The following is a 144,179-nucleotide window of genomic DNA, read 5'->3' on the forward strand; positions in this document are numbered from 1 at the left end:
CATTTACTTTTTAATATTTTTTTATATTTAACACAATAGAAGCATTTTTATAACTAAAAAAATCATGTTTTAGTATCTCCATAGCCTAAGAGCCATAGTTTTTTTTATTTTTTGGGCGATTGTCTTAGGTAGGCTCTCATTTTTTGCGGGTTGAGATGACGGTTTGATTGGTACTATTTTAGGGTACATACTACTTTTTGATCACTTGGTATTACACTTTTTGTGATGAAAGGTGCCAAAAAATGTTTGTTTTTTTAGCAGTTTTTATTTTTTTACGGTGTTCACCAGACGGGGTGGATCATGTGATATTCTTTTTTTCTATTTTTTACAATTTTCTATGTCTCTTTTCATAGGAAAGGTGCTTTTTTTAATAAAAAAAAAATTTATTGTTAAAAACACTTTTATTTCACTTTTAATATTTTTTATTTTTGTCCCAATATGGGACATTACAGGGTCTGATCCCTGTTTCAATGCAGTACAATACATCTGTATTGTACTGCATTGACTATTAGTGTATTACACAGTGTAATACACTGATAGTCTGCCTATGAGAACCAGCCTGGGGGACCCGATGGCTAAGGAGAGGGAGGGCAAACCTCTTAGGAGGAAGGCTCTTGTGAGCCGAAACGTCGCAAGACTTGCCATATCATGGGTGAATAAATCACTGCTATTTTACTACATTTTGGAGTGCAGTCCTACTTCTTCGCTTTATACAATTTTGGGGTTTGCCACTGCCCTGTGTTGGACCTTGCACCCGTACTCTGGTGGTGCTCCCACTGGACTTTTTTCATCTACTATATATATATATATATATATATATATATATACACTGGGAAAATGAAGATGCAGCACACTCTCTTGTTCGGGTGCAAATCAGGCCAGTGTGGACCAGCACCAAGGTCCAATTCAGTAAAACGAAAAAAGGGCCAGCAGCACACCATAGATTTCAAAAGGAACACTTGCGGTTTATTCACCCGATGTCAGGTAGCAGCAACGTTTCAACCGCTTGTAGCTTCGGAAAGACCGCAACAAGCGGTTGAAACGTTGCTGCTACCTGACATCGGGTGAGTAAACTGCACATGTTCCTTTTGAAATCTATGGTGTGCTGCTGGCCCTTTTTTTCGTTTTATATGCAGTACAGACCAAAAGTTTGGACACACCTTCTCATTCAAAGAGTTTTCTTTATTTTCATGACTATAAAAATTGTAGATTCACACTGAAGGCATCAAAACTATGAATTAACACATGTGGAATTATATACATAACAAAAAAGTGTGAAACAACTGAAAATATGTCATATTCTAGGTTCTTCAAAGTAGCCACCTTATGCTTTGATTACTGCTTTGCACACTCTTGGCATTCTCTTGATAAGCTTCAGCAATATGGCTGAAAACATTACTGTAACGTATCCAGTCACTCCTGTGATTTATGTGTTGCCTAAGATCCACAAGTCTCTCATCGACCCCCCCCCCCCCCCCCGGTCACCCCATCGTATCGGGTTCTGATTCGATTTTCAGCCATATTGCTATTTTCCTCGATAAGGTATTAAGCAGTTTCTCATGTGGAGGCAGTTCCTATATACAAGACACCACTGATTTTTTGCTTAAACTGCGGATGGTCGATTTGGTGGGTGTACAGGAGGTGACATTGGCATCTTTTGATGTCACCTCCCTTTACACCTCAATAGATCATCTGAAGGGGTTATCTGCGGTTTCATACATGCTGGAGAGCTCATCACTCACCTGTCAATCTCAACAGTTTATAATATCCCTTTTGGAAATAGTTTTGAGATTGTTTCAAGACTCTCTTTACATGCAAGAACAGGGCGTGGCTATGGGGTCCAATGTGGCCCCAACCTACGCCAATATATTTATGCATCGATTTGAGGAGGATGTCGTCTATGGAAGCCACCACTTCCAACATGTTAGGGTGTGGTGGCGGTACATGTTGGAAGTGGTGGCTTTGCAAGTTCCATAGAGTCCTTAATGGAATCGACAGTGCACTTCAATTTACTTTAGTGCACTCCCACACTGAAATGCAGTTTTTGGACACACGTGTGATCCTGGCGGATGGCAGGTTGCAGACCCAACTGTTTACCAAGCCGACTGACTGTCACGGCTGAGGATGGGGAAAACCCTCAGCTGTGCGATGCCAGAAGATGAATGGTCCATGCAAGGCCAGGACAGGAATCAGGGAACAGGTCACCTCCTATCATTCCCTAATTCTGATCCTGTCTCCTAGCCGTATGAGCCGACCATGATGGTAGGAGGGCTCATACTCCGGAACCTAATATTCCTACTAGCCCTCAGGATGGCCCTGGACTAGGAGCAGGGTAAGACGACCTGTTCCTCCTAGACACGTAGGAACAGGAGTCTCACTGGCCAATCTACATAAAAAGGGAAACATGAACAGCTTATGGCAATGGCAGGTAAATGCAAAAAGTAACACCTACCTGCCACAGACACAAAGCCTGGAACCCATGCAGAAGCGCTGCTGTCCGCAAGATATGGCGGACACAGCACACACCACACATCACACAGTAACCCAGGACCATAAGCTGCAATAACAAGGAGACCAAACACACACCTTCATAACACCATGTAACATAACTTATGACCACAAGGGTGGCCCCCACTGGCAGATGGTATATCACAGGAGGATGACTCCAGCTAACCATGGCTGAAGTACCCCTCAGACTACTGAACACAGCAGAGGCTAAATAGCCCATGTAGCCACACCCACACAGACACACCCAGTGCACACACACTAGGAAGGGAATTAACCCTTCCCACACCAGGGAAGGGAAGACAGTAACTTAAAGGGGAATATACACACAATAAACCCGTGCACACCAGACAAGGAAAGTGCACACATATAAACACACGTTGCCATAGGCAACCGCATGCATACAGTGAGCAGCCCAGCAACCTGCTCCAGCTGCTACACCGCCAAACTATATGTTGCCAACGGCAACCACACGTGAGGCAACAAACCTAGAGCCCTCACCTGTGGTTGACAACACAGAACAAACCGCTGACAACTGCATGCGACTACAAGAGTCACGACCATAGCCATGGTCGTGACACTGACAGGAACACACTATTGACGTACAGTAGCAATCACCCTAGATCTATGGTCAGATCCCTACCTTATTCACAGTTACTAAGGGCTAGACGCATAGTCTCAGATCCGGAGGTGTTTGACAACACTTTGGATATACTGATAAATAAGTTTAAGAAGCGGGGTTATCCATCTAAACTACTTTATGAGAAAAAAGAAATGGCTAGGAGACTAAATAGGGAGGATACTCTTAAAAGGAAAACACAACAAACTAAAATGGTCAGGATCCCCTTTATTTCGACGCACTCTGAACAGAGTGCAGAGATAGGGAACATCATCCGACGTCATTGGAACATACTGGGGGGTTGCCATAATACAATTGAGGAATTTCACTCTCCGCCTCTAATGTCCTACCGCAGATCCAAGAGCATTAAAGATCAGTTGGTTAAGGCTGACGTAGGCACAGGGAAAACGGCTAGGCAGACGACACTGACAACAAGCAGTGTTGGATGTTTCCCATGTCTATCATGCGTTAATTGCAAATATATCCTAAAAGCTAGAAATTTTGTGCATCCTCAACCTGGGATCGCATATCAGATACGCCATTATCTGACCTGCGATTCCAGCTATATCAATTATGCACTTATATGTCCGTGTAATTTGATTTATGTCGGTGAGACAACCACTGACTTTAAGTCACGTCTTAAAAAACGGCTTGACCTGCCAGTGTCAAAACATTTTGTTGACTTTAAGCACACAGAAAAAGATCTGAAGTGTTGTATCATTGATTTTATACCAATGCCTAGGAGAGGGGGTAACAGAACTGATTTGTTAAAAAAAAAGGGAGTTGAAGTGGATCCACACACTGAATTCCCTTAAACCGCATGGTCTGAATGTAGACTACAAAATTGGGGTTGGCTAGGTCTGTGACTTGCCCCTTTGCTGCATATTATGATGTCGACTGTGCCTGTGTATATTCCGTGATTGTTTGTACTGGACAAAATATATGTTCTTTATGAATTCTCATGTTTTTAATTATTTTCCATTTTCCTATTATTCACTATTTTTTACTATAGATGGTATGCCACGGAGTATGGAGTGAGGAAATCTGAGGCTGCATTCATGAACGGTGTGCTGAGGATGTTTGATTTATTAAATTTGTTTTTACACTTATTGTTTTTGCAGTTACAGTCCGGTGTTCACATGGCAGGTGGTTGTGAGGAGAACCCTCTTAAAAGGGGTGGTGATAGGTGGGCTTTGATCACAGACACAATGCAGTGCGCGGTTGGTCTGAGGTCACGGATGGAGGCTCCACCTCTATTATGTTGTGGTAGCCCTCATCCGACCCCGCTTAGCCACTCTTGTTGTCATATGGCACGTACATGTGCAATTACCACCTTGATCCTGTGTGCACCGGACTATGCTGCTATCTATACGCATGCGCTTGTCAGTAAATCTGTTAGTGAGCACTTCTCCTTTGCCAAGATAATCCATCCCACCTCACAGGTGTGGCCTATCAAGGTTCTGATTAGACAGCATGAATAATGCACAGGCGTGCCGTAGACTGCCCACAATAAAAGACCACTCTGAAATGTGCAGTTTGATCACACAGCACAATGACACAGATGTCGCAACGTTTGAGGGAGCGTGCAATTGGCATGATGACTGCAGGAATGTCTACCAGAGCTGTTGCCCGTGCAATGAATGTTCATTTCTCTACCATAAGCCGTCTCCAAAAGCATTTCAGAGAATTTGGCAGTACATTCAACCGGCCTCACAAATGCAGACCACCGGTAACCACACCAGCCCAGAACCTCCACATCCAGCATGTTCACCTCCATGATCGTCTGAGACCAGCCACCCAGAGAGCTGCAGCAACAATCGGTTTGCATAACCAAAGAATTTCTACACAAACTGTCAGAAACCGTCTCAGGGAAGCTCATCTGCATGCTTGTCATCCTCATCTCTGTCTGGACCTAATTGCAGTTCATCATCGTAACCGACTTGAGTGGGAAAATGCTCACATTCGATGGTGTCTGGCACGTTGGAGAGGAGTTCTGTTCATGGATGAGTCCCGGTTTTCACTGTTCATGGCAGATGGCAGACAGTGTGTGTGGCGTTGTGTGGGTGAGCGGTTTGCTGATGTCAACGTTGTGGATCGAGTGGCCCATGGTGGCGGTGGGGTTATGTTATGGACAACGAACACAGGTGCATTTTATTGATGGCATTTTGAATGCACAGAGATACCGTGACGAGATCCTGAGGCCCATTGTTGTGCCATTCATCCACGACCATCACCTCATGTTGCAGCATGATAATGCACGGCCCCATATTGCAAGGATCAGTACACAATTCCTGGAAGCTGAAAACATCCCAGTTTTTGCATGGCCAGCATACTCACCAGACACGTCACCCATTAAGCATGTTTGGGATGCTCTTGATCGGCGTATACGACAACGTGTTCCAGTTCCTGCCAATATTCTGCAACTTCGCACAGCTATTCCACAGGCCACAATCAACAACCTGATCTATTCGACGGAGATGTGTTGTACTGCGTGAAGCAAATGGTGGCCACACCAGATACTGACTGGTTTTCTGACTTGAACTGTTCATAATTCCCTCTAGCTTAACTAAGGCCCCAGTTCCAGCTGAAGAAAAACAGCCCCAAAGCATGATGCTGCCGCCACCATGCTTCACTGTGGGTATGGTGTTCTTTTGGTGATGTGCAGTGTTGTTTTTGCGCCAAACATATATTTTGGAATTATGGTCAAAAAGTTAAACCTTGGTTTCATCAGACCATAACACCTTTTCCCACATGCTTTTGGGAGACTTCAGATGTGTTTTTGCAAAATGTAGCCTGGCTTGGATGTTTTTCGTCTTGCCACTCTACCTCATAGCCCAAACATATGAAGAATATGGGAGATTGCTGTCACATGTACCACACAGCCAGTACTTGCCAGATATTCCTGCAGCTTCTTTAATGTTGCTTCTTGGTAGCCTCCCAGACCAGTTTTCTTTTTGTCTTTTCAACAATTTTGGAGGGACGTCCAGTTCTTTGCAATGTCACTGTTGTGCCATATTTTCTCCACTTCATGATGACTGTCTTCACTGTGTTCCATCGTATATCTAATGCCTTGGAAATTCTTTTGTACCCTTCTCCTGACTGATACCTTTTAACAATGAGATCCCTCTGATGCTTTGGAAGCTGTCTGTGGACCATGGTTTTTGCTGTGGGGTGCGACTAAGAAAATTTCAGGAAAGTTTCAGGAAAGACCAACTAGAGCAGTTAAACTTTATTTGGGTTAATCAGAGGAACTTTAAATGATGGCAGGTGTATGCTGACTCCTATTTAACATGATTTTGAATGTGACTGCTTAATTCTGAACACATCTGCAACCACATTATTTTAGTTTTTTTAGTTTTCTTCCCTCCACCTAAAGATTTCAGTTTGTTTTTCAATTGAGTGGTACAGTTTATAGGTCACATTAAAGGTGGAAAAAGTTCTGAAATGAATTTATCTTTGTCAAATTTTTTTACAGCACAGAAACCTGACATTTTAACAGGGGTGTGTAGAATTTTTATATCCGCTGTATCTACATATATCGTACCTCACAACTTTAGAAAATTGCAAAGAGGGACACCATGTGCAGCGCATAGCGCACCATGGCAATTCTTTTCATACTAGGTGTAAGGAATATGGATTAATATTTACTGTCAGCCATGTTCCCACACCAGCCATCAGCTATAAGGTAGCAGAGGTAGTGAGCTCCACGGGGGGGGGGGGGAGGACCTCTAGCAGTCCACCAGTGTTTACAACTTTTTACACTTCCATTCAGCCAGCCAGGAACCCAGCTAAAGAAACAGGAAAAGCGTTGCAGCAGGGGGTCTAATCCATTCACCACTTCACTCAGATTATAAAACAGGTTGGAACCGGTGGTTCATAAGGAATTATGAATCGCCCATGCATTACACACATAAACCAGATACACATTTGTGTCTCTGTGGCCACGATGAACAGGCCCATGGTCATAGTCTGGCGGTGGGAGGCCAGAGAAGGGAGATATACATATCTCCCCACAGAAACCCAATAATGGTACCATGCTTGGACTCTACTTGTAGCCGGAACTCAGGCAGGTCTGTTGGTCTCAGAACCATCTCCCTATGACCTTCTGGTCTGGAGCTATGAACCCTAAAGTGTTTTGTGGGTCATTTGCTGCCAGCTCAGAAGAGGGGGAGTGGACCCCTCCCTGAGGCTGGGAGGGAAGGGTCCGGCTACAGGTTAAAAGGCTTGTGCCAGCAAGCAGGGGTGTCTTTTCTCTGAAGGAGGGTCACATCGTGCCATGTGTTTAGAGGGACCTGCAACCTGCTGACATCACTGCCCTCTATGTGAATACAGCTAAGAACTCATCACAACCCAAAAGGACTCATCCATCTGGTAAACTGACTTTTTTTCTGCTTAACCCTGTTTGTACTATACCACCTGTATTTGTAACCTCAAACCACTGTATATATTCCTTGTGTGTATAGTGTATTGTCTAGTGAGCCCTTAAGTCGATTAAATATATAATTTTATCTTGTGCTGTCTGGTTTCTCGATCACAAATCCCCACGTCCGTGTTTCAGCCTAGTAATACGCTACCGCGGGTTGGTTTCTTACCCTATGTAATCCCGTTAGCGGACGGACTTACACTCACCTAAAGAATTATTAAGAACACCATACTAATACGGTGTTGGACCCCATTTTGCCTTCAGAACTGCCTTAATTCTACGTGGCATTGATTCAACAAGGTGCTGATAGCATTCTTTAGAAATGTTGGCCCATATTGATAGGATAACATCTTGCAGTTGATGGAGATTTGAGGGATGCACATCCAGGGCACGAAGCTCCCGTTCCACCACATCGATGCTCTATTGGGTTGAGATCTGGTGACTGTGGGGGCCATTTTAGTACAGTGAACTCATTGTCATGTTCAAGAAACCAATTTGAAATGATTCGAGCTTTGTGACATGATGCATTATCCTGCTGGAAGTAGCCATCAGAGGATGGGTACATGGTGGTCATGAAGGGATGGACATGGTCAGAAACAATGCTCAGGTAGCCCGTGACATTTAAACGATGGCTAATTGGCACTAAGGGGCCTAAAGTGTGCCCAGAAAACATCCCCCACACCATTATGCCACCACCACCAGCCTGCACAGTGGTAACAAGGCATGATGGATACATGTTCTCATTCTACCATTTGAATGTCTCAACAGAAATCAAGACTCATCAGACCAGGCAACATTTTTCCAGTCTTCAACAGTCCAATTTTGGTGAGCTCGTGCTAATTGTAGCCTCTTTTTCCTATTTGTAGTGGTCTTCTGCTGTTGTAGCCCACCTTTCTTTCCCATTCTTACATTCAGTTTGGAGTTCAGGAGATTGTCTTGACCAGGACCACAACCCTACATGCATTGAAGCAACTGCCATGTGATTGGTTGACTAGCTAATCGCATTAATGAGAAATAGAACAGGTGTTCCTAATAATTCTTTAGGTGAGTGTATATCAAACAAGGAACTGGTGGCAGTCTTTTCGGGCTGAGAATGCGCGGTTTCACTGGGGCAGTGAAAAGGCTCTCTCAGCATGTTGCCTCTCTGTGCCCGTGTGGATAGGAGAAATCTCTGAAAACTGTACCAAGACTGACCTTACCCGCTCCTCGAGGAGGGCGTAACGTCACGCCTTAATAACCAGTGACCATACCGTATCTCATGAGCTCGACGTAGTTGACGTCCAACGTCAGTCAGGGCACGAGGGGGGATATTCGTCACATATTGGTGGCAGCAGTGGGATATCCAATCGAATTGGTTTGTGCACCATTACTCTGCCCAAATCTCCTGGGAGGAAAGGACTTTTGCCACATAAATGTTAAGTATAAGAACTTTCTTTGTTTTCTCTTTTTTATTTTACAATTGTTTGCCATTTATGTATGTCTCTTGTTAATAGTTTTTTTGTAACCAAGTACTGTCTATTTTTTATACATTAAACCTAAAAGTTTGTCTTGTAACCTTAAGAACCTGTTAGCTCCATGAAGAGTGTGTGTGCAGTCTTAGGTTGTATGTTGTTTTTCCGTGAGGCTTGCTATCGTGTGGGTGTCTGCTTGCGAGTAGAACACTCAGGGATATCCTGTCGAACACTCAGGGGTATAACTGACGGGTGGTGGCAGTGAAAGTTTTGTGTTAGTGCATGGGTATGCTTGCAGGCTTCAGGTGGCGATTTATGCTCAAGTTACGGCCTGGCGTAGGGCGTAACAGCGTGTGAGGGTGTGAGGTGAATCGGCCTGAAGGGCTTGGGCAACCCTTGTAACGTGACGCGGTGGGCCGGTCTGGTCCCCGATATGTGACACTTGGCCACCCCTCTAACTTTATTTAAAGCATAACTGTAACGGATCTCCTGGCACCCCAAATGGGTACCTCTGTTGATGGATGCTCCTAGTGCTTTCCGAGGGCTCCAAGCACTCCACTTGACACCGTAAGCACTGCAGACCCCACGAACCACCGCAGCTTGGTTGGGGTCTCGCTGTCTCCTACCCACCCTGAACCTACGACAAGGCTCCAGGCTCCAGTGGATGAACCTCTTTTCTTTCAGAGAGCGATACAGGAACAAGCTCTTAAAAGAGCTCAGTGATTATAGCCAGGGAGCCAGGGGAGTATACAGCATATAGCATTCCCCAGTGTAGATACAGCCCCCCCCCCCCCCCCCCCCCCACAGATGAGACGAGGCTCTATGTTGAGGGTAAAACAGGAGCTCTTTAATGGAGCTACATGTCAGCCTTTTATGCAGGTCTTCCAGCAAGGGACACTCCCCCTGGGGACCTTGTGGAAGACTGCAAAAGTTTATACATTAGCTAATTACATGCATTTACAGTATTGAAACTTTCCCAGAAACCACCTCCCTCTGTCTGTGATGCAATCAACAAAATACAATGGGCATTGCATGTGATACAATTACCAAACAGAATTAACAAAAAACAATAGGCTCTACCTGTGATACAATTACCAGACATAATGGGCTAACTTAATCACTCACAGGCAGAAAACACACATTTTCCCCAAAACACAGAAAATACCTCAAAACCCCACATATCCCCATAATTTAAAACATATCCAAAAATCACCTAGATCCGAGCAGGGGTTCCCGAATTCCATGGAAGTCACATTTGGCCGCCCGCAAGCATGGCTTTGCTGCCCAAAACAGTTCCACATATTTAGGCTGTGCGGCTGGTCTATCTTCTCCTTCAAAGTTAGTATATGGGCCATAATCCTGAGGCAAGAGACTGGCAAACAGGCCCCTCCTAAACCCAGTGGCGAGGTTAGTTTCGTCACAATAACTACACACACCCAGTCCCCTTAGAAGGGTTGTCTCACTTAAGCAGCATTTATCATGTAGAGAAAGTTAAAGGGGTTGTCCCAGTTATATTTATTGATGACCTATCCTCTACATAGGTTATCAATATCAGATCGGCTGTATAGAAGCGATCCGTGAAATAAATGGGACAGCTTGGGTGTAATTACACCTGCTCACCGCTGCAGATGCAACAGTGAGCAGGTAAACAATGAAGAGGACACAGCTCTGGCACGGCGCTCAGTAGTGCGTAGCCGAAAACGTTGTATCTCTTTGTGTGTGCACTCTTGGCTCCTAATAAATAGTCACACTGCTTAGTACCAGCTGTAGACATTTTATGAATGGGGCCGTAGCAGCGCTGTGAGTATGGGCAGGAGAGCATATTGCTGCTCCTGCCCATGCTCCTCGGAGGTTTACATACTCCTGGCATAGAACATGGGTACCCTGTAGCAGGAGCCTGCTCCGCTTAGCTAATCCTGTACTCATCTACTATGCCAGGAGTTAGTAAACCTCGGTACAACGGTGTACAGAAATGTAAATTCTAAGCACACAGGGAATGGTGCGCTTTAGGGGGTGGAAACTGTAATAAAAATACAAAAATGCCTTAATAAAGTTTATTAGAAGAACTATTATTAGGACTTTAGGAACATCTTATTAAAATTTTACTCAAAAGTTTAGTTATTCTTTAAAGTGGTTGTCGGGGTATTTTTTACTATTGATGACCTATCCTCAGGTATTGTACCACTTTTATCTAGAATGGCCCCCATTTCTTAGCTCTATTGTTTGTATGTATAACAGTGTGCAGCCATTTTGCTTTTTTGTGATTATGTTTGCTTCATGAATATGCACCTGTGATTCTGAAGGTTCTAGTCTAAATTTTCTTGCAATATATTGGGGGTGGCGCCTCTTTTAGACTGAACATGCCCATCTACCTGGGACTTCTGAGCAGAGCACTTATGTAGCTGGTTCCTACACTGCCCTGAATATTGTAGGCTTAAGTAAGTCCAAAGTGAGACAGTATATTTAGTGTTAGGGACACATCTGCAGAAGCCACCTTGATGCCTGGTAGATGGGCCCGACACGTATGTGCGCTAAGAGCTTCCATTACTGATTTATAGTCGGTATTGTACCACTTTTATCTAGAAAGACCCCCATTTCTTAGCTCTATTGTTTGTATATATAACGGTGTGCAGCCATTTTGTTTTTTGTGACTATCCTCGGGATAGGTCATCAAATATCATTTTGGTGAGGATCCAACTCCTGGCATCCCTGCCAATCAGCTGTTTGAAGAGAAAGCAGTGCTTATAGGAGTGTTGCCTTCTCTGCTCTGTTTACCTCCTCTGCAGCAGCAATTGCAGCGCAAGCAATGTAATTACAAGTATGGCATCCCCATTCACTTCTATGGGATGGCTCCGTCTTATTTACTTGAACAGACGGAGCTGGCCCATAGAAATGAATGGGGACACCATACTTGTAATTACACCTGTTCACCACTCTTCAAACAATCTGATAATGATGACCTGAGGATAGGTCATCAGGGCTGTGCAGGCTGTAAATATTGATGACCTATCCTCAGCTGTTAACCCCGACGATCAGCTGTTTGAAGAGGAGGCGGTGCTCCATGCGTCCTCTGCTTCCTGATAATTACATTGCGCGTTGTTTCCTTTGCAGCGTAGTGTGATTACAGGTACTTTTAATTACACTGCGCCTCTGAGAGGACAGGCAGGGTTATGAAGAGGAAGCAGCGCTCACATGGAGGTCACATCAGCCAATCAGTTATTGATGACCTATCCTGAGGGGGAGGGCGACATTTCAGTTTTTGCGTCAGGCAGCAGAAAGGCTAAGTGCATCCGTGTCGGAAAAAGGGGGTCAGTCTGCCCTGTATGCCAGCTGTCTGGGGAGTGCCAGGTGGAAGCGCTCATTGTTAGGCCTCTTTCACACGAGCATGTCTGGATAAGGTCCGGATGCGTTGTGGCAAACCCGCGCGAGTAGGTACGCAATTGCAGTCAGTTTTGACTGCGATTGCGTTCCGTTGTTCAGTTTTTATCGCGCGCGTGCAATGCGTTTTGCAAGCGCGTGATAAAAAACTGAATGTGTTTTCCAGACCCAAACTTCTTCACAGAAGTTCAAGTTCGGGTTCAAGGTTGTGTAGATTGTATTATTTTCCCTTATAACATGGTTATAAGGGAAAATAAAAGCATTCTTAATACAGAATGCATAGTACAATAGGGCTGGAGGGGTTAAAAAATATTTTTTTTAAAGTAACTCACCTTAATCCACTTGTTCGCGCAGCTGGCATCTCTTCTGTCTTGTTCTGTGAGGAATAGGACCTTTGATGAAGTCACTACGCTCATCACATGGTCCGTCACATGATCTCACTACATTCATTGGAAGCTGTCTGGCACAAGAAAAGGTATGGAGTGGGCTCGGCATGCATGTTGGTACCTGCATCCCTTGTAAGTAATGGAGGCCATTATGGCACCAAAAATGGTAAAAGGCAGAGTGGACCCAGCATGCATGTGGATCCAACACTTCCTGAACTTTATGGCGGCCATTATAGCGCATAACAGGTAGTATTTAGTGTTAGGACCCGTCTTACAGAGATCTCCTTGACGTTTGGCAGACGGGCTCAGATGGTTTTGTACAAAATGCATTTGCCAAGCATCTCACTTTATAAATAAGCGTAGCATTAGCACTATAATAATTTTCTGTGACTATGGCATTATTGTACTTTATCTGGTATGCAGGGTGCTTGTTGCATTGTCTTTTTTTCTCTATGTTTTTAGCCATGGCAGCTTGCACCTGCGCATTGGGATGTGCTGACTAACCCCCCCTTTTCTTTGCATAACTACTGTGAGGGACACAATGTGAGTATAACTAACGGGGGGAAATGAAGGCATAACAACTGAGTGACACAATGTTTTAAAGTATGGGGGGGGGCGGATGCCAGAGAAAAGGCCCGCCCTGGGTGCCAAACACCTTAGGCATGCCACTGCTTCTTTCATTCAAATTTGTCAGGTATGTGCCCTGGTCCCTCTCTCATATCAAAGAATATTGTCTTCCCAGAACTGGCAATACAAAGAGAAATAGTTTAAAGGTTTTATTTCGAGTGATGGGGTGGAGGACCCTGTAAAAATTTGCTGTGGGACCAAGTCAGTTGTAGCTATGCTCTGAGTACAGGCACATTTACACTGGTCAGCCATAACTATGCAACCACCATCCCTTTGCTGCCAAAACAGCTGTGACCTTGTCGAGGCATGGACTCCAGAAGACCGCTGAAGGTGTCCTGTGTTTTCTGGCACTGAGTCCTGTAAGTTTCGAGGTCAACCTCCAATGTGGATTGGACTTGTTTTTCTAGCACATCCCACAGATGTTCCATCGTATTGAACACAAGTCAACACATTAAACTCTTTGTCATGTTCCTCAAACAATATGTGAATCATTTTTGCAGTGTGGCAGACTGCATTATCCTGCTGTAAGAGGCCTCTGGTGATAGGGACTACCATTTACATGAAGAGTGGTCTTTTTTCTGCAACATAGTTTACGTCTGTGGTATATTTCAAAGTAACATTCATCTAAATGCTAGGACCAAAAGTTTCCTACTAGAACATTGACCAGAGCGTCATCACATTGCCTCTACCACTTTGCTTTCTTCCCATAGGGAATCCTGGTACCAGGTAAGCAACAGAAGTGCTCTTGATCATCTATTATTGTTTCTCAACTCCAGTCCTCACCCCCAGCCAGTCATGTTTTCAGGATTTCCATAGCATTGAGCAGGTGATAGAATTAGTGTCAGTGTATCAGGACTTATCAGAGGTATTCATTCTGTGGCAGGGGCGTAGCTATAGGGGGTGCAGAGGTAGCATTCGCTACCGGGCCCAGGTGCCACATAAGACACTGGCATTATAGAAAGTGCATACTGGTCAATTTACCTCTGGCTGGAGGGAAGGGGTTAGGTTAAGAATTTGGCATGAGGGGGTGCCCTTTCAATGTTTGCCTCAGGCAGCAGGAAGGATATGTGCTCCCCTGCCCCTTGCCAACAAGCACTGAGGGACAGGGGCCCAAGCTGAACTCTTGCACCAGGGCCCATGAGTGTCACGGAAGGTGTACAGGAAACAAGGAAACACAAAATGAATAAACGACTGACTGGATCCAAAACTAAGGAACAAAAGGGGTTGACAGCGACTGAGACCCCTGCGCACTGAATGAGACCGCTGCACTGTCCTGGGATTGAGTATGACAGGAAGGAGAGATCTCTCCTCTCTCTCTAAGACGCCTGTCAATACGAACGGCCCAAGACATGGCAGAGTCCAAGGAGGTAGGCCTCTCATGAAAGGCAAATGCATCTTTCAATCCCTCCGAAAGACCATGGCAAAATTGACTTCGGAGTGCAGCATCATTCCAACCAGTATCAGCTGCCCATCTCCGAAATTCTGAGCAGTATATCTCTGCGGATTGTTTACCCTGGCATAACAGACGTAGTCTAGACTCAGCCAAAGCAATACGATCCGGATCATCATATATCTGACCCAGGTTTAAAAAGAATTCATCCACTGAACGGAGCGGGCGTGCCCCCACCGGCAGCGAAAAAAGGCCCAGGACTGAGCGTTATCCCTGAGCAGCGATATAATGATCCCCACCCTCCGTTCCTCATCACCAGAGGAATGGGGAAGTAGACGAAAATGGAGTTTGCAAGCCTCTCTAAAACAAACAAAATTCTCACTACCCCCGGAGAACGTATCCGGAAGCGAACAAACTCCATGAACGTAAGCAGAAACGGTGACCTCAAACTGAGAGACAGTTTTCCGGAGATCTTCTACCTCCAGTGAAAGACCCTGCATGCGGTCAATCAAGGTTGAAACCGGATTCATGCTTAAGACGGTTTTGGCGGTTTATAATGTTACGGAAGGTGTACAGGAAACAAGGAAACACAAAATGAATAAACGACTGACTGGATCCAAAACTAAGGAACAAAAAGGGAGACCCCTGCATCAGACCTGGCTCTCTCCCTTACTGCTCAGCCTATGCGAAAATCCCAATGGTAGATGATCGCATATCCTCGTACCTCGACTGTATAACTCCTGAACACCCTATAATAGTGAGGGGACACGACCACCGGCTCCCTACACTAGATACGGAGGGAGTCAGGGTCACCTGGGATCCAGCAAACAGAAAAACACAAATGAATGCTCAACACTTATCTTGTAGAAGACTGAGAAGTAGGATCAGAATGCACACACACTCCAGGAAGTAATATAAACCGCAAACTGATGCACTATGGGGAGGAATTTAAAGGGATGCAATCAGTACAACTACATGACAGCTGAGAGAGGCTAACGAGATGAGGAACTGAAAGCAAAACAAAGGAAGCTCAAGGAGGAGGTTCTGAAAGGCATCTGTCAGAGCTTCTCAGATGTCTGGTGGTGACAATGAGCTTTTAGCTACTCCCCTGTTCTGTGGGATATTCTGAAATCATGATCGGAAGGTTTTAGGACTGGAAATGAGGAACACTGGTCTACATAATATTTTTTTTAAAAAATTTAGACCAAGCTACCTTCTTCCATTTCTCCATGGACCAGATCTGATGCTCAGCATGAACACTTAGCCCCATATATAGCAAGCTGCAATGCACTGTATCTTCTGACACCTTTCTGTCATAGCCAACATATGGGGAGAGATTTATCAAACTGGTGTAAAACAAAATCTGGCTTAGTTGCCCATAGCAACCTATCAGATTCCACCTTTCATTTTTTAGCGCTCCTTTGGAAACTGAAAGGTCGAATCTAATTGGTTGCTATGAACAGCTAAAACAGTTTTCCTATACACCCATTTAATAAATCTCCCTAATTAAAGGAATGTTTCCGACTTTACCTTTCTGCTGTATGTGACTCAACGTACTGTAACTTTGTTACTTTTTGCAAAGTATAAATAAAGAATAAAAAAAAAAAAAAAAAAAAAAAAAGAATAGGTGGCTGCGCATGTGCAGTGCGCCCTCCATTACTTACGGGACTTCGTTCTCAGTGTAGCTCCTAGCGATATGCCTCCATCTTCTGAGATGGGAAAACCCCTTTAACTTTTTCAGCAATGTTTCCCACAGTAGCTCTTCTATGGGACCAGACCAGACAGGCTAGCCTGTACTAATATCAATGAACCTTGGATGCACATGACCCTGTTAAGCCTCAGCATGCACACATGTCACAGTCCGTGAGGTGACTGGTGTCAGGAGATCAGAGAGACTGGCTGAGCGTGGAGCAATCTAACAGCCTCCTTGATTTCTCTTTATTCAGTGTTGATAGGGTTAATGACCATAAGGAGTGGTCTTCATTGTTGTCGTTAGCTGAGTTTGCCAATAATAACCGTAGACAGGAGTCCACTGATAAGTCGCCGTTTTTGGGGCATATGGATTCCATCTGCAGTTTGGCACATTTTCTGGTTCTCAAACTTCCGGTATTCCTGAGGAGGAACGATTTTCCTCTTCTTTATCTTTGATTTGGCGGAAATTTCAAAATAACCTGAAAAAGATGGGCAATAGGTATAAGCGTGTGGCTGACAGGAGACGTATAAATGGTCCAGACCTGAAAGTGTGTGATTCTGTGTGGCTGTCCAGAAGAAACATTAAGCTTAAGGTACCTTCTTGGAAGTTGGGCACAAGATTTATTGGTCCATATAAGATCACTGGTCATTGTGGATGGTTATTTAGAATTTCAAATCAGCAGGATTGTGGACTCCCGAGTTCTCCATAGATCCCTCCAGTATTTCGTCCACTGGAAGGGTTACAGACCAGAGGAGAGGATGTGGGTTCCAGCTGCCGATGTTAATGCGAATCGTCTGGTGATGGCCTTTCACAGAGCCCATCCTGATAAGGTCGGTCCTGTGTGCCCGGAGGTCACCCGTAAAAGGGGGGGGGGGGGGGTACTGTCATGGTCCCTCAGGTGACTGGTGTCAGGAGATCAGAGAGACTGGCTGAGCGTGGAGGAATCTAACAGCCTCCTTAATTTCTCTTTATTCAGTGTTGATAGGGTTAATGACCACTTCCCTTTTCTCAGCTGTTGCTCAGTGGTCATCACTTCTACCCTTTATAGTCTGACCCCACCCTTCTGACTATGTGGTAGATTGCTTCATTTGGGTTTGGCTGAGCTGGTCTGGGGTCGTCTCTGGTGTTTCTGTTCTTCCATCTCTACAGAAGTTAAATGTCGCATTTGTTTGTATTTGTTATATTCCCTGCTGTTGTATCTGGGCCTGAAACAGAGACTTCCATTCGTCCATTTGTCTCTGGTCCTTAAAGAGGACCTTTCACTACAATAAAAAATCTAAACTAAGTATATGTCATGCCCTGCTCAGACTATGTGCGGAGGTCGGCCAGATTAGCAGCACGTGCTTAGTTTTTTGTTTTGTTTTGGAGTCATGCTAGATCCGCCTCCCTTCAGGTGCACTGGGTGGGGTCATTGGTTTAAATCACACTCAATCCCAGTGTTCCGTGCGGGTTATAGAAATCATTCTGGCCTTGGAAGCAAGCAAGGAAGGAAGGAAGGATTGTCTGTTCCGGCTCAGATAAGATAAGTTTGGTTTCTGTTTTTGTGGTTTGCTGTCTAGGCTGTTTGTGTTACGCCTGTCCCCTCCAGGTTCTGAGGGAGCAGGCTGCCCTATTCCCCTTTAACCATCTCAGGGATTCTACGGTATTTGCAGCCCAGACACGAGGACACATTATTCTCACCTTTAGGGTCTGAATGTGGGCTTAGCAGTATAGGGAGAGCTGTTAGGGATTTGCTAGGAGGTGACCTTACCCCAGCTTCTCGCCTAGAAAATTGTTGCTTGGTTTATCTGTGTTTCTGAGATCCTGTCCGCCGTGACAGTATACAGACATGGAGAGCGGCTCCCAGGGATCTCCCTGCACTTACTATTATCCCTGGGCGCCGCTCCGTTCTCCCGGTATAGTCTCTGGTATCTTTATATGTTCGGCTCAACTGTGTGGAGCCTGCCGGCGTCTCCTTCTCCCAGGCTGTAGCGCTGGCCAATCGCAGCGCTCAGCTCATAGCCTGAGAAATTTTTTTTTCTCTCAGGCTATGAGCTGAGCGCTGCGATTGGCCAGCACTCCAGCCTGGGAGAAGGAGCGGCACCCAGGGATAATAGTAAGTGCAGGGAGATCCCTGGGGGCCGCTCTCCATGTCGGTATACTTAGTTTAGATTTTTTATTGTAGTGAAAGGTCCTCTTTAACTTATTCCAGGGCCTTATAGGGAAATCAGGGCCTAGGTATACTGCATATGAATATTCCTACCTTCAGGGTCTATTCATATTGATAGATAGCAGAACAGCAATACAGATGCGGACAGCACCTGATCAGCTGTTAGAAGAGGAGGTAGCTTGCAGGTGAAATTACAGGAAGAAAAATAACAGAAAATAATGCAGTCACAAAAAAACAAAATGGCTGCACATCGTTATATATGCAATCAATAGAGCTAAGAAAAGGGGGTCATTCTAGATAAAAGTGGTACAATACCGACTATAAATGAGTAATGGAAGCTCTTAGCGCACATACGTGTCGGGCCCATCTACCAGGCGTCAAGGTGGCTTCCGCAGATGGGTCCCTATCACTAAAGATACTGCCTCGCTTTGGACTTACTTAAGCCTCCAAAATTCAGGGCAGTGTAGGAACCAGCTACAAACATACTCTGCTCAGAAGTCCCAGGTAGATGGGCGTGTCCAGTCTAAAAGGAGTGCCACCCTCATTATATTGCAAGAAAATTTTGACTAAAACCTTCAGAATCACAGGTGCATATCCATGAAGCAAACATAATTACAAAAAAAAATGGCTGCACACCATTTTATATGCAAACAATAGAGCTAAGAAAAGGGGGTCATTCTAGAAAAAAGTGGTACTATACCGACTATAAATGAGTAATTCCCATCTGCGGAAGCCACCTTGGCGCCTGGTAGATGGGCCCGACACGTATGTGCGCTAAGAGCTTCCATTACTCATTTATAGTCGGTATTGTACCACTTTTATCTAGAATGACCCCCATTTCTTAGCTCTATTATTTGCATATATAACGGTGTGCAGCCATTTTGTTTTTTGTGATTATGTTTGCTTCATGGATATGCACCTGTGATTCTGAAGGTTTTAGTCTAAATTTTCTTGCAAGAAAATAATGCACTAACACAATAGATGCAAGTATTATATATGGACTAAGCCCTCACTCTAATAATAAAATCTGAGACTCTCAGTCAATATATTTTAACACCTTTCCATGGCTCATTCATATGATCCTCCCAGTAATGAATGTTTGAGAGGCCGTGACAACCTCAATGGGTACGCCAAGTTTGTCAGGAAAACTAAGGGTACTTTGACACTAGCGTTATACTTTTCCGGTATTGAAATCTGGTAAAGAGTCTCAATACCGGAAAAAAACGTATCAGTTTTGTCCTAATGCATTCTGAATGGAAAGCAATCCATTCAGTATGCATCAGGATGTCTTCCGTTCCGTCCCTTGTACGGTGTTTGACTGGACAAAATTTTTTCCGGACAAAATCCCAGAATAATACAGCACTTTGTTTGCATTAATTTCCATAGAGATGTATTAATGCCGGATCCAATACCAAGTGCTCCGGAAATTGCCGCATCGCTAGATCCGGTTTTCCGGTCTGCGCATGCGCCGGGATATGGGAGGAGCGGGTTTAGCTTTTGATCTTTGAAAAAAATTTAAATACCGGATCTGTTATTCCGGATGATACCGGATGAGACGGATCCGGTATTTCACTGGATCCGTCTAACAGATCCGGAAAAAAGTATATCAGTTTGCATCCTGTTTCCAACGGAACTGCCTGCCAGATTCTAAGGGTACTTTCACCCTAGCGTTAGAAGAATCTGGCCATATCCGGAAATCCGTATGCAAACAGATGTCATTTGTTTGCGCATCCGTCTGACAAATGCATTGCAATACCGGATCTGTCTTTTCGGTGCCATGTGGAAAAACAGATCTGGTATTTTTTTTTTTTCACAGATTTAAAGGTCTGCGCATGCGCAGACCGGGAAACTGGTTTAGTTTTTCCGGAACACTTGGTACAGGATCCGGCATTATTACATTTCAATGGAAATTAATGCCGGATCTGACATTCCGGCAAGTGTTCCGGAATTTGGGCTGGAGAAAATACCGCATACCGTAAAAGGGACTGAACGGAAGACATCCTGATGCATACTGAACGTATTTCTTTCCATTCAGAATGCATTGGCACAAAACTGAAGTGTTTTTTTCCCGGTATTGAGCCCCTAGGACGGAACTCAATGCCGGAAATCTTTGAACGCTAGTGTGAAAGTAGCCTAACTTCATATCTTTATTATTTCACACTGTCATATTGGAAGGCAACCACGTGGTACTGGAATTGTGATATTTTGAGGAGAAATTAGTACTATTCAGTTAAACAATATTAACACAATACAGGTTGGGAGAGATTTATTGAAACAAATGTAAGGGAGAACTGGAGAACTAGAGCAACAGCAGCCAATCAGAGTGTTGCTTTTATTATTGAAAAATGTGAGCAAGACTCTGATTGGCTTCCATGATTAACAGTTTCACTTTTACAGTCCCTCATTACTTTTTATAAACCCCTGACACATTAGTGCAGTTCTCCAAAGGAGTGACACGGTTTCTCTGTTCATCTCCTTCGCCGTTTCTCCACAGAATCCAGCAACGTACAGGATTCGGAAGCCGAAGCCACTTCGTAAGTCGTCGGAACGACTGTGTTGACGGCGACGCATGCGTAGTGTGTAGCTGTTTTGCGCCTGCGTCGTCTGGCCGGGCCAGTGTGAGGAGTCTCACGTAGAGCAGGCACAAGGGGGGGAGCCGGAGAAGGAGCCACGGGAGGGGGCAGGAGGCTATAAAGTACGGGCCCGGAGCCTGCGGCTGACACTCTGGCGGAACCGGCCACTGCATAGCGGCGGAGCTGACGGGCAGAGGTGAGAGCAGTCACTGCTGGTGATGGGGACGCTGCAGGTAGCAGGGAGGGCACTTGCCCTGAAAGTTCTAATAACTTTATGGGGTGATGCTGGGGAGCTGTCAGTGCCTCTAGGTATGCCCTAGCAGGAGCCACCCTACAGACAGCAGTTATCGCAGCTCAATCACGCTGAATGTGATCAGGACCCAAGGATTATGAGTCATGATCCACATATCTGCCCTGTTACTGCACAAGTTGTGATTTCTGATTTCTGTGGTAACAGAGCAGATATGTGGAACATGTATATAAATGTATTGCTAAAGGGCCACAGTCTACCAGTCTATCTACCCAGGGCATTGGGTATCATGGGGTCAGTCCCTGATGCCCCCGGCTGATGGGCAGAGTGGCAGCTTCCATTCATCCTAAGGTGATACCCAGAGTGAAGCTTCCCCTATGCCTGCCAAGCTGCTGAGGCTGGCCATCTTCCCTCCCCGCAGCCGCCTGCTAGAAATTTCTAGTCTACTCATTACGCTTCCCTCTTGTGACATATTTGGAAACGGGGAAGTTTGCAGAGGTTGGGATGGAATCCGCTGCCTGTCGACTATAAATGCTGCAGTCTCTTCTATTAGGAGGCTGACATTCCCCAGCTGGGGGAGGGGAGCCTATATGGACATATATACGTGGCAGGGCATTCCCCCTTCCCATCTACCTCAGGATCCCCCTGCTGCTTCCTCTGCTTTATTGACTTTGACACCAAGTTCTTCTATGTTCTCCCTTCTTTGGTGCCGAATGTGGGAGAGGGGTACGAGGCGTGTGGAACTGATCAGAAGGCATTCCGAGTGCAGCTTTTTTTAATTTTTTTTTTTTTTTAGAATTTTCCTTTTTTTCGTCTCTTGATTTTTGCAGTAATATTGTCGAAGAGATCCCACAAATGACAGCAAATTAGTATTTTACTGGCCCCCCTAGTATCGCTTTGTACAATAGTTTCCATTACATTCTGCACACTTAAATCTTACTCGATATGGATTACGATAGATAGATATTTATCAGTCTTTTTTAAGACTAGTTTTCCATTAGACCTGTCTCTATTATATAATTTTTGGCTGAAGGACTATAAGAGATGCTTTCCAGAACCTGCACATCTGTAAAACTCATGCTGCCTCATATTTCAAATTTTCAGTGGACGTCCCCCACTCCACCATGAAGGGGTGGGCTAAAGTACTTAGACTCCCCAAGAATACGTGACTTGTGTCATTCCAGTAATGGTCAGCCGGGGTCTAACACATGGTACGTGGTAGGGGTGGGACTGGGGGCTTTACACTTACTTGGTTTATTGCATCCCACGTCTAGGAATCAGTCAGTATCTGATTCTATTTATTTTGAATGGAGAAGATACAACTATAACATATTTGGTTATTTTTTTTTATATATATTTTTTTTAACTTTGCAAATATTTATATTAACACTTTGGGGATGGTTCTGCTGTACACAGACGCGGAAGTGATGTGCCAGATGTTCAGTGCTGAGGTGGCTGCGGCTGCTGCATTACCCCATGTGTCAAGTGCCCTTTCCTCATCCCGGAACTCTCCACCAGGATCCAGAGATTAGTATTGGAACGCTGTTTATGTAGTATGTTGCAATTTTGTGTTTTTTTTGAGTCATATAAGTGCAAGTCGTGGAACAAGAGGAAAATATTGCTGAGAACTACCAACTGGACAGCTCTGATCTTCACCATAGCTCTTTCACATTGTATTCGTTGAGAAATTCTCATGCACACGATGCAGATTTTTGTCCGGTGTGGATCCGCAGCATATCAATTTATTTTATTTTTCTTGACCGGATTTTGTCTAGTCACTTCAATGGGAAGAGGAAAATCTTCATGCAAATCCGAACCAATTGATGGGGATTGTCCGCACATAAATCCTGAAAGTGTGGATTTACCCTTAGGGTTTATTCACACAACCGTATGTATTTTGCGGTCCGCAAAAAATACAGATGACATCCATGTTGCATTCGTTTTTTTGCAGAACCATTGTGACGATGCCTATTCTAGTCTGAAAAACAGACAAGAATAGGACATGTTCTATTTTTTATTTTATTTTTTTGGGACTGCAGAACGGATATACGGATGTGGACAGCACATGGAGTGCTGTTTCTTTTTTTGCGGACCCGTTGAAATGAATGGGTCTGCATCCAATGCTGATCGGATGTGGACCAAAAATCCAGTCGTGTGAATGAGGCCTTGTGTGAAGGAACATGAGAATAAAATTTATATAAATAGCAAGGGTACCTGCACACTGTGCAGGTTTTTTCAACGCAGAAAAAACGCTGTATAATCATGTATCAGCAAAGTGTATGAAATTAAACACATCTCATGTACACTTTGCTTTTTTTTTTTTGCGTTCAGTATACGGGCCGTTTTTTTTTAGTTCAGTATGTGGTACATATACTGAACCATTCATTTCAATGGTTCAGCAAAAAATACTGAAGTGTCTCCGTGTGCATTCCGTTTCCGTATTTCCATACCGTGAAAAGATAGAACATGTCCTATTGTCCGCAAATCACGGTGCTTGGCTCCATTCAAGTCAATGTGTCCGGAAAAAAACGGAACACATTCGGAAATACATCCGTATGTCTTCCGTATTCGTTCCGTTTTTGCGGAACCATCTATTGAAAATGTTATGCCCAGCCCAATTCTTTCTATGTAATTACTGTATACTGTACATGGCATACGGAAACACAATAGAAACAAATCGGAACGGATTCGTAAAAAACGGACCGCAAAACACTGAAAAAGCCATACGGTCGTGTGCATGAACCCTTAGTCTGCTGCATGTCAGTTGTTGCGTTTTGCTTGTGGGGATTTTATCCTTTTCAGATTGGTTGCTGATTTTCTGCGCACAAATCTGTACCGTGTGCAGGAAGTCAATACACTGACTGGGCGTACCAGACCGCAGCTCATCACTTGACTCCACAAAAGGGCAGGGGTGGGTGGCAGGTTTTGCCCTTTGCACAGCAAATGGGGCATGTAGCACACTTAGAAATTCGTAGCCTGCAAGTAATTTTTTTTTCCTGCAGCATGTATATAGGGTGATTCCCTTTTTCTGCATGCATTTTACAATATTGCAGTTGTGAATATTTGGTGCTGGCCACTCTTTCCTTTGGGCTGTGTATGGTATGACTGAGCCATAGGGTATGGCCTCTTGCACATGACCTTATGCTCTCTGAGACATACAGTCCGTGAGCGGGCCATATGTCCCAGAGCGGCATTGATCGTGCGCATGGGAGTACACAGCATTATAGATTACAATGATGCAGTGCACGTCGGGCCGCCCGTGTGGCTGTTGTCCTGCACTCATATGAGTGTGCAAGAGGCCTAAAGCAGACTGTCAGAACTTGGTCTGACTTCTCAGCTGTATTTTCTACCAACAATGGATTTTGACACACAGCTTGGCTTTCTTGAATGGACATCCGCTGCGGCCTCTGTCTGGACACTGCACCAAGGAGGGAGATGTCCCTTCTTAGGGTACTTTCACACTAGCGTTTTTCTCTTCAGACGCAGAGTTCCGTCCTAGGGGCTCAAATCCGGAAAAGAACTGATCAGTTTTATCCTAATGCATTTTGAATGGAGAGTAATCCGTTTAGGATGTCTTCAGTTCAGTCTTTTTGACTGGACAGGCTTTTCAGAAAACCGTAGCATGTAGTATTTTTACCTCCGGCCAAAAATCCGGAACACTTTGACTAAACGCCAAATCCGGCCTTTTTCCCATTGACTTGCATTAACGCCGGATCCGGCGCCATGTGTTCCGTCAAACCGGATCCGGCTTTTGCATGTTAAACCCGAAAAATGTAAAAAAAAGTTTTCCAATGCATTTTTTCATTGTGATCAAAATCCTGATCAGGATTCAAATCAAACTTGACTGCAGCGCTGCCTCCCTTTAAAAACAATGTGAGGTAGAAGCTATGTGGCTGATTCCAGAATTTTGCTGCTGTGTCCATGCCAAAATTCCAATGGGAAATTCTGCCAATGTGACCAGTACCTTTATAGTCTGAAATTCATATTCCAGACGCAGCTAGTAAAATCGGTGTTACCCCTAAATGCCACATGAAGTTTGGTTGCCCTCACTGTACTTTAGTCCACTAAGGCCTCTTTCACACTTGCGTTGTCCGGATCCGGCGTGTACTCCACTTGCCGGAATTACACGCCGGATCCGGAAAAACGCAAGTGAACTGAAAGCATTTGAAGACTGATCCGTCTTCAAAATGCGTTCAGTTTTACTATGGCAGCCAGGACGCTATTAAAGTCCTGGTTGCCATAGTAGTAGTGGGGAGCGGGGGGGGGGGGGGGCAGTATACTTACAGTCCGTGCGGCTCCTGGGGCGCTCCAGAATGACGTCAGAGCGCCCCATGCGCATGGATGACGTGCCATGCAATCACGTGATCCATGCGTGTGGGGCGCCCTGACGTCACTCTGAAGCGCCCCGGGAGCCGCACGGACGCTAAGTATACTGCTCCCCTGCTCCCCACTACACTTTACCATGGCTGCCAGGACTTTAGCGTCCCGGCAGCCATGGTAACCATTCAGAAAATGCTAAACGTATCCGGCAATGCGCCGAAACGACGTTTAGCTTAAGGCCGGATCCGGATCAATGCTTTTCAATGGGCATTAATTTTTGATCCGGCATTGCGGAAAGTCTTCAGGATTTTTGGCCGCAGCAAAAAGCGCAGCATGCTCCGGAACTGATGCATCCTGAACGGATTTCTCTCCATTCAGAATGCATGGGGATAATCCTGATCAGGATTTTTCCGGCATAGAGCCCCAACGACGGAACTCTATGCCGGAAGAAAAGAACGCAAGTGTGAAAGAGCCCTAAGTCCAGCATTAGCTGTGCTTTAACATAAACGTTTTGGCAGAGCGGTTACCTGATATTACAGACCTTTTTCCTTAGTTTCCTTGATGAGTCCAAACTCTTAGGGCTCATGCACACGGCCGTGGCCCGTATTGCAATATGTGAGCATCGGCCGTGTGCACCCCAAATTACAGATGCGGACCCATTCACTTGAATGGGTCCGCAATCCGGAAGGTAAGTGCTAATCCGAGGCAGGGAACCCCACGGAATCACTATGGAGTGCTTCCATGGGGTTTCTCTCCATGCCTTCGCACTGCAAAAAATGAACATGTTCTATTTATTTTTTATTTTTTGTGGTGCGGACGGATCACAGACCCATTCAAATTGAATGGGTCTTGAGCCGTCTGCGGATTCCACACTGATGTTGCCCGTGCATTGGGGACCGCAAATTGTGGTCCCCAATGCAAGGAATGGCCGGCCATGTGCATGAGCCCTTAAACCTTATTCACCTACGTTCATCAGTGATTGTGAGCCAAAACCAGGATTGGAGCCTCCACAGACATAAGGTAAAAGGGAAAGATCTGAACCTGTTCTGGGTTTAGAGCTGCACCTGGTTTTGGCTCAAAATCACTGATAGAAATCACTGAGCGAACACTGATGTGTGAATAAGGCCTCCTGCACACGACAGTATTTTTTAACGTCCCGCAAAACGTGGTTCCGTTGTACCGTGATCCGTGCCCGTTTTTTCTTCTGTGGGTCTGCCGTGATTTTTGGAGGATCCACGGACATGAAAAATGAAAAAAAAATCTAAGTCAAGTTTGCCATTGAAATGATAGGAAAAAACGGACACGGATCACGGACACGGATCACGGACACGGATGCCAATCTTGTGTGCATCCGTGATTTTCACGGACCCATTGACTTGAATGGGTCCGTGAACCGTTGGCCGTGAAAAAAATAGGACAGGTCATATTTTTTTTCACGGCCAGGAAACACGGATCACGGACGCGGCTGCCAAACGGTGCAGTTTCCGATTTTTCCACGGACCCATTGAAAGTCAATGGGACCGCAGAAAAACACGTTAAACGGGACAACGGCCACGGGTGCACACAACGGTCGTGTGCAGGAGGCCTTAGGCCTCATGCACACGACAGTTTTTTTTCACGGTCCGCAAAAACGGGGTCCGTGGCTCCGTGATCCGTGACCGTTTTTTCGTCCGTGGGTCTTCCTTGATTTTTGGAGGATCCACGGACATGAAAAAAAAGTCGTTTTGGTGTCCGCCTGGCCGTGCGGAGCCAAACGGATCCGTCCTGAATTACAATGCAAGTCAATGGGGACGGATCCGTTTGATGTTGACACAATATGGTGCCATTTCAAACGGATCCGTCCCCATTGACTTTCAATGTAAAGTCTGGAGTTCTTTTATACCATCGGATTGGAGTTTTCTCCAATCCGATGGTATATTTTAACTTGAAGCGTCCCCATCACCATGGGAACGCCTCTATGTTAGAATATACTGTCGGATATGAGCTACTTCGTGAACCTCAGATCCGACAGTATATTCTAACACAGAGGCGTTCCCATGGTGATGGGGACGCTTCAGGTTAGAATACACTACAAACTTTGTACAAGACTGCCCCCTGCTGCCTGGCAGCACCCGATCTCTTACTGGGGGATATGATAGCACAATTAACCCCTTTAGGTGCGGCACCTAAAGGGGTTAATTGTACTATCATATTCCCCTGTAAGAGATCAGGGCTGCCAGGCAGCAGGGGGCAGCCCCCCCCCCCCCAGTTTGAATATCGTTGGTGGCACAGTGTGCCCCCACCATCGCCACCCCCCTCCCTCCCTCTATTGTATTAAATCGTTGGTGGCACAGTGTGCCAACCACCATCGGCCCCCCTCCCTCCCTCTATTGTATTAAATCGTTGGTGGCACAGTGTGCCAACCACCATCGGCCCCCCTCCCTCTATTGTATTAAATCGTTGGTGGCACAGAGTGCCAACCACCATCGGCCCCCCTCCCTCCCTCTATTGTATTAAATCGTTGGTGGCACAGTGTGCCAACCACCATCGGCCCCCCTCCCTCCCTCTATTGTATTAAATCGTTGGTGGCACAGTGTGCCAACCACCATCGGCCCCCCTCCCTCTATTGTATTAAATCGTTGGTGGCACAGAGTGCCAACCACCATCGGCCCCCCTCCCTCCCTCTATTGTATTAAATCGTTGGTGGCACAGTGTGCCAACCACCATCGCCCCCCCCCCTCCCTCTATAGCAGTAACATTGGTGGCAGTGTGCGGTCTCAACAGTAGAAGATTCATACTTACCGGCTTGCTGCTGCGATGTCTGTGTCCGGCCGGGAGCTCCTCCTACTGGTAAGTGAAAGGTCTGTGCGGCGCATTGCTAAAGAACTGTCACTTACCAGTAGGAGGAGCTCCCGGCCGGTCACAGACATCGCAGCAGCAAGCAGGTAAGTATGAATCTTCTACTGTTGAGACCGCACACTGCCACCAATGTTACTGCTATAGAGGGAGGGGGGGGTGGCGGGGGGGGGGCGATGGTGGTTGGCACACTGTGCCACCAACGATTTAATACAATAGAGGGAGGGAGGGGGGCCGATGGTGGTTGGCACACTGTGCCACCAACGATTTAATACAATAGAGGGAGGGAGGGGGGGGGGCGATGGTGGTTGGCACACTGTGCCACCAACGATATTCAAACTGGGGAGGGGGGGGGTCTGCCCCCTGCTGCCTGGCAGCCCTGATCTCTTACAGGGGAATATGATAGTACAATTAACCCCTTTAGGTGCCACACCTGAAGGGGTTAATTGTGCTATCCTATCCCCCTGTAAGAGATCGGGTGCTGCCAGGCAGCAGGGGGCAGTCTTGTACAAAGTTTGCAGTGTATTCTAACTAGAAGCGTCCCCATCACCATGGGAACGCTTCTGTGTTAGAATATACTGTCGGAAATGAGTTTTCACGAAGTGAAAACTTAGATCAGAAAAAGCTTTTATGCAGACGGATCTTCGGATCCGTCTGTATGAAAGCAACCTACGGCCACGGATCACGGACACGGATGCCAATCTTGTGTGCATCCGTGTTCTTTCACGGACCCATTGACTTGAATGGGTCCGTGAACCGTTGTCCGTCAAAAAAATAGGACAGGTCATATTTTTTTGACGGACAGGATACACGGATCACGGCCTCGGCTGCAAAACGGTGCATTTTCCGATTTTTCCACGGACCCATTGAAAGTCAATGGGTCCGCGAAAAAAACCGGAAAACGGCACAACGGCCACGGATGCACACAACGGTCGTGTGCAGGAGGCCTTAAGGACAAAAAAATGGCATAAAGCTATTATAGGGGCATATTAGGGCAAGACTGCGGAAGGATCGCCCTTATGAGGTTGGTGGCCAGTAGTACTCCCATTAGGAAACAATAGGGTTAGGGCCCATACACACACATTTTTTTTTCGTCTGCATTCAATCCGCAGTTCTTTGCGGGTTGGATGCAGACCACTTCACGGCTCCACAGAAAAATAGAACATGTCCTACTCTTGTCAATTTTTTACGGACAAGGATAGGACAGTTCTGTAGACGGCAGGTGGTTCAATTCTGCAAAATGTGGAATGCACAGGCTCGGTATTCCTGTTTTGTGGATCCATAACTTGCGGACTGCAAAAACTGCAACGGCTGTGTGCATGAGACCTGGGAGCTGTCCTGACCTGTGTGCTTCTTCTGGGGCTTTCTGAACGTCTGTGTCCCAGTGCCACCACTACATCCCTTATCATCAACCACTTGTTTATTGTCTCTTTACTTCATCATGGCAGTTGGGATTCAGATATCTGACCATTTACTCCTTTTCATCCATTGCCATGTTGAATTTCTATCTAGGTAAAAAAAATGTAGCATAGTTTAGAGAGTTAAATGAGTGACTTGTGGGAGTTCTGGCTCCTGGAGGATCCGGCATTCCACAAAAGCCTGAAGTCTGAAGCTCTGCCTCTCGGTGCAATGTTCTCCTCATCGAGGATCCTTTGCTCGCCCGGACAAGTGGCCATTTGTTTTTTTTGGAGAGACGGCAGTAATTGTATCCTGACTATTAGACCGCTTCCTGGGTCATCTATACACGTCACATTCTTTCTGCTGTTCAGGGCACACTAGAATAGTGCTATAGATGGTTAATATGCCACTTTAGTTTTTACTAATTCATTTATTTCATTTCCGTATACACTGTAGGTTTTGAGCGCTATTAGGTAGGGTTGATGCAGAGCATGAACTGTCCACCTCCGAGGTAATGAAGCATAATTACATGTTGAAATCCAATGGGCAGATTTACTTCCTCCACCTACGTTCTTAGCCTGTGGTATGTCTACTCCACATGGTACACGCCATGTCACCAGGAGATACCAGCACTTCATTGTGCAGCATGATTATAGCCTTGGCAGTAATTTCTTTGAGAAAAGGACCTCCTAAACCTCGAGAATCATTGCTCCAGAGACTTTGTGGCTGCTTTTTCCTACACCTAAATGATGGTGGCTACAGCTTACAGGTTCCTTTTACTTAATGCACTAACAGCGTTTAGATAACCCCTTTAAAGAACCATTGAGAGCCCTTTAAGTTAGAACATTGCAGTACTGTACACATCCTAGAGGTCGTGTGGGAATCCAGCCTACTTCATCTGCAGTACAATTCTGGATGGATGGACGGCCTGACCGCAAGTGTCATCCAGACTGGCATGTTTTCATACGTATTGCCTACAGCTTAACCACTTACAACACCCCAGTGCACATGGATCGAATAACAGTCTATAAGCAGTGCATTCATCCCAGCATAATGTATGTATGGCATTTCAGTTACATAGGCCTAAATAGTTAATGTATTGCCTAAATAGATAGAACAGGTAAATTATGAGAAACCATAAAACATCACAGTCTAATGTTCCTGCTCGATCTGGGTGTCGCTCCAAGCTTCATCAGGGGCGTAACCTCAAACTCCCACATACGACTTTAAAGGGGTTGTCCAAGTTATATTTATTGATGACCTATCCTCAGGATAGGTAATCAATATCAGATCGGCGGGGGTCCATCCAACACCCGGCACCCCCGCTGATCAGCTGTTTGAAGAGAAGGCGTGTGCCGTGCCAGCGCTGCGTCCTCTTCACCGTTTACCTGCTCACCATTGCATCTGCAGCGGTGAGCAGGTGTAATTACTCCCAAGCCGTCCCATTAATTTCAATGGTACAGATAGCTTCCATACACTTGTATAGGAGCAATCCGTACCATTGAAATGAATGGGACGGCTTGGGAGTAATTACACCTGCTCACCGCTGCAGATGCAACGGCGAGCAGGTAAACGGTGAAGAGGATGCAGCGCTGGCACGGCGCACGCCTTCTCTTCAAAAAGCTGATCAGCGGGGGTGTCGGACCCCAGCCGATCTGATATTGATGACCTATCCTAAGGAAAGGTCATCACTAAATATAACTTGGACTACCCCTTTATCTATCCTCATATTGCCCCTCCCCTTCTCCTTAAATGGGTTGGCCACTATATAAGTACTTTCCCCTATATAGTGGGAGGTAGGGTAAAAAAGAGTTTCCTAATATACTTTATTTAAAAAATCCGAAAGGTAATGTTTTTATAATGAGCCCCGCTCAGCGTGCAGCTAGTTCGTCCATGGCTGCACGCGACATGCAGAAGCTTTAGAGAAAGCTCGTCCATGGCGTTATTCTAACTGCACATGCGCTGCCAATTGTCAGACTGTGCAGGTACACCCCCCCCCCCCCCCAACTTGTTACCTCCCCTCTGTACCCTTACTGAAGGCTAATAGCAGTTCATTTATAACATCTAGTAAAATAATACAGGAATGGCAAAACATAGTCATAAGAATAGATGCTCCAGAATTGTTACATGGGGAATGCATGTAGCTATTAAAACAGGTATGTCAGGAGAGGTGAAAGGTCCTCTTTAAATTGGCATAAAAAAAGATGGTTGCATTTTTTACATTGAAAACTATGCAAACTTGTTGTGGCATTTAAAAAAGAATTATGCAGTGGATGGCGCCCATTTTCCACTGTGGATTTTGTCTATGTGAACATACCCTCAACAGCATTCTAGGTATAGGTCCATTCAAATCAGTGGCAATGTGCTTAAAGAGGACCTTTCACTGATATGAAAGAGCGGCGCCCAGGGATCTCCCTGCACTTACTATTATCCCTAGGCGCCGCTCCGTTCTCCCGGTATAGGCTCCGGTATCTTCAGATTTTCGGCTCAATTCGGAGGAGCCTGCTCTTGTTCTCCTGGGCGTCTCCTTCTCCCAGGCTGTAGCACTGGCCAATCGCAGCCCTCAGCTCATAGCTTGAGAGGTTTTTTTTCGTCTTTAAAATGGTGTGTCCAATATTCACTAAGGCTAATTTCATTCAATTAAATTAGCATTAAAACCATCCTGCAGGGGAACATCCTACCTGAGTTCATTATATACGGCATAGCTGTAAATGGCCAGAGCGCCCCCACGCACCATCTACTATAATGGAACCTGGCAGGGATCCGACCTATTTCTGGCAAAAGTGCAAGGAATTGGACCACCATTTTTTTTTTTCTCCGACCAAACCTTGGCACTTATGCCAGAGACAAACTGGATCTCCACTGGGTCCCATTATAGTCAAAGGGGGCCATAGAGGAAAGGCTTTATCCGACTATGGCAGATACGATTAACTTCGGCAGGCTGTTCTTCAGCTGGAACAGCCTACCGGATGCCTTTACCGCTAGTGTGTTACTAGGCTAAGATATTTGACATAATATCGCTGGAAATGCTGCTTTTGACTCTGATACCATAGTGTGCCCCAAAGATCCAGGAAAGAAAAAACACATTTGGAGCTGCCTTTGGAGCCACTAGGGTCTAGTCAAAATCTTTTAGACTTTATTGATAATATGGGGGTTGGGCCCTAAGAAAAATTTCCACTGGTGGGTGCAAGGAACCCCAGTCTGAAACTAAAGGCTCTATTGACAGGCAGATTGTCTGCCAGATGATCGCTATCGAGCATTGGTAGTAATACTCATTAGCGATGATCTGGCAGTGTAATACTGCCACCGATTACCCGATGAACGAGCAAACGCTCATTCATCAGGCAATCCAAATCTTTAAACGGGTTTAAAAATAGTTTTCCAGCGACAGATTGTGCTGTGTAATTATGATCTGCTTCTGGCAAACAATGATTTAGTATAGGGAAGAGCAGTGGCATAACGTTCACTCCTCCATATACTGTGGAGGGGATCAATGCATGTAATAGCAGCGGTCTCCTCTGCTAGCGAGCAGGCATTTGGAACACTTGCCTGCACAATCGGGCTGTCTAATACACCAGCCGGGCACTCGTTGATTTGTCTTTTTGTATTTCAGTACGCCTGCAGATACTAGTGTTCTGATCACAACAACCTGTATCCTGAGGAACGGTCACCTTGAATAGTAACGTGCATAATTCTGTTAGAATGTGCATTTCCATTTTCGCGAATGTGTTTGTAACCTTGTAGAGATCATACAGTCTGATGCATGCAGGACTTTTGTGTCCACTCCAAAATCATTTTCTGAGCGTAAACCTAACGGACCCCATTATAGTCTATGGGGTCCGTAGGCTCCGCTCGCCTCAGTTATGTGCCCAATCCGTCCTTTCCGTTCTCCTGCTCCTATAACGGAGCAGGAGAACGGAAAGGCTGAACGCTGGTGTGAACTCAGCCTTAGCTTTATTTCAGAGATTCTGTGAAGTGTTGTCACATGTTAAAAATTGACAAGCTTTGGTATCCTGAAGGTTTCAGTGCTTTGTATGCTTAAATCCTTAGGCCTCTTTCACACGGGCGTCATATTTATGGCCTGGATAAGATGCGGGTGTGTCGCAGAAAAATGCGCCATTTTTTTCAGCGCGAGTGCAAAACATTGTAATGCGTTTTGCAAGCACGTGAGAAAAATCTGCATGTTTGGTACCCGAACTTTTGGGTTAGGTGTTGTGTAGATTGTATTATTTTCCCTAATAACATGGTTATAAGGGAAAATAATAGCGTTCTGAATACAGAATGCATAGTACAATAGCGCTGGAGGGGTTAAAAAAAATAATTTAACTCACTTTAATCCACTAGTTCACGCAGCCGGCATCTCTTCTGTCTTCTTCTTTGAGGAATAGGACCTTTGACGTCACTGCGCTCATCACATGTTCCATCACATGATCTTTTACCATGGTAATGGTTCATGTGACGGACCGTGTGATGAGCGTAGTGATGTGACCACAGGTCCTTTTCCTACTGCACAGCAAAGATGAAGACAGAAGAGAAGCTGGGCTGCGGCGAACAAGTGGATTAAGGTGAGTTAAATTATTATTTTTTTAATCCCTCCAGCCCTAGTGTACTATGCATTCTGTATTAAGAATGCTATTATTTTCCCTAATAACCATGTTATAAGGGAAAAAAATAATGATCGGGTGCGATTTTCACGCAGCCCTATTCACTTCTATGGGGCCTGCGTTGCGTGGAAAACTCACAAAGAGGAGCCTGCTGCGATTTTCACGCAACGCACAAGTGATGCGTGAAAATCACCGCTCATCTGCACAGCCCCATAGAAATGAATGGGTCCAGATTCAGTGCAGGTGCAATGTGTTCACATCGCACCCGCGTGGAAATCTCGCCTGTCTGAAAGAGGCCTTAGGTTGCTAGTCTTGTGCATGTCTGTTTCTTGCTTTTTGAGATGGGTGTCTTTTATAAACTTTCAGGGCCTGCAGCTGATATATTGATTGACACTGATTGGCTAAAGTCTTAGGCCCCTTTCACACCAGCGAGTTTTCCACGTGAGGTGCAATGCGTGATGTCAACGCATAGCACTCGCACTGAATCCTGACCCATTCATTTCAATGGGTCTGTGTACATGAGCGTTTTTTTTCACACATCAGTGGCATGTTCTATATTCTGCGTTTTTCGCGCAGCCCTGGCCCTATAGAAGTAAATGGGGGGGCTTCAGTGAAAAACTCATTGCATCCGGAAGAAAGAGCGGATGCGATGCATTTTTCACTGATGGTTGCTAAGTGATGTTGTTTGTAAACCTTAATTTTTTTTTATCATGCATGTAAAAAAAGCATCAAAACGCATTGTACCGGTGTGGAAAAACCTGAACGCAATCGCAGGCAAAACTGACTGAACTTGTTTGCAAAAGGGTGCGAGTTTCACTGACCGCATCCGGACCTAATCCGTCACTCTCGTGTGAAAGAGGCCTTGGGCCCCTTTCGCATGAGTGAGTATTCTGCGTGTGTGCAATGCGTGATGCGAATGCATAGCACCCGCACTGAATGGGTCTGTGTACATCAGCGTTGGTTTTCATGCATCACTTGTGCGTTGCGTGAAAATCGCAGCAAGTTTATATTCTATAGAATATATATTCTATTGCACGCTGGCCCCATAGATGTGAATGCAAGTGTGGATGCGATGCGTTTTTCACGGATGGTTGCTTAGAGATGTTTGTAAACATTCAGTTTTCTATCACGTGCGTGAAAAGCGCATCAATGCGCATTTCACCTGCCTGATAAAAACTGAACACAATCGCAGGCAAAACTGAATGAACTTGCTTGTGAAATAGCGCATTTTCACTGAACGCTTCCACAACGCATCAGGACCTAATCCGCTCACGCTAGTCTGCAAGGGGCCTTACTGTTTAAGGCAACAAAGACTAACTCCTTTCTGGTAATGCCCCCTTCTGATAACCACAACCCTTTTCTAAGCGAGGCACTAAAGGGGTCATTTACTATCCAGAAATATGCCTATATTAGGCGTATTTCTGGTGCTGATTGCAGGGCGATGAGAGGCATGGGCGGCAGGCCTGTCTCATTTACCATTTTCTACACCTGTTTTAGGCGTCTAAAATGCAAGTCTAAATAAATGACCCCCTAAGTGTCTAAGACACTTGTTTGTAAAATGGACGGCATATTGGCCAGAAGATGCTGGTGGTGTATATTAACAATAGTGGGGCTCATTTATCAAGGTTTATATGCCAGTCTTGCCCAGGCCACCTCATAAATTAAGCACATCCTCTGGCAGTCCGTGCACCCAGTTTGAAATCTATGCCAACTCATAGCTGCAGGAGAAGACTCCAGCATAACCGAAATGGGACGGATCCATTATGCAGGCCATAGACTTTTATTATGACGCAGTGCCTCTAAAGGCATTCCATCATGGAATTGCGTTATGGTCCGTGGTAACCGAATCCATAACGCAATTCAGATTATTCCACAACCCGAACCCGAATTTCAAAATATAAAATTTGCTCATCCCTACTTGGCATCACTCATCACTGTCAAGCACAGAAACGTGTACAGACCCATCCCTGCAGAGGGCACGCAGTTCGCAAATATTGCTGCAAATGTGAGTCAGTCAGTAGGCTTCCAAAGTGGCTCATGTCCACATGTTTGTTAACTATTTATCTCATTCTGTGGAGAAATAATGAAGATATCTGGGGTATACGCACACGGCAAATTTGTAATATGCAATAAAAAATGGTTCTTACAGCTGAATGAGGTTGATTTTAAAGGGGCCATTCACTAGAATGGGACAGCTGCAGACACTTTGGCAATGTGTGAACATGCCCTTGTTGAAACTTGCATGCATAGTTTCAGACTTGTCAGTTTTCATCAGTGCAATTTAACGAAGCCCTGTTCTGCATTGTGCTGATTAGAATTATAAGCCGGAAGCTGATGTGTGGAAGTTGGGCTATGTAGCTCTATAATTATAACGAGCATTTATCAGCGTGGTCAACCCTATTAAACCAGGCGTATTTTCTGTTAGGCTTGCTTAGTTAATTAATCCCTTAGTAGTTCAAATCTGTTTTAGAGAAACATGCACTTTTTTCAACATGCTAATTAGGTGTTTTAGAGCACCAAGGGGTGCGCCTAGTCCCACATAGCACCACTTTCCCACCTCCTTCCCTCTTAGCCACTCCTCTCCCCTTGAGTAAGGCTAGTTTTTATCTCTACGGCACAGCAACGAGCAGCCTGCCACAGTTCTCTGGATCTGGCATTGCCAGATAGTGCCAACCGTCCGTAAAGTAGAAGAAAGAAAAGCGTTCCTGCTTCGGCGCTCCAAAACCACTTGAGCCGGTCTTTTAAAATAAAATTCTTATTTTTTTGAATAAAAAGTGTGCATGCGACAACGTGTTTCAGGGATCTTAAGTCCCCTTCATCAGGTTAAAAAGGTACTTTTTTTTTAACCTGATGAAGGGGACTTAAGATTCCCTGAAATGTGTTGTCTGTCGCATGCACACTTTTTATTCAAAAAAAGAAGAATTTTTTTATTTTAAAAGACCGGCTCAAGTGGTTTTGGAGCGCCGAAGCAGGAACGCTTTTCTTTCTTTTCAAACGATCCTCCGGAGGGACTGGACATCTCTTCTGAGGAACCCTATACCCTGCAGCAGCACACCCAAGAACCGGATCTTACTTATCAAACCCTCAATAGAGTTACACCTATTCTAGTGTAACCATATAAGGTGAGCCTCACATCTACTCTATTTGATCTACCAGTGTGAACATACTACCCTATTGTGCGCCATCTTTATCAAGCTTTAGGCAAATCCCAAATCTCTAAACGTCCGTAAAAGTAGACAACTTTATTTTTTTTGAGGTTGGTGACACTTGACTAGATTATTTTGGTAATTATCATAATTTTACAGCTCACAGTAAATATTGGTAATGATTTCTGATCAGTATGTTGAGTTATAGACATGGATTACTTATAATCTTTATCATTCATTATGGTTTTCCAATTTGTCTTTAAAAAATGCAGCCTGTCTGTGATTTGGGATAATTTGTTCAGAAAAAAATAAAAATTCTGGTTGGCAACCCTGGTGCCAACTGCTCACGAGACCCCATTGACTATAATGGTCCATTCACACATCCGTATGTGTTTTGCAGGTCCGCATTTTGCGGACCGCACATCGCCGGCACTATAATAGAAAATGCCTAATCTTGTCCGGATCCGGACAGCACATAGTATGGCCCCATAGAAATGATTGGGTCCGCAATTCTGTTCCGCAAAATTCGGAACAGAATTGCGGACGTGTGAATGGAGCCTTACCGTATTCGGAAGAGATCCAACAGCTTTCCGATTTTGACATTGGAGTAAGTGTAATTTTTCCCCAGTGTGGAGATCTGGACTGCACATGTGCTGTTGGATGTTCAGTCGGCACATGCGCGGTGCAGATCTCAGCAGTGGGGAGAGTACACCTTCCCTGATGCTGAGATCTGATCTGCACATGTATCGGTTAATGCGCTACGTTGAATAAGCACATCGTATGTTTAGTTGCATCTAGAGCTCTGCCGATCCACAGGGGTGCCTGGATTTGTTCAATAAGTTTTTATTGAATAAGAGTTTACAATTGAGTCAGTTAACAGATTAGACATATTGGACATAAAGGAAAATTAACAAATAATAAATAAAGGGTTCCATATATGAATACAGAAGACTTGTCAGGTTGAAGATGTAACATGGGCTATGAGCATTGTATGCTAAACAATTGCATCTTACAATTTACGGTAAGCTTATGTAACACAAATAGGCAGTGTGCTTATACAATAGGGCTATAGCAGATAATATGGAAGTGGGTCCGCGTATGAACTGGACAACCATAGTAACCATAAGTTATGTATTGCTATTCTATCTTTCATAGAGGAGGCGAAGGTAAATTTGCATTGCATATGATAGTTTACAAGCCTGATGACCTCGCTAATTAGTGGGGACTGTAGTCCTTTCCATTGGCGGGCAATCACTTTTTTTTTATGCAGAAAGGCTATGTGCTACTATACCTCTACTGTCACTAGGAATTTCCACCAAGCCGATTCTCAGGATTGCTAGCTCCGGGCTTAGTATTCCCTTAATCCCAGTTATTTCTTCTGAAGCCCAAAAGTGAGTTAGTGCAGGACACGCCCACCACATATGATACGGAGAGCCTATTTGACCACATCCCCTCCAACACAATGGAGAGTAGTTCGGGATAGTATGAGCTAATCTATTTGGAGTGAGGTGCCACCTTAATTGAATTTTCCTATTCTGATCTGTATGATTTATCCATTTTGAGCATTTCATGGACCAGTACATGGCATCTGTCCATTTATCCAGTGGGAATTCTTTCCCCATTTCAGCCTGCCACCTGGACATAAAGGGCTTTTTACATTCTTTGTTTGTTGACAGCATAGATGAATACCAAAAGGAGAGGCTAGAATGGGAGTAGATATCCGCTTTAAGAAGTTTGCTGATTGAGTATTGCAAGTATTGGTAAAAGAGAGTTAGGCAGGTTATAAATGGAGTGCAGTGTCTCAAAGGGTCGTAGGGTAGATTGCTCAAATAGACTCCCCAACGTATCTATCCCACAGTTCAGCCAGCTTGTGAGTTGGAGTGTAGGAATATGATATTCAATGGCCGAAATGGGAAAATGTTTTTTCTCTAGGGGAAAAGGGGTTTTATTTTTGAATGCATGTGCCCATGCAAATATGAAAGCTTGCATTGTTTCTAGAGGCATGGAGAACACTAAGGGCTTTGACAGATAAGATGCTAAAAGTGATTTCAGGGGCCTCCTTCTAACATAGTTCTCTTTGATACTGAGCCATTTATGGGGTGAAGATGGAGACCACCACTCCATAGCCTGGTCTAACAAATTGGCTAAGTAATAACTGTACAAGTCTGGGACCCCTAGACCACCTTTACGGAGAGAAGGGTATAACACATTTTTATTAATCCTGGGATGAGTACCTCCCCAAATGAAACTAAGCATGTCATTTTGCAACTGTTTAATGCAAGTTCTAGGAATTTTCAGCGGTATACATCTGTATGTGTGTATGTGTGTGTGTATGTATGTATATATATATATATATATATATATATATATATATATATATATTTTTTTTTTTTTTATTATGTATGATCTTTGGGAGTATCAGCATCTTAACTGTGTTAATTCTAGCCATCCACGAGAGCATTGCTTTGCTATACTTTAAGGTTGAGTGGAAGCATATCAGACAATGAGCTAGTCAATTCAAATCCCAAATATCTTATAGATTCAGAGGCCCAATTGAAGGGATAACTTTTACTTAGATCTTGTTGCAAGCTTACTGATACATTAATAGGGAGTACATTGATTTTGCTAACATTTAGTTTATAATATGATAATGAGGAGTACTGGTCCAGTATTTCAATTACTGCTCGAAGTGAAGTTAAGGGGTTAGAGTGTCAGGATAACATCATCGGCGTACAAACCAATGCAGTGTGAGCATTTCCCAACTGTGATCCCTGATATCTGCGTACAGTTGTGTATTTTTTCTGCCAATGGCTCCATCACCAATGCAAATATCAGGGGTGACAATGGGCACCCCTGCCTAGTCCCATTAGTAATCGAGAAAGGTGCAGATAGAATCCCGATGCCAGAACGTTTGCTCTTGGTGCTGAGTACAACCCTAGGATAGCCTGTAAGATATGTCCATTAAATTTCCTGAGAGTCTGGTCCAGGAACCCCCAGTGCACTCTGTCTAACGCTTTTTCAGCGTCTAAGGAGACAAAGATCGTAGGGGCCCTGGACCACCCTGCAATCTGGATTAAGTTTGTCATTTTTCTAGTGCTATCTCTACACTGTCTTCCTGGCACAAAGCCAACTTGGTCAGGATTTATCAGAGCAGGTAGTACCTTATTAAGGCGAGAGGCTAGTATCTTGGCAAACAGCAGAGGTCTGCATTCAACAAGGAAATTGGTCTGAAATTCTCAGCGGCATCAGGAGTTTTCCCTGGTTTGGGCAGGGTGACTACAGTGGCTTTTAGCATTTCTGGGGGATATCCTCGGAGATCAGGAATGTGTTATACAGCCTAGTTAAATAAGGGAGTAACATAGAGTGAAATGTTTTATAATATTCCACTGGGAATCCGTCTGGTCCAGGGGCCTTGTTAGATGGGGTAGCTTTAATGGTGTTGAAAATTTCTTCGGAGGTGATTGGCCTATTTAGAACGCTTAAGTCATCTGGAGATACTTTGGGAAGCTTAAGGGAGTCTAGATATGCCGAAATTGCCTCCACGGATGGCTGGATGGTATTGCTGTCTAACCGCAGGTTGTATAAGGAGGAATAATATGAGCGAAGGCATCAGTTATTTCCTGAGGATGTGTAAACACTTTGCTATTGTGCTTTAAGATGGTTATTCTAGCTGCAGTCGTTCTACTTTTTAGTCTACGCGCCAATAATGCACCCGCTCTATCTCCTGCGTGATAAGTTTGTCTGCATTCGCTTCATGCCTAGTTCTTGGCAATATAAAAAGAGTTCTGAGTGCAGTTCTACCTTCTTGGAGAGAGGCTAACGTTGTAGGGTTATTTCGTTTGTGGCTCTGTTCTACATTTTGCAGTCGGGTTTGGGCATCTTGTATAGCTTTATTTCTACTTTTATTCATTCTCGCCGCTAACTGTAACATGACCCCTCTCACGAATGCGTTATGTGTAAGCCAGAGTGTGTTTACACTAGTGTCGGGAAGATCATTAAATTTCAGAAACTCCCGTATAGTGTCTGTGATCCCTTTAACTCTTTCTGGGCATTTGAGTAGGTAAGTAGTCATTCTGCATTGCGGACGAGGTAGGTTAGGGAGGCTATCTTCGATAACAATACTCACTGGGGCGTGATCCCCAGTGAGTCGCTCCCACAATGTCCGACCTCGTGACCCTATGCAGAAGGCTTTTGGAAACTAAGATGTAATCAATTCGAGACTGAGATAAGTGCGCAGTAGATACGAACGTGTAGTCTCGCTCATCACTATGCTGATATCGCCAAATGTCATGGAAGGCGGCCTCATATAGTGGTGTTTGCAGTTCTGTGCGGCGACACCCGATTTATAATCCAGTGCTGAATTAATCGGGATGTTAGTCTCCACCCATTACCACCTCTCCCACCGCCAATTTCTCCACTTTGTTGAACAGCCTCCTGCAGAAGGCCACCTGTCCGACATTGGAGGCGTATACAGACACCAAGTTAAATGGTTTACCATCTAGAGTACACAATAAAATGATATATCTCCCTGCTGAGTCAGTTATACATTTCTTAAGGGAAAAGGTAATTGTAGACTTTACACCAATGAGTACCCCTGCTTTCCTCTTTTTCCTTGTGTGGGAATGGTATATCACAGGGAAATTCTTGTGTTTGCATCTGAACGCATCTTTTTCCAACAGGTGCGATTCTTGTATGAAGAGCACATAACATTTAGCTTTAAGGGCTTCTGACCAAAGCTGCGTGCGCCTAAATGGGGAATTCAGCCCGCGCACATTAAGAGATTATATTTTAAACCCCATTTCTTATGCGTAAAATCTCCCTGTAACACGCGTCACCACACTTCAATAAAGAAGCCCTCAAGAGCTAAGACACATAGAGCACATATTACATATATGGTTGCATAGGAACCAACCAAAAATAATAAAACTGAACACATGGAAAAGGAAAATTTAACGTTAAATGCAGTATGGTCATCAAGGCGTAACAAGCCCAACCAGGTAAGTAACGGTCAAGGGACCAAAAAGAACAAGTCCAATCGGGACAGAGAACTAAAGCTCCCTGCTACGGACTAACACTAATGATTGCAGTCAGTCAATCGACTACTCCCTGTTGGGGTAAACTCGCGTATCAGGCAACGTCCCATTCTGAAGGAATCTTGTCTGGGCGCGGGGCAGTTTCCTTTGCCCTGTAAGGATCTTCGTTGGTGAGGCCCCAGTCGATCAGACGTCGAGTCGCCACTTGTGGTGAGTTGAAGATCTGCAAGCCACCATTGTATGTGACCAGCAGCTTTACTGGGAAACACCAGCGATACTTTATTTGTTGCTGCCTTAACACAGTGGTGATTGGGGCAAATTCCTTTCTTTTTGCAAGTGTAGCTGCGGAGAGGTCTGTGTAGACCGCTATACCTGCAAATTCCTCCGTTGGGGTCGGGTTTTGCCTTAGGACTCTCGAACGCTTCTTTGACGGTATAGAAGTGGTTCCTAGCAATAACATCACACGGGAGAGATGAATCGAGACCCTTAGGCTTAGGCACTCTATGGATGCGATCTATTATAAAGTCCCTTTCTGTAGACTCAGGTAGCACTGCTTTAAGCTGTTGCAGGAGAAGCTCCAACTCGTTTGCTTCTACAGACTCTGGGATCCCATGGATTCTGACGTTGTTCCGTCTGTCTGTCCTCCAAGTCTTGCAACTTAGCTGTTATTTTAGCAATATCATCCTCCATAGCCTCATGGGCATCAATAAGAGTTGAGAGGTGGCAAACTCGGCCATTTTAACCTCCAAGTGAGACGTGCGTTCACCTATGCTCTGAATATCTTTTCTGAGATCTTTCAGAAGCCCCAGCATGTCCTCCTTCATAGAAGAACGTAGATTATCCAGCATCGAGCGCATAATGTCCGCTGTAAGCTAAGTATGTTAAAGGGTTTGCTGCTCAGTCCCACGCTTGTCAGCAGAGCTAAACGCAGCTGGCAATGGCGTTCCTGACGGAGAGGCCGGCGTGCAAGCTGGAGGTGGAGTCCCTCTGACCAGACTCTACTGGCGTTGTTTTGCTGAAGAATTCGGTCAGTTTTGCTGGAGCAGGAAGCCTTCTGACCTTTCCCATGTCTGGAGCACCTGATAGGGCTTCAATTGGCTGTGGTAGGGCGCAGGAGTAGTAGCTGTGAGACGCTTGTTAGATGTTAAGTCCGGAGCAGACGCGCTATGTGACCAGCACCATCAGCGTGCAGGCCACACCCCGACACCGACATACTTATATATTCTGTTCTAAAACTGATCTGTGTGAATGATGCCTAAAGCAACGAGCATTGCTTTTGGGAGTTCCTGCAATTGGTCCTAAAAGTGACCCCTTTCAGACATAAGGATACAAAGGCTTCTCTCACAGCATCCAGGAAAAGAGAGCTGGATGCAAGTGGTACGAATATCCTGCACGAAAAAGAGGTTCCAGTGTAGGGGCAAGTAGACTAGTGGGCGGCTGTACTCAGGTCAGTGCGGATAGGATGCGGCTCCAGATGAAATTTTGTGAAGCCTTCCATTACGGTAGCAAACAAGCTTCACAAGTATTTAGAAAGCCTGACATTTTATAAATTTAAGGCAGAAAATGTCTGACCAAATGAAAAATGTGGGAGGCTGCCAAATCAATGAGCAAAGAATTCTGGCCAGACAGCTCACACAAAATACGTACTGCAATGAGCATTCCAGGGGACCAGGCAACGTGCTCCGCATAACCCATAATGTATATCATGACAACTACTTCTTTACATTGACCCTTGGGCAAGAAATTCCAGGCCTTTTTAAAACTGAAATCTGCCAGTGCAAGCCAGCAGTCGCAGATGTGCACCCTGTATGACCTTGGGTCTTGGATAGTGCAGACTAGTGTCAGGCAGGCGCAGGAACCAGCCTGATGGTCACATGTATGTGCCACCTTGTGTGGTACAGTAGATCTGTAGGTCTATGGGTCTTCACCTGCAGTGTTGCTCCTATGTATGAGCAAAGGGACGTACATAAAAATCATGGGTCCCCAAAGCAAAAGTCTGGGGCCTCTCAGACAGAAAAGAAAAACACTTTAGTATATGAGTATGTCCGCACAGGGCGGAATTTCTGATGCACATCTTTGCTGCGTTACTTTCACACTTGCGTTGTTAGATTCCGGCAGACAGTTCCGTCGCCGAACTTCCTGCCGGATCCCGCAATCTGTATGCAAATGGATATCATTTGTAAAGGGAACTGAATGCGGATCAGTCTCACAGATGCATTGCAATACCGGATCCGTCTCTCCGATTGTCATCTGTTTTTCCGGAACACTTGGGGCCATATTGGGCATTAATGCATTTCAATGAATTTTGGACAGAGAAAATACAAATAAAACGTAGAGTGACTGAACTGAAGACATCCTGATGCATCCTGAACAGATTGCTCTCCATTCAGAATGCATTAGGATAAAACTGATCAGTTTTTTTTAATCCGGTATTGAGCCCCCTAGGATGGAACTCAATACCGGAAAAGTGTGAAAGTACCCTAAATGGTGCCATTCACACATCGGCAGCAGCATGCACCCGTGTCCGTTTTTCGTTACTCATTCATTCAACGAAATAAAGTAGACTTGCTTGAGCGCCATACATACGTCTATGTTATGCATTTAGTAGCTCTTTGAAGGAAAATATCTGTCATGCAGCAGGGTGATTGTGATTTATATATATATTTTTTTAAATGGCTAATTTAAAAGAACAGATGCTCTTAGCTTATCTTGGAACTATGCCTCTGAACCATCTTTATTAATGTGTTTGATTTACAGCCAAGTGCTAGTTATGTGATGTTATTACAGTTCCTTGGAAACCGTATTATTCTGTAAACCACATTGGTATATTCTGAATAGATCCTGTCATCTGAATTTGTAGACTTAAGATTTGTTGTAGGAGATGTAGGCCTGGAAATGTGGCTTAGGGCTCATGCACACGACCGTTGTTTTGCTTTCCGCAAATTGCAGATACTGGCAATGTGCGTTTAGCATTTTACAGAACGGAACGGCCGGCCCATAATAGAACAGTCCTATCCTTGTCTGTAATGCGTTTTTTTTGTGGAACGGAAATACGGACAGTCATTTCCAGTTTTCTTGCGGCCACAGGTCCTCCTCTGGGACCAGCACCTACACTAAGAACGGAGCCTGAAAGTTGAGGAGCGCTAGCTTGGCTATTTGTCGACCCCCCCCCCCCCCCCCACTACTACGGGGAGAGCGCTTAGTTGTGGCCTCCAGCCACCTCCTTCCCCACTCTGTTCTTGGTCTAGGTGCATGTCCCAATGGGGCATATCCTAGTGATATGCCCCCATTGTCTCAGATGTTTTTTCTTGAATTTAATATTGACAGCCTAACCTCAGGATAGGTCATAAATTTCAGATTGGGTGGAGGTGCCAATCGGCTGTTTGAGTCTGTGGTGCTCTGGTGACTGTTGTGGCCTCTTTCTAGGCCAGTGTTGTAGCGTTCATCGGTCACATGACCAAGACGCAGCTCCATTACATTCAAGTAAATGGGACTAGCTTGGAATACCAAGTATAGCCAGTATGTGAACGGTGCTGTCCTTATTATACGTGCACTATAGCGCCTCAACCTCTTCAAACAGCTGATGTCAGAACCTTACTAATGAGATATTGACCTATCCTGGGGATATGTCATCAGTATTTTACCCCTAGAAAGCCCATTTAAATCCAGAATGAAAACGTACAGCACATCTTCTTTATTTGAACATACATTCTGTGGTGGTCATTTTATAGGTTTGGAATATCACTAGTATATGCCATTTCTCTACGATCAGTGGGGGTCTGAACTGTTGGTTACAGCACTGAGTTAGTGTTGTCCACTTCATTGTTTAGTTTCAAAAATCATTTATTTGGTTATTGAGAATAAGTAAGCAAAAAAACTTACAAAGAAATACTTCAAAAGAAATACAGAAAGGAAAATAGGTAATCGAGGCATATACACATTTGTTCAAATATCAGCATAGTCACAATAGATGAACTTCCATCAAATTCGGGTGAGAGCAACGTACATCAGAGAGGGACCCGCACTTCTAGTGGGTATCGACATGGTAACTATAATGAGATACTGTAGCGAACATCTGAGGCATAGGAGGAGGATAGCCAAGGTTCCCATACCTTCTCAAAAGTACAGAATGTATTGGTGCGTATGGCTGACAATTTTTCACATTGGAGGATTTTATTAATCCTGTTGAGCACCATTTGGAAGCAGCGTATCAGTGCGCCACTTGAAAGCTATGTGGATCCTGGTGGCCATCAATATGTGTTGTGAAAGTTTAAACTTGGCAAATGTCAACCAATGTGGTTTATCGCCTAGTAGACACAAGGGTAGCGTCATAGGGGAAACTACATTGCAATACTGTAGATGGTAATGAAGTCGTTTGGACCCACAGCCGTCTCAGTCGGGCAAGTCCACCAAATGTGGTGCATAGTTCCCTCATCTTCGCAACCTCTAAAACAATTGAGGGAAACCTCCGGGTAGATACGATTTAAGGCTGGCAGGGACCATATAGGTTCTGTGAAGTATTTTAATTGAGGTTTCGGCTAGTGTGACCTGCCAGGATCCTTTTGTAAGAGTTTGAGATCTCTGGAACCATTTGGGGGATGAAGATTCTTGTTGCATGTCCTCTTCATTGTTTATCTCTGCACAGCTTGGTATCTAGGAGCATCCAGTGCTGGTATTGTGGGGACCCCAAAGTTTCTCCCCCACAACATGTCCTAGCTACAGGCTATCACTTTTTAGAAGATGGAAAAACACCTTCACTTCCTGATTGGTGAGGCCAGCTGTTTACACCCTAATGGATCCTTGATCCTCCTTAACAGATTATCTCTGCACAAGGGCCTTAAAGAAAAAAAATTGTGTTGGAGTGGAGTCACAATTTGTGTGCAATTCTCCCCTTGTGCACTTTACTACAGTAAAGCCCCATTCACTTGACTGGAGATATGTGGCAGTTCCCTGCTGACTGGAGAGTCACTGTGTGGGGATGATTTAATGAAGGGTCAATGAGGTTGGAACCAAACTCATCATAACCTCATGGCATATTTCCTTCATATTGCAGTGATTTCCCTCTTCAATGCAGTTTTACTTAGAGATCCGTATATACATTAGCATAACATATGCTTCTCTAGTAGTTACTAGAACCCAGAACCTTGAGCAACAAGGTGATGTCTTCATTGCTTCTTGCCGTATGGATGCATTGTAGACTTCTGTAGTGTCATTTATTGTAACATTACTCTTTTCTCGCCAGTTGTACAGTGAATACAATGAAGATACTCAAGGTTTTACCACTGTTGGTGCTGTTTTCTTCATGCCAAGCACGTACAGACTTCTTTACTTCCATTGGTAAGTGTATTTCTTTCCAAGTGCTTCATTATTTCTAGTGTTTTTTACTTTATGAAGAGGGAGCCCTCCAGAAATTGATTGGTATGAAATAGACCTTGAACATGGAGCTCTAGGGTATTATCCATTTCCAATAACACAATACAGCTTTGTGGAAAATAGAAAAACCTAAGAGTGCTAGACTTCTGGAATGTTACATGAATTAAGTCAAATTTTAATCCATTTGTTTCCCCCTATTTTTTTTTTCCACGTTTGTACTTTATTTTGTTGTAGTGCTTTTTATTCTAGAATTAAAAAAACGAACCTAAAACTAAACTTTATGAAAACTTTTTTCTTCTTGTGATATTGGTGCTGTATTTGTTTTTCTTTTATTTTCATGGTTTTAATTTGCGTTGCAGGTCACATGACAGACTTACTGTACACTGAAAAGGATCTGTTAACATCACTAAAAGATTACATAAAAGCTGAAGAGTTGAAGTTGGAACAGATTAAAAAGTGAGTGAATTCTAGTCTCTTACGTTATAAAGTCAGAAGGTATACTAGGGATTTGCTTATAGTGCAGATCTCCAATATTTTAGAATAAACTTACGAAAGTTGAACCTAAGTTCTGAATCTTATTCTTCACTTGACTGATCCCCCTAATCCTCTGATCTGCTAACCAAAGGCTTGGTAGCAACATGTGGGCTCTCTGCTTGTACCTCTTTCTGTTGGCGGCTACAGATACTATTGTGCACTGGTGATGGCATCGGGGAGGTCATAGCATTATTAGAACTTGGTGCCAGGGTCAAAAGCGTATCACTGTCAGATAACACTAGGGTAAGCGTCTTATCACTGTGCCATATGTTTAAGAGGATCCTTTACTTTCACTACTCGGTGTGGTTAGTGACTTAAAGTAGGTTGGGGAACCACTGCTATAAGGTTACTCTACTCAAAAGTGGTGCAACAGCCTGACACAATGATGAGATGGGGGTGGGTCTCAGAATACCTCTGTCCCCCCCCCCCCCCCCCCCCCTGTGGGCACAGTAGCAAAACTATTGTCGCAGATCACAGCTCTACCCTAATGTCTGAGAACTAACGTGACTGGAAGGACACTTTGATCTACTACCTTAAAGGCCATGTACACTGTCGGAGGCAATTATTGTTTGATTGCATTTTACTCATTTCTGGCAAAAAAAAAAATATTCAATAGACTTTGATTAAAAATATTGAGCCATTCTGTCACAAAGTCTTAAATGCTTTTCTAACTGTGTGACTAGTACTTTTACTTTCACTTCATCATCTAATAAGCCTCATCTCTAAACTACTGAGAAATCATAAACGCTTATTTAAGCCACATTCTTATCAGTAGTTATCAGGAGTGTTTATAAGGTCAGAGAGCAGAGATAAGGAGTCCGTCTGCTCCTCAGAAGACAGTAAAGACAGAAAATCCACAGGCTGCTTGTTGAGGCATGTCAACTATGTACAGGTAAAAGGATTCCATATTTTTAATGAAGGCCAATTGAAAAAAAGATTTTTAGATCAAAAGAAGTACAATGCAAAAATAATAATATTAAAAAATAACATTTAAAGCGGTTGTGCCAAGTTTTTAAGTAATCCCCTATCTCGTTTCCCCATTCTGATGAGTTGCAGGTTGTGCATGCGCCCTGATGCTCCATTCATTCTCTATAGAGCTGCCAGAGATAGCTGATCGCTGTACTCTGTCTGCCGCTCCCATAGAGAATAAATGGAAGGGCAGTGCGCATGAACAACCTGAATCAGAATCTCGTGATCAGTGGGGATTCCAGTGGATAACTTAAAAACTTGGCACAACCCATAAAACATATAATTTAGTTGATGTATCTACACCTACTGAAGGATTCATGGAATGGAGACATATACACTGCTGCAAAGGCTTTTTCATTTCTCATTGAAGCATTTTTGTTCTCCATCGGGGAAGTTTTTGCATCCTCTTACCTTGTTGAATATGTTACAAGATGTCCTAATAGCTCCTGAACAGACACTCCCTTTTTTTTTTTTTTAAACTCGTTTTATTGAGAATAACAAATGAAAATTGGTACAGTACATATTTGGCCATATCACATTACACATATACGTATACACATATTTGTCAGTGAGATCCTCCGATACACATTTGATGAGAACAAATCTCTAAATACAGTTCATGACAGCATCAGAAACAAGAGATATACAATAGCCATCCACCAAAAATGAGATCCAGTCTTTTCCCACCCCCGTTCCCTCACACACATAATGAAGAACTAAGGTGTATATTACAATGCATTTCACGCCGACAGCATATGGGAGGGCAATGCAGTAACCGGCGAAGAACACCAGGAGCCCCAAATCTTATCAAATTTCTGGGGGCATTTTCTATTACCATACATTATTTTCTCAAACGGCAATATCTGATTTACCAGTGCCTTCCATTGGCTTACGGTCGGCGGTCTGTCCGCCATCCAACGCAAAGCTATGGCCTTCCTGGCAAAGAACAGGGACTCCCGTAAGAAGATGCAGACATACAAGGGGTGTGCATCACCATCCACTACTCCCAAAAGACAGAGCTTGGGGCAGCATGGAATCACCTCTGCAACTAGTGTAGATATAATATCCACCACCTTCTTCCAGAATGCTTGTACGTAGCGACAGTCCCAGATAAGATGCCAAAAATCCGCATTAATTTGGGCGCATCTGTGGCATCTCGTGTGGTCTAGTCTACCCATCTTGTGTAACCTGGTAGGAGTCAAATAGCTCCTATGGAGAATGAACAATTGGATAAGTCTATTGTTGAGGGCAGGCGACACAGTAGATGGCGCACTCATGGCTACAGCCCATTCCTCATCAGTCATCTGCGTCACCCTCTCCTTCCACCTAGTCTCCGCCAGCAAGGGTTTGGATCTCACTTTAAGATCAAGGAGGTGTGTGTATAGGTTCGAGACCAACCCCCCAGGACCCTGTGTCTTGAAAATGCCTATTAGTGGGTATTTGGAAATGCTTCTTGTACTACCACGAAACTGGGCCTGAACAGCATGTCGTAACTGCAGAAACCTGTAGAAGTGAAGCCGCATAACTCCAAACTTCTCCTGTAGCTGAGAAAAGGAGTATAAAACACCCTTCTCATACAAATCCCTCAGCGTAAGTACACCATAGTTCCCCCAAATACTTCTCCCTCCACAGTGCTGTAGGTGTGGGAACATGGGGTTATTCCATAACACTATCTCGTCTGGAAGGTCTCGGTATTGCTGGAGCTTCGCAGCCCCCCAAACCTGGTGAGCTAACCTATGTATGGGCAACAGTCGACCCTCTATTACCTGTGGGTTCTCCAAGATCGGCCACAAGGTAGACAGACCCAAATGACACTTCAGGTAGTATTCAGAATTTGGCAAAGGAGTCTGCGAAACCCAAGTGGTCAAGAATCTAAGCTGTCCTGCCAAAAAATAAAGAAATCCGGCAGAGCCGCACCTCCTTGTTGCCACCCCCTCTGCAAGGTATCAAGGGCTAGCTTCCTTCTCTCCTTCCCCCAAACAAACTTCGTTATAACAGAATGTAACTTCATGAAGAAGCTCTTTGGAACTGGGGTGCAGGCATGTCCTAGGAGATATAACGCCTTGGGTAAGAGAATCATCTTGACAAGATTCACTCTGCCCATTATAGATAAAGGCAACATGCTCCAGGACCTGAATTTGTCTACAGCATAAGACTCAATAGGGACAATATTAAGTTGGTGTGACATCGCTGTTTCCCTGGTGATAATGACTCCCAGGTACTTAAAATGCTCCACCACCATAAGATTGTGATGTACAGGGGGCCAACCCGGGGACCATAAGGGCATTAGAGCCGATTTGGACCAATTAATGCGCAGGCCAGAAAAATCCCCAAATCTATTGATCAGGTCAATCGCCCGTGGCAAGGACACATCCACTGAATCCATAAACAGAATAAGATCATCCGCGTACAGCCCCAGTCTATCCTCCCTGCCTCCCATTGACACCCCTTTAAAAATGTTATCCTGACGTATTCTAATGGCCAAATGTTCGATAGCTACTGCAAAGAGCAACGGGGATAGGGGGCATCCCTGCCGGGTACCCCTGTGCAAAGGAAAAGTAGATGACAGGGAGCCATTGACCATAATGTTTGCAAGTAGGTCGGTGATATAGCACCCTCATCCATTTAACAAAGGTGGGTCCAAAGCCAAAACATTCCAGGGCATTCAATAGAAACTCCCACTCAATTGAATCGAATGCCTTGGCCGTGTCTAGAGAAGCCAAGGCCCACTGTCTGCCTTCCAGGCATCCCACCTGCGCCACCACCTGGGCACGTCTGATGTTGCTTGATGTAGAACGACCCGGTATAAATCCAGATTGATCCTCATGAACAATTGAGGCAATCACCTTGTTTAACCTATTTGCAAATATCTTAGTCAAAATTTTATAATCTAGATTCAGCAATGATATCGGGCGATAAGACCTGCACTCTAGGGGATTTTTATCTGGCTTTAGGAGGACCACAATAGAAGCGTCGTATAACGTGCTTGGTAATTGGCCCCTTCCCAGGGAAGCTACATACATCTTGCGCAATTGAGGCCCCCAGATGTCTTCATACTTGGCATATACCTCCAGGGGGATGCCGTCCGGGCCTGGTGACTTTCCCAAATTCAAGCCTTTAATTGCAGCAGAAACCTCCTCTAAAGTAATCTCTTCGTCAAGTAGCCCCCTATCCAAGGGGGATAATTGAGGATGAGTCACCTCGCCTAGGTATGATCGTATATCCGACAAAGTGTACTGGTATCTCGATTCATACAGATCGCTGTAAAATTCCCTGAATCTGGTTAATATACCCTCCGGATCCTCCGCCACATTCCCACCCTCAGTCTGAATGCGAATGATCGGAGGAGCCATAGTGTTACGTCTAACTACCTGTGCTAGGAGCTTCCCCGTCTTACTACCCTGCTCAAAGGCTTGTTGCTTAATAAAGAAAAGCCTGCGGTCACTCTTCTCTTGTAGATACATCATATACTTCCTACCTTTCTGCATCCAGTCCAGTCTATTCGCCTCAGAGGGATCAGATATGTATGCAGACTCAGCTTCCTTGCATAGCGCACCCAGCTCCTCCTCCTTAAGTCTCCCAGTCTTCTTGATATATGAAATGGATGACTTGATACACCCCCTCAAGAAGGCTTTCAGGGTATCCCATAATATAAGGGCATCGCTATCCCCCTCTGAGTTAAGATCCAAGAACACCCTCAACTGGTCAGGTATACGGTCATTTATGCCCATCAGGGACAACCAAAACGGGTGTATGCGAAGACTGTGGCGACGGGGCTCCCCAGCTGAAGAGGACAATGTCCCCACAATGGGCGCATGATCAGACGGTCCCTGAGGCACATATCTGACATCTGAAATAGCGAGGCAAGCTTGCGCATCACAGAGCATGTAATCTATGCGGGACAGCGCCCCCCTGGATGGCGTAAAACAGGAAAACTCTCTAGCAGACGGGTTCCTCTCCCTCCACACATCCAGCCACCCCAATTCTGATATGAAGCGTTTAAGTCTTGAGTCACCCACCCGTACCCCTTCTACATGAGGGCTATTCCGGAACCTATCTAGTGTCTCATCACCCACCAGGTTAAGATCCCCCATACATAGCACCCCGGCTGATGGGAATTGAGCTGCAAAACCCGCCGCAGCTTGCAGAACAGTGAGACCTGCGGGGGGAGGTATATAAACACCAAGCACGACATAGGGCACCCCGTTCAAATGCGCAAACACAAAAACATACCGGCCTTCAGGATCTATCACTTCCCTGTGTACCTCCCACCTAACCGACTGGTGGACCAGTAAGGACACCCCCCTGGAGTACGACGTGCCAAATGCGCTTCTAGCCCATTGCACCCATGGTTTCTTCAACCTACCCTCCGTTTCCGCTGTGACATGGGTCTCCTGGAAGCACAGTATATGCGGAGAAAATGTACGAACATGTGCAAATACCGCCATACGCTTTCTAGGGCCACCCAGACCACGCACATTCCAGGACATACATGTCACAGATGCCATTTGTTCTGAATAGAGATCAATAAGTAGAATGTACCAGGAATCCCATGATCATATGCAATAAACCCAGCATAGCAGTGTATATCGTAGTAATACATAGAGCACCAACTGACATAAAAACAGTTAAACCGTAACACAAACATCAAATCCCAGCGAACCGGGCAGTAAACAATTCTAAAGCATAGAACATTTGTGACCATGATAGTGGGGGACCCACACAGTGTAGAGATGGTATATACAAGTGCAGGTAAAACAGCAAGCTCCCAATATCAATTACAAGCATGGCAATACATTATCACAGTGCAGACTTAACCTAAGACCCATGTTAGACATACCCACGAGTCTCACACCCTCGTCGGCCGTCCTATATAATGCTTATGAGGTAGTCCAATGGAGTCCCCACCGCTCAAAGTGGGGGGAAAACGGATGGAGATCCAGTCCTAGACGGAATCGGATAAAACAAATACCACCGCTCCAAAGCAGCAACACCTTATCTTTGAGGCGCATTCCGGGGCCTCACTAGGAGCCAGTCCTCGGCCTCCCTAGGGTTATTAAAGAAATGAGATTTCCCGCCATCCAGGACCCTCAAACGGGCCGGGTAGGCCATGGAATATTGCAGATCCAGGTCCCTCAGACGTTTCTTTATCGAGGTAAATGTAGCCCTTTTCTTTTGTAGCTCTGCTGAGAAGTCTGGATACAAGGATATGTTGGCAGATCCAAAGGTGATGGTTTGTTTGATTCTCGCTTTGGAGAGGATGAGATCACGATCCCGCCAGTTAAGCATGCGGGCGAGGAGCGGTCTTGCAGGAGCCCCAGGTGGAGGCATCCGGGCAGGGACCCGGTGGGCTCTCTCCACCGCAAAAGCCGTCGAGAATGATGCGTCCGGGAACGTCGCCTTGATCCATCCTTCTATAAACGTGGCAGGGTCGGATCCCTCAGACCGCTCAGGCATACCCAGAATACGTATGTTATTTCTTCTGGAGCGGTTCTCCAGGTCAGTCGCATTTCTGACGCCACATTTCGACCGCTCCTTCCACAGCAGACATCCTAGCCGCCAAGGGTCTGGTAGTATCTTCCAGCTCAGACACCCGTTCCTCAGTGAGCCGAACCCGCTCTCTCAATTGCTGGACGTCATGGCGCAAGAGGCCCAGGTCCACTCTGACCTCCTCTATCTTGCCTGTAAGTGACGACTGACAGCCCATAATAGCCGCCATCAGCTGGCTGTGAGAGGATTGCAGGGTGATCTCAGGTTCTTCCTCTGACTCTGCCGCCGGGGCTTGTCCAGCTTGCCCCCTGGTTAGCGGTGCGCGAGGAGAGGAGGTGGCGGCGGCGCCATGTTGTGAATCTTGGCGGGCAAATTCTTTCAAGCGGTCCGCCGCTTGTTGTGCTTTGCTGGGACCCATGGCCAGGTTCTGCTGTCTCCGGGTACTCCACAGCTCAGGCTAAACTGAAAATCGCCGTATTGCCAGCTCAGGATGGTTCAGGATGGAGTTACGGAGCCGGAGCCGCTCTCAGACACGTCCGGCCATGTCGACAGTTGGCCACGCCCCCCCCCCCCGACACTCCCTTTTTAAACATGAGCTGACCTGGTGATCAGCTGAGATCATTGTGGAGACAACCATTATGAGAATGAATTGTGTTTATGAGCCTTTTAAAGGGCTTCTGTCACCCCACTAAACTTTTTTTTTTTGTTTACTTATAATCCCTACACTGCGATTTATGCCTACATAATCTAATTAATCATTTTGGTCCAGTAGATTTTGTTTAAAACGTGCTTTTAAAATATGCAAATTACCTTGCTACCAGCAAGTAGGGTGGCTACTTGCCGGTAGCAGCCGCATCCTCTAATCCTAAAGACGCCCCCTCCGCATGTTGATTGACAGGGCCAGGGAACGGAATCGTTCTCTGCTGGCCCTGCCTGTTTGCATTCAAAATCTGGCGCCTGCGCCGCACCTGTCTTCAATCGGCGCAGGCGCACTGAGAGGCGGCCGCTCCATCCTCAATGCGCCGATGACATCACATCTACACCCGGCGCAGGCGCATTGAGGATGGAGCGGCCGAGCGACCAGCCGCCTCTCAGTGCGCCTGCGCTGATTGAAGACGGGTACGGCCGCAGCGCAGGCGCCAGATTTTGAAGGCAAACAGGCAGGGCCAGCAGAGAACGATTCCGTTCCCTGGCCCTGTCAATCAACATGCGGAGGGGGCGTCTTTAGGATCGGAGGATGCGGCTGCTACCGGCAAGTAGCCGCCCTACTTGCTGGTAGCAAGGTAATTTGCATATTTAAAAAAAAAATCTACTGGACGAAAATGATTAATTAGATTTATGTAGGCATAAATCGCAGTGTAGGGATTATAGGTAAACAAAAAAAAAAACAAAAAAAAAAAAAAAACGGTTTAGTGGGGTGACAGAAGCCCTTTAAGGGTCTTTCTGGTGACTTTTACACTTTTGTGAGTTTCTTGGCAATCGTGTTTTATATTGTAATACAGTGCCATACATCTGGTTTGAGTTCCAAATGCCTGCCGGATGACTGTCATGATGAATCTATTGGATATCTTATTTGTAGCAGAAATGTTTAGTCTTCTAGCCTGCACCTTTGGGCTAGAATTCCATTTCTTCAACTGGCTTTTTTTTTATTTTTTTTATTTGCATAATCCATTGTTCAAAGAACTGACAAGTAATTGTACAGTTGTACTTTACACGTGCCTGGCAATGTGCAAAATCTCTCTGAAAACTGAGAGATCTATGAACTTTGTATCCCCATTTTGGCATTTACAGTAAATTGATGAAATGCCATTTATGGATAATAATGTGATGACTTGGCATTTTCTCAGCTTGTAAAAATCTATTTATTACATTTTTTTATTTTTGCCAGATGGGCAGAGAAACTTGATTCATTGTCAGAAACTGCTAGGATAGACCCAGAGGGATTCCTGGGTCACCCAGTCAACGCTTTCAAATTCATGAAGAGACTCAATACTGAGTGGCAAGACCTGGAGAATCTTGTGCTCAAGGATATGTCAGATGGTAAGGAGCAGATTGAGATGCAGTTAAGTGAAGATGGTAGAATATATCTAATATACATAGGAGCATGAATTTACTTTACTAGACGTAAGGTAGCCCTACATCTTCAGTAGTGGTTTGCTGCTTTGGCTGTCAGCGTTTCTTCCCAACTTTCCCAAAACCTACATGCTTGGTACAGCTCAATGTGTAGAGGGGATATACTGCTGCCAGACACCTGGCTTCAGCTTATGCCCCTTTAGAATAAAACTACTGGGAATGTTGAAATTCAACTTGCCAGGTAGTGCCCCATCATTTTTATTTTTATTTTTTTCTGACTTCTGCTGAACCTCTAAGGGTACATTCACATGTGTGGCATGCCTGATACGGCACAAATGTCCGCTGGACAAAAACTGTTGCATGAAATGTGTTTTGTCCAGCCACAACCTGGCTTTTATGCCAGAAAGCAGCTTTTATAGTTAATGGGGACTCTGTGGTGAACTGTAGAATCCGTCAGGCTGTTCTCTGCTGGATACGCTGCCACATGTGCTAACGTACCCTTATAGACATTAGATGGATGGCCGATCACCCCAAAATTAGCGGGTCTTGCCTATATTAGTCTTGTGTGGTCGATTTTTTATTTTATTTTTTATTTTGAATCCCTAAATATAGCCGTGACATCAGTACTTACTGAATATAATGAGATCTGTTCTCCTATTTCTAACTTATTTTCTTGCAAGGATTCATCTCCAATTTGACAATCCAGCGTCAGTACTTTCCCAATGATGAGGATCAGACTGGAGCAGCCAGGGCTTTGATTCGTCTACAGGACACATATAACCTGGACACAGAAACCATTTCCAGAGGAAACTTACCAGGTAATGTAGTATTTATATTAAATGACTTTTTTAAAGGGTTTTTCCCAGACTTAATTACTGATGACCTATCCTCTGTATCTGATCGGTGGACGTCTGACACCCTGGATCCCGTCGATCAGCTGTTCGAGAAGGCAGCGCTGCTCGCATTGTTCATGGGGCCAGGCGCAGCTCAGCCCCATTGAAGTGAATGGGAATGAGCGCGATACCAAGCACAGCCGCTATACAATGTACAAGCCTCAAGAAGGCTGCAGCTCTCACAGGAGCGCCAGTGCCTTCTCAAACAGCTGATCAGCGGGGGTCCGGGGTGTTAAACCCCACAATCAGATACTAATGACCTATCCAGAGGATGGCTCATTAGTACTAAAATCTCGGAAAACCCTTTTAAGTAATGAAGAAGAATTCTACAAGACTATCATGTTATGTATGTTAAACCCCCAAGTCGACCTTGTTTTCTAAGAATCACTAATCAAGACTTGTTGGTCATAGGGGTCCACAACAAGGCCACTCTGACCGCTGAAGACTGCTTTGAATTGGGAAAAATTGCATATACAGAAGCTGACTATTACCACACAGAGCTATGGATGGAGCAAGCTCTCCGTCAATTGGATACGGGGGAGGTATCCTCTCTTGATAAGGCTTTGGTTCTGGATTACCTCAGCTATGCCGTATACCAACAAGGAGACTTAGAAAAGGCCTTGATGTTAACCAAAAGGTTGCTGGAGCTAGGTAAGTCACAGTAATAATTGATGTCCAGTACAGGGGTCAGCCTTTCGGAATTTCTTTTGGGGTTGGGTATTGCTGTAGGAAAGCCATTCGTTATTTACAGTGTCCTCTGTACAGTAGCCTACGATGCATATAGTCGTGAGCACAGAGGGTAAACATATCACTAATACATTATATTTAACTGGTGCCATATTCAAATAAGCTGTTTCTTTTAATACTTTTAATAACTCATCTTGACTTTGGGGAAACACAGCTCCTGTGTGGGAATATGAGCTGTCACCTTTAATTACATATCTGCCATGGTGAGATTATTATACTGTTTATACATGCAAATTGCTGAAAAATGAGTGTGGATCTGATTGTTTCATTTTTTTTAGTTTCAATAGTTTTTTATTTTATCAATAAAACAAAGAAGTATTCGGACATAGACACCATCACAGTAGTCAGATGAGAAGGTGCGTTATGACAATACATCAGTGGGCGCAGCCACTGCCACACAATAATGCACAATACACCATAACCGTACATATCAGCAGTAACCCAGGTGTAACGCCAAAACACCTACAGGTGTTATCCACATTCCGCAGCATAGGCCATGCCGCCGTATACACCAACAGTATAAACAGATCAAACCAAGAGCTGTGGATTACCACAGAGCAACCTAGGGTAAGGCCTCCTCTAGGGAAGAGGAAATAACGGAGGGATGGGGGAGGAACACACATAAGGAAGGGTTAAGAAATACCCGTATCGTATTTCAGCTGTATCTCCGCTGCTTCCGCCTGTATCCCGGACTCCCTCCTCAAGGGGAGTAGAAGGGACTACTGATCCACTCACTCCAAGTCGCCTGTCTCAATTTAATGGGTATGGTTGATGGGGGTAATGAATGTTCATACCTGCAAGTCTGATTAATCTCTTGTATAACTTCGAAAATCGAAGGAGGGATCTGACTTTTCCAGTGCCGGGTAACTACCAATTTGGCGCTGAGCAAAACATGGCCTACAATGTGTCTATTCGGGAGCGGTATTTCCTTAATCCCAATGAACAACAAGGCCAACTCAGGGGATGGGTCTATTTTCCGCCTCGCTAAATTTGAAACCAAACGGAAGACTGACTTCCAATAGTCGTTTAGGATGGGACATGACCATAGGACATGGAGTAAGGATCCGCCTCCTCCACAGTTTCTCCAACAGTATGGCGATGTAGAAGGATAAATTATATGAAGTCTCTGGGGGGTAAAGTACCAATGTAGGATGGTTTTTAGACCTGCCTCATAGTGAGTGACACACTTGAAATTTGAAGCTACAAATCCAATAGCATCAGTCCATGAGTCCTCTGAAAAGGTCCTATTTAGATCCCTATCCCATCTGAGGACAGGAGGGGATTTAACAAAAGAAGCTTTATCCCCCAGTATGTCATAAAGTGATCTTGTGGAGTGCTTTCTGAACAAGGAGGGAAACTGGAATAATTGCATCACGGATGAGTTGATCTGTGGAGGGGATTGAAGGGTCTTTGAAAGGAAGTGACGTATTCTTAAATATGTGAAAATTTCAGAGTGAGGTAATGCAAAAGCACTTTGAATGGTAGGAAACGGGAGAATTGAGTGGTCAGCTATCAGTTGGGAAATAGTGATGACCCCTTTATCTCGCCAAGGCGCTAAGTTAATGTCTGGTATGGACAACTCAATAGCCCGTGTGGAGGCTATTTTGAAGAGCTGGGATGAATCATCTTTCGATGCCTTATGTATGGTGGTCCACAGGGCTCCCACATGCGATATTGTGAGCAGAGTGGGTGCGAGGGAAGCAGGACCCCACAACAGGTGGATTAAGTAATCCCTAACCGGAATGTGTTTCAACGCATGGCTCTCAATCTGTTGCCACGCTTTTTCATTACTCGACGCCCACCATTCCCTAGCAAAGGAAATGCCGATTGCTATAAAATAATCTCTAATGTTTGGGAGACCCGCTCCACCAGCGCGTCTCCTTCTGGTCAAGAGTTCGCGAGCTATCCTAGGCTTAGAACCTCCCCATATGTACTTGCCCAATAATGCCTGGGCTTTCTGAAAAAATGCAGCTGGGATCGGGATTGGAAGGGCCCGAAAGATATAAATCAGCTTAGGCAAGGTCATCATCTGGAACGATGCAATCCTACCCACCCAAGAGATTGTCTGCATAGAGAAGCTCGCGAAGTCCGTAGACAAGGTATTGAGAAGGGGGACATAGTTCTGTGTGTATAATAAAGAACAGGGCGAGGTGACCTTGATCCCTAAATAGAGAATCTCTGAACACTGCCAGTCCAGGTCGTGGGAAGCTTTCAGAGTGGCTAAATCTGCAGGTGAAATGTTGATAGGAAGGGCCTGAGATTTCGAGCTATTAATCTTGTAATACGAGAGGGAGCTATAGTGAGAGATCACATCGAATGTGGCCGAGAGGGATTGTGAGGGGTTTGTCAACGTGAGAATGATGTCATCAGCGTATAGGGTAATTGTGTGGGCTCTATTGCCAACTACAATCCCAGAGATAGTGGGCAGGTTTCTGATGTGTTGTGCCAGTGGCTCCAATGCCAAAATAAATAGGAGCGGCGACAACGGACAGCCCTGTCTCGACCCGTTAGTGATTATGAACGGATCTGACAGGATTCCATTAACCCACACTCTCGCCGAGGGGTGCGAGTACAGACTGGAGATGGCATGAATAATCGGACCTGAGAACCCCATCCCTCGGAGAGTGGAAAAAGCGTAATCCCAATGTAAGCGATCAAACGCTTTTTCGGCGTCCAAGGTCACTGCAAGCATTGGAAGAGAATGCACCTCCGCAAAGTTAACCAAATCTACAATGCGTCTGGTATTGTCGGAAGCCTGTCTTCCCGCCACGAAGCCGGCCTGGTCCGGATGGATCAAGGAAGGGATCAGGGGAGAGAGCCTGCTTGCAATGAGCTTGGCAAAAAGTTTTATATCAGAATTTAACAGGGAGATCGGTCTGAAATTCTGGGGCACATCAGGGGATTTGCCTGGTTTAGGAATTGTGACCACTAAAGCTTCCAACATGTCCGCCGGGAATGGGTCACCCGCCATTACCCTATTAAACAGACTTAGTAGGTGAGGGAGAAGGGCGGGTAAAAAATGACGATAATATTCGTTCGACAACCCGTCGGGGCCCGGGGATTTACCCTGGGGTAATGACATGACTATTTTGGTCAATTCTTGGGAGGAAACAGGGGAGTTGAGAGATAGAAGTTGCGCTTCGTTTAGAGTGGGCAAGGACGCTTTGGAAAGGAAGTCCGCCACCAGTGTCGGGTAATCTTGCGGCAGAGGGGTATGGTCTTTTAAATTGTACAGGGTTTGATAGTATTGTTTGAATTGATCGGCTATGTCTCTTGGGTCCATCAATTTCGCCTTTGTAACCGGGTGAAGTAAGTATGGGATTTTGGATTTGGCTTGTTGCTTTTTAAGCTGCTGGGCCAAGAGACGGCCGGCCTTATTTCCCTGAGCGTAGAACTTTGCTTTCAGTCTAAGAAGAGATTTATGATAGTTTTGCATCAATAGAGCACTCAATTTATTCCGCGCTACTCGGAGGGAATTAGAGCCGTGTAGAGTGGGGGATAACTTGTTGGTAGTTTCCAGATCCTCTATTTCTTTCAAGATCAACGCTATCTCCCTCTCCCTGTGTTTCTTTAAGTTAATATTCAATTTAATTAGGGAGCCTCTCATGAAGGCTTTATGGGCCTGCCATAAAACAAAGTCACTCGAGACAGAGCCAACATTGAACTGAAAGAACTCTGAGAGATGGGCAGACAATTCCTCAATGTATTTAGGGTTATTAAAAAGAAAAGTGTTGTTTCTCCACACTGGGGCCCTGTGGGATTGGTACTGTTCTTCAAGAGTGATAGTGATGGGGGCATGGTCAGACCACTTTATCAAGCATATCTCTGAGGAAGTAGTATGAAGTAGGGAGGTATGGTCTACCATAAAAAGGTCTATCCTGGAATAGGAGAGATGCGGGACCGAGAAAAAGGTATAGTCTCTCTCCAGGCTATGTTGGGCCCTCCACACATCATACAATCCCTCTGACTGCAAAAAGGGGGCTATACCCACATCTGTTCTACGGGAGGGGGAGGAAGAATCCACGGTAGGTTGCAGGACCGAATTAAAGTCTCCACAGATAATCAGTTTATCTTGCTTAAGTGAGTGAACTTGGCGCAAGACTTTATGTAGGAACGCCAACTGATGTGAATTAGGGGCATATATATTGACTAGAGTGTACACTATATTATTGATGGAGCACACTAAGATCACATATCGGCCAGAAGGGGCTGTCTTGGAGGCAATTAGGGTGAAAGCTACTGTGTTTTTAACTGCAATAAAAGTACCTCGTTTTTTCCTGGAGAAGTGTGAGTGAAAGACGTTTGAAAAGAGGCGATGATGTATTCGAAAGGCGTCTGCTTGGAGTAGGTGGGATTCCTGAATGCACAGCACATCGGCATGAGAAGCCAATGCTTCAGACCAGAGATAGGTACGCTTTTGAGGACAGTTGAGGCCTTTGACATTGAAGCTCATAATCTTGAGACCCATCTCTACCCAGTGCAGGACACCTATATATTAGGAAAGCAACGGAGATACAACTTCAGCTCAGTGCAATACAAAATGGAACTATAAAATCAGACAAATATTCCTTAAAATGACAGATGTAAAAACAACTTTCCTAGACAGAGAAGGAAGGGTTAGACGACAAAGGGAGGAAGGAAAGAGGGTTAGGACGGGATAGGATGGGAGGCGACTAACCAGTCACCTAGACAAACTAGGGGCGAAAGTCCACTGCCAGGGCTGGCGAGGTAGAGAACAAGTAGAAGGAGGTAGGAGATCGCACCGGTTCTGTGTGAGCAATAGAAAATAGCCCTTTATTAGAGTCCAAATGCCGTGTTGGTTCCGTCATCCGGTGGGTTCCATACATTCAAAGTGTCCATTCCTGTCAGGAGTGCTATATATCAAATGGAGGGGCCGTCACAGTTCCTATGAAGAATGAATAAGGTTATAATGAGACAGGGGGATTATCTCCAGTGGACTTAGCAGATAAAGGGATACCCCAGAGCTGGAGGAGATGTTTCCCCTCATCCAGATTTTTGATCGCATGGACTTGCCCGTTCCTGCAAATAAGAATTTTCAGGGGGTATCCCCACTTGTAGGGGACATCACTGTCCTGAAGAGCCATAGTTATAGGTATTAATTCTCTGCGACGGCGGAGCGTAAATCGGGACAAGTCCGTAAAAAGCTTCACCGTTTCATACGGCGCTGGGAGTGGATGCTTTCTTCGCGCCACTGACATCATGGCTTCCTTGGTATGAAAAAAGTGGATGCGAGCCAGGGTGTCACGCGGGATATGGGACCCTAGATGAGAGGGCTTTGGAATCATGTGAGCTCGATCTATAATCATGTCTGGACCCGGAATCTGAGGCAGGAGCAATTTCATGAGGCCTTTCAAGTATGGTTGCAAGTCCTCTGGGGTCACCTCTTCAGGGATGCCTCTAAATTTAATGTTATTGCGCCTGGAGCGATCTTCCATGTCAGCAATCTTTAAATTAATGGCTTCAATCTGATCCGCCATTTCATTATGAGCGTCAATAAGCTCGTTTTGGGACGCTGCAAACTCGCCCATTTTTGTTTCAATATGGGTAATTTTTCTTTCAGCTGTCTGTACTCTGGCGAGCACGGGGTTAATGAGCTTCCCCATATCAGTGCTAAGAGAGGATTTTAAGGCCAGCAGCATATTCTTTAGAGAATCCTCAGTGACTAAATTATTAGAAGCAGGGAAACTCTGGAACGGGTCTTCTGGCTGCTCAGCAACAGGAGACTTGCTAACAAAGTCACTGACCTGCCCAGCATGTGGTTCGGCGAGGTCCAGGGTCAGCTGCTGGGAACCTCTAAGTTGTGGCCACTCGCAGAGGCCCGCGCTGACTGAGGGGGATCGGGCGCCATCTTGTCCAACATGTGCCGGATCTGCGACGTCTGCAGGAGTCGGAGGGAGCGATGGCTGGGGGCCATGAAGGAGGTGAGTCAGCTCCAGATGGTCCGGTGGAGACGGGGAGCGGACTGCAGGTGAGGGCGACGGAGCGCTGAGTGGGGATGCCGGCGGGGATTCCGTCATGCGGTCGGCGCCATCTTTCCCTCTCCCCCTTGTGAAGAAAGAGTCCACTGACCCGTACTGTAGCTTCGGGAGGGACTTCTTCGGTTTTCCCATGGCTGTAGGGGACGGCAGTGATGGCGGTGGGAGGAAGAACGGCCACACAGAAGCTGATGGTTATGGGCTGGCTGCGGAATAGTCGCTGCGGTGCAGGAGCTCCTCTAACATGCGGCCATCTCGCTCAGCAGCCAGGCCACGCCCCAGATTGTTTCATTTTTAGGGCAGCTTTTTGCTTGTTTTACTTTCACCTTCAATGCACTTTAGAATATGTATGTTAGGTGTTCAGATCCAATTTTTTAGGCATTCAAATTTTCAGCATGAAACTTGCAGTTACTGTTGCCAGAGCCATTTAAGTGCTGAAAATTACTTGGATGTTTCCTGCTGCATTATATGTGCAAGTAAAACCAGTGCTTTCAGTTACCTCTGTTGCTTACCATTCCATTAAGCTTTTTTTTTTTTTTAAGTTCAACCCCACAAAATTATAACCCCCATTATGTTTTGCAAGACCATGCATCTTTTTTTCTTCTATTGACTTAGATGGGGTTGTGCAACCTGTATATATTCACCTATCCTCAGGCTATCAATAACTGATTGGTGAAGGTCCAACTCCCAGCATCTGACGATCAGCTGCTTGAAGAGGAGGCGGCACTCGTACGAGCACTGCTTCCTCATCAAGATAACACTGCGTGTCGTCTCACTTGCGGCGGCACAGTGTAAGCACAAGTGGTCTTCCCATTCAAGTGAATGCAAAAAAGCGCTTGTAATTACACTGCACCACGGAGAGTTCGGTAACAATGCCAAGTGTAATCTTGAAAAGGAAGCAGGGTTTGTAGGAGTGCCAACTCATCTTTAAACAGTTGATTGTCAGGGGTGCAAGAGGTCAGACCCCTGCTGATCAGATATTGCTAACCTATCCTGAGGATAGGTCATCAATATGTACTGGCTGCACAACCCCTTTAATATGTCCACTAATGCAGTTTTCTGTATGGGTTGTTGGCCAACATACATCTGAAGGTACATCTGATCCACCACTACAGAAAGGGAGGATGTTTTATGGTAGAGAAAGGTAGATGTGCCATTTTGGAGTCTGGGAAAGCTGAGTGACGACCCCTGTGGGAGTAAAGGCCACTTTACACTGCGCTAAATCTGCTGCTGGCAAACAAAGATTTAGGTGACTGCATGAAAGATCCGATTAGCGATGAATGAGCATTTCGCTAGTTTATCGGTTTATAGGCGACATCTTTTTACTTGCAGATTATGTGTAATAAGCGTTCCCACAAATGCTTGGTAGCGATGATCTGCCCGATGTAAAGGGGCCTTAAGGCTATGTTTCCATTTAGGAATGTATTGTGCATTTTTTCAACTGTAAGCTGTGCATTTGCATATGGCAGCCATTGACGCCTATCGCGCTGTTGTAATGGAAAGTGTAGTAGACAGTGGTTCAATAGCAAAAAAGGTGGGCTGGTGCAGAACATCTAGACATATGCAAACGTGACACTTTTGGCATGCATCTGGCCCAAAGAGACCAGGATAGGTTGAAGATGGCCTCCAATTGCTGGTTTTATATTTAGGTTGTCCAGCAACTTCTGTAAGACATGGCTGAATAAAATGTTTAAAGCCTTCACTAAAGAGGTCGGTCCGGAGTCTTAAAATTAGAGGTTTCAGCACATCAACTAATCCACCTGTTTGCATTCTAGATCCTGAACATCAAAGAGGAAATGGTAATCTGAAATATTTTGAATATATCATGACCAAAGAGGCAAACAAATCCAGCTCATCTGATTCTGATTCTGAAGCTGTCCAGCCAAAAACAAAGAAGGGGCGCCCCAAGGATCATTTACCAGAAAGACAAAAGTATGAGATGTTGTGCCGTGGAGAAGGTGTTAAAATGGTAAGTGCTGTGCATAAATTGTATACTCATGTATGTATATATCCATACACTCCGCTTTGTATGAAATACAAGGTATGACCCTTATTTTATTTTCCTGCCCCAGACTCCTCGCAGACAGAAGAAACTGTTCTGCCGCTACCATGATGGAAACAAGAGCCCTACCTTCATCCTGTCTCCTACGAAGCAAGAAGATGAATGGGACAAACCTCACATTGTGAGATACCATGATATCATTTCTGATGATGAGATTGAAAAAGTTAAACAGCTTGCAAAGCCCAGGGTAAGTAGTTCACCGCTTTGCTTCTTTCTGTAGACCACTTTGTATTCCAGTATGGTCGTGCTCTGCTGGATCTTAATGTGTAACTTTCTTCATCAAATAGCAGCATACAGAAAACACTTTGTGATTTGCTTTGCAAGCTGATAAACTGCAAATTTTGCTGAAAGGTGACTTTCCTATTCTGGAGACTGAAATATGATCCATGTTTCTGAAATTCATCTGTTGGTGAAATAACTTTTCACTGATGTGCCTCTGTATTGGAGGTTACTGGATTATGGTCTTGAGAGCGCAGCATTATAGCTGTGGTCTGACGGTGTAGCATTGTGTAATGATAAGGGTATGTTCACACAAACACCCTAAAGCTGGTACTTTTATATTGATGGTGTGTTCTCGGTATAGGCCATCACTATCTGATTGGTGGGGTTCCAACACCCCGCAACCCCGCCAGTCACCTGTTACCAACTCTGTTCATTGTATAATGGAAGGAGCTAGGTACTATAGTGTTGCTCCCATTGAAGGGCGTTGCAGCAATGCTGCAGTAACCAGCTCCATCCAACACACAATGGACGGAGCTGTGCAGTTCAGGAGTCAGAGCTGCTGCCGAACTGCTCATCAGCGGAGGTGCAGGTGTGAAAACCCCCGCTGATCAGATATTGATGGCCTGTCTGGAAGATAGGCTAACCATATAAAAGGACCAGAAAACCCCCTTTGGGGTTGCAGTATTTTGCCAGTCCCATTCACGCTATGGGGGGAATGCATTAAGACTTGTAAGCTCACTGTCATTAAATGCACTTGAATTTTTTCACTCATCCTTGGAAAATCTGTGCACCAAAAAAATAAATAAAATGCCAGCAAGGAAGCTAGGGTAGATTTCAGGTGTAATGTGCGGCAGTTTTCTGCCACACATTTAGTTATTGAATTGTGGTGCCCTCTGTGGTCTGTCCCCTCCAATTTACACTTGTAGAAGTGGTGAGGGTGGCAAATTTTAGACTTGTTCGCCAGTTTTCTGGTAATGCTTTCTCTCCTATGTTTTGTGGCCTTTCCTCCATTTGTTAACTTGAGTAGGGCAGTATGCAAGTCAGGACCCTGAAGAGTGGTAGTGGTGAACCTTAGTCCCACACCATTACCACAGTGTGTGAACATACCCTTTAGAATTTGTAGTTCAGGGGTCAGCAACCTTCAGCACTCCAGCTGTTGTGAAACTACAACTCCCAGCATGCTGAATTCATTTCTATGAGAGTTTTGAGAAGAGCAAAGCAGGTAATCATGCTGGGAGTTGTAGTTTGACAACAGCTGGAGTTCCGGTGGTGGCCTACCCCTGTTGTAGATGAAGATGGGAATCATTGACATAAGGAAATAGATTAGTATTTTGGTTGTTACAGAAGATGTCACTACTAAATTAAAGTGTAACTGTACTTTTAAAATACTCTAGATATTTCGTAGTGACATATCAAAGGTTTAATCCATGGGGGTCCAACTTTATTATTATTTATTAAAGCGCCATTCATTCCATAGCGCTGTACATATGATAAGGGGTGCACATACATAATACAGACAATTGACCTAATCATAAACAAGATGAATTACAAACTGGTACAGAAGGAGAGAGGGCCCTGCCCGTGAGGGCTTACAATCTACATGGTATGGGAGAAGGACACAGGGTCACTGGTTGTAGGCTTGTCTGAAGAGGTGTGTTTTCAGGTTTCTTTTGTAGGATTCCACTGTAGGTGAGAGTCTGATATGTTGGGGTAGAGAGTTCCAGAGTATGGGGGATGCACGGGAGAAATCTTGGAGTCGATTGTGGGAAGAGGCGATAAGAGGATAGAAGAAGGTCTTGTGAGGATCGGAGAGTGCGTTTTGGGGGGGTGTCGGGAAAGTAGCTCAGAGATGTAGGGAGGGGACAGGTTATGGACGGCCTTGTATGTATTTGTTAGTACTTTGAAGTGAATTGGCTGGGCAATGGGGAGCCAGTGAAGGGATAGGCAGAGGAGTAATTGGGTGAGAGGTGGATTAGTCGGGCAGCAGAGTTGAGGATAGATTGGAGGGGTGCGAGAGTGCTAGATGGAAGGCCACAGAGGAGAATGTTGCAGTAGTCTAGGCGGGAGATGATGAGGGCATGTACAAGCATTTTTGCAGATTCAAAGTTAAGGAAAGCACGGATGCGGGAGATGTTTTTAAGTTGGAGGCAGCAGGTGGTGGAAAGGGCTTGGATGTGCGGTCGGAAGTAAAGGGCAGAATCCGAGGTCACTCCAAGGCAGTGGACTTTGTTGACCAGGGAGAGTGTGCAGCCATTGTTCATGATAGATAGGTCTGTTGGGGGGGGGTTGAACAAGATGGGGGGAAAGATTATGAATTCTATCTTATCCATGTTAAGTTTTAGAAAGCGAGAGGCGAAGGAGGATGATATAGAAGATACTACTGAGATCCTCACCGATATCTAAAATTAGGGGGTTGAAGCGCTCGCACAGGGCGATATCTATCCTCGCTGCTGAAGACTGGCTCAATGGAAAGTCAATGAGCATTTCTCCAGTCTGTCTGCAACAGTGAAAAGACAGTGCCTAGTGTGAGAGCATCTATCTCCTCCCTGGATAGGTGGACGTCTCCTCTCTCATACCCACCAGTCAAAAACCTTTGATATGTCACTGTGCAATAGAAAGGGGAGCTTTGGTCATGATTTTTATATCTCCCAAAATGTAAAATATCTGAGAAATTTGGTGATTGTGTAAATGTTTTTTTCATTCTGATATTTTCATTTTCAGGATGATCATTATTCACTTTTCCATTGGCCCAGTTGGGGGGAGCTTTCTGGTGACCAGGCCACTTCACAGTCCAGTCATGGTCTCCTAATTTAAGCGATCAATAATCATTTTTTTTTTTTTCCCCTCATTCCCCTGAGTCAATGGTTGAGTCTCTGGTTATTAGTATGGACGATAATCTGAACCATCCAGTGTATAATGTGGGATTTGACCTGCGTAGGTCATTAGTCAGATAATGTATTATTGGAGATATAAAATAAAGGACATTATTAATTCTTACTTGCACCAGAAGTTTCATCCAAAGGGTTTCTGATTGGTTGGGTGAATTTTAGTTTTTGCTTGTTACAACTCTTGTGATTGGTTGGCTTCACAGTTGAGACGAGCCACCATTTCCAACCCTATCACAGGAGTCCTGGAGACTGCTCACTACAGAATTAGTAAAAGGTAAGTGTTCCATAACTCTGCAATCCATTTCTTGGGCTAGATGATGTTTTCTATGTGAAGGAACTGAGTTATCAGGATTGATTTCCAGATAGATCAGTTTGGTCTTGTGTCACTGCTGGTGCAGAGTGATCCACCCTTTTCATGTGATTTAATTATAGTATAGGTGCTGAAGTTGAAGGCCATGGTTTCTGGTGACTTGCTACCATTTTGATTTTGTATAAAGGTTTTCATCATACGGTCTCATATTTGCCTTCAATAAATCTTCTGTGACATTATTATATTGTCTCGATTTAAGACCTAAACGACAAAATTAAAATAAAAGGATTGGGCAAGAACTCTGCATCACAAAGTGATCATTTCCATTGTCTCTAATAAAAAGCGAAAGGACGTTAAATTGCATTGTTGCTGTGTTCATTGTATATACCAGAAAAGCTGCTTAGTCAACACTGAATTCGCCCAGACCAATCAGAGCCCCTGGCACGGCACACATCATGCCTGCTCCCAAATTAAACCATAGTCCTTTCTCTTTTTGTAGCTGAGACGGGCTACAGTGCATGACCCTGTGACAGGACAGTTGACCACTGCTCAATACAGAGTTTCTAAGAGGTAAGGGAAATCCCTGTGGACATTTGGATCTGACTCGATGGGGGGAAAACAGTTATCCAAATCAATTTGTCTTAGGTGCCAAATTGATTTTTCTTGACTTAAGGAAATGTTGACCTTACAGTGTACCTATGGTAATCTACTTTTCAGACATGCACCTTCAAGTTTGCCAGTTGAACAAGCCATTCATTTTAATATTGTGTAGAGTAGGAGGAAATTACTGCAGCGCTTTACTTCCTCCCTGCCGATGTCCACTGCAGGAGCAAGTAGAGAGAAATCTTAGAGGGAACTAATAAAATTATATCTTTTAAACTATTGTTGACATGATGTACATCTGTATGTCACATCATAGCTTACCCCTGCCAGGTAGCAGAAAGCCCCCTTGGTCTACATATATAGCCTATGTAAAACTCTGTGATTATTAGGCACTGCGTCTATAGGGTGCAAAATGGCAGTGATGTGATTCACCCGTCTCGCCACTTTCTGTGCCTTCGATAAACGAATCCTCCTAAGCATGCACAGGAGAGAATGCCCTCAGAATAGCACAGAAAACTGTAGCATGGGTGAATCACGTTACCGCCACCATCTTGGACCTTGTACCATAGCATTGTAGGTGTTTACACAGGACACGGGGTCTTCTGCTGCATGGTGGGGGTACATTATAATCTGATATACATGTATATCACATCAGCAATAGATTATTGGAAAATATTTTTACAAATTAGCCATCCCCGTTAATAAAGTTGTGCAATTCCAACAGCGCTGGTACATTGTTAGTCTGTGTCTAGGAGGTGATGAACACAAGAGGAATGCCAAGTGTAATGCTTGTAGAAGCAGGAATCCTAATCTGGCTGCAGTTCCCCTCTATCTGTAACATGACAGTGATAACGACTTGCCATTGTTAGTGTATTAGGAAGAAGAGGTCAGCACGATCTTCTGAGCTTGGAGGGGAAAGGCTGCCATAGTTGAGTGAAGGGGGCAAGTAGTTACCTTGCTCCACCTCCACAGATCTGATACTGAGGATAGGCCATCAATATTCTAAAGTCGGAATAACCCTTTAATGCATGTGTTCCCTAAGGCCATCATGATTACATCTTGCATACTAACCATAGAGGGGTCTCTAGTCAGAAATTATTTGGTGGCAGATGCATGACCTGAGTGTTAACGCTCCCCCCCCCCCCCTCCAAATAACCATTGTGGATGCTCACACTTTTCTTGCTGCTTATGACGTTTTCTTTTTTGTATATTTTATTAGATTGCTTTTTTTTTTTTTTTTTTTTTTCAATTATTGCCTGTACACAAAAAAAGAATTGTTCTTGTTTTTGAAGCCCTGTTTCTTTTTTGTATGTATTGGTAGACTATGGACCAAAATAATATGGTTTGTAGGCCTAAAATATGCCCCTCAGCCTAAGTTCCTATCTCTTTATCTCTATCTCTCTCTATCTCTCTGCTTCTGATATTACAACCGTCTGCATCTGTTATGAACTGATCAGGTTGTATTATCTTTAACATGGCCAAGACTGATCCGTCATGAACTCCATTGAAAGTCAATGGAGGACAGATCCATTTTGTATTGTCAGAGAAACCGGATTCCTCCTCATTGACTTACATTGTGAGTCATAACGGGTCAGTCTTGCTCTGCACCACATTGCGGAGCGAAAAACGCTGCTTGCGGTGTAATTCTTTCTGTGATGGGGATGCAACCAAATGGAACGGAATGCATTCTGATACTCCGTTTCGTTCAGCTTTGTCCCCATTGACAATGAACGGGGACAAAACGGAAGCGTTTTCCCCTCGCTATTGAGATCCTGTGACGGATGTCAATAGCGGAAAGGGAAAGCGCAAGTGTGAAAGTAGCCTAAGTCAGTTCTAGATAACTGGTTTTATATTTATATAATAACATTGTGAGCTGGAAGAAAATGTGGATAATGATTGTCTAGTGGCAATTAAAGAGGACCTTTCACCACTCCTGACACTCCTTAGCATCTATTTTTATGTCTCTATGTTGTGCCATTCCTTTATTATTTCTACTAGAATTTATAAATGAATTACTAGCAGTCTGCAGTAAGGGTACAGAGGGGAGGTAACCAGTTGGTGTGTGTACTTGCAGACTCACTCTATCCACAACTGGTTACCACCCCTCTGTACCCTTACTGAAGGCTAATAGCAATTCATTCATAACTTCTAGTAGTAATAATAAAGGAATGGCACAACATGGAGACATAAGAATAACTGCTCCAGACTTATTACACGAGGAATGCATGAAGCCATTAAAACCCCCACTGATTAAACACTTATCCCCTATCCTGTGGATAATTTTTGCTGTGGGACCACCCCTTTAAAGGGCTTTTCTGGGATATAGATATTTATGACCTTTAATCAGGATAGGACACGAATATCTGATCACCTATGCGCTGCCCTCCTCATCCGCCAGCACCAGAGACTGTAGGGGACCGAGCCAAAAGCACGTCTGCATTCTCAATCACTCCTAAGGATAAGTCATCAGTATTGATAACTCGCAAAACCTCTTTAATTACATTTAGTTGTCATATTATGGATATTAATTATATATTTATCACTGCTTTTTAAAAAAAGTCAAATTATCAAGTTAAAGGGAAATATCAACCACCTGAGGTTCCTCCTTTTAACAGAATTCTAACCTCTTGCTTGACAGTCTCCAGAATGTACTGCCATTTATATGATGTAATGGCATATTTTCTGCAGACAATACTCTATTATAGGAATGTGCGCTGTATAGACACTGTATGTACGGTGATGTTCATGGAATTTATTCCAGGGGGTTTCATTTATTTAGTTTTCTTAGACTTGGCTCTGGGCAGGAGAATTGCCATAAATGACAGATACACCCTTGTTTGTAACTTACTGTGCCCTGTGCAAAGTACGTGGCATTTCACTATGGCATCTCGCCAATATCCACCATGCAGGGCAGCCTATACAGAAAATACAGCGCTGCTTGCTGGCACTCTAGGAATTCAGACTCTCAAAAGAGTTACTGTACTTTTATGACTCTGGAAAAATGCTCATTTCAACTTGGCACCTCCTACTTTACAGCAAACGGAACAGTTTTGCTAAAAAAAAATTGCTATTCTATCTCAGACTTTCAAGTGAGCAGGTGCAAGGGAAGGCATTGAGTTGGAAATTTCCAGTAAAACAGACTGTTTAAGTTATGGTAGAACCCACATGTAAACAGTAATTCTTCAACATTATAACTCATTTCAAAAATGGGGCAGGTTGACTTGCACCCGAAACTTTGGCTTTCACTGTAACATTTTGTCATGCCTCTGTGCACTTAGACATGGGACAGGTTAGAGGGAAAAAGGGTTAGTAATCCCCTCTATTTGTGTATAGTAAAGTATACAATAAGCCATAGTGGGGGATTAACTAGGTCCAGTGCTTAGGTAAAGGAATATTAGAACTTGCCACGCATAAAATAAAACGTAATAGAATAAAAATAGAATAAAAATTATGAAAGTATGAGCTTTACTCACTTCACAGGGGGGTGGTTTCTTGTATAAGCTCAAGACACAAGGGAACCCCAAACCCCCCCCCCCCTTTCCTGGATCACTTGTAGATTGGTAGAAATTGAAGGCAGCCACGTCCACAGGGGCTTCTGGTCAAATTCTTTATTGGTAAATCCGGCTCAATGCGTTTCGGTGTGTAAGCCAACTACCAGTCCGATGCGTTTGTTCCAGCGTGGAGCGCTGCTCGTATCCCCGGTCACCTGCGTGCTTCACATAGGTTTTATTCAGCAGGTTTGCCTGATTTGTAGAGAAAATCTATGTACATACAGTTGTGTTCAAAATAATAGCAGTCAGACATCACTAACCTGATAAATCATGTATATGGTAGAAATTATATTTCTACATGGCAAATTTACTAGCAGGTGTAGTAGAGTAATAGAAATCCAAGAGTCATGACATGCATGCTGCTGATTCTCTGTATTTGAATCACTGATTGAAAGGGGCATGTTCAAAATAATAGCAGTGTGGAGTTCAATGAGTGAGGTCATTCATTCTTTGAAAAACAGGTGGCAATTATTGCCCTTATTTAAGGAAGGCAGAAAATGTTGTACATGCTGGTTACAGTGCATTTCTCTCTGAAATTCTGAGGAAAATGGGTTGTTCCAGACATTGTTCAGAAGAACAGCATACCTTGATAAAAAAAAAAAATGATTGGAGAGGGGAAACATATAAAGAAGTGCAGAAAATGATAGGCCCCTCAGCTAAAATGATCACAAGTTCTTTAAAATGGTAACCTAAACCTGAAAGATGTGTAAGAAATCAAAAAACTACCATTCAAATGGATAGAATAATAGCCAACATGGCAAGGATTTAGCCCACAATCAGCTCCAGGAAGTTCAAAGAAGGTCTAAAGTTACCTGTGAGTATTGTTACAATTAGAAGAGGCATATGTGAAGCCAAGCTATCTGCAAGAAGCCCCAGCAAAGTCCCATTGTTGAAAAAAAGCCATGTGCTGAAGAGGTTACAATTTGCCAAAGAGCACATTGACTGGCCTAAAGAGACATTTTGTGGACTAATGAAAGTCTTTTTGTGGATCTTAATCCAATAGAAAACTTGTGGGGTGACATCAAAAATGCAGTTTCTGAGGCAATAGAGAAGAACTGTGGAATGTAGTCCAATCATCCTGGGCTGGAATACCTGATCACAGGTGCCAGACGTTGGTTGACTCCATGCAACTCAGATGTACAGCAGTTCTCAGAAACCGTGGTTATACAACTAAATATACAATTAAATAGTGATTCAAAGGAAAGCAAAATCTTCAAACATTTTTCAGTTTTATATAGTGAATGTTTAAGTTTGTAAAGGAGAATACAAACACTGCTATTTTTTTGAACAGTCTAATATTCCCATTTCTTAACCACTTGCTGCCGCGCTAACGCCGAAAGGCGTCATTGCGGCGGCTCTCCCAGGCTACGCTAACGCCAATAGGCGTCATCTCGCGTGAGCCGAGATTTCCTGTGAACGCGCGCACACAGGCGCGCGCGCTCACAGGAACGGAAGGTAAGCGAGTGGATCTCCAGCCTGCCAGCGGCGATCGCTCGCTGGCAGGCTGGAGATGTGATTTTTTTAACCCCTAACAGGTATATTAGACGCTGTTTTGATAACAGCGTCTAATATACCTGCTACCTGGTCCTCTGGTGGTCCCTTTTGTTTGGATCGACCACCAGAGGACACAGGCAGCTCAGTAAAGTAGCACCAAACACCACTACACTACACTACACCCCCCCCTGTCACTTATTAACCCTTTATGAACCACTGATCAGCCCATATAGACTCCCTGATCACCCCCCTGTCATTGATCACACCCTGTAAGGCTCCATTCAGAGGTCCATATGATTTTTACGGCTCCACGGATACATGGATCGGATCTGCAAAACGCATACGGACGTCTGAATGGAGCCTTACAGGGGGGTGATCAATGACAAGGGGGTGATCACGCATATAGACTTCCTGATCACTTCCCTGTCATTGATCACCCCCCCTGTAAGGCTCCATTCAGACGTCCGTATGATTTTTACGGATCCACTGATACATGGATCGGATCCGCAAAACACATGCGGACGTCTGAATGGAGCCTTACAGGGGGGTGATCACCTCATATACACTCCCTGATCACCCCCTGTCATTGATCAACCCCCTGTAAGGCTCCATTCAGACGTCCGTATGATTTTTACGGATACATGGATCGGATCCGCAAAACACATACGGACGTCTGAATGGAGCCTTACAGGGGGGTGATCAGTGACAGAGGGGTGATCACCCCATATACACTCCCTGATCACCCCCTTGTCATTAATCACCCCCCTGTCATTGATCACCCCCCTGTAAGGCTCCATTCAGATGTCCGTATGTGTTTTACGGATCCACGCATCTATGGATCGGATCCGCAAAACACATACGGACGTCTGAATGGAGCCTTACAGGGGGGTGATCAATGACAAGGGAGTGATCATGCATATAGACTTCCTGATCACCCCCCTGTCATTGATCACCCCCCTGTAAGGCTCCATTCAGACGCCCGTATGTGTTTTACGGATCCACGCATCCATGGATCGGATCCGCAAAACGCATACAGACGTCTGAATGGAGCCTTACAGGGGGGTGATCAGGGAGTCTATATGGGATGATCACCCCCCTGTAAGGCTCCATTCAGACGTCTGCATGTGTTTTACGGATCCACGCATCCATGGATCGGATCCGCAAAACGCATACAGACGTCTGAATGGAGCCTTACAGGGGGGTGATCAATGACGGGGGGGTGATCACCCCCCTGTCATTGATCACCCCCATGTAAGGCTCCATTCAGACGTCCGTATGTGTTTTGCGGTTCCGATCTATGTATCCGTGGATCCGTAAAAAACATATGGACGTCTGAATGGAGCCTTTCAGAGGGGTGATCAGTGACAGGGGGGTGATCACCCCATATACACTCCCTGATCACCCCCCTGTCATTGATCGCCCCCTGTAAGGCTCCATTCAGAATTTTTTTTGGCCCAAGTTAGCGGAAAAATATATATTTATTTTTTCTTACAAAGTCTCATATTCCACTAACTTGTGTCAAAAAATAAAATCTCACATGAACTCACCATACCCCTCACGGAATCCAAATGCGTAACATTTTTTAGACATTTATATTCCTGACTTCTTCTCACTCTTTAGGGCCCCTAAAATGCCAGGGCAGTATAAATACCCCACATGTGACCCCATTTCGGAAAGAAGACACCCCAAGGTATTCCGTGAGGGGCATATTGAGTCCATGAAAGATTAACATTTTTGTCCCAAGTTAGCGGAAAGGGAGACTTTGTGAGAAAAAAATAATAATAATTTCCGCTAACTTGTGCCCAAAAAAAAAATTTCGATGAACTCGCCATGCCCCTCATTGAATACCTTGGGGTGTCTTCTTTCCAAAATGGGGTCACATGTGGGGTATTTATACTGCCCTGGCATTTTAGGGGCCCGAAACCGTGAGAAGAAGTCTGGGATCCAAATGTCTAAAAATGCCCCCCTAAAAGGAATTTGGGCCCCTTTGCGCATCTAGACTGCAAAAAAGTGTCACACATCTGGTATCGCCGTACTCAGGAGAAGTTGGGCAATGTGTTTTGGGGTGTCATTTTACATATACCCATGCTGGGTGAGATAAATATCTTGATCAAATGCCAACTTTGTATAAAAAAAAATGGGAAAAGTTGTCTTTTGCAGAGATATTTCTCTCACCCAGCATGGGTATATGTAAAATGACACCCCAAAACACATTCCCCAACTTCTCCTGAGTACGGCGATACCAGATGTGTCACTTTTTTGCCGCCTAGGTGGGCAAAGGGGCCCACATTCCAAAAAGCACCTTTCGGATTTCACAGGCCATTTTTTACACATTTTGATTTCAAACTACTAACCACACATTAGGGGCCCTAGAATGCCAGGGCAGTATAACTTCCCCACAAGTGACCCCATTTTGGAAAGAAGACACCCCAAGGTATTTCGTGATGGGCATAGTGAGTTCATGGAAGTTTTTATTTTTTGTCACAAGTTAGTGGAATATGAGACTTTGTAAGAAAACAAATAAAAAAAAAAATCATCATTTTCCGCTAACTTGTGACAAAATAAAAAGTTTGATGAACTCACTATGCCCATCAGCGAATACCTTAGGGTGTCTACTTTCCGAAATGGGGTCATTTGTGGGGTTTTTCTACTGTCTGGGCATTGTAGAACCTCAGGAAACATGACAGGTGCTCAGAAAGTCAGAGCTGCTTCAAAAAGCGGAAATTCACATTTTTGTACCATAGTTTGTAAACGCTATAACTTTTACCCAAACAATTTTTTTTTTACCCAAACATTTTTTTTAATCAAAGACATGTAGAACAATAAATTTAGCAAAAAATTTATATATGGATGTTGGTTTTTTTTTGCAAAATTTTACAACTGAAAGTGAAAAATGTCATTTTTTTGCAAAAAAATCATTAAATTTTGATTAATAACAAAAAAAGTAAAAATGTCAGCAGCAATGAAATGCCACCAAATGAAAGCTCTATTAGTGAGAAGAAAAGGAGGTAAAATTAATTTGAGTGGTAAGTTGCATGACCGAGCAATAAACCGCTAAAGTTGTGGAGTGCCGATTTGTAAAAAAGGGCCTGGTCACTAGGGGGTATAAACCTGTGGTCCTTAAGTGGTTAAAAAATTTTTTAGAGGAACAACACACATTAGATTTTTTTTTTTTTCCTTCATGTTTTGATTTGGGATAGACTGTGTAGTCTTCCCAATGCATTTGTGCGTATGGAAATAGAAGCTATTTAGCGTTACTCACTTTTTCAAACACACTGCTATTAATTTGAACATAACTGTAAATGTCTATGCACAAAAGATATATCCACATCTATCCTGAGGACATGCATATATATATATATTATATTGGAAAAGGATTTTCTTCAAGGATTTTTGGTCAATGGTAAAAGAAATGGTGTATATATGTCTAAAACAATACTCATATGGCATTAATAAGGAGAAATAAATAGTAATAGCGTAATACTTAAAAATGCCTTAAAGAGGACCTTTCACCGATTATGACATTGTGAACTAACAATACAGACATGGAGAGCGGCGCCCGTGGATCTCACTGCACTTATTATCCCTGGGCGCCGCTCCGTTCTCCTGCTATGCCCGTCGGTATCTCCGGTCATAAAGTTATAGTAGGCGGAGTCTGCCCTTGATCTGCTATAACGCTGGCCAATTTCAGCGCAGAGCTCACAGCCTGGGAGGTTATTTTCTCCCAGGCTGTGAGCTCTGCGCTGCGATTGGCCAGCGCTAGAGCAGAACGAGGGCAGACTCCGCCTACCATAACTTTGTGACTGGAGATACCGGAGGGCATAGCAGGAGAACGGAGCGGCACCCATGGATAATAAGTGCAGTGAGATCCCCGGGCGCTGCTCTCAATGTCTGTATTGTTAGTTCACAATGTCAGGATCGGTGAAAGGTCCTCTTTAAGGACCAAAAGAGATCATGATTAAAAAAAAAGGGGGGGGGGGAGTCATAATCAGAAGATCTTAAAAGCTTAATAAAAAAAAATCTCATAAAAAGGCAATGGTCATTATATGGAGTCCTATAGTAAAAGTAATGGTAAATATGATAAATATATAGGATGATTAAATGATGACTAATTAAAATATTGCCGAAGGTACAAGACAATTATAAAAGAGAATATAAAAAATACTAAATTTAAAAAATACTAATATAATCATTTTTTTTTTTTTTAATACAAAGGTCAAATACACCTAATCAAAGATAATAGCAGCACGGTTTGAATAGGTAGGTAGCTCAATAGTTAACATTCGAGTGATTCATTTAGGCCATACGGTGTAAGGGTGTTTAATTGATAAATCCAAAACATCTCCTTTCTGCAGAGCTGTTGGAAGGAGAGGTATACATATTTGAGAGGGATCACTTTGAGACCAGCTGAATTCCCATCGTGTGTCGCTGCAAAATGGCGCAACACACTATTGGTGGTGATTTTCCTGCTTATGTTAGAACGGTGCTCATTCATTCGCTCTCTGAGTGTTTGTGTTGTACAGTCTATATAGTAAAGGTTACAGGGACATTGTAATAAGTATATTATGTTTGTGCTGCCACACGTCATATGGTGTTGAAAATGGATTTTGTTTTTGAGATGTGGTAATTGAACCTCCCCAGTGGCACAAGTGATAATCTTGCAACACTTACATTTACGTGCCCCACATTTGAAAGAACCCTTCTCTTTTGTCTCCTTGTGGGGCTGTGTTAGGATAGAGTTGTTTCCAGGGCATGACGGGGCCAGCATATTTTTTACAGTTTTGGCCCTACGAAATGTTAAATTGGGTTGTCTGGGGATATCTTTACCCAATATGAGATCTTTTAGTAGGACCGGCCGTTTAGTATTCAGTGCAGTGAGTGTAGGACGCGCCCCTGCTGCCGACTTCCTTCCTTCGGCACAGGCGCAGCCGGCATTTTAGGCCTAATGAGTTAAAGGGTTTCTGTCATCAGAAATAACATTATGTAGCTGACTGACCTTAGCGATGTGCTAATGTCAGCAGTACATAACAGTATGCTTTATAACTCCCTGCCTGCCGCTGATCTCTTAAAATAAAGACTTTTTTTAAAGTATGCTAAGGAGCCTCTGGGTGCTATTAGGGCGTTGCTTCAGCACCTAGAGGCTCAGTCTACGCACCCTTTGGCACACCCAGGTCCAGTTGATTGACTTTCGAGTTCTCCTCAGTTTCCCGTATATCCCGCGCCGTCCCTTTTTAGAATTCGGCGCAGTGAGGGAAGGACGTGCTCCTGCTGCCAGCTTCCTTCCTTCGGCAAGGAGAACTCTAAAGTCAATCAACTGGACCTGGGCGTGCTAAAGGGTGCGTAGACCGAGCCTCTAGGTGCTGAAGTAACGCCCTAATAGCACCTAGCGGCTCATTAGTAGGGGTGCACCGAAATTCCGGCAGCCGAAAATATCGGCCGAAAATGGGCCTAATCCATTTCAGCCGATATTGGTACGTATCGGCAGAAAATAGCGGGGAGGGACTGGGAGGAGGAGCTGGGGGCCTGTGCGTTCACTGTGCTCCGGCCCCCAGCTCCAGTAGTTATAAAATGTGTACAATTAATAAGGATTCTATTCATGAGGCCCCCTCTGCAGTAGAACATTCAATACAGCCACATCCTACTCACAGGGCTGTTATCTTAATGCTGGCCGGCCGGGCAGACGAGCGGCAGCGTCACGACTGACGTCATGTGCCCGGCCTACTTTCTGAATGAAGGAGGCGGCGCAGGCATGTGACGTCAGTCGTGACGCTGCCGCTCGTCTGCCCGGCCGGCCAGCATTAAGATAACAGCCCTGTGAGTAGGATGTGGCTATATTGAATGTTCTACTGCAGAGGGGCCCTCATGAATAGAATCCTTATTAATTGTACACATTTTATAACTAGTCTGTACTGGAGCGGCAATGGGGGGGTGGGTGGGGGTCTGTGGATGGCACTGTTATGGGGTGGGGGGGGTCTGTGGATGGCACTGTTATGAGGTGGGGGGGGGGTCTGTGGATGGCACTGTTATGGGGTGGGGGGGGGTCTGTGGATGGCACTGTGATGAGGTGGGGGGGGGTCTGTGGATGGCACTGTTATGGGGTGGGTGGGGGTCTGTGGATGGCACTGTTATGAGGTGGGGGGGTCTGTGGATGGCACTGTTATGGGGTGGGTGGGGGTCTGTGGATGGCACTGTTATGAGGTGGGGGGGTCTGTAGATGGCACTGTTATGGGGTGGGGGGGGGGGGTCTGTGGATGGCACTGTTATGGGGTGGGGGGGTCTGTGGATGGCACTGTTATGGGGTGGGTGGGGGTCTGTGGATGGCACTGTTATGAGGTGGGGGGGTCTGTGGATGGCACTGTTATGGGGTGGGTGGGGGTCTGTGGATGGCACTGTTATGGGGTGGGTGGGGGTCTGTGGATGGCACTGTTATGAGGTGGGGGGGGTCTGTGGATGGCACTGTTATGGGGTGGGGGGTCTGTGGATGGCACTGTTATGGGGTGGGTGGGGGTCTGTGGATGGCACTGTTATAAATATCATTAAAAAAAAAGTATTTTAAAAGTATTTGGGCAAAAAGGCAGTTTTGGTTTTCGGGCAAGGGCATCCTGAATTTTCGGTTTCGGACCAGAATTTTCATTTCGGTGCACCCCTACTTTAGCATATTTTAAAAGTCTTTATTTTAAGAGAACGGCAGCAGGCAGGGAGTTATAAAGCATACTGTTATGTACTGCTGACATTAGCACATCGCTGTCAGCTACGTAACTGTATTTCTCATGACAGAAACCCTTTAAGCACCTCTGTAAACAGCGAAGGTTTCCGTCAATGGAGTTAATGACGAATCCGTCTTGGCTATGTTGAAGATAATACAACCGGATCCGTTCATAACGGATGCAGATGGTTGTATTATCAGTAACGGAAGCGTTTTTGCTGGACCCTGCCGTATCCAGCAAAAACACTAGTGTGAAAGAAGCCTTACCAGTTGGGGGGGGGGTCCTTTTACAGTAGACACGCCCCCAAATCATATTGCCAATCTGTACCTTTCCCATGAACTTCTAGAAGAATGACACAACCTAGTCATAAGAATTAAATGGTGAATGCAAGTAGCTATTAAAACACCTGTCAGGAGAGGTGCCAGGTCCTCTAACACATCTTTCACACATCGGTGAATCACGGGCGTATGCAGTCTGTGAGCTCTACGGACAGCACACGTATACATTGCCTTTAATGTGTGTATTCACACATCAGCAGTTTTCCACGGACTATGGGTCTGTGGTGACACCAGGGTAGTACGCAAAATTTGTGTCCAGTGATTACGGATCCCTCACACTCATAATAGTGTACAGGTCCCCAACATGGATGTGCTCTGGAAATATTCAGCCTAGCAGTGAGCAAAAAAAAAAAAAAACAGGCACTCTGATCCTACACCGACATCTTCACGAATGAACCACTGACTGTCTTGTCACAGATGTGGTCACTGACACAGACATATGTATGAGGCCAAAAGCCAGGACTACCCGTTGCGTCCAAACCACAGAAGCATTGAATTTCTTGCCACATTTTTCCACAATCACGGCAGAAACGCAACTTTTTGCCATGATTACAGAAGACGCATCCATGGGCACATCATGTAGGCACAGCCTAAATGATTGCATGTAGAGATCTTGACAACGACACCAAATTGATACAGAAAACCTGCATATAGTACCAGCACAGTGGGTAAGAGTTCAACAAACCTCATCCATATGCTGCGGAAGAAAATTTGCTCAGACATTGACGTACAGTGCAGATTTTAAGTCTGTGACTCTTCTTTCTGCAGATTTTCTCTGCATGCGGTGAAATCTGTGTCAAATCCGCTACTGCTTTGGTGTGGACGTGCCCTAATAGTGATCTGGCATAAACTGAAACTGCATAAAAAGCTTCCTAATAGCTAGCACTTTACGTTTTTTTATTGCGGGCTAACTGCTTATTAGAAGAGATTGGACCCTGAATTCTGTATTTCCCACATTTATGCAAGCAATACACTGTAGACCTCCATGTTCCCACGGTGCAGCCATGTGTTGCAGAAGGGCAATGGCTTTGCATAGCAATAGTTGGGTGATGTGGATGGACCTTCAAGTCCATATGTATGCGCAGCAGCAACACTGACCTCTTGAAATGGCACTAAAGCACTAGCGCTGTGCATGTTAAATGACTGTGCTTAAAAGAGCTGTAAAACTTGTATGCACCTGACTAGAATACTAATCTGTGTCCCTGTGCTTCCTTTTACACCAGTGCTTGGCTGTCTAGCTACGAGGACCCGGTCATTGCTCGAATTAATGCAAGAATACAAGAATTAACAGGGCTAGATGTGTCCACTGCTGAAGAACTGCAGGTAGGTTGATGGAAAAGTTTAAAGGGACTTGCATAATGAAAAATAAACACAAAAAACTCTAAATCTGTAAAAAAAAGAAACATAAGTATAAGCCAACAATTCAGCATTCTCTTGTGGCCTATGTAACTTTCCAGCAGCTGTTCAATCAGTTATTGCGCCCAGTTGTCTCTCTGTTGCGCAAGAAAAGCACATTCATACAAGGCTTTTAGAACTGCAGGTGTACAAACAAGATTCATACAAAATCAGAGGTTCCTACCTGTGCTTTAGTTTACCATTATATTCCTTAAAGGGAACCTGTCACAATGTTCCACTCTGTGGGCAATGTCTTATAGAGAAAGAGATGCTGAGGGACAAGATTCACCAAAATTTGTCATTTATTTAAAACAATTGTTGGCAGGATTAACCCTTCTACCAAAGGCCTACTACCTGGCTGGGTTAATCCTGCTGCTTAAAATACCAGTCAAAATTAGTTGCAGCATTCCAGAGAAAGTCGTATTTGCTTTATGCAGCCAGCGCGTGTGTCCAGCACCGGACAGCTGAGGTGCACTGAGGAAACAGGACCTACCCCTTGGTGCACTAAAGCCCTAATTTGCAAAAAATATTTTTTTCTTTTGCCTTCCCGTATATATGGAGTGTCAGTTGAGCATGCACGTTGCTGTTCCATTAGGCCCCTTTCACATGGTGACAATTCCACGCGGGTGCAATGCGTGAGGTGAACGCATTACACCCGCACTGAATTTGGACCCATTCACTCCAATGGGGCTGTGCACATGAGCAGTAATTTTCACGCATCACTTGTGTGTTGCGTGAAAATCGCAGCAAGCTCTATATTGTGTGTTTTTTCAACGCAGGCCCCATAGAAGTGAATGGTGCTGCATGAAAATCGCAAGCATCTGCAAGCAAGTGCGGATGCGGTGTGATTTTCATGCATTGTTGCTAGGAGACTATCGGGATGGGGACCCGATCTTTATTATTTTCCCTTTATAACATGGTTATAAGGGAAAATAATAGCATTCTTAATACAGAATGTTAAGTAAATTAGGGATGGAGGGGTTAAAAAAAATTTGAATTTTTTTTTTTAACTCTCCTCCTCCACTTGTTCACGCAGCCTGGCTCGTCTTTTCTTCTTCTTTGAGGACCTGGGAGATAAAGGACCTTTTGGTGACATCACTGCGCTCATCACATGGATCATGTGATGAGCGCAGTGACGTCACCAAAGGTCCTTTTCCTCCCAGGTCCTCAAAGAAGAAAAGACGAGCCAGGCTGCGTGAACAAGTGGATGAGGTGAATAAAAATTTATTTTTTTTACCCCTCCATCCCTAAATTACTTAGCATTCTTTATTAAGAATGCTATTATTTTCCCTTATAACCTTGTTATAAGGGAAAATAATAAAATCTACACAACACCTAACCCGAACTTCTGTGAAGAAGTTCGGGTCTGGGTACCAAACATGCCGATTAAAATGCTTTTGCACTTGTGCGGAAAAATCGTGCATTTTCCCGCAACACACCCGCATCTTGTCCAGCCCTCACACATGACGTCCATGTGAAAGAGGCCTTAATCTCTGTAGATTGGTGCAGAGAGCAGCACTATGCAATCTCTGGCAGTCCCATGTAGCAGCAGTGTGCCTGCTCAAGTCACTACATTTATACGGAGAGACATAGGGCCGCTATTCTTAAGATTGGTGAAGGTCTCAGCAGTTGGACCCCCACTGATCAAACGCTTATCCTGTATCCCCAGGGGCGTAGCTATAGTGGGTGCAGAGGTAGCAGTGGCTACTGGGCCCAGGAGCCTGAGGGGGCCCAAAGATCCTTGTGCCGCATCAGAAGACACCAGTATTATAGAAAGTGCATGCTAGTCAAGTTAAATCTCTGGTTGGTGGGAAGGGGTTCGGTCAAGAATTTGGCATTGGGGGTGGAGGGAGGGATTTGTGCCGTTTAAAGTTTTGCCTCTGGCCACAAAGCACCGAGGGAAGAGGGGGGGTTCCAAGCTGAAGTTTTGCACTAGGGCCCATGAGCCTTTTGCTACGCCCCTGCATATCCCCTATCAAGTTTAATACTTAACCCAAACCCTTAAGGCCAAACGGATTCCACATAGGGAATGTCGTCATTGTCTATCCACTCTCATTCCTCACTGTGTTCTTCTCATAGGTGGCCAACTATGGTGTTGGAGGCCAATATGAGCCCCACTTTGATTTTGGAAGGGTAAGTTTATCTTTTTAAAGCACAGTTAAATATTCCCATGTGTTGTCTTTTATCTCTTTCAGGTGGCAAATTATGGCATGGGAGGACAATATGAACCCCACTATGACTTTGCACGGGCAAGTAACGCTCTGGTCCTGCAAGCAGCACTTCCATCTGTGGGCTATAACTGCAGTAACATGTGTTTATTCCCATTACCTGAGCCGAAGCGGATGGGACTGCTGTTTTCAGTGATGCCACCATACTTTTGTGTCAACAGAAATCTTACAATTGATGATTTAATCTGTCTCCGTACAACAATTTATAAAACCACCAAGAGAAAAATGAATAAGGAATAGTCAAAATTACAAACAAGGCCCTTATGGATATTACTTTGGAAAAAATGAATTTCTAGTCTTTTTGTTTTGCTTGATGAAACTCATGGTGGTTTTGTAGAATGTGATCAATACATCAGAATTGGGCTGGGGGATCTATACATGTTTTGAATGTAATTGATTTAATCCTTAACTTTTCTGCAAATGTTTGTCTGAGCATGTTTCTGGATCTTTGTAACCTGATTATAACACACTGACTGTAAAAAAATAAAAAAAAAAAAATTTCGGTATATGGTGGAAGCTAAATTAACTTTCCATGATACAATGAATTAGTGCACATTGTCAGAACCCTTCTTAAAATGGCAGGGGCAATCTAACCCATTCTTGTGTGTTCAACAGAAAGATGAACCGGATGCTTTTAAAGAGCTTGGTACAGGCAACAGAATTGCCACTTGGTTGTTTTATGTAAGTTATGTAGTCTCATTCATTATGCCACCATGGGCTGCATCTGTATATGAGCAGAGTGTCAGACCATTTATTCGCCCCATTCCTCTAAGGCATGGATGTCAAACTCATGGCCCTCCAGATGTTGCAAAACTACAACTCCCATCATTCCCTGATAGCTGTAGTATGGCCAGGCATGATGGGAGTTGTAGTTTTGCAACAGCTGGAGGGCCACGAGTTTGACATCCCTGCTCTAAGGTGTCAAAATTGTTTAAGGCTTACCAATCATTTTTGCAAAATTCTGACATGTCAGAACTTTTGATAGGTGGGGGTTTCAGTGCTGATCCCCAACGAGCACTGAAAAAAAGAGGTACCTTTTTAAAGAATTGGTATCTTGGATAAAGATGCCATGCACGTACTGTAGGAATCTGTGTGGAAATATTGTACATGAAAGCGTATACTTCAACCCACACCTTAGGCCTCATGCACATGACCGTTGTGTGCATCCGTGGCCGTTGTGCCGTTTTCCGTTTTTTTTCGCAGACCCATTGACTTTCAATGGGTCAGTGGAAAAATCGGAAAATGCACCGTTTTGCAGCAGAGACCGTGATCCGTGTATCCTGTCCGTCAAAAAAATATGACCTGTCTTATTTTTTTTGACGGACAACGGTTCACGGACCCATTCAAGTCAATGGGTCCGTGAAAGAACACGGATGCACACAAGATTGGCATCCGTGGCCGTAGGTTACTTTCATACAGACGGAGTTCTGGTGGCAGCGGAGTTCTGATCGGAGTCCCAATTTAAACGCTGGGGCTTCGATCGGTAACCATGGCAACCAGGAAGCTACTGCAGTCCTGGTTGCCATGGTTGCTTAGCAATAGTACAATAGTAGAAGATTCATACTTACCTGCTGGCTGCTGCGATGTTCGTGTCCGGCCGGGAGCTCCACCTACTGGTAAGTGACGGGTGTGTGCGGCGCATTGCTAAATGAACTGTCACTTACCAGTAGGAGGAGCTCCCGGCCGGACACAGACATCGCAGCTCCCAGGTAAGTATGAATCTTTTACTATTGTACTATTGCTAAGTAACCATGGCAACCAGGGCTGCAGTAGCGTCCTGGTTGCCATGGTTACCGATCGGAGCCCCAGCGATTAAACTGGGACTCCGATTGGAACTCTGCTGCCACCAATGATCGGGGGGGGAGATGGGAGGCCGCACACTGGCCACCAATGTTGTTAATGCTATAGAGGGAGGGGGGGCCAATGGGGGGGGGGGGGCGCACACTGTGCGACCAACGAATTATTACAATAGAGGGAGGAAGGGGGGGGGGCGATGGGTGGCGCACACTGTGCCACCAACCTATTACAATAGAGGGAGGGGGGGGGGCGCACTGGCCACCAATGATATTCAAACTGGGCAGGGAGGGAGGGGGGGGGGTCTGCCCCCTGCTGCCTGGCAGCCCTGATCTCTTACAGGGGGATATGATAGTACAATTAACCCCTTCAGGTGTGGCACCTGAAGGGTTAATTGTGCTGATCACGGCCCCCTGTAAGAGATCGGGTGCTGCCAGCAGGGGGCAGTCATTTACACAGTTTGTAGTATATTCTAACTACAAGCATCCCCATCACCATGGGAACGCCTCTGTGTTAGAATATACTGTCGGAAATGAGTTTTCACAATCTAACTCATATCCGACAGTATATTCTAACATAGAGGCGTTCCCATGGTTATGGGGACGCTTCAAGTTAAAATATACCATCGGATTGGAGAAAACTCCGATCCGATGGTATAAAAGGGACTCCAGACTTTACATTGAAAGTCAATGGGGGCGGATCCGTTTGAAATGGCACCATATTGTGTCAACGTCAAACGGATCCGTCCCCATTGACTTGCATTGTAATTCAGGACGGATCCGTTTGGCTCCGCACGGCCAGGCGGACACCAAAACAACTTTTTTTTTTTATTTATTTTTTTTTTTTTTTTTTTTTTTTCCATGTCCGTGGATCATCCAAAAATCAAGGAAGACCCACGGATGAAAAAACGCTCACGGACCTACGGACCCCGTTTTTGCGGACCGTGAAAAAATACTGTGGTGTGCATGAGGCCTACGGATATTTGTTCAAAAGTATTTTTTTTTCTTTTGGACTTTTTCTTTTTGACATTTTTCAACAAATCGCTTTATTGGTTGCTCCTCTCGTCTCAGTAGTAGTGGCAGGGCATTATCCAAAGGCAGTATATAAATGTCTGTTGTATGCTGGCTTGTTTTTTGGGGGCACTAATTTATACAGTCATCATCCACTGGCTTATCTAATGTGTATGGCCAGCTAAAGATGTCCTGATGAACCCTTGTTTGTGTAGTTAATCCTCTGACAAAAAGTAGCCAGGTGTCTGACCCAGCTTTTTAAAGGGGTATTCTGTTATGTTGGGGTCCTACGACAGCACTCAGCTTTCTCTGGAACTCCCATAGAAATAGAGGGGCCACACATGCCCAATCGGCTGCTCCCTTTATTTCAGGTGGGCTGCAAGGGGGGTACACGACCCCCAATGATATAATAGTTTTCCCCTACCCAGGGGATAACTATATGTAATCGGAATACCCCTTTAAGTTAGGTCCCACCAAAGACCTGTTGTAATGCTAGATCCACACAACCCGGTTCAGGAGCAATTGCTCCACAACGCAGCAAACACATTACAACTAGATTATTTATTTTTTATTTGCCAGAAATAGAGAGCTCATCTTAAGGAGCCTAGCAGACTGATATATATTTTTGTGGGAAAAGATTCAGTAAAACTTGTAATTTATGGATTTGTCTCTGCTATTTCGGACTTCAGTTATATACAGGGGGTTGGTTTATCAGTGATTTGATGTCATTGTCTGTATATACAGAGATGGCTGTCAGTCACTGGGATCAGTACACGGGGACTACTGATATCTGAAAGAGCAGAGGTTTAAATTTATAAATTAAAACTTTTACTAAATCCTTTCCTTTTAAAACTAAATCAATCTGCTCAGCATCTTCTGCTCTATAGCATGCTGCCTGTAGATTACATTGCATTTCATGGTAACAGGTTCTCCTTCTAGAAGTCACTGTGGACAATGAATAGAAATGTGGTTATCGTTCCCTCCTTTACTGCGATTGTGGCTGACTGAGCAGTAGCTTATCCTGCGCAGCAACAGATTTGCATGGTATTTTCACACTGGTATTTGTCTGATCCTGGTTTACACCTGTGATTAGGCCTGAAAACAATTGGAAACATAAATGTACTAGCTGAAGGACCCGGCTTCGCTCGGGTATATTTAATCTATTTAATTTAATGTTTGTGTGTGTAGTTAAGATATCAACAGTATCCACTATAGCAGTGACATCTACAGCACCCCGCCCCTAAACACTGACCACCCCCCACGGTGCCCCGTCCCTTAAAATGGGACCTTCACAGCAACCTGCCCCCTTATAGGGATTCTGTCACCAGATTTAAAGGGGTTCTGCAGTTTGTTTAAACTGATCTATTCTCTGGATAGATCATCAGCATCTGATCGGCGGGGGTCCCAGGTGTCGGACCCCCGCCGATCAGATGCTGATCTATCCACAGGATAGATCATCAGTTTAAACAAACTGCAGAACCCCTTTAACCCTATTAAGCTAGCTGACATTAGCGATGTGCTAATGTCAGATAAACCTAACTAGCCTATTCCTACTTTTATCTATGCCCCCGTTATGCCAGAAATCTAACTTTTTGTAATATGCTAATTAGCCTATAGGAGCAGAGGGTGGGTGGGACGGTTGTTCCTGCTCCTAGAGGCTGTGTTCTCCCTCCTTCTGTCGCCTCCCTCCAAGTCCTGATTGACAGGGGTAGGCAGCGCTCGCATCTGTCTGCCAGCCCTGTGCTCTGGTGAAATCTCGCGCTGTTCAGTATTCGGCGCGGTGAGGGAAAGACACTCACGGGGGCATAGATAAAAGTAGGAATAAGCTTTATATATTAGATCTATGGTAACTGACTGCTAGCTGTTATGCCTTACTCCTAGGCGCCCGTGACTTGTCTGGACATAAGGGCGTTTTATTATGTGTAGTCCCCCCCCTTGATATAAAGGTTTAGTTTTACAGCTGGAAATGTTATCAGTATATGGAAATTAATGCCTGTCCATAAAATGCACTAAAAAATGAAATGTTTGACTTTTACAGATGAGTGATGTGCCAGCAGGTGGCGCTACAGTCTTTCCAGAAGTAGGAGCTGCTGTATACCCTAAAAAGGTATCGTGCTGTAATGCTGGTGTATTTCTCTAAATTTCACTTCGTCCTTTCATCATACTGAAGTCAAGGCGTTATCCATCACATTGATTGCAGCACACTTTACAGATGTTACATAGTTTAAGCAATCTAGCATGTCAGTCGGTTTTCTGTTATTGTGGCTATTTCTCCACCGCTGACGAGCAAAAAGCTATCAATGTATTTTCTCATTGCATGGTCTCATGCAGGCTTGTATACAATTGAAAATAGGCAATAATAATAATATATTTTTTTATAAAATTAATCTTGCTGGTAAATGTGTGCCTTTTTGCAGGGAACAGCAGTTTTTTGGTATAATCTCTTTGAAAGTGGAGAAGGAGATTACAGTACAAGGCACGCAGCATGTCCTGTTTTAGTTGGCAGCAAATGGGGTGAGTATGGAAGCCATTTGTCTAAGGCTTTGTATTTCTGATGTTCTGCTGTGTTATAGGAGGTTTGTTGGGTTTCCATCATGGAGCCGGGCTCTCGCCACACAGAATGGTGCAGTGTACTGCACTATTTTGTGGGTCAGTTTTAATGACGTTTGTGATAGAGGCCCCTCGAATGCAGATGTGAACGTCTTGAGCCGCCTCCACAGATGTGATTATCACCTAAGACTAGTTGCACACTGTTTACTGTTCCAGCATGCTGTTGCGGCCGGGAACAGCCTGCCGGATCCTGCATTGCCGGCACTGCTTTCCGGCCCCATTAACTGTAATGGGGTTCGGGAGTGATCTGAGAAGCGGCCGGACGAATACCAGTTTTTGTCTGTCAGATTCCTGACATTCTATGCTGGAACAACCTGCTGGAAGGCTGTGTCAGCAGTGTGAGGCTTGTTTCACACAAGCGAGTCTATTGCGGGAATGGTGCTTTGTGTGTCCGAGATCCTCCGTTCTGGACATAGATCTTCTTGCAGGAGAGCTCTGGGCATTATCACGATTTATAATGCTGTGTGCTTCTGCTTGACCTTCCTACTATGATCCTATAGAAGTAAGGTCAAGCAGGCGCACATGGCATTATAAATCATAATCCAAGTCCAGAGTGGAGGAACACACTCTCACACGGAGCGTAATTCCTGCAATGGACTCGCTCGTGTGAGACAGTCCTAACACTGCTGCAGAGTAGGGTGTTGATGGACTGTTGCTGATGTGTTGTGGCCAAAATGAAGATATATTTTACTTTATTTGCTGCCAAAAAGTAGTTTAAAATTTAAATTAAAAATGTGATAAAAAAAATAAGATTTTTGATTAATAGCTTCTATTCGCGTCTTTTATTGCAGTGTCAAATAAATGGATCCATGAACGGGGTCAGGAATTCCGAAGGCCGTGTAAATTGTCTGAATTGGAATGATCAAAGTCTTTATGTGAAAAAGGGACACCTCACAGCCACAAAGCTTTTCAGACTGTGCATTGCCCAGTTTGCTAGCAATGAACTATAAAGCCGTAGTCACAGAAATCTCTGGGAAAGAATCATTTGTGGAGGACTCTATTCATTCTTCATATTCATCTTTTAAGGTGGCAAATCTGCACAAATTGCTGGTATGCATTGATTAAAACTGGAGCCACACAACACAAATCCGGCATAGAGGGCCAGTGTTAACCTCGCCGTTTTGCTTTGGGGATCCAAGTAGAAAAAAAAAAATCATACTGAAATATATGTATGTTTATTGACCACCTGTTTGGTGCAAGGCTTTCGGTTCTCGCTTTTATTTTAGAAATTACTGCATAAAATCTTCTTTAAAATATTTGATTTTTGTTCATAAATGTGACAGTTAAGGGGGTTTTCCCATAATCATTTATCCCTAGGGTAGGCAATAAATGTATAGGTACTGTGGGTCCAAATGCTGGAGCCCCCACCCATCAGGAGAACAGAGGTCCCAGAATCTTCTGTGTGAACAGCGCATTAGTCCATAAGAGTGACCACCACTCTGTTTGCTGTGTCTAGGACTTACGGAGATAGGTCAGTGCTGTACTTGGCTATCTCCATCTGTCCCATAGATTGAAAGATACCCTACTGCTCTGTTCACGGAAAGGAACTCAGGGGTCCCAGTGGCTGGACCCTCACTGATAATACATCTTCTGGATGGGATAGAAATGTTTATAGGAAAACTCCTCCTGTATATGTAGACTTACCTCACATGCCCAAATTCAGGGAAAACCGTAATTATTTTTATCTCCTAATATCATGATGACTGCATAGCCTGAAATCAAGTAATATTGAGAAGTTTAATTTGGAAAGAGTGCACACAAAAAGGAAAGGCCCAATAACATTTCAGTCGAATTGAAAATGATTTGTTTTTCCCTGAAAACTTCCAAGTAAATGTTAAATGCCCCATGGCTTGGCCATATCCAACATTCAAGGTGAAACCAACTGGTCGTGCACAATTTAACCCCAGGTCCGCATTATTGCTGTGTTTGTGTGGGTATGCAGGTGGTGAACTTATATTGGGACAGAAGTGATGAAAGTAGAGAACTTCTTTAATGTTATTTTTTTTGCCTTATTAACACATAGTTGGGCCCAGATGTTAGTTTGTGCAGCTAAGGCTCTGTTTACATCTGTGTTGTGACTTTTCTTTATAACAGGAGCCACAGGGCAGTTGCTCCACAGACCCAATTGATGATATATAGTAGGGTCTGTCAGGTTCAGCCTAGGTGTCCATTGTTTTCATGGGAATAAGGGCAGGTTCAAACTAGCGTGTCCACCGTAGGAAATGTGCTCCAAGTGGGAGCTTGATTTCCCAGACTGGACAGTTCTCGTGTGACAGGATTGCACAGCATTATAATACTTTGTTTCTGCCGAACCTCAACTGTAATGATTAGTACTCACATAATGCCGTCATTACCGCAAAGGTTGAGCAGAGACACACAGCATTATAAAGGTAAACGACTCCCCCACATGGAGCATGCTTCACGCAATGGACACACGCATCTGAAATTAGCCTAATGCTGCTGCATACACCAGTGTTGTTCCCCAAAAAACACCAGTATCTGCAATAGAGGCTCGTAATGGATCTTAACAGATGTGAGCAGAGCCTTGAAGGGGTTTGTGTGTTTTTGTTTTTATACTTCTGCCCCTAGGCATCAGGTACTGTGGAGAAATCCATACTCTTCTGGTTCCTGCCATTTAGTTCTTGCTCAGCAGTGACGTGTCCCTGAGCTGCGACATGCCGCTTGGCAGCAAGTCACTGCTAAGGCCAGTCCATGACTGCAACAGTGCATCTGACCCTGTCCGTGTAGAAAGTATCAGACAAGGAGCTGAAATCCAGTGAAGGCAGCTGGGGAGCAGGTGAGTATGTATCTCTCCATATGTCCTGCTGGCTTAGGAGGCAGATTTAAAATAAATCCCTGGACAACCCCTTTAAATCTGGACTGGATGCTTTGTGTGAACCCAGCTTTAAAGATGTGAGCATTGTGTTGGCACAGGCATGTAATTCATGATACTTGTGGATTATTTCTCATCTGGATAGCTAGATAATGTTCAATATCTTACATAATGAATATTTTCTTGATGTAACTGTTCCTTCTCATAATGGTTGGTTTACTGGAAGCGTTATAGTTCCTCTTGCAGCAGGAGAACAAAAGCTAGTAAATGTGAATTGTGCATTCCATTATGGTGCTGCTTAACGTTTAGGTGCCAAAGGTAGTCCGTTCTCATTTTATGTACCCTAGTCTAATACCCCTATTTTGAAGAAGTTGAATGGCATAATACAGCTGACCTATCAGGACTGGCAGTGGCCAAAACTGCAGAAATAAGATTTTTTTTTTTTTTACAATGCCTCTGATCTGCTAAAGTGCCCCCTCTCAGCTGGCATTGCTGTGTGAATGTTTCATGAAATGCACACATTACTGTGGTTACTGGCTTTTGTTCTGTGACAAGTCCGTGCCTTAGCTTTCCATATACCAGCCCAAGGACCAGTGCTAATATTGTGCCAACAGGACAAGTTTAACCGTTTTCTCCAATGCCAGTTTACCTCCCATGTGGTTTTTTCTTTGGTGATGCAGTAATGTTCTGGTAATTTTTTTTGTATGTCAAAATCTATTTTTGTGGCAAACTTGATCTATTTATAACCCTTTTTAAATGATCTTTTTGTACATGTCCGTGGGGTCCAGGAATGTGAAGTATCTGTAGTAAGATAGCTCGATGCATGAACAGGTTTGATAAATGCTTCACTCTGTTCTAACAGTGATCTTTGTATTATTGTGCATTACATCCTTCCCCTAAATACATTTCTCAAAAAAAGTCTTGCGCTTTCTTTAAAATATTTCACATGGGCCAATCGCTAGTATCTCTGCCTTAAAAGCCCCTTCTGTTTCCTACGATGATTAGTGCAGAGGTAAAGATGCTATAGCAGTCCCTAGTACAGGGTGGCCCACGAACAAGTAGCCCGCCTTCAATATCTCCACATCAAACTGCCTAATAGTAAATCAGTCTTAGTTTTCCATAGCAACCAATCAGAGTGCAGCTTTCATTTTTTTTTTTTTTTTTTTTTTTTTTTTTAGAGCCCTGTAAGAACTGAAAGCTTAGCTATGCTAAGACTGATTTATGATTCGGTTTGATAAAGATGGTGTGCTCCCTGGAACAGCGAATAGTGATTATGTGGAAAGGAGATTGATTGATTTAAGGACATGCACTAGCCCTTTGCCGAAAAGTACCCAGGAAAAAAAAAACAGCTAAACATATTCTGTCTGGGTCAAATATGGCATCAAACTGGTTCTGTTGCAAACATGAAGAAACCGAGGCCTCCATCGATCAAGACGGCTGAAGTTGTGCACGAAATTCAGCAGCGGATTGCAAAAAAAATCAACTCGAAGACTGTCTCAGCAAGTTGGTGTCACAAACGATGTGTCGGCGAGTGCTGAAATCTCTAAACCTGAAACCGCACCGAATAATGTGTGCAGGAACGGAGTCTGACAAAGCTAAACGTGGAAATTACTGGTCTTGGTAACTATGACTGCTGATAGACATTTGGACCCATTGTTGTACTTCATGAGGGATGAAGCTTGGTTTCATTTATCAGGTCAAGTAAATTCCCAGAATACGAGTTACTGGTCTGCTGAAAATACCCATTTGACTCACAAAACACCGCTTCACAACTAGAAAATTGTTGTTTGGTGTGCAATGTCAGGTACACGAGTAGTGGGCCCAATTTTCTTCAAATCAACTGAATACCGCAATTTAGCTGGACATCTTTGAACAGTTTTACAACCAACTAACACCAGAAGAAAAAAAATGTCCTGCTGTTTCCAACAAGACGGGGCAACATGCCGCACCTCACTGGCACGTGTTCATGAACGGTTTACAGAGGAGCAAACTGAGCAAGGGGTTATGGCCACCATGTTCTTCAGACTTGTCCACATGTGATTTATATCTGTGGGGGAATTTTAAAACAAGGTGTCCGCTGACAATTCACATCCCCTGGATGAACTAAAGGAGAACATCACAAATGCTGTTTGCAGCATCACAAGCAGTATCAGCCAACATAATCTGACGTGCCCAAAGATGCATTAATACAAATACACATTAACTTAGCAGTGTGTATTGGTATTGATGACCTATCCCAAGTTCAAGAATATCTATAACCTGTTGACACTCTTGACATAAATTTTCCCCTACTGTTGCAATGAAGTACAATTAACACTGAAAATGTAAGTGAAACCAGTTAATTTTGGTAAGTCACAGACAATCTAATGTGTATGGGGGCCACCCCAGTGTGTCACCCTGAGATCTGCTAGAATCACCCCCCCCCCCCCCCCCTTTAGAAGTCTCTTCTCCAGACTAAATTGAATTATTTTAATCTTATAACTAAGGGCTGTATTACACCAACAGATCATCTGACGAATATCTGTCCAATCAGACCAATAGTTGATGTGAACAAAAAATCTTTGTGTAATAGGCCATCTGACCAATGATTGGTCACAAAATCTGTTGGTGTAATACAGGCCTTAGATCATCCATACCCCTTATCAGTTTACTCACTACTCGTTGTACTTTTTCCAGCTCCAGAGCATCCTTTCTATGGACTGGTGCTCAGAACTGAACTGCATATTCTAGATGAGGCTGCACCAAATCTTTGTAAAGTGGTAATATTGCATCCCTGTCCCGTGAGTCCATGACTCCTTTAATACATGATAATATGCAAGCCTTAGAAGCAGCTGATTGACATTGCTTGATAGTCAATGATCTAGAAGTGCACCCAAATCCTCCTCTACAAGTAACTATCCCATACATACTGTATGTTGAATGTAGATGCATAACTTTACATTTAGCCACACTAAACCTTATTTACCGAGTGAATGCCCAAACATCCAGTGGGGGACATTTATTAAGACCAGCGTTTTGTACACTGGGCTTAAAGGGAATGTCTCATGAGAAAATAACCTATTATTTAACCCCTTAGGGACGAGGCTCATTTTCACCTTAACCTCTTAAGGACACATGACGTACCGGTACGTCATGATGTCCTGGTACTTAAGGACACATGACGTACCGGTACGTCATGAATGGTTCCGATCACCGCCTCTCGGCGGGCGGTGATCGGAACCCGGTGCCTGCTCAAATCATTGAGCAGGCACCTGGGGCAAATGCGCCGGGGGGGTCCTGTGACCCCCCCATGTCGGCGATCGCAGAAAACCGCAGGTCAATTCAGACCTGCGGTTTTCTGCGTTTCCGGGTTATTCGGGTCTCTGAAGACCTGATAACCCGGAACAGGATGGTGATGGTGGTGTGATTTCACTCCACCAATCACCATCCAGCGATCCTGATTGGTGATGGTGACATCACCACTCAGGATCGCTTTCTGATTGGTCAGTGGGCGGTCCGGCGGCAGATTCAAAAGAGGCAGGCGCTCCTCTCCTCCTCCTTTTGTGAGCCGGAGGAGAGAGGAGCTGCCTGCACGTGTCTGCTGCCACCGCTGCACCGCTGCCTGCACCCGATCTGTGCCCCCAGGACCCGATCTCTGCCACCAGCACCCCCCCATCAGGTACATAGGGACAGCTAGGGAAAGTTTGGGTTAGGCAGGGGAAAAAAGGGAAAGTTAGTTTTTTTACTTTTCATTGCATCACCCTAGTTAGGGTGTCTGGGGTCCACAGCACAGCTGTGTGACCCTAGACCCCCCAGGGGGGCTGCCACTTGCCCCCCCCCCTGCCCCCCCTCCCCCCACTTTTTTGGGGTGCAGGATTTTTTTTTTATTTTTTTTGTGTACGCTGACTGTGGCCGGCACTCTTAGCGTCCGGCCACTGTTAGCGCATCGCACACCCCACCGCTGATCAACTTCGGACGGTTGATCAGCGGTTTTGAAATTTTTTTTTTCATATTTTTTGGCCCTTTTTTTTTTTTTTTTTTGTTAGTTTTAGGGTGAGTTCGTGAACACCCGTGCCCCCACACACACGCACACAAAATAAAGAGTTACACACACGCACATACACACGCAGACACACACTCCCCTATGGCCCGCCGGACGTTCTCGGCCGAGGAGGCATACGCCCAGCTTGCCTCCGAATCCGAGAGTCCCAGTGAGGATGAGGATGACCCCACATTCCTGTTGTCATCCGCATCCTCCTCATCATCTAGCGATGATGATGAGCCCCCAAGGCGGCGGAGACGCCGCCAGGCGGAGCAAGGGGACCGCCATGTTAGGGACCCTGTGGCCCAGCCTAGTACGAGCAGCTCTGGGGCTCGTACTGGTTTCCCGGCCCACCAGTTAAATCCACCGGAGCACCCTGCCGGTGAATTTGTCTGGTGTAGCCCAGAGCGATACGAGCCCGTGATTCCTGATTTTGTAGGCCAATCAGGAATCCAGATTTCCACAGTGGGCTACACTGAATATGACTTTTGTTTGTCATTTTTTCAGTGACCCACTGGTAAATCTGATGGTGGAGCAGACGAATCTGTACGCCCAACAGTTCGTCGCTCAACACCCGGGCTCCTTTTTGGCCAGGCCCGGTGGCTGGACGCCGGTCAGGGCAGCCGAAATGAGCACATTTTGGGGCCTCGTGCTGCATATGGGCCTGGTCAAGAAACCCAGTGTCAGGCTGTACTGGAGTGGGGACGTCCTATACCAGACCCCACTTTACAGTACGGCCATGACACGCTCCCGGTTTGAGGCCATCCGGAAATGTCTGCATTATTCCGATAATGCAGCATGTCCCCCCCGAGGTGATCCTGCCCATGACCGTCTGTACAAGATACGGCCGGTCATCGATCACTTTGGGGCCAAATTCATGGAGGCCTATGTACCTGGAAGAGAGGTCGCGGTTGATGAGTCTCTCATTGCGTTCAAGGGGAGACTCATTTTCCGCCAGTATGTGCCCACCAAGCGGGCGAGGTATGGCGTGAAGCTATACAAAATTTGTGAGAGTACCTCAGGGTACACTTACAAATTTCGTATATACGAGGGACGAGATTCCCGGATTCAACCCCCAGAATGTCCCCCCACTCTGGGTGTTACCGGGAAACTTGTGTGGGACTTTATGTTCCCACTGCTGGATAAGGGTTACCACCTTTACGTGGATAACTTTTATACCAGTATCCCCTTGTTCCAGTCCCTTGCCGCCAGATCCACGTTCGCTTGTGGGACCGTGCGGAAAAATCAATGCGGCCTCCCTGCCCTCCCCCTCCAGGTACCTATCCCCAGGGGTGAGACCCGTGCCCTTACCACTGGAAACCTGTTGCTGGTCAGGTATAAGGACAAGAGGGATGTCCTTATGCTGTCCACAATTCATGGTAACGGCATCACCCCTGTCCCTGTGCGAGGTACCGTGGCAACGGTCCTCAAGCCCGATTGTATCGTCGCCTACAATCGGTATATGGGAGGAGTTGATCTCTCTGATCAAGTCCTCAAGCCATATAACGCCATGCGCAAAACCCGGGCATGGTACAAAAAAGTTGCGGTCTACTTGGTGCAGGTTGCCATGTACAACTCTTTTGTACTATCCCGAAGAGCTGGCAGCACAGGGACATTCCTCCAGTTCTATGAGGCAGTCCTCAAGGCCCTGATCTTTTCGGACCGGGAAAGAGCAGGCCGGAGTACCTCGGGAACTGTAGGCGCCCGGATCGTCCCTGGCCAACACTTTCCAGGTGTGGTCCCCCATACTGGAAAGAAGGGACGAACCCAAAAAAGGTGCAGAGTGTGTCACAGGAGGGGGATACGGAAGGACACCACAACTCAATGTGACACGTGCCCCGATCATCCGGGCCTCTGCATTATTGGTTGCTTCAGGGAGTATCACACTTCCATGGAGTACTAAATTTATATCCCAATTTAGGACTGACATCGGATAAAAAAAAAAACTGGTTCTCAGACTTGAGACACCCAAAAAAACTAAAATAATTTATTAAAAGTATACATATTAGGTATTGCCGTGTCGGTAATAATCTCCTCTATAAAAATACCCCATGACCTAACCCCCCAGATTAACACGGTCAAGGAAAAAAAAAAAGGTGCAAAAAAGGTTTTTTTTTTTGTCACCTTACATAACAAAAAGTTTAATAGCAACCGATCAAAAAGTCATATAGCCCCCAAAATAGTGCCAATAAAACCGTCCGCTTGTCCTGCAAAAAATGAGCCCCCACATAAGATAATCGGATAAGAAAAAAAAAAAATGACACTTAGATTTTAGAGATACAAAATTATTTTTTTTGTATCAAAAAGGATAATATAGTCTAAAACCCAAATAAATGTAAAAAAAGTAGACTTATTAGGTATCGCCATGTCCGTAAGAATCTCCTCTATAAAAATACCCCATGATCCAACCCCCCCAGATTAACACGGTCCAAAAAAAAAAAAAAGTGCAAAAAAAGATTTTTTTTGTCACCAAACATAACAAAAAATGTAATAGCAAGCGATCAAAAAGTCATATAGCCCCCAAAATAGTGCCAGAAAAACCGTCCGCTCATCCCGCAAAAAATGAGCCCCCACATAAGATAATCAGATAAAAATAAAATAAATAAAATGACACCTAGACTTTAGAGATACCAAAAAAATGTTTGGGTATCAAAAAGGATAATATAGTCAAAAACCTAAATAATTATAAAAAAAAGTAGACTTATTAGGTATCGCCGCGTCCGTAAGAATCTCCTCTATAAAATTATCCCATGACCTAACCCCCCAGATTAACACGGTTAAAAAAAAAAAAAATGAAAACGGTGCCAAAAACTAAATTTTTGGCACTTTTTCATTTCAATCCGTTTTTTCCGGTAACAAAACAAGGGTTAACAACCAAACAAAAGTTAATATTTATTACCCTGATACTGCAGTTTACAGAAATGCCATATTTGTAGTCGTAAACTGCTGTATCAGTAAAAGGGAGGCCGCAAAAGGAAAGGACCGACATGGTTTCTGGAAGGCCGATTTTGATGGCCTTTTTTATTGACACCATGTCCCTTTTGAAGCCCCCCTGATGCCCCCCTAGAGTAAAAACTTTCTAAAAGTGACCCCATCTAAGAAACTACACCCCTCAAGGTATTCAAAACTGATTATACAAACTTTATTAACCCTTTAGGTGTTCCTCAACAGTTAATGGCAAATGGAGATGAAATTTCAGAATCTCAATTTTTGGTAACCTTGCCTCACAAAAATGTAATATAGAGCAACCAAAAATCATATGTACCCTAAAAATAGTCCCCCAAATAATGCCACCTTATCCCATAGTTTCCAAAATGGGGTCACTTTTAGGGAGTTTCTACTCCAGGGGTGCATCAGGGGGGTTGAAACAGGACACGGTGTAAATAAACCGGTCCATAAAAATCAGCCCTCCAAAAACCAAACGGCGCACCTTACACTCTATGCCCCGCTGTGTGGCCGTACAGTAGTTTACGGCCACATATTGGGTGTTTCTGTAAACGGCAGAGTCAGGGCAATAAAGATACAGTCTTGTTTGGCTGTTAACCCTTGCTTTGTTAGTGGAAAAAATGGGTTAAAATGGAAAATTAGACAAAAAAAAAATCAAATTCTCAAATTTCATCCCCATTTGCCAATAACTCTTGCGCAACACCTAAAGGGTTAACGACGTATGTAAAATCAGTTTTGAATACCTTGAGGGGTGTACTTTCTTAGATGGGGTCACTTTTAGGGAGTTTCTGCTCTAGGGGTGCATCAGGGGGCTTCAAATGGGACATGGTGTAAATAAACCAGTCCATAAAAATCAGCCTTCCAAAAACCAAACGGCGCACCTTTCACTCTACGCCCCGCTGTGTGGCCGTACAGTAGTTTACAGCCACATATTGGGTGTTTCTGTAAACGGCAGAGTCAGGGCAATAAAGATACAGTCTTGTTTGGCTGTTAACCCTTGCTTTGTTAGTGGAAAAAATGGGTTAAAATGGAAAATTAGACAAAAAAATGAAATTCTCAAATTTCTTCCCCATTTGCCAATAACTCTTGTGCAACACCTAAAGGGTTAACGACGTATGTAAAATCAGTTTTGAATACCTTGAGGGGTGTAGTTTCTTAGATGGGGTCATTTTTGGGAGGTTTCTATTATCTAAGCCTCACAATATGACTTCAAACCTGAACTGGTCCATAAAAAGTGGGATTTTGAAGATTTCTGAAAAATTTCAAAATTTGCTTCTAAACTTCTAAGCCTTGTAACATCCCCAAAAAATAAAATATCATTCCCAAAATGCTAAAAACATGAAGTAGACATATGGGGAATGTAAAGTCATCACAATTTTTGGGGGTATTACTATGTATTACAGAAGTAGAGAAACTGAAACTTTGAAATTTGCAAATTTTTGCAATTTTGGGGTAAATTAGGTATTATTTTGTGCAAAAAAAAATAATTTTTTTGACTTCATTTTACCACTGTCATGAAGTACAATATGTGACGAAAAAACAATCTCAGAACGGCCTGGATAAGTCAAAGCGTTTTAAAGTTATCAGCACTTAAAGTGACAGTGGTCAGATTTGCAAAAAATGGCCTGGTCCTTAAGGTGAAATAAGGCTGTGTCCCTAAGGGGTTAAGGACCAGGCCATTTTTTGCATATCTGACCAGTGTTACTTTATGTGGTAACTTTAAAACGCTTTTACTTATCCAGGCCATTCTGACATAGTTGTTTTCGTCACATATTGTACTTCATGACACTGGTAAAATTAAGTTAAAAAAAATCATTTTTATTTATTAAAAAAAATACAAAATTTACCAAAATTTTCAAAATTTCCAGGTTTAACCACCTCCGGACCGCCTAACGCAGATGTGCGGTCCGGAGGTGGCAGCGCTGCGCAGAGTCACGCATATACGCGTCATCTCGCGAGACGCGAGATGACGCGAATATGCTCCCGCGCATGCGCAGTTCGGGCCGGCATTTCGTACAGGAGTATTTCGTCAGCAACCTGCCAGCCGCGATCATTGGCTGGCAGGTTGCTGATTTTTAAAAAATCCAATCAGAGAGCCGAATAACAGATCATATTTGTAAATATGATCTGTTATATGGCTGCCTGCTCCTCTGCTGGTTCTTTTCGTCGGTTGGATCCAGCAGAGGAGCAGGCTTCACAGTGAGTACACCAACACTACACTATAGCCCCAGATCACCCCTTTGATCACACCTGTCAATCACAAGTGAAAAGAAAAAAGTGATCAGTGTAAACTGTCACTTTTTTTTTTCACTGGTATTGACCGTTAGGTTTCAGTATAGTTTAGGCCCCTTGGTTAGGTAGTTTAGGGATCGGTTAGCGCCCAGCCCACCGCACCGCAGTCCGTTATTCGCTGATTAGCGTATCGCTAATCAGCATTTGTACTTTTATAGTATCTGGAAGTGATCAAAACTGATCACGGTCAGATCTATAATAGTACTAGTGTCACTTTAGTTCTCCCTCCACCCAAAACGCAGTGTTTGCCCGATCAGGCCTGATCGCTCGCCCACACCCGCCCCACCACAGTGACAAAAAAAATAATATTTTTTTATCGCTGCACATTCACTTTACACGCACTGCAGCGATAAAAAAATCAGTTTTGATATTTTTTTATCAACCGCAGCGGCCTCCGGTACTTCGCTAGCCTCCCCTTTGTAAGACAGGCTTGCTTTTTTTTCTTGGGTAGTCTCAGGGAATACCCCTAAATTTAGTTGCCCACATGTCTAACAGGGGGTATTCCTCTGAAGAGGCCTACAGGCTTCTGACCCAGTCGGATGAGGAGTGGGAACCCTCATCTGATGAATCCAGCGGGTCAGAATACGAACCTGTAGAAAGCAGTGGCTCTCTGACCCAAAGTTCGGACGAGGAGGCTGAGGTCCCTGATAGCACCAGGCGTACCCGGCCCCGTGTCGCTAGACCGCAGGTTGCGCAGGATCCGCTTCAAGAGCAGCAGAGTGGGGCTGGTGCTGTCGGATTACGTGGTGAGGCATACACCAGCAGCCCAGCCCTTCCTGGACCTAGTACCAGCACTGCCGTACAACCTGGTGAAGTAGCGAGCACCAGAAGGGCAGTTGAAGCTGGTACGGTGGCACGTGCAGTAGTGACCCCGTCGCAGCCACCGCAAAGACGTGCCCGTAGAGTCCCTGAGGTGCTGGCAAACCCTGATTGGCAGTCCCCAACTTCAGCCGCACCTGTAGTTTTCCCTTTCACCGCCCAGTCTGGAGTTCGGGTTGAGACAGCTCAGATCGGTTCGGCCCTGGGATTTTTTTGAGCTGTTCTTGACTGCGGAGCTCTTAGACTTAGTTGTGGCAGAGACAAACCGGTATGCCACACAATTTATAACCGCTAACCCGGGAAGCTATTATGCCCAGCCTTTCCGGTGGAAACCAGTCCAAGTTTCCGAAATTAAAACTTTTCTGGGCCTCCTCCTCAACATGGGCCTGACAAAAAAGCATGAATTGCGGTCATATTGGTCCACGAACCCGATTCATCACATGCCCATGTTCTCTGCTGCTATGTCCAGGACACGATTTGAGACCATCCTGCGTTTCCTGCACTTTAGTGACAACACCGCCTCCCGTCCCAGAGGCCACCCTGCTTTTGACCGGCTCCACAAAATTCGGCCCCTCATAGACCATTTCAACCTGAAATTTGCAGATTTGTATACCCCAGAGCAAAACATCTGCATAGACGAGTCCCTGATACATTTTACCGGGCGCCTTGGCTTCAAACAATACATCCCAAGCAAGCGCGCCCGGTATGGGGTCAAATTGTATAAGCTCTGTGAAAGGGCCACAGGCTATACCCACAAATTTCGGATCTATGAGGGAAAAGATCAGACCCTGGAGCCGGTCGGTTGCCCTGACTACCTGGGGAGCAGTGGGAAGACAGTTTGGGACTTGGTGTCACCCTTATTCGGCAAGGGGTACCATCTTTATGTGGACAAAGTTTATATGTTCTGTTGCAAAGTTAATAAAATTATTGCGTTGCGGCCTGTTTTTTTTTTTTTTTTTCTTTTTTTACCTTCCAGGTGGACCAACCGATCGATTAGCTGCAGCACTGATGTGCATTCTGACAGAAGCATTGCGCTGCTGTCAGATTACACGCAAGTCAGTGTATGCGGCGCTGCAAGACGAGATTTCTACTCTGTAACAGATACGTTTGCCGATGCATACGAGCTGAGGAGGAGGCGGCGTTCCTATGCTTTGGCAAACACTTTGTATGTGTATATATATATATATATATATATATATATATAAAAAAAATCCTGGCAATGATTTATTCATCCACATCGATTGATGTGAATGGAGAAATCTGGTTTGCTAGGGCATACGAGCTAAGTGGGTATGGATGTAGGGCGGAGCTCCTATGTCCTGGCAGACGCCTTTCCCCTCCATTTTTTTTTTTGGGCAGAGATTTTTTCATCCACATTGATCGATGCGAATGAAGAAATCTGTGCCGTTCATTTTTTTCTTTCAGCCCAGAGGCTGAACGGAAAAAAAAATCTCATTACCTGTATGCTCAATATAAGGAGAATAGCAGAAACTCCTAATGCTGGCCATACATGTAATGATTGCGGAGACCCTCAAATGCCAGGGCAGTACAAACACCCCACAACTGACCCCATTTTGGAAAGAAGACACCCCAAGGTATTTGCTGAGGGGCATATTGAGTCCATGAAAGATTGAAATTTTTGTCCTAAGTTAGCGGAAAGTGAGACTTTGTGAGAAAAAATAAAATAAAAATCAATTTCCGCTAACTTATGCGAAAAAAAAATAATTCTATGAACTTGCCAGGCCCCTCATTGGATACCTTGGGGTGTCTTCTTTCCAAAGTGGGGTCACATGTGGGGTATTTATACTGCCCTGGCTTTTTAGGGGCCCTAAAGCGTGAGAAGAAGTCTGGGATCCAAATGTCTAAAAATGCCCCCCTAAAAGGAATTTGGGCACTTTTGCAGCCTAGATGCGCAAAAGTGTCACACATCTGGTATCGCCGTACTCAGGAGAAGTTGGGGAATGTGTTTTGGGGTGTCATTTTACATATACCCATGCTGGGTGAGATAAATATCTTGATCAAATGCCAACTTTGTATAAAAAAATTGGAAAAGTTGTCTTTTGCCAGGATATTTCTCTCACCCAGCATGGGTATATGTAAAATGACACCCCAAAACACATTCCCCAACTTCTCCTGAGTATGGCGATACCAGATGTGTGACACTTTTTTGATGCCAAGGTGGGCAAAGGGGCACATATTCCAAAGTGCACCTTTCGGATTTCACCGGTCATTTTTTACAGATTTTGATTGCAAAGTACTTCTCACACATATGGGCCCCTAAATTGCCAGGGCAGTATAACTACGCCATAAGTGACCCCATTTTGGAAAGAAGACACCCCAAGGTATTCCGTGAGGGGCATGGCGAGTTCCTAGAATTTTTTATTTTTTGTCGCAAGTTAGTGGAATATGAGACTTTGTAAGGAAAAAAGAGAAAAAAAAAATCATCATTTTCCGTTAACTTGTGACAAAAAAAAAAAAAATCGAGGAACTCGCAGTGCCCCTCACGGAATACCTTGGGGTGTCTTCTTTCCAAAATGGGGTCACTTGTGGTGTAGTTATACTGCCCTGGCAATTTAGGGGCCCAAATGTGTGAGAAGTACCTTGCAATCAAAATGTGTAAAAAATGGCCTGCGAAATCCGAAAGGTGCACTTTGGAATATGTGCCCCTTTGCCCACCTTGGCAGCAAAAAAGTGTGACACATCTGGTATCGCCGTACTCAGGAGAAGTTGGGGAATGTGTTTTGGGGTGTCATTTTACATATACCCATGCTGGGTGAGAAAAATATCTTGGTCAAATGCCAACTTTGTATAAAAAAATGGGCAAAGTTGTCTTTTGCCAAGATATTTCTCTCACCCAGCATGGGTATATGTAAAATGACACCCCAAAACACATTCCCCAACTTCTCCTGAGTACGGCGATACCAGATGTGTGAGACTTTTTTGCTGCCAAGGTGGGCAAAGGGGCACATATTCCAAAGTGCACCTTTCGGATTTCACCGGTCATTTTTTACACATTTTGATTGCAAAGTTCTTCTCACACATTTGGGCCCCTAAATTGCCAGGGCAGTATAACTACCCCACAAGTGACCCCATTTTGGAAAGAAGACACCCCAAGGTATTCTGTGAGGGGCATGGTGAGTTCCTAGAATTTTTTATTTTTTGTCGCAAGTTAGTGGAATATGAGACTTTGTAAGAAAAAATAAAAAAATAAAAATCATCATCATTTTCCGCTAACTTGTGACAAAAAATAAAAAGTTCTATGAACTCACTATGCCCATCAGCGAATACCTTAGGGTGTCTACTTTTCGAAATGGGGTCATTTGTGGGGTTTTTCTACTGTTTGGGCATTGTAGAACCTCAGGAATCATGACAGGTGCTCAGAAAATCAGAGCCGTTTCAAAAAGCGGAAATTCACATTTTTGTACCATAGTGTGTAAACGCTAAAATTTTTTTTTTTTTGCCCAAACATTTTTTTTTTATCAAAGACATGTAGAACAATAAATTTGGCGAAAAATTTATATATGGATGCCTTATTTTTTGCAAAATTTTACAGCTGAAAGTGAAAAATGTCATTTTTTTGCAAAAAAATCGTTACATTTTGATTAATAGCAAAAAAAGTAAAAATGTCAGCAGCAATAAAATACCACCAAATGAAAGCTCTATTAGTGAGAAGAAAAGGAGGCAAAATTCATTTGGGTGGTAAGTTGCATGACCGAGCGATAAACGGTGAAAGGAGTGTAGTGCCGAAGTGTAAAAAGTGCTCTGGTCATGAAGGGGGTTTCAGCTAGCGGGGCTGAAGTGGTTAAATTTCTCTACTTCTATAATACATAGTAATACCTACAAAAAGTTATTACTTTACATTCCCCATATGTCTACTTCATGTTTGGATCATTTTGGGAATGCCATTTTAGTTTTTGGGGACATTACAAAGCTTTTTCTGAAATTTTCAAAAAACAAATTCTTAGGGACCAGTTCAGGTCTGCAGTCACTTTGTGAGGCTTACATAATAGAAACCACCCAAAAATGACCCCATTCTAGAAACTACACCTCTCAAGGTATTCAAAACTGATTTTACAAACCTCGTTAACCCTTTAGGTGTTTCACAAGAGTTGATGGCAAATGGAGATAAAATTTCAGAGTTTAAATTTTGGGGAAAATTTTCCATTTTAATCCTTTTTTTTTTCCAGTTTCAAAGCAAGGGTTAACAGCCAAACAAAATGCTATATTTATTGCCCCGATTCTAAAGTTTGCAGAAACACCCTATATGTGGCCGTAAACTACTGTACGGCCACACAATAGGGCGTAGAGAGAAAGGTGGGTGTGGTTTTTGGAAGGCAGATTTTGCTGGACTGGTTTATTTACACCATGTCCCATTTGAAGCCCCCCGTGATGCACCCCTAGAGTAGGGTGGGGCGGGTTGGCGTCGGTGATCGGAACTACTCAGGACATACAGGTACGCCATGTGTCCTTAAGTACCAGGACATCAGGGCGTACCTGTACGCCCTTTGTCCGGAACAGGTTAAGAACCCTCTCCTTACATGTACGGCGCTGGTGGACGTGACTTAAGGAACAGCGCCGTACATGGCAGGCAGGCTGATTGGGCACAGCTCCTGCACCCACCCAATCAGCGGCACTTATCTGGCAGTCACTGACAACCGGGCTGCTGCTGCATACGCCGGCATCGGTGAAAACAGATTGTGGCGTGTTAACCCCTTGTATGCCGCTTCCCTATCGGGTCCTCGTGCTGCAGTGGTGGGGACCCAATGGGAGAGAAGGCAAGCCTGATGCCTTCCATAAGAATCGGAGCTTGCCTTCTACGGACGTCAGCCAATGCATTACAATACAGGTTGTATTGCAATGCATTGCAGAGGGGATCAGACGCCAGAAGTTGAAGTCCCAGAGTGGGACAAAAAAAAAAAGTTGAAGAATGTTTTTCATAATAATAATAAATAAAAAAAGTTTCAAGTAAAAAAAAAAAAAAAAATCCCCAAATAAAACACACAAAATTGAAATGGTAAAAAACAAAACAAAAAAAACAGACCTATTGGGTATTGCGGCATTCGTAACAACCATCTCTACAAAAATATCACATGATCCACTCCCTCACCTGAATGCCGTAGAAAAATGTATAATTACAATTACTAGTAATTTGATTTTCAGGAGTCCATGATAGCACTATGAGAAGGCATAGTGCTATCATGGACTCCAGAAAATCAAATTATTAGTAATTGTAATTATACATTTTTCTACGGCATTCAGGTGAGGGAGTGGATCATGTGATATTTTTGTAGAGATGGTTGTTACGAATGCCGCAATACCCAATAGGTCTGTTTTTTTTGTTTTGTTTTTTACCATTTCAATTTTGTGTGTTTTATTTGGGGATTTTTTTTTTTTACTTTTTTTTTATTTTATTATTATTATTATGAAAAACATTCTTCAATTTTTTTTTTTTTTTGTCCCACTCTGGGACTTCAACTTCTGGGGTCTGATCCCCTCTGCAATGCATTGCAATACAACCTCCATCACTAGTCACGAGGTGGACCCCTTCTGGTCCACCTCGTGACTAGTGATGGAGAACATCGGCTGGGATGTTTCGCAAACGCGCGTTCGCGAACCACGTGTTTTGGGCGGGCCCCATTTACTTTAAGGGCAGGCGAACCTGAAAAACCTTCAGGTCATATTTGCAGCCACCAAATACTTGCTAGAAGTGCACAAATAGTCCCACAACATGGACAGTGACATACCAGAGCGGGAAAAATGGCAAAAATTCCCACAAAAAAATATGTATTTTAATAAGGGACCATTTTTATGTGTCTTAAAGGGAAACTCTCAAATGTGCCCTGCTGGAGCCTAGAAATTTTTTTTTTTATGTCACGGGAGTACAGGTCCCAAAAATTAGGCATTCATCTAACAGAAATGATTATGTGGCTGAATATACATTAGGCGGTCACTGAATAACAATTTTATTGTAGGCCAGTACAGGCCCCAAAAATTAGGCATTTACCTGACAAAAGAACAAGTGATTATATGGCTGGAGATATATTAGACGGTCAGTGGATAACAAATTTACTGTAGGCCAGTACAGGTCCGAAAAATTAGGCAATCACCTGACAGAAAAGGCCTTTTATGTCACCGTATATACATAAGACAAGGACCATTCTTTGTTCTGGATTGTGGTGGATATGTGTGGGCTGGCACGAGGAAATTCAATTTACACGTGGTCATCACAGGTGTTAAATTCCTCAGAGATCCATGCCTCATTAATTTTTTTAGAAATGTGAGGTAGTTGACACTGTCGTGAGCTAGGCGACTGCACTTATCGGTAACGATTCCCCAGCGTCCCCCCCCCCTCCCCCCGGACAGGACACTCGAGTCGCAAACCAAGAGTTCCATAGCAAATTGTGCCAGCTCTAGCCACAGGTCAAGCCTGCACCTTTTGTAGTCCATGGGGTTCCTTGCTTCTCAGAGCATCCACATCGGCTGATAACCCGATGTAGCTGGACACCTGTCGGTCTAGGCGTTCCCTGAGGCTGGATCCGGAGGGCGGCTGTCGATGGGTTGGCTGCAGGCATGATCTCATATCTGAAGTGACCAACACATCATCAAACCGCCCTCTTCTTGCAGGCGCAGTAGGATTGGTACCCGCACCTGCTTTGCTGTGGGTGGAAATTCCTCTGCCAGCGCCCGCAACAGAAGAATGCAGCATCTCTCGCAGCAAGGCCTGGAAATGTTGCATTCTGACAATGCTGGTAACATGTCCTCCATTTTGTGTTTGTATCGGGGGTCTAAGTACGTTGCCACCCAGGACTGGTCCTTTCCCTTTATGTTTTTTATACGGGGGTCCCTCTTCAAACATTGGAGCATAAAGGCCCCAATTTGCTCTAAATTGGAAGTGGTGGAGCGGCGTGGCTCCTGCTCATTGCCCAGGAGAATTTCGTCCTCTGTCTCTTCCCCCAGCCACAGACAACACTAGGGATCCCCAAAAAGTTTAAAGTCCCCCTCAAAGCCTGCTCTTCCTCTTCACCCCAGCCACCATCTTCCTCTGCCTCCTCTTCACACTCCTGCTGACTTGTCCCAGATGGAGTAGCGCCCCCTGGGAATTCATTCAGCATTGCGACTTCCTCATCTTCCAGCTCCTGCTCCTCGATGGCTTGATCAATGATACGACGCAATGCACGCTCCAGAAAGAAGGCATAAGGTACGATGTCACTGATGGTGCCTTGGCTGCGACTGACCAGTTTGGTGATCTCATCAAATGGCTGCAGAAGTCTGCATGCGCCGCACAAGAGCAGCCACTGGCATGGTGAAAAGAAACCAAGCTCCCAGAACCTGTCCTGCTGCAGAGTTCGTACAGGCAGTCGTTAAGGCACGTTGCTGCTGGAGCAGCCTATCAAGCATTTACAAGGTGGAGTTCCAGCGCATCGGGTCACAAATCAGACGTCTGATGGGCATACGTCAGCAAGGCAAACCATGGCCATGTAAGATCTTCTAAAATACCCAGAGATTTTCCTGGTCTGCCGCTAAGACATCCAAGATTATGAGGTTATCCGGTGTCATCAACTTTTTACGCTCGAACATTTTGGCCACGGAAGCCTGCCTTTTGCCAGATGAACGCAACGACGGCACGGTGGAAGGTGGAGTGGAGGACAAATAGGAGGAGAGAGGAGAAGGAGAAGAGTAAGGATGTGGAGCACCAGGAGTGTGGCTTTGTGGGTTCTTCTTAAGGCGGTCATCCCTAGGTGAGTGTTGGGGCTTACCGCGACTTATGCTTTGACAGCACAGGCTGCAGATGGCAACACTATTGTCAGCAGCTGACACGTTTAAAAAAGCCCACACTGCCGAGCCATGTGCCGGGGTCCCAGGAGCGCAAGATGTGACCGTGCATGGTGGATGGCTCGCTCCAGATACATTTGCAGTCTGCTTTTTGCCTCCTGTGCACTAAGTTCTGCCTGCTTCTCCTCCCTTTCTGCTGCTCCGTCTCTCCCTCTGAACTCCTCTCCTCTTCCTCTTTTGTGGGCACCCACGTGACGTCCATCCACACGTCATCATCGTCACCTTCACCCCCACTGACATTAGAGATCTCGGAGAAGACAGCAACAGCAGGGACCACCCTCTTTGGGCTGATCTGGGTACTGTCATCAGACCGCTGGGTGGTGGCCGTTGCTACCTCCTCTTCCTCATCCGACGCCAAGAATGGCTGCGCATCGGTAAGGTCTGGGAATGGATGGGAAAATAATTCCTCTGACTCAAGTAGAGGGGCTATGGTGGTGGTGTCTTTGGGGATACACAAAGCAGAGAGTGAGGAGGGTGCAGAAGCAGAAGGCTGAGTGAGCCACTCAACCAACTCTGGTGCGTCTTTTGACGTAATCGCACGGACCTTCTCCAACTTCCCACTTAGGCTCCGGCCTGGTGAAACCTGCCCAACCCCTACCACCCCTGCCGAACGGCCTGCCTCTTCCTCTGCCTGTCATTTTCAAAATGACCCTGTGTCAAAGTCCCTAAAGAAGAGCAATATTTGTGGAAGCAGGTATATCAATCCCCTTAATCGGTATTTTGTGGAAGCAGGTGTATCGCAGGCCTCAATCAATATTTGGTGGAAGCAGGTATATTGCACCCCTCAATCAGTATTTTTTGGAAGCAGGTATATAGTTCCCCTTAATCAATATTTGGTGGAAGCAGGTATATCACATCCCCTCAATCTGTATTTTTTGGAAGCAGGTATATCAAACCCCTTTATCAGTATTTTGCGGAGGCAAGTATATTGCATCCCTCAATCAGTATTTTGTGGAAGCAGATGTATCACAGGCCTCAATCAGTATTTGGTGGAAGCAGGTATAGCAAACCCCTTAATCAGTGTTTTGTGGAAGGTGTATCGCAGGTCTCAATCAATATTTGGTGGAAGCTGGTATATTGCGCCCCTCAATCAGTATTTTGTGGAAGCCGGTATATATATATAGGTATATCGCAATCCTCAATCAGTATTTTGTGGAAGCAGGTATATCGCACCCCTCAATTACTATTTTGTGGAAGCAGGTATATCAATCCCCTTAATCAGTATTTTGTGGAAGCAGGTATATAAAAAAACCTTAATCAGTATTTTGTGGAAGCCAGTATATAGAACCCCTAAATCAATATTTTGTGGAAGCATGTATATCGCACACCTCAATCAGTTTTTTTGGGGGGCAACAGGTATATCACACCCGTTGCAAATATTTGTTCCAATTGTGTTTATCCCTCTATATAGCTGCGGTATCACAGAAGAACCGCACACAACTGCTGCACAATACAAATGCACTATAATATACGTTCTATGTTAGAAAGTATATTATAAGTAAGGGGAGATCTAATTACTATGTATAAATATATCAGGGGTCAGTACAGAGATCTATCCCATCATCTATTTATCCCCAGGACTGTGACTGTGACGAGGGGACATCCTCTGCATCTGGAGGAAAGAACATAGAAGAGGATTCTTTACGGTAAGAGCAGTGAGACTATGGAACTCCCTGCCTGAGGAGGTGGTGATGGTGAGTACAATAAAGGAATTCAAGAGGGGCCTGGATATATTTCTGGAGCGTAATAATATTACAGGCTATAGCTACTAGAGAGGGGTCGTTGATCCAGGGAGTTATTCTGATTGCCTGATTGGAGTCGGGAAGGAATTTTTTATTCCCCTAAAGTGGGGAAAATTGGCTTCTACCTCAGTGTTTTTTTTTCTTCCTTCCTCTGGATCAACATGCAGGATGACTGGACAAATGTAGATCACACCCCTCAGTATATCACACCTATCGATAGCACACCTATACCAGTCCTTAAAAGGACTTTTGTGACCCTATTAGCTAGCGTTTGGTGTCCCTAAGGCCCCTTTCACACGAGCGAGTTTTCCACGCAGGTGCAATGCGTGACGTGAACGCATATCACCCGCACTGAATCCGGACCCATTCATTTCTATGGGGCTGTGCACACGAGCAGTGATTTTCACGCATCACTTGTGCGTTGCGTGAAAATCGCAGCATGTTCTATATTCTGCGTTTTTCACACAAAGCAGGCCCCATAGAAGTGAATGGGGCTGCATGAAAATCGCAAGGATCCGCAAGCAAGTGCGGATGCGGTGCGATTTTCACGCGCGGTTGCTAGGAGACTATCGGGATGGGGACCCGATCATTATTTTTTTCCCTTTATAACATGGTTATAAGGGAAAATAATAGCATTCTTAATACAGAATGCATAGTACAATAGGGCTGGAGGGGTTAGAAAAAAATAATATAACTCACCTTAAAGGAGGCCCCAGTGATTCCCATGTGCGTCTCAAAAAACTGTCTGCCTTCCTATCCATAGGGTCTTTTAACTGACCTAAATCACCAAAGGGAAGGGAGGATCTACGTGATGCCTTTGCTATGGGTACATCAATCTTTGGGGCCCTATCCCAAGATTGGCAATCCGACTCCTCAAAGGGATACTTTTGCTTTCCGGATGACGGAAAAAAAACTCAGTTTATCAGGATTTCACCATTCATTTGATATTAAGGAAGATATGAATGAAAAAACACTGCTTCCTTCTAGACCCTCAAACATTAAATCCAAGAACGTATTTTTGGTCTTCAATGTTAATGGTCGCTCTTATTGCTTTTTAAAAGCTAATCCGTATCCTGAATAGGAAACAGGGGTTTACCACCCCTGTCCCCCTCAGCGCTCTGTGTTCCCGGTTACTGACCCAGCTGACCTATACTCTCAGTATAGCGCTCATGCAGTAACGTTCTCCTCCATGACCTCTCTTGAATCTTTTGGGTGTATGGAGTGGGGAACTCACCCGGCGCACCCCCTTCCCCAGCTGAATAACGTTTCTTTAGCTGCCCAGGGAGAAACTACTCCCCTCTCTGGCACTGTAGGATTCACTTCCTAGGACAGGAAGAGAGAGGCGCCCCCTTTTTTTTTTTTTTTTACCTGTGGGTTTCCTGTCCTGGGAGGCAGACCCTCTCTCATGATGCTGTCATGGATGATAGGGAAAAGTAAAATAAAAACTGTGCTAAAACAATCATTTTTTTTTTCACCTTACATCACAAAAAGTGCAACATCAAGCGATCAAAAAGGCATATGCCCCCCAAAATAGTACCAATCAAACAGTCACCTCATCCTGCAAAAAATAAGCCCTTACATAAAACAACCGGGCAAAAAATAAAAAGCTATGGCTCTGACTATGGAGACACTAAAACATAATTTTTTTTTTGTTTCAAAAATGCTATTATTGTGTAAAGCTTAAATAAAAAAAGTATACATATTAGGTATTGCTGCAGCCATTACAACCTGCTGTATAAAAATATCACATGACCTAACCTCTCAGATGAACATCGTAAAAAAATAAAAATAAAAACTGTCAAAACAATTTTTTGTCACCTTACATCACAAAAAGTGTAATACCAAGCGATCAAAAGTCAAGAACCCTAAAATAGTGCCAATCAAACCATCCTCTTATACCCAAAAAATCAGCCCCTACATAAGAGTTTCTACTCTAGGGGTGCATCAGGGGGTCTTCAAATATGACATGGCAGCTTAAAATTATCCCAGTGAAATCTGCCTTTCAAAAACCATATGGCATTCTTTTCCTTCTGCGCCCTGCCGTGTGCCCGTACAGCAGTTTACGACCACATATGGGGCATTTCTGTAAACTATAGAATCAGGGCAATAAATATTAATAGTAATGATGACTGCATGGAGAAGAAAAACATACATAACTTTGCTCAGACGTAAATTCCTAGGTACTGCGTATATGCATGCAACACATTGGTTTATGCATGCACATACGTAGTCCTATCGCATAAATTTAATACAATGGTTTGACCACTTATTGTGATCCCCACTCACGGTTTGTTGATTGTGCCAGATATGATCAGGATATTCCGGCCACTTGAGTGATCAGGGGGGTCTGTGGTGGTTACCGTTGTCTGCTGAAACAAATTGGTTCCAGGAAAAGTTCAGTTGCTGAGTCGCTTGAGTCAGTAGGTCAGACAGGTAGGAGGATGTCCCTAATAGACTATTTTTCTCCTGCCTAAAAGCGGAGAGGTCTCCCGCCTAAATGCGGGAGAATCACCCCCTGCGGGGCGACCCCACTTCTCGGTGGCTGTTCCTGCTGTTCTGGCCCTGTTGCTGTCTCCTAAAGCTGGCCTGTTAGGATGTTTCTTCCAAAAGTTTTTTCCTTCTTTCAAAGGTGTTTCCCGACGCGTTTCCTCTGCCAGATGATGCTAGCAGATTCATCAGGGGTGTAATGGATAATAGATGGTATAATAACCGTCAGCTCGATCGCTAATTTGGTGGTGTCCCAGCTAGATTGCAGTCCAGAATGAGGTCTGTGTCTGCCCCCTTATATATACCATTATATCAGGTCTAATTAATGTGTTTAATTACTCACGTACCCTTTCTTTTTTATCCTCATTTCCCTTTTTGTTTCCGGCGTGCGTTCCATTTGGGTTAGAGGCGGATACGGAAATACGTCACTGTACGCATGCGCATTGTGCATTGTTTTACCTGGCCCCGTGGAACGCACCACGTGCACGTCGCGTATCACGTGCATGTCGCGCGTCAAGTCAGCTGATACTTATGCTTTTGCTTATGACGCCACGCGTTTAGTGTGAGGCGCATCGGCGTCGCTGGATAATGATCCATGTTACTATAGAACGCATTGACGTCATATTAAAGCGTCAGGGTGATTGAAGAGGAGAGATGTATTTCTTACTCCTTCTATCAAGTATGCCTGGTATTGAACAAAGCATATTTGTTTATATCGGTGTATATGTGCAGTATTAGAGAAAGTCCGGATATAGATGATATGGTCTGTCATATTGGTTCCATATCAAACAATTTTTCTACATCCCGGTCCAATTCGATTTCTTCTTGTTGTCTATTTTTACATATACTTCTGTATACACACATACATACATCCATATATATACGTATATATCCGTGTACATGCATGTACTCACACATACACACAGCAACATATACATATAACAACAAATACACACAAGGCCTCAGGTATATCTATATTGAGGGGTATACTGGTGCAAAAATGGGGGACTTTTATGGGGGTGGGAGGGAGATCGGTCCTGGAATTTAAGACATTATAAACATAATTCATGATATATCCTGGGCCTTTATTGATTCCCAACCCTCCTGCTTCTTGATAGTTGTGACTATTACCTATCTCGGTAGATATAGTATGGTTCCTATTCCGTATATATATTATTATTATTATCTTTACACTTGTCAAGTGGATTTGAGTATTCTGGACGCGCCGGGCCTAAATAAAACATCCAAAGGACAAAATCTCATTTAGGCCGAGCGGACTAACTGTCTTTAACCTGTAAGTCCACTCAGTCTCTTTCTGTAATATTTTTCTGTTGAGGTCGCCACCTCTAGGAGATGGACGAATCACCTCTATGACACAAAATTTTAATACCCTGGAGTCTCCATCGTGACAAATCTGAATATGTCTAGCAATTGGGGTATCCCGTTGGTGTCTGATATCTCCCAGATGATCTCCAATCCTCCTTCTGAGTTCTCTTTTGGTCTTGCCTACGTACTGAAGATTACAAGTACATGTGCATAAGTATACCACCCCCGTGGTTTTGCAGTTTGCAAAATCCCTGATGGTGTATGTTTTATTAGTGACACTACTGGTGAAGGTTTTTGTTTTCATAATATGTGGACAGGCTATGCAGGTCCCACATTTATACATGCCTAGGGGTTTCCTATCTAACCAAGTTCCAGATTTTTTAATCGGTGAATAGTGGCTATGTACGAATCTGTCCCCTAATGATCTTCCTCTACGGTATGTGATTGCCGGATAAGGGGGAATGGTATCCTCTATATCAGGGTCAGTGAGTAGCAGATCCCAATATTTTTGAAGGATATCCCTGACTTGTCTATTATAGTTATCGTAAGTACCTATGATACGGAATTTGTGATCTACTGTGGATTTTTGTTTAGGAGACAATAATTCCGTTCTTTCTGCATTTAATGCCGTTTTAAAGGCTCTTTGTAGTGGTTGAGACGGATATCCTCTTTGGCTAAATCTGATTCTCAGGTCATTTGCTTGATTGTGAAAATCTGCCTTCCGGGTACAGTTTCTTCGGATCCGAAGATATTGACCCTTGGGTATACCGCATTTGAGACTGGTGGGGTGATGACTCTCCCATCTTAATAAATTGTTTGTAGCTGTGGGTTTCCTGTATGTTTTGGTGGAAATCATTCCGTTATTTAGGGAGATGTGTAAATCCAGGAAAGCCAAACTGTGCTCATTGGCCTCTGAGGTAAAGTGCATACCTATTTTGTTCTTATTAAGGTAAGCTACAAATTCCGAGAACTGTCCTCTGGAGCCGCTCCAGAATATCAGAATGTCGTCGATATAGCGGCCCCAGAAGACAATCCTCGACGTCCAAATGCTATCCTCTGTGAATACCAAGGTATCCTCCCACCAGCCCAGGAACAAGTTGGCATAAGTAAACATACAGGAAACCCACAGCTACAAACAATTTATTAAGATGGGAGAGTCATCACCCCACCAGTCTCAAATGCGGTATACCCAAGGGTCAATATCTTCGGATCCGAAGAAACTGTACCCGGAAGGCAGATTTTCACAATCAAGCAAATGACCTGAGAATCAGATTTAGCCAAAGAGGATATCCGTCTCAACCACTACAAAGAGCCTTTAAAACGGCATTAAATGCAGAAAGAACGGAATTATTGTCTCCTAAACAAAAATCCACAGTAGATCACAAATTCCGTATCATAGGTACTTACGATAACTATAATAGACAAGTCAGGGATATCCTTCAAAAATATTGGGATCTGCTACTCACTGACCCTGATATAGAGGATACCATTCCCCCTTATCCGGCAATCACATACCGTAGAGGAAGATCATTAGGGGACAGATTCGTACATAGCCACTATTCACCGATTAAAAAATCTGGAACTTGGTTAGATAGGAAACCCCTAGGCATGTATAAATGTGGGACCTGCATAGCCTGTCCACATATTATGAAAACAAAAACCTTCACCAGTAGTGTCACTAATAAAACATACACCATCAGGGATTTTGCAAACTGCAAAACCACGGGGGTGGTATACTTATGCACATGTACTTGTAATCTTCAGTACGTAGGCAAGACCAAAAGAGAACTCAGAAGGAGGATTGGAGATCATCTGGGAGATATCAGACACCAACGGGATACCCCAATTGCTAGACATATTCAGATTTGTCACGATGGAGACTCCAGGGTATTAAAATTTTGTGTCATAGAGGTGATTCGTCCATCTCCTAGAGGTGGCGACCTCAACAGAAAAATATTACAGAAAGAGACTGAGTGGACTTACAGGTTAAAGACAGTTAGTCCGCTCGGCCTAAATGAGATTTTGTCCTTTGGATGTTTTATTTAGGCCCGGCGCGTCCAGAATACTCAAATCCACTTGACAAGTGTAAAGATAATAATAATAATATATATACGGAATAGGAACCATACTATATCTACCGAGATAGGTAATAGTCACAACTATCAAGAAGCAGGAGGGTTGGGAATCAATAAAGGCCCAGGATATATCATGAATTATGTTTATAATGTCTTAAATTCCAGGACCGATCTCCCTCCCACCCCCATAAAAGTCCCCCATTTTTGCACCAGTATACCCCTCAATATAGATATACCTGAGGCCTTGTGTGTATTTGTTGTTATATGTATATGTTGCTGTGTGTATGTGTGAGTACATGCATGTACACGGATATATACGTATATATATGGATGTATGTATGTGTGTATACAGAAGTATATGTAAAAATAGACAACAAGAAGAAATCGAATTGGACCGGGATGTAGAAAAATTGTTTGATATGGAACCAATATGACAGACCATATCATCTATATCCGGACTTTCTCTAATACTGCACATATACACCGATATAAACAAATATGCTTTGTTCAATACCAGGCATACTTGATAGAAGGAGTAAGAAATACATCTCTCCTCTTCAATCACCCTGACGCTTTAATATGACGTCAATGCGTTCTATAGTAACATGGATCATTATCCAGCGACGCCGATGCGCCTCACACTAAACGCGTGGCGTCATAAGCAAAAGCATAAGTATCAGCTGACTTGACGCGCGACATGCACGTGATACGCGACGTGCACGTGGTGCGTTCCACGGGGCCAGGTAAAACAATGCACAATGCGCATGCGTACAGTGACGTATTTCCGTATCCGCCTCTAACCCAAATGGAACGCACGCCGGAAACAAAAAGGGAAATGAGGATAAAAAAGAAAGGGTACGTGAGTAATTAAACACATTAATTAGACCTGATATAATGGTATATATAAGGGGGCAGTCACAGACCTCATTCTGGACTGCAATCTAGCTGGGACACCACCAAATTAGCGATCGAGCTGACGGTTATTATACCATCTATTATCCATTACACCCCTGATGAATCTGCTAGCCTCATCTGGCAGAGGAAACGCGTCGGGAAACACCTTTGAAAGAAGGAAAAAACTTTTGGAAGAAACATCCTAACAGGCCAGCTTTAGGAGACAGCAACAGGGCCAGAACAGCAGGGACAGCCACCGAGAAGTGGGGTCGCCCCGCAGGGGGTGATTCTCCCGCATTTAGGCGGGAGACCTCTCCGCTTTTAGGCAGGAGAAAAATAGTCTATTAGGGACATCCTCCTACCTGTCTGACCTACTGACTCAAGCGACTCAGCAACTGAACTTTTCCTGGAACCAATTTGTTTCAGCAGACAACGGTAACCACCACAGACCCCCCTGATCACTGAAGTGGCCGGAATATCCTGATCATATCTGGCACAATCAACAAACCGTGAGTGGGGATCACAATAAGTGGTCAAACCATTGTATTAAATTTATGCGATAGGACTACGTATGTGCATGCATAAACCAATGTGTTGCATGCATATACGCAGTACCTAGGAATTTACGTCTGAGCAAAGTTATGTATGTTTTTCTTCTCCATGCAGTCATCATTACTATTACTGTGGGACATATATTTTATATATATTATTTGATAAAAGTTAAGTTTTAAAGTAGGAAAAGAATTCAGTGATACAGTTTAATTGTTCCTACAACATATTTATCTATAACCATTACTGTGAATTGCAATAAATATTAAGTTTTATTTGGCTGTTAACTCTTGCTTTGTTACAAAAAAAATGGATTAAAAGGGAAAATCTGCCAAAAAGTGAAATTCTGAAATTTCATCTACATTTTCCTTTAATTCTTGTGGAACACCTAAAGGGTTAACAACGTTTGTAAAATCAGTTTTGAATACCTTGAGGGGTGTAGTTTCTAAAATGGGGCCATTTATGGGTGGTTTCTATTATGTATGCCCCACAAAGTAACTTCAGACCTGAACTTGTCCTTAAAAATTAGTTTTTTGAAAATTTTCTTAAAAATTTTAAGATTTGCTTCTAAACTTCTAAGCCTTCCCAAAAAAAGAATGTCATTTACAAAATGATCCATACATGAAGTAGCTATGGGAAATGTAAAGTAATAACTATTTTAGGAGGTATTACTATCTGTTTTAAAAGCCAAAAAATAGAAATTTTGAAAATTGCTAATTTGGTATTTTTTATAAATAAAAATGAAATATTTTGACTCAAATTTAGCACTGTCATGAAGTACAATATGTGACGAGAAAACAATCTCATAATGGCTTGGAAAAAGCGTTTTAAAGTTATTACCACATAAAGTGACATATGTAAGATTTGCAAAACATGGCCTGGTCCTTAAGGTGAAAAATGGCAGGGTCCTGAAGGGGTTAAAGGTATAGTAATCTTAGTGTATGTAAACTTTTAACATTGCAGAAAATAATACAAATGCCTTAAAACATTCTCTCTCTCATTATTCTGGCATTTGTCAAATAATAATAATTATGGCAATTGTAATTGACCAAAAACAGGAAAAATGAAACTTAAAAAAATAAATAACTTGCGCGCCGCCGTCCACGGCTGTTCTCCTCTGTGGGGACCAAAATGTAGCTTTGCTTGTGTTGGCAAAAAATCCTTGCACCGGCCCTGTTCCATGTCACTACAGTTTTTTTGCACTGGACGCTAGGCTTCCTTTGATCTGTAGAAGTGACTTATTATATGAAATGTAATGAATTATTATATTAACCAGGACTACAATGACAGTTAACACCTCTATATGTAGATTATACGGGATCCACCATGCACAATAGGTGATGGTCAAAGCTTATTCTTTCCCTTTACAATGCCCTCTGCATGTCTAGAAACCTCTCCCATCCTTCTGCCATCCTAGAATGGGGAGCTAACTACACGTACCACCCAGGGACAAAGAGACAACTGGCCTAAACCCATGTCGTAAACATACAATGGTGCAGTTTTCAAGCACTGCACAAGGACTACTCTTATGAAATACACATCAGGCGGTCTCTACAAGGTTAACATAAATTATCCACTTTAAAGATGTTCTCCAACCCCTATGATGATCCCCCTTCCCGAAGGCCCGGGCCCCTCATATAGGTTATGCTTACTCTGCTCCACAGCTCCTGATCCCTATGTGGCCACCACCGCTTGGATCAAAACATCCGTTGACTGGGGAAGCAGCGTAAAGCAGACCACAACGGGCACAAGCCTCCCTAGTGTCACCCCCGATGCTAGGGAGGCTCGTCCCAGTTGCGGTCTGCTATTGACTGCCCCTTCCCCAGCGCTGGATGTTTTGATCCAAGCGACAGGGATATGCAGCAGTGGCTCTGCGGGGATCAGGAGCTGCGCGGATGACAAGGAGCGGGGTTAGTATAATCCATATGAGGTGCCCAGGCATTGTGGGGGTCATTATAGGGGTTGGATAACCCCTTTTAATTAATCCAAAAATGATGTTTAATTTACCAAAGAACAACCCCTTTAACATGACTATTTTACACATTAGATAAAAATTGGCAGAACACAGCAATTTCATGGGATCTGCCTCTGATCTGCAAGTGTCTAGTGTAAAAAGATGGGGTATGCTGGAGTGTGAATGTTTCCGTTGGAGTTCGTGGTTGACCGCTGTCATGTCTATGGCCGAACTAACTCATTACAGTTAAGTTAACCAATAATAACACAGTGTACTGACACAATGTTATTTGTCAGCCATACATTATAGGTTTGTAACTTGTTAAATGAGGACAACGTGTTATTAGCAAAGGGACACAACAACCTTTAAGCCTACAAACAGTGCAATAAAAAGGTAGCGGTGACACGAGTTGCCAATGGAATTGCAATGTGATTTGCTTAGCTACCCAGAAACTATTTTAATCAGTAGATTTCACTATCTCTTTCTATAGTACTTTGTCCTCTGATTCAATTCCTTGCACAAAACCTAAGTGTTCTACAAATAGATGAACATGAAGAACATATTGCTCAATGCCTAGAGAAGAATATCTTAACATAATATAAGTGTATAGTAATGATCAGCTGACTTTGGTATTGCATTGTTTGGCTTTATCTCTCAAGAGTATTTGGACTCTGAAACTGAACCCTATAAAAGCCCTATAAATCAAAGATGAATATTGCACATGGAGACAAAAAAAAAAGATGATTACAAATGAACATGTCAGTCTGTGTCAGTACAGAAGAATTTGGTTTAATAGATTGTGATGTTTCAAGTAGCTTGAACCACCACCATTGGAAGTTCACCTTAGAGCATCCATATTTGATCTTATTCTATGTAGTTAGGAAATGTGTTGGTGTATCCCCATTTATATTCAATGACTATGTCATACTTTACTTTATCAATTAATCAGTGCAAGGAATGCCATTCTGCTTCAATGGATACCCCATTACCTTTGCCTGAGACAGTTTTAAAGGGTGGGAAAAATGCCCCAGTTTCACCAGCCTAGACCACCTACAGTTGGTCCTTTGGTATTTTGTCACCAGGTTTGTTAATGAGCATGCTATATAGTGATACCGTTTGGAAATAGAATAGCAGTATTATATGTGAACTATGCATTAGATTTATGTGTAGTGTTATTTGGACAAGTTAAAGATGAAATTTTCGTTGATAGGGGAAGGTCATGCACCGTATTTGTATCCGCTACTTACCGTAAGTTAGCTCATCATTTTGAGCTGGGTCCTAAGTAGATTTAATTTGTGGGTATGCCATGCAGAAGAGTATAAGTCATTAACTGTCGCTTGTTGTTGTTGTTAATGTTATTCACTGATGTATAAAACAACTGCAATTTGTCTATGTAAATGTCTGATTCTGTGTCGCACTGTGTGTGAACACATTTTGTTGTATCGCATATGTCGGAGATGAAGACATTCTTGATTTTATGTACAATAAAATATTTTACAAACGAAATTAAATTAAATGATCTCCAAAAGGCATAACGTTAAAGGGTTTGTCTCACTTCAGCAAGTGGCATTTAATATGTAGAGGAAGTTAATAAAAGGCACTTCACCTCTCCAGGACCGCCTAACGCACGGATGCGTCCTGGAGGCGGTTGATTCATTCCTCCTGGACGCATCCATGCGTCATCTCGCTGTGAACAGCTTCTAATATACCTGCTACCTGGTCCTCTGGTGGTCCCTTTTGCTTGGATCAACCACCAGAGGACACAGGCAGCTCTGTAAAGTAGCACCAAACACCACTACACTACACTGCACCCCCCCCTGTCACTTATTAACCCCTTATGAACCACTGATCACCCCATATAGACTCCCTGATCACCCTCCTGTCATTGATCACCCCCCCTGTAAGGCTCCATTCAGATGTCCGTATGTGTTTTACGGATCCACGCATCCATGGATCCGCAAAACACATACGGACGTCTGAATGGAGCCTGACAGGGGGGTGATCACCCCATATACACTCCCTGATCACCCCCCTGTCATTGATCACCCCCCTGTAAGGCTCCATTCAGACGTCCGTATGTGTTTTACGGATCCACGCATCCATGGATCGGATCCACAAAACACATACGGACATCTGAATGGAGCCTTACAGGGGGGTGATCAATGACAGGGTGGTGATCACCCCATATAGACTCCCTGATCACCCCCCTGCCATTGATCACCCCCCTGTAAGGCTCCATTCAGACATTTATTTGGCACAAGTTGGCGGAAATAGATTTATTTTTTTTTCTTACAAAGTCTCATATTCCACTAACTTGTGTCAAAAAATAAAATCTCACTTGAACTCACCATACCCATCACGGAATCCAAATGCGTAAATTTTTTAGACATTTATATTCCAGACATCTTCTCACGCTTTAGGGACCCTAAAATGCCAGGGCAGTATAAATACCCCACATGTGACCCCATTTCGGAAAGAAGACACCCAAGGTATTCCGTGAGGGGCATATTGAGTCCATGAAAGATTTAAATTTTGTCCCAAGTTAGCGGAAAGGGAGACTTTGTGAGAAAAAACAAAAATAACTCGCCATGCCCCTCATTGAATACCTTGGGGTGTCTTCTTTCCAAAATGGGGTCACATGTGGGGTATTTATACTGCCCTGGCTTTTTAGGGCCCTAAAGCGTGAGAAGAAGTCTGGGATCCAAATGTCTAAAAATGCCCTCCTAAAAAGAATTTGGGCCCCTTTGCGCATCTAGGCTGCAAAAAAGTGTCACACATGTGGTATCGCCGTACTCAGGAGAAGTTGGGGAATGTGTTTTGGGGTGTCATTTTACATATACCCATGCTGGGTGAGATAAATATCTTGGTCAAATGCCAACATTGTATAAAAAAAATGGGAAAAGTTGTCTTTTGCCGAGATATTTCTCTCACCCAGAATGGGTATATGTAAAAAGACACCCCAAAACACATTCCCTAACTTCTCCTGAGCACAGCGCTACCACATGTGTGACACTTTTTTGCAGCCTAGGTGGGCAAATGGGCCCACATTCCAAAGAGCACCTTTCGGATTTCACAGGGCATTTTTTACATATTTCGATTTCAAACTACTTTGCACGCATTTTGGCCCCTAAAATGCCAGGGCAGTATAACTACCCCACAAGTGACCCCATTTTGGAAAGAAGACACCCCAAGGTATTTCATGATGGGCATAGTGAGTTCATGGAGGTTTTTATTTTTTGTCACAAGTTAGTGGAATATGAGACTTTGTAAGGAAAAAAAATAAAATAAGAAAATTCATAATTTTCCGCTAACTTGTGACAAAAAATAAAAAGTTCTATGAACTCACTATGCCCATCAGCGAATACCTTAGGGTGTCTTCTTTCCGAAATGGGGTCATTTGTGGGGTTTTTCTACTGTCTGGGCATTGTAGAACCTCAGGAAACATGACAGGTGCTCAGAAAGTCAGAGCTGCTTCAAAAAGCGGAAATTCACATTTTTGTACCATAGTTTGTAAACGCTATAACTTTTACCCAAACCATTTTTTTTTTACCCAAACATTTTTTTTATCAAAGACATGTAGAACAATAAATTTAGAGAAAAAATTATATATAGATGTCGTTTTTTTAGAAAAATGTTACAACTGAAAGTAAAAAATGTCATTTTTTTTGCAAAAATGTAGTTAAATTTCGATTAATAACAAAAAAAGTTAAAATGTCAGCAGCAATGAAATACCACCAAATGAAAGCTCTATTAGTGAGAAGAAAAGGAGGTAAAATTCATTTGGGTGGTAAGTCGCATGACCGAGCAATAAACGGTGAAAGTAGTGTAGTGCAGAAGTGTAAAAAGTGGCCTGGTCATTAAGGGGGTTTAAGCTAGGGGGGCTGAAGTGGTTAATGCACTGTGATTGTCCATATTGCATCCTTTGCTGGCTGGATTAATTTTTCCATCACATTATACACTGCTTGTGTAGTGTACGGGAGAGTAATACCCCGTCACTACAGAAGGGTCACTTGGGTGTTGTCGTTCCCCCTGTATTTTTGGGGAGGTTGGTATAGAACATCTTGTCAATGTACTGCTATGTATTTTCCTGTTACTGTGAAACGTGCCTGTGCAGGCCGGCTAGGGTGTCATTCCAGCTCTGAGTCACTAGAGGGAGCTAGGGAACCCTAGGTTATATAAGGCCCAGTCAGGAAGTAGTAGCGGGAGACAGACAGTGGGAGCAGAGGTCAGAAATGATCCTGTGTCTGAGTGAAGGCCAGGCTATGGGCCTGTGAGAGCAGAGCAGGCCTGAAGCCTGCCGACTAGGAGAGGGTAGTAAAGGCCCTGTAACCGGGTTCCGGATCCAAGGAAAAGGTTCCCCTCCTGAGTCATCATCCGTTTAGCTGAAACAGCATAAGCAAGCCACCAGCCAAGACACAGAATACCACAGAGGCCGAGCAGATAAAGCAAGAGGTACTCAAGATAACAGAGGAGGTACTAGATAAGGACAGCTTCAAGGGTACGCCAGATAAAGGACATTAGACCTTGGAGAGAAAGTCACATGTTTCAGGACCAGTCAGGAATAGTGTGCAAGCCGCCTGTACTGCATCTCCTGTAATCAACACTCTGTATAAAACATTGCTAAGACCGGCCATTCTGTAATTCCAAGAACCACCTGTATTCTTATGGAAAACCAACTGTCTTTCATGGAACGGCGCTTCCAACTGCGTCCATGTATTATTATCGCTGATATTCAGTAAAGTTCCAGTTTTTGTTGGCTACCCTATGCTTGCTTCATTCTTCTACAATACCATACACGGCGTGTCACCGTTTAATTGACACTGGCGTCACGAACTTTTAAATACCTGCCTGTTCCAGTATTTGCCCCAATTGAAGACGACAGTGGATCCCAGGTTAGTGAGTCAATCTGCACTACAAAGCCCAGCATACACTACTGACCCCCTGGGACACTGCATCGCTCTTTTTGGCGTCACGAACAGGATCCGCATACTTCTGAAGTGCAGAGAAGTGTGAACTGTGTGCTTTAACTATTCCACCACCGTATTGCGAGGACTGTACCCTTTATTTCCCAGCCGGTGGGTTAAAATTGTGCCTGGGAGGAATCAGAGGCGCTGTACTGTGTTGCGCGACCCCCAGAGAGAAAATCGCATTTGTGGACTGTGTTTTATTGGACTTTTCATCATCCTGCTTGCTGTCAGTGAATTGCAGCATCAGGGCATCTAAAATGGCCGCCGACGCCATGAGGCTTTTTACTGCGCCATCAGGATGTGCAGAGGCGCGAATATTTGGCGCTCAAACCTTCCAAGAAGAAGGAGGAGACGATTGCCCTGGAGCGCCACCCACCTTGAGGAGTGACGACGCGACTGACTACCTTGAAGAGTTACGCCTGGGAGGCGGGCCTCTGATGGAGATAGACCGGCCCAGTGTGTGGGAGGAGTCAGAGTCGACGCTGCACCCAGGGAGAAGAGAGATGGCGTGTGCTGCGGAGCTGGAAGTCGAGACCACGTGTGAGTGGGGCGCCACTCCACCGGACTTTCCCGAGTTGGGGCCATGGGACCCTCTAGCCTGGACGGCCACCCCCTGGGCCCAGGCCATGGACTTGAGTATCACCCGTCCTGAGTCCCCACCGATCCGTCGCCGGCACGCGGAATGGCCGACTATCATGGCCGAATTGAGAGCCGCGGTGGCTAAGAAGAACACCAGCCGGAAAAAGCGGTTTGAAGAAATGGCCAAGTCCATCCAAGGAGACTCCTTTCCGGGTAAGCCCCAGCTAGAAAGGCGCCGCGGGATCGTGGTGTCCTTTGACAAAGAAAAAGGGTACGGGTTCATCCAGGAGTTGGGAACTGGCCGGGACTTTTATGTGAACCGGCGGTCGGTGAAGCGGCACTACCTCCCGGAGCATCTCCATAATTTGACCCTGGGAGAGATTGTGGAGTATACCCCCGCCGAAAGTTTACGGGGCCCCTACGCTACCGCAGTCACTCGCCCGAAGGCGCCGGCTGAGACCTGGGACCCTGAGAAAGAGGGGACAGATCCGGGTGAGACAGAGGGAGTGAAAGTGGAATCGGCCCGAACCACCCATCTGCATAGCCAGGCTTACTTAAGTCCCGATGTCTTCTGGGAGCCCATCGTGCTGCAGGGGCTGGAGGAACGATATCCCCCTCCGGATGCGGTAAGGCGAGAGGAGGAGAAAGAGCGGCAGGACAGCTGCCGGCGGGCAGAAGAATGTGCTGAGGCCCAACGTCAAGCAGCAGCTGCCACCGTTACCCCAGAGGCACTGTCCCTGAACCTCCGGTAGCTCCGACGACCTGCACCAAAGCTGACCTAGAGGCCCTACGCAAGAGAGTGTATTGGGTGGCGGACCTCGGATGCGCAGGAGGCGTGCGGTGGTTCCCGTTTCCTAGGACGGATGCCGAAATGGAGGCAATGAAGGACAAGCCTCCCCCTCTAAAGATTGTCAGAGGAGATGGTTTCCAGATGTGGCCGGCCTTGCCAGAACAGTTGCTGCAAGTTCCGTACATCGACTCGTCATCAGAGGAAGAATATGACACTCGCCTGTGAGTACGCTGTTCCTCATGTCCGTCTCCCTAATGGCCGTTTTGTCCCTCCGGTTGGCAGAGCTGGTCAAGCTTGCTGCCAGTTACACACGGCCGGTGGCATTCTAACTGAATAATGGTGCCACTGTATACCACTGCTTCCAGCTGCCCTTGTTGTGTTTGGGACATCCGGTTTGCTGCTATTATCCCAGTTGTGCCTTAAAGTTTTTGCACAAATTTTCCCTTTTTACCCCCATTTCAGGTTGAAAAGACATTTTTATGTCAGCACTATTTTAAAGGGTAAGCAGGACTTGCCAGGATAACATGGCCCTGGTATTGTCAGAGTCCTGTATTGTCATTTTATATATGTGCTGCTGACAGTATTTAGTAACCGTTTTTTTATTCACGTCTATGTGCCCAGAGATGGACTTCCTATGTGCAAGCCTCTGAGATGTTGATTTTATTATGGACTTATTTATTGTCATGGACTATCCTGGTTCTTTAAACATCCGCTGTGCCAGGTCAGCGCCCCCGTTCCACTCACTATCCTGAGAAGAAGAGAACGACGCCCCTTGTCACCAGACTTCACCTTTGCCAATTGGGTCTGATATGAGTATAAATGACATATATGTATGCATGCATGTGTCTTTCTCTATTTCAGGTAATGATTCCAGTTGGGCGGGCCCTGATGGAGTACGAGGTCGTACTCAGCTTAAAGCAGCGGGGTATGTAGTGTACGGGAGAGTAATACCCCGTCACTACAGAAGGGTCACTTGGGTGTTGTCGTTCCCCCTGTATTTTTGGGGAGGTTGGTATAGAACATCTTGTCAATGTACTGCTATGTATTTTCCTGTTACTGTGAAACGTGCCTGTGCAGGCCGGCTAGGGTGTCATTCCAGCTCTGAGTCACTAGAGGGAGCTAGGGAACCCTAGGTTATATAAGGCCCAGTCAGGAAGTAGTAGCGGGAGACAGACAGTGGGAGCAGAGGTCAGAAATGATCCTGTGTCTGAGTGAAGGCCAGGCTATGGGCCTGTGAGAGCAGAGCAGGCCTGAAGCCTGCCGACTAGGAGAGGGTAGTAAAGGCCCTGTAACCGGGTTCCGGATCCAAGGAAAAGGTTCCCCTCCTGAGTCATCATCCGTTTAGCTGAAACAGCATAAGCAAGCCACCAGCCAAGACACAGAATACCACAGAGGCCGAGCAGATAAAGCAAGAGGTACTCAAGATAACAGAGGAGGTACTAGATAAGGACAGCTTCAAGGGTACGCCAGATAAAGGACATTAGACCTTGGAGAGAAAGTCACATGTTTCAGGACCAGTCAGGAATAGTGTGCAAGCCGCCTGTACTGCATCTCCTGTAATCAACACTCTGTATAAAACATTGCTAAGACCGGCCATTCTGTAATTCCAAGAACCACCTGTATTCTTATGGAAAACCAACTGTCTTTCATGGAACGGCGCTTCCAACTGCGTCCATGTATTATTATCGCTGATATTCAGTAAAGTTCCAGTTTTTGTTGGCTACCCTATGCTTGCTTCATTCTTCTACAATACCATACACGGCGTGTCACCGTTTAATTGACACTGGCGTCACGAACTTTTAAATACCTGCCTGTTCCAGTATTTGCCCCAATTGAAGACGACAGTGGATCCCAGGTTAGTGAGTCAATCTGCACTACAAAGCCCAGCATACACTACTGACCCCCTGGGACACTGCACTTGTTTCCATGGTTTTGACCACCCTGCAATCCAGCAGCGTGGTTGTGCTTGCACACTATAGGAAAAAGCGTCGGTCTCTCTGGTAGCCGGGACAATGGGAGCACTCATAGGCTAGTGCTTTTTGCTATTGTGTGCAAGCACGGCCACCGCTACTGAGTTTCAGGGTGGCTGTAACCATGGAAACGAGCACTGTATAAATTGATATATATAAATATGAATCATAATACATTAGTAAATGCCTTGTATTAACTTCTTCTACATAATAAATGCTATTTGCTGAAGTGAGACAACCCCTTTAAAGATGAAACACACTATATTAGAGTATTATTTTTGGTCTTGTACAATTTTAAAGTGAAAAAGGTAAGGAGTACCTTGCAAAAGTATGGGAAGGAGATTTCAGCGCTCAGATAACTTTGACTGAGGTCTCGACCTTAAATAGCCTGTTAGGGTTATTAAGGCTTGTTCACAATCATCATTAGGAAAGTCCAGGGGATTCAAATGTCAAAGCTTTATTAATACCCAGACTCCTTGTCCCCAAAACAGCAGCCATGGGTTCTTCTAAGCAGCTGCCTAACTCTGAAAGTGAAAATAGTTGAGACCCACAAAGCAGGAGAAGGTTATAAGAAGATAGCAAAGCGTTTTCAGGCTGCCATTACCTCAGTTCGAAGTATAATTCAGAAATGGCAGTTAACAGGAACAGTGGAGGTCAAGAAAAGGTTTTGAAGACCAAGGAACATTTCAGAGATGGCTACTCGTAGAATTGCTGAAAAGGCAAATCAAAAACCCTGCTTGAGTGCAAAAGATCTTCAGAAAGATTTAGCAGACTGTGGAGTTGTGTTACATTGTTCTAATTTTCAGCGACATCTGCAGAAATATGACTTTTATGGAAGAATCATTAGTAGAAAACTTCTTCTGCATCTTCAGCACAAAATTTAGTCAGAAGTTTGCAAAAGAACATCTGAACATGCATTTTGTAAACAAGTCCTGTGGACTGATGAGGTTAAACTCAGAACTCTTTGGCCACAATGAGCAAAAGTATGTTTGGAGAAAAAGGGCACAGAATTTTATGAAATGAACACCTCTGCAATTAAATATGGGGGGGATCAATCATGTTTTGGAGTTGTGTTGCAGCCAATATCACGGGTAGAGGGAAAAATGGATTCAATGAAATTCCAGCAAATTCTGGAAGCAACCATAAAACCAACTGTAAAAAAGCTTAAGTTGAGGATGACTTCTACAAATGAATGATGATGATCCAAAAAACCTCAAAATCCATAATAGACCTCAAAAGTCGCAAGCTGAAGGCTTTACAATGGCCCTCACAGTCCTCTGATCTGAACATCATTGAAAATCTGTACATAGCTTTCAAAAGAGCAGCACATGCAAGACGGCCCAGGAAAATCACAGAACTGGAAGACTTTTGCAAGAAAGAATGTACATAAATCCCTCAAACAAGAGTTGAAAAACTCTTGGCGGGCTACAAAACGGTTTGCGTTTAGTTGGACCATCATTTATTTATTTATTTTTTCTTTTTTTTCTTTTTCACATTAGTGTCTCATATATAAAGGGACATAGCTCGAGTATCACTCGGTGATCACCGGCATTTAGGGAAAATGTAAACATGAACACTACCTAAAAACCGGCTCTGTCCCGCTGAGAGAACACCTCTTGGTACCCATACAACATGTGTCATATCACTGCCTGCAGTCGAGCCACATGTCTGACAGAGAGAGCCGCGTCCTAGGGCACACCCAGTCACCGGGCTGCCCAATATCCCGGGCCCCGGGTCCCCACCCACACCCGACACGGTACTATGGTTTAATTAAAGATTTTAACCATTGTTTAATGCCGGAGGGTCCCGCCATCCCCCAGCATTCCTAGAGATACTCCAGTACCCAAATGTAACTTCACCTCCTTTACTACTTATGATTCATATAGAAAAAACCGGACTAATAGGATCATCCCCATTCCACCCCGCCAAGCCCCCCCCCCCCCACCTTGCAGGAAAAACAAAAAGGAGAGAAAAAAAATAAAATAAAAATAACCCAGATTAATTATTTAGGCTTGTCCCAGTCTGCCCACTGGGACCATCATTTATTTTTTAACAGGACAATGACCCCAAACACACCTCCAGGCTGTGTAAGGGCTATTTGACCATGAAGGAGAGTGATGGGGTGCTGCGCCAGATGACCTGGCCTCCGCAGTCACCAGACCTGAACCCAATCGAGATGGTTTGGGGTGAGCTGGACCGCAGAGTGAAGGCAAAAGGGCCAACAAGTGCTAAGCATCTCTGGGAACTCCTTCAAGACTGTTGGAAGACCATTTCAGGTGACTACCTCTTGAAGCTCATCAAGAGAATGCCAAGAGTGTGCAAAGCAGTAATCAAAGCAAAAGGTGGCTACTTTGAAGAACCTAGAATATGACATATTTTCAGTTGTTTCACACTTTTTTGTTATGTATATAATTCCACATGTGTTAATTTATAGTTTTGATGCCTTCAGTGTGAATCTACAATTTTTATAGTCATGAAAATAAAGAAAACTCTTTGAATGAGAAGGTGTGTCCAAACTTTTAGGTTGTACTGTATGTATTCAAAAATGTCAAGTGGGTAGACATTTTTCATCTTAACCATGGTTTTATTTGTTAAAAAAAACACCCTGCACCTGAAAATAAGTTTTTAATAACATTTCAGGGGGCTGGTTTCTTTCAATAGTTGCTCTCTGAAAAATGTCAGTTATGTACAGGGATAGCACAAAAGAGCTCCCAATCCAATATTAGGGAATAAACTTGATAATGTAACAGGTTACAATTAGAGATGAGCGAATTTCCTATTTTGAAATTCGTTCATGCTTCGTTTGTTGGTAAAAGCAGAATTGCGTTATGGAGTCCTCCCCTGTATAACGGAAACGGGACGGATCTGTTATGCAGGCCACGGGCAGGGTCTTCGTAGAAACTTATGTGCGGCAACCTCAAATCATTCAGGAGGACTGAGGCTGCTGTGCTCACTATCCGACTCCCCTGATCCCCACTAGGGGGGTTTAGTGCACGCCCAGAAGCACATGATTCCGGGTTTTTGCGCTCCCAGGTGACCACGGCATCTGAGAGGTTAGAGGTATGCAATCAATGTAATCGTCGAACACATACATTAGCCCCAAGTGTCTGCTGTTTAAAACAGCAGACGCTCACTTGCTATGGTGCTTGCAAGCGGACTCCATCTTTAAAGACCCGCCCTGCACAGTACATGTACGACGCTGGGTAGGAAGGGGATAAATGACAGGCTCACCTACTTGCAATTGGTGGGGGCCCCAGTGGTCAGACCCCCATCAATCAGTCAATTATTCCCTATCCTATAGATAAGGAATAAGTTGCCAAAATAGGACAACCTCTTTTAAAGGGGTTTTCCCCTCACCCATGACAGCACCCTTGAGATTGGGACCTCCTATCCAGGACAGAAACCTGACATGATAAAAAGGTTCACATCCCCACCACACCTCAGTTCAGGTTTCCTGTACTCCGGATAGAAAGTACCTAGAGAGCTTGTGCTCCTGATACATGGGAGAAGGCCCTGGTCTCCATACCGAAAATGTGCTTATCCCGGGCGGTGTCAGTCTCTGTGGGGAACCACTTCCCAAGACTGCTGTCTCCTCTGCCTCCTCCCAGCCTCTAGGGGGCCGCTGTGGCTGTATTCAGGCGGCTTCGGTTCAGTTGGCGGGATGCACGATGATCTGCGCATTTCCAAGATGGCGGGCACTGTGAACTAGGTATGCGCAAGTAGTGACTTCCGGTTCTGACGTCAATTCAGGTTCTGATGCCACTTCCATTTGTGATATCACGTCCCGTTCTGCGGACACGAAGTTTGAGCAGACGTCCTGGCCAGCTGAATTAGGCATTCTGGGTGTAAAAAGAGCATAAAAGGAGGCCATCTGCGCATTAGAAGTGGCAACAGAGGAACACAGCCAGTCCAGGAAGTAGGCACACAGTGCTATGCAGGATCCAGAGCTCTTTTCATGTCTGAGTAGGGTGATGCCATACATGTCGACCCCATGGAACCCTCGAGGCCGGCAAATCCGGCATTGGTCCTGAGGAGTGGGGGAGTACTTATTCTACAATGGTGAGAGATCTTATTGATGTGAGGTGGTGTTTGCGTATTCTTCTCTAGCCAGAAAAAAACACCTAAGAAGGCATCTAGCAAAACTAAACACAAGGAATGCAGGGAAGGTAGGATACCGTTACCAGCATCCTGTGTTAGACCGTTATGTCAGAGTTGTGTGGAGAAGTTGGTTCAGGTAGAGTCTGCCAGTTTATCTAAGAACATAAAGGCTCTAGTGATATCTGAAGTTAAAGTGTCAATTAGATTTCTTAGTAAAAGTTGCCCTCATACGTCTGAAAGGGCTAGTGCTAATAGAGAGTCAGACTCAGATTTATATGGTAACGGGCGGATTGGCCATAGACCTCACAGGGAAATTTCCTGGTGGGCCGATGCCCAGGGGGATGGCCAGCGGAAGTTATTGAGGATGTATTTATTTTGCTGCTGGCAGTATTTTGTGATGCACTGTGGTATTTGGCTCTGTTGGGGTGGTATAATGTGCCACAATATGGTATTGCTGGCCCTGCCTTCCATTAATTTGGACCACACTACAAAATGGGGCCACTTTTAGTTCCCAGTCGGTCCCTGTATGGTAAAGAAGAATTTTACTCAGATTAAATTAAAGATCTATCTGAGGACGACTCATCATCAGAAGACTCTGCAGGAAAATTCCTGTTTCCAGTAGAAGATACAGAATATTTAATGAAAGCAGTGAAGGCCACTATGCAGTTGGCAGACATAAAATAAAAACATAGCAGATCAGGTCTTTTAAGGTCTGGGCCCAAAACGTCAGAGTTTTTCCTGTACATAAGAATATGGAAGAGAGTGGAAGAATCTAGACAGTTTTTTTATTCCTACATTTGTTAAAGGAAATATCCATTTAAAGAATCTGTGTCAGAAGTTTGGGATAGAGCCCCTATTGTGGATGCTCCAGTAGCAAAAAAAATGCACTCCCGTTTGAAGATTTGGGATGTTTAGGGGATCCCTTAGATAAGAGACCAGATAGCTATTTAAAGAGGGCTTGGGAGTCAGCATCTACTAGTCTTAGACCTAACGTGGCTGCGTCTTGGGTATCCAGATCTCTTAAACTATGGCTTCAGCAACTAGAATCCCATATTAAGGATAAAGCTCCCACGGAAGAGTTGCTTGCAGATTTTTTAGCGGACACATCCACAGACGCAGTCCTGTTTTCAGCCAGGTCTGCGACAATGTCCAATGCAGCTAGGAGGGCCATATGATTGTGATCCTGGCTGGGCAATCAGGGGTCCAAGGGCCAACTTCGTTGCCATTCCTTGTGAAGGTAAAAGGCTCCTTGGCGCTTCCTTAGATACCATCCTCAGATCAAAAGAAAGGCTTTCTGGTTACTCAAAAACCTTCTTTTTTTGCAAATCCAAGCAGGATTTAGAAGGCAAAAAGGCAGACCGGGATCGAAGAGGAAAATTCCCTAAAAGATCTAGCGTTTTTTTTATTCAAACCCCAAGACAGTAAAAACAAGGATAAGCAGCAATGACATCAGAAGCGGGGTGGGGGGAAAGGTTGGCAGACAATTCTACAGCAGTTGCCCATGTGAACCACCAGGGGGGAACAAGAGTGCCTCAACTATTCCTGTCGGCACTACATTTGAAGGGAGATTAGAATGTGATTGACGATTTCCTAAGCTGTACCTAGGTCAGGCAAGGAGAATGGTGCTTAAACCACAAGGTGTTTCTGTGGATTGTCCAGAAGTGGGGATGCCCTACGATGGATCTATTTGCAACCAGGACATACAGAAAGGTAGCCAGGTTATACTCTCTAAACCACCTAGACTTGCCATTGGCGTTGGATGCTCCTGTTCAGAATTGGAGCAAAGAGTTAACTTATGTGTTTCCCTCCGATTTGCCTCATTCCAAGAGTATTGAGGAAAATACAGGAAGGACAAGGTAGATGTAATACTGATTGCTCCCAGATGGGCGAAGAGATCTTGTTACACAGCCTTACAGAAGATGGCGGTAGAGCCTCGCTTGGTTCTGCCAGTAAGGAAGGACTTGCTTTTCCAGGGTCCTCTTCCCTGTACCCAAGTCCAGAGCTGTTTTTCCGCTAGGCATGGATGTTGAAAGGATGAATAGGTCAAGGAGAGGATTGTCAGATAAAGTAGTTTTTACACCCTTAAAGACAGTAAAAAGTTGGTAACATCCAAGAAATATTTTAAAGTCTGGCAGACATTTTCTACCTTTTTGGGATATAATCCAGACCGTTTGGTGGCTCCTGACATTCCAGCAATTTTAGACTATCTGCAGTAAGGTATGGACAAAAACTTAAAACCTTCTACCTTGAGGGTACAAGTAGCAGACTTTTACAATAGGCTAGCAGAACATTCCTGGGGCAAGAGGTTCTTAAATGCTGCTTTTAGATTAAATCCTTCTATTTGTCCCTTATCTCCACCTTGGGATCTTAATACGGCCCTGTCTGCTCTATCCCTTGATCCATTTGAGCCTATTAATGACATTTATTTTAGTCTGCTTACCTTTAAGATGACCTTTTTGTTAGCAATTATGTCAGCTAAAAGGGTTTCTGAGTTAGGCTTTCTCTGCCTTTCCCCCTTACACTAAGATTCTGGAAGATAAAGTAATCATCAGGGTGATCCTATTTTTTCAACCTAAGGTAGTCTTGGAATTTCACAAGCCAGGATGTTATCCTTCCATCTTTTTGGCCAAATCCAGTGAACCAGTTGGAGAAAAAGTATAATTGCCTTGATGTGAGGAGGTGTTTGTTGCAGTACCTTGTTTCCACTGCAGATTGGAGAATAGATGAGAACTAGGGTTGAGCGAACCGGAACTGTAAGGTTCGAGTTCGTACCAAACTTTGCGATTTTTATTTTTTTTACCCCGGCCCCGAACATTTCAGTAAAATTTCGGGTTCGAGTTCGGTTTTCGGCGATTTAATGGCGTGTGTTGAAAAGCTGCAGGGCAGCCAAACAAGCGTTTAACTTATGTGCCCTTAGAAGCCATCACAGCCATGCCTACTAATGGCATGGCTGTGATTGGCCAGTACAGCATGTGACCCAGCCTCTATATAAGCTGGAGTCATGTAGCGCCGCACGTCACATCACCTCTTACTAGTGTAGGGAGAGGATGCTGCAGCTGCGAGGGAGAGATTAGGAAACAATTCTGGTGTTCCTGGTGTTAAATCTGCAAACTACAGCAATTATTTTTGTGGGTGCTATGCTACATTTTTGTACCTCTAAGCCCAGTGCTACAGAGAAATAAGCTTTAATCAGTCTGTTAGGTGGGCGTCGGCAACCATTTCTGTAAGTGCAGTGCCCTTGCAACTGCATGTGTGCCAGGGACATTACTTTAATCCTGTTCTGGTAGCTCAGTGGGCGACATCTAGGCATTTTTTAAGGACACCTGCACTGCGTATGTGCCAGGGGAAGTAAAAATAATATAGGTAATCCATCTGTGACTTTAGGGTCCCAGGGGAGGACATGTTCAAATTTTTTTTCTGTGCAGTACCCCTGTGCTGAATATCTGACAGGGAAAATCTAATTATTAAATCCATCTGTTAGATTCCAGGGGGACAAATTTCCTTTTTTTTGGCGGTCAAGTACCCCTGCGGCCTGCATTGCATACCTGCCAGTGAAAATAATTCAATTACATTAGTCTGTCACATATTTGTGTGAACTAAAGCGATTTTTTTCTCTTTCTGACACTGGCACTGCATATCTGACAGTCAGTAAATACTGCTGTTACATTGTCGGTTGACAAATTCCCATTGTTTGTGCTAGTAAGTACATTTTTTGGCCTGCGCAGCATTTCTAGTTGTCCAATAAAACCAGTAAATACTACTGTCACATTGTTGGTTAAAAAAAAGCACACTTTTTGTGCTAGATAGTACATTTGGAGCATGCGCTGCATTTCTGACAGTCCACTAAAACCATTAAATACTGCTGTTACATTGCTGTTTGAAAAAAGCACACTTTTTGTACTAAATAGTACATTTGCGGCCTGCACTGCATTTCTGACAGTCCACTAAAACTGTTAAATACTGCTGTTATATTGTTCCTTAAAAAAACACACCCTTTTTGTGCTAGATAGTACATTTGCATCCTGCGCTGCATTTCTGACAGTCCAATAAAACAGTTAAATACTGCTGTTACATTGTCATTTGAAATAAAATGCACTTTTTGTGCTAGATAGTACATTTGCGGCCTGCGCTGCATTTCTGACAGTCCAATAAAACCAGTCAATACTGCTATTACATTGTTGGTTGAGAAATTCATTTTTTGTAACAGTGAAGTCATTGTATTAAATTTGCCTGTCACACTGTTGTGTGACCTCAAGAATTTTTTTCTCTTTATGACACCGACACAGCCTTACTGTCAGTGAACTTAATTGTTGACTATTATCGGTTACATTGTTGCCTGACATAAACCACTTGGTAGTTTGGTGGGTGAGCGCAAAGAATGAGGTGAGCTTCAAATAAGGGATGTGGCCCTGGTCGTGGTCCTGCTGGTGTTGGAGCTCCTGTTGCAGAGAGAGGACATGGTCGATCTGTGCCAGCTACACTCACAAGTGAAACACCTTCCTCAGGTGCGAATAGGCGACAGAACCTTCAGCGTTATTTGGTAGGCCCAAATGCCGCTCTATGAATGGTGAGGCCAGAACAAGTACAGGCGATGGTAGATAGTAGATTGGGTGGCTAACAGTGCCTCCAGTTCCTTCACATTGTCTCCCACCCAGTCCCCTGCTGAAAGATCTGAGTTGGCACCTGCAGCCCATGGCCATGAGTCTTTCACCTCACCCCCTTGCAAATCAGCCAAGCAGTCTGAGCCCCAAGTCATGCAGCAGTCTCTTCTGCTTTTTGATGACTCTGCTAGCAGGGTTTCCTAGGGCCATCCACATAGCCCTGCCCCAGAAGTGGAAGAGATTGAGTGCACTGATGCCCAACCACTTATGTCTGAGTACATGGGAAGACCACCGCAGCACATCTCGGATGATGACTAAACACAGGTGCCAACTGCTGTGGCTTTCTGCAGTGTTCGCACAGAGCCACCAGCACAGCAAAAGAGGGAGCAGGGTTCAAAACCGGAGCGGCCGTCCCCTAGACAGTACACCTGCTACTGCCCACTGCAACAAGGGGCACACCAAAGCCAGCTCCAAGGAGTTCCCTGGCATGGCAGTTCTTCAGACAATGTGCTGACAACGCTGTGCAATCAGAGCCTGTAGCGAGGCATAAACGTTCTAAACCTGAGCACAACCTGTATGACCAGGCACCTAAGTGCAAAGCACGAGCTGCAGTGGAGTAGGCACATCAAAAACCAAGAAAAGTCTCTGGCTCCTCCTGATTCCTCTTCTGCTGCAGTCTCAGCCTCTTCATCCCCCACTGGAGTGACAGTGGCACCTGCCACCCCGCAAAAAGAGGATGTGCCAGCAACGCCACTACCTCGGTCACCAAGCATCTCCACAATGTCCCATGGAAGCGTTCAGCTGTCTGTCTCCCAAACACTGGAGCGAAAGAGGATGTACCCCTCTACCCACCTGCGATCCCTGGCCCTGAATGCCAGCATTTCCAAATTCCTGGCCTTTGAAATGCTGTCATTCTGTCTGGTGGACACAGACAGTTTTAAGAATCTAATGGCGGTGGCTATCCCACAGTAGGTTGTGCCCAGCCACCACTACGTTTCCAGGCGAGCCATCCCTTCCCTGCACAACTAAGTGGGGGACAAAATCAGGTGTGCACTGTGCAACGCCATCTGTGGCAAGGTCCACCTAACTACGGATACGTGGACCAGTAAGAACGGTCAGGGACGTTATATCTCCCTAACAGCACACTGGGTAAATGCAGTGGCGGCTGGGCCTGAGGCTAATAACAGTTTGGCGCATTTCCTTCCACCAGGATTGCAGGTCGTTTCTCTTTGCCTCCTGTGGCTTCCTCCTTCTACTCCGCTTCCTCATCCTTTACCGCCTCCTCATTCGATCAACGTAACACCTTCTGCACCAACTTCAGCACAGCCAGGGGTAAACGGCAGCAGGCAGTTTTAAAACTTATCTGTTTGGGGGACAAACCCCACACCGTGCAGGAGCTGTGGACGGGCATTGAACAACACACTGATGAGTGGTTGGTGCCAGTGAGCTTCAAGCCCAGCCTGAAAAATTACCCCGATAGGTCAGAGCTGCTGCATAAAGTGCGGGCCGTCTGTGCGCGCTTTCAGCGTTCTCACCCTGCTGCTGCTCGCCTGTCAGCGCTGCAGCGTAACTTCGGCCTTCCCACTCCCCGCCTCATATGCGACGTGCCCACAAGGTGGAACACCACCTTGCACATGCTGGCCAGACTGTGCAAGCAGCAGCAGGCGATAGTGGAGTTTCAGCTGCAGCACGCACGGATGAGTCTCTCTGCGGAACAGCACCACTTCACCACCAATGAGTGGGCCTCCATGCTAGACCTGTGTGCCTTGTTGCGCTTTTTCGAGTACTCCACCAACATGGCCAGTGCCGATGACGCCGTTCTCAGAGTTACTATCCCACTTCTATGCCTCCTAGAGAAAACGATTTGAGCGATGACGGAAGAGGATGTGGCACAGGAGGAGGAAGAGGGATCATTTACAAGGGTTTTTAGGCCATTCATTCACAAGCGGCTCCGATGGTGGGTTCCTGCACCAATATACGCCAGGTACACTATTGTCCAACCAGGGCACAGTTCTGGAGGATGACGAAGGTGGAGGATAAGGAGGAAGAGAAGCCGTGTTTACAGCAGCGTTGCACCCAAACCAGCTCATGGGCATCACTGGTGCGTGGCTGGGGGGATACAGAGGACACAGATGATACACCTCCCACAGAGGACAGCTTGTCATTGCCTCTGGGCAGCCTGGCACACATGAGCGATTACATGCTGCAGAGTCTACGCAACGACCGCCGAGTTGGCCACATTCTAATTTGTGCTGATAACTGGGTGGCCACGCTGCTGGATCCCCATTACAAGGACAACATACCGTCCTTTATACCCTCACTGGAGCGTGATCGGAAGATGCACGAGTACAAGCGCACGCTGGTAGACGCGCTGCTGATGGCATTCCCACCTGACAGCGGGGGCATAGTGGAAGCACAAGGAGAAGGCAGAGGAGGAGGAAGAGGTCGCCAACGCAGCTGGGGCACCGCCAGCACCTCAGAAGGCAGGGTTAGCATGGCCGAAATGTGGAAAAGCTTTGTCAGCACGCCACAACAACCAGCACCACCAGCTGATATGGAGCGTCTTAGCAGCATTTCAGCAACATGTTGGAGCAGTATGTGTGCACACGCCTACACGTACTGACTGATGGGTCTGCCGCATTGAACTTCTGGGTCTCCAAATTGGGCACATGGCCTGAGTTTGCCCTTTACGCCTTGGAGGTGCTGGCCTGCCCTGCAGCCAGTGTATTGTCTGAACGTGTGTTTAGCACGGCAGGGGGCGTTATCACAGCCAATGTGGACAAGCTCACGTTCATTAAAATGAACCAGGCATAGATCCCACAGGACTTGTCCATACCTTGTGCAGAATAGACATGTATACCGGCCTCACCCAGCCATTGTTATACTCCAGCGCACTTTCTCATTGTTTTATTTTTCCCAATTTTTTTAATATTTTTTTATTTATTTCCCAATGTTTTGGGGTGCTTCATGGATATGCGCCTCTTTTAGACTGAACACGCCCATCTACCTGGGACTTCTGAGCAGAGTATGTATGTAGCTGGTTCCTACACTGCCCTGAATATTGTAGGCTTAAGTAAGTCCAAAGTGAGGCAGTATATTTAGTGTTAGGAACCCATCTGCAGAAGCCACCTTGACGCCTGGTAGATGGCCCCGACACATGTTTGAGCAAATGTGTGCGCTAAGAGCTTCCATTAACTCATTTATAGTCGGTATTGCATCACTTTTATCTAGAATGACCCCCATTTCTTAGCTCTATTGTTTGTATGTATAATGTTGTGCAGCCATCTTGTTTTTTGTAACCCTGCTCTACATAGCGGACAGGGAAATAAATTTCAC

General features: G+C 44.6%; 1 protein-coding gene across 4 annotated transcripts; it reads left to right on the plus strand.

Annotated features, from left to right (window-relative positions):
* The first annotated feature begins 21,219 nt into the window (after positions 1 to 21,219).
* P4HA1 (prolyl 4-hydroxylase subunit alpha 1) lies at positions 21,220 to 95,762 on the plus strand. 4 transcript variants are annotated; one of them, XM_044296083.1, is made up of 15 exons: positions 21,220 to 21,390; positions 48,023 to 48,117; positions 48,513 to 48,609; positions 57,035 to 57,186; positions 57,900 to 58,037; positions 58,524 to 58,763; positions 66,631 to 66,824; positions 66,928 to 67,104; positions 70,231 to 70,301; positions 84,254 to 84,353; positions 86,621 to 86,674; positions 87,269 to 87,334; positions 91,496 to 91,564; positions 91,875 to 91,971; positions 92,859 to 95,762. In XM_044296083.1, the coding sequence occupies exons 2-15, from the start codon at positions 48,039 to 48,041 to the stop codon at positions 92,927 to 92,929; spliced, it is 1,605 nt and encodes a 534-aa protein (XP_044152018.1). In that variant the 5' UTR covers positions 21,220 to 21,390; positions 48,023 to 48,038; the 3' UTR covers positions 92,930 to 95,762. The 4 variants fall into 4 exon arrangements, with proteins under 4 accessions (XP_044152018.1, XP_044152015.1, XP_044152016.1 ...); XM_044296080.1 differs by lacking the exons at positions 70,231 to 70,301; positions 86,621 to 86,674 and adding exons at positions 70,837 to 70,907; positions 86,505 to 86,558; XM_044296081.1 differs by lacking the exon at positions 70,231 to 70,301 and adding an exon at positions 70,837 to 70,907.
* Positions 95,763 to 144,179: the final 48,417 nt, after the last annotated feature.

Source organism: Bufo gargarizans, chromosome 6 (genome assembly GCF_014858855.1).
Source record: "Bufo gargarizans isolate SCDJY-AF-19 chromosome 6, ASM1485885v1, whole genome shotgun sequence".
Taxonomy (NCBI): domain Eukaryota; kingdom Metazoa; phylum Chordata; class Amphibia; order Anura; family Bufonidae; genus Bufo; species Bufo gargarizans.

Coding starts and splice junctions, on each gene's coding strand:
- P4HA1 (XM_044296083.1), top strand. CDS start 48,039: ATGAAGATACTCAAGGTTTTACCACTGTTGGTGCTGTTTTCTTCATGC. Junction 86,675..87,268: donor CCCACTATGACTTTGCACGG/GCAAGTAACGCT, acceptor TGTGTTCAACAG/AAAGATGAACCGGATGCTTT. Junction 91,972..92,858: donor TTTAGTTGGCAGCAAATGGG/GTGAGTATGGAA, acceptor CTTTTATTGCAG/TGTCAAATAAATGGATCCAT.